We start from the raw sequence: 144,179 nt of genomic DNA, 5'->3' as shown, positions 1-144,179 counted from the left end.
GAATTATTATTAAAGGATAAGGCAGGTTGTTTTGCAGTGTGACAAGAAATGCAATCTAAAGACTCATTTTGAACTTGACCTAAAACACCCGTAGATATAAGAGGACGTAATTTGCCTAAGGAGCTATGGGCAAGACGGCGGTGCCACAAGTGAAGAGTAGATGGAGAGGAAGCAGCACAGAGATGGGTAGAGGGAACATGAAGGTTCTCGAGCTCAAATAAGCGTCCAACCTTACATCCAGTCCCGATGATCTTTCCCGTCCGACGATCCTGCACACGACATCCAGAATTTGAAAAAATGACATCAAAACCAAGTTCAACAAGCTGACCGACAGAGATAAGATTAAAAGTCAATTTTGGAATGAAATAAGCATCAGAAAGATGAATATTGGACTGTGAAATAACCCCGTGATGTGTTGCATGCAAGAGGGAACCATTAGCAGTGTTAACAGAAGGTGCATTTGTAGTGGGAGACAACGACGAAAAAAGATGACGCAAAGGAGACATATGATTGAAACAACCAGAATCAAAATACCATTTAGAATTACCTGGAGGGGTGGAAAGAGTAGCGGGGGTATTACCAGAAAAAGAGAGAAGTTGCCGAAGAAGGGTTTCAATATCTGATGGAGAGACAGAAGGTGTGTTGAGAGATGTGGAAGAGGTGGACTCATTAGCAGCAGCAGCAGAGGCAGGCACATGCGAAGAGTGGTTGGGACGAGGTTGATACTTGTTCTGATCTGAGCGTGGTGGTCGAGTAGGACAGGTAGCAATCAAGTGACCTGAGAGCTTACAATAATGGCAGAACAGTTTCGGGCAATTGGAGCCAATGTGGCCTTTTTGTTTGCACTTACGACATTCAATAGAAGGACAGTCGGAGAAGGAATGCCCAGGCCGGTTACAATTGCGACAGATTTTTCCCTTTCTGTCGGTGGCAGCAAAGACAGTTTCACTTTTAGAACGAAGCAATCCCAAGCGCGTTTCTTCAGACTTAAGACGAGGAAGAGCATCTTCAAGACTAGGCAAGGGATTCTGATGAAGAAGAGAAGCCCTGACCGGCTCATAGTCATCAGTAAGTGCCATCAGAAATTGGATGAGACGTGTCCGGTTCCGATAATCCTCATATGCCTTAGCATCAGTGGGATCTTTAAGAACAGGCTCACAGGAGGTTAACTGATCCCAAATAATCTCCATCTGAGCAAGAAAATCAAAAACTGCTTGGCCACGTTCTTGCTTAAGGCTATGAAGTTCCTTAAGCAGTTGGTACTGATGAGAGAGATCAGAGATAGTGTAACGTTTCGCCAAATGATCCCATACCTCTTTAGCAGTTTCAAAACGCCCAAATTGTAAGTGAATGCCAGGAGTAGAAGTGTTGCGGAACCAAGTGATAATCTGATGATTTTTACTATCCCAATCTTCCAATTTCTCTGCATAGTCCTTCTCCTTCTCAGCATCCTCCTTGGATTTGGAGGCACCATCTTTGGATAAAGTTGGCTTAACAGGACAAGCAATATCACCAGTCACATATCGCCATAATTTTCTCCCTTTAAGAAATCCTCGCATGGCTTCAACCCAATGTGCATAGTTGGAGCCATTAAGAATAACAGGAATAGGCTGAAAGACATCCGGTTTTTCCATAGTAATAGAAGAAATAGCAAAGGAAGAAGAAAACTGCAAATTCGGGGCAGAAAACGAGAAAATAGAGCGCAGAATCGGAAAGATCTCACCAAAAAACCTTAGGGAGGGTCCACTTGGCAGCCACGTCAGCACCACGTCAGCAAAGCGTCAGCGCCACGTCAGCGAGTGACGACACGTGGCAGCACCTGATTGGAGGGAGAGAGACACGTTGGCAGCGTGCTGGATGCGCGGGTCAGGCGCGAGTCGGGTCGGGTCGGGCGGGTCGGGCACGCGGGTCGACGGAGGAAGCTTCGTCGCGACACGTGGCAGCACCTGCGGCGTTGGATCGTGCGGAGATCAACGGCTCCTGAAACTTCTGGAAGACAAAACAGTGGTGGTGGCCAGCTCAATTCCGGCGGCGCGTGGCGGCGCGTCCGGTGGCTTCCGGTGGCACGGTTGGCGGCGTTGGAAAGCTAATGAAGAGGAGATCACAATGATGCCGGAGGTGACGAACCAAAGCGTCGGAAACACAGAGAAAAATGAGGGCAAAGAGGCACGGGTGGAATTTGGAGAGGAGAGCAACCTGGTCGTGGCAGCGTCTTTCGGCGGCGCGTGGAGGCGCGTCCGGAGGCGGATGGCGGCGATTCTGATTGCGTTGAAAGCACGGCGACAAGACAAACAAGATGGTTATGGTAGTGACGAACCAAAGCGTCAAAAAGGGAACGAAAAAGGAGGCCAAAGAACACTGCCGGAAGGGAAAAACAATGGGACTATAAACCAAAATTCATTGGAAAAAAAACCTAAGCTCTGATACCATGTTAGAAACAAGAGACTGAGAGAATAATCTGAAAAGTGTATTATTGAGTTGTATCTCAGGTACAATATACAAGGGGTATTTATAGGTGCTAAATAAATCAAAGTAATAAAGACATAGAATCCTACAATTAATGTACAGATATGCTATATAAATATAGACGATGCTAATTGATCTAAATTGATTCTAATGATTCTAATTGATTCTCTAACACCCATAAAATAGAATAGAATAGGAATGTGCTTAAAAACCAGTGTTATGATATTCAAACTGGTTCTCGGTTTGGTTAATTGAGAATACCTTCGATTTAAGATAAAGAGTAAATTATTATTTTTATTTATAAAAGTTTTAAACGTTGATAAATTTATTTTAAAAAAATTATAGCTGTATTTATGAAAGATTTTGTATAACAAAATTAATTAAACATTAAAAAATTATCTAAAAATTTTAAATTATCTTTTTTTATTATTACTAATTTTAACGTCTCTCTTTCAAATTTCAACTCTTCCTTTATTTTTTTTATGGATTTTACCATCTCTTTCACCAACATTACTATTATCGCTGTCATCAACTGTCAGCCTCACCTTTCTTCTTTTTCACTGTTACGACACCAGCAACAGTAATAATCGAGCATGACAACGACAAAGTTGCACCTATTTCACTTGAGTTTTTTCTTTTTTATCTTGTTTTACAATTATCTTCTTCTCCAAAACGTAGAGGGTTAGAGTTTTCCAAAACTAGTCACGTCAAAATTCAAATCTACCACCATCTGAAAAACCACAATTGCTGTTGCTCTATTGTCGATCTTGGAGGTAGCAGTGACGACTATGAATATAGATGTTGCAGCCACACCGAAAAGAGATTACAGAGTAGCAGTAATGACGAAGACAGAACGTAAACCAAAAGTTACAGAAAAAAAAAAGGGTAATAAAATCAAAGAAAAAAGTGGTCGCCGTTTGAGTATTTTAGAAAGAGAGAAAGGAACGGGGTGGTGGGAAGGAAGTTTGAGTGCGTCAGTAGCAAGAAAAACTTAAGATAAGGTGGGATGTCGAGTGAAGTTATGAAAAAATCCAAGTGCCATAAACTCAAGAATGCTCTCACTCACATAGAGCATAGCGCAGTTTGGTGGTGGTGGTGTTGTTGTTGTGACTGTGGAGAAAGAAGGTGAGACAGATAGTTGGTGGCAGCAATAGTAGTGGTGTTAGTAATAGAAATGATGAAATCTATGAAAAGAATAAAAAAGAGAAGGTTAAGATTTGAAAGAAGAGTGTTGAACTTGTTTATTAACTTGATCAATTTTTTATGGGTATAACTGTAATTTTTTTTTTATAAATAGATTTATTAGTGTTTAAAACTTTTGTGAATACAAATAGTAATTTACTCTAAAATAATAATTGATCAATAATAAATAAGTTAAAAAATAAAAAATAAAAAATAAAAAAAATAAATAAATAATTAATCAGTCGAATTGATATAATTTTTATAGTTGTTAATCTATTTAAAATAATAAAATATAAAAATTATTTTTTTTAAATATATTTTATACATAATATATTTTATTATATCTAATTCAACTTCAATTAAATTTTAATTGAATTTTATAATTTTTAAACCTCTAATTCGATTAGATCATTGATTTTGTTTTAGCTTTTCAGAACCTTATTAAAAACATACGAGATTATACGGTAATATAAAGTTCGAGTAAAATTTATCTCTAACTAATACTAATATATATTTTTGAATATAATTTAAGTAGTTTATCTGTTAATAAATAAAAGACAATAAAAAAAACTGTTTTTAAGTTTTTAAATAAGAGAAACTAAAAAAAAAGACGGTAAGAAACAGAACTAAACAAGATAATGGTTAGCCCTCGAATCAATGATGAAGGTGATTGTTCAAAGCACCAAGCGCAAAGAGAAGAAGATCAGAGATATTGAAGGGTCAGAATCACACTGCAAAAGACAAATACTGCCACCTATCCTTTTGGTTATCAAATAGAACCAAATTCGCCATTTAGAATACAAAATGTGCACTCTTCAGTTTAATATAATAATGATTATTATTTTGACCAGTTAGGTTTGATTTTGATGATGTAGGACCGTGGGTTTTTTCAACATCCTCAAATATCTTATTTAATTTTAGAATAATTATTCAAATAGTCTCAAACATTTTAAAAGTAGACATTTTAACAAAATTAATATATAAAAATATTTTTAAGATTTCATTTTAACAGATAAATTAGTTTTTAATTTATTTTACAGTAGAATAATTATTTAAATCAGTTCTAAAAAATTTTAAAAACAGATATTTTAGTCTTTAAAAAAAATTAATACACAAATCAATCTTTAAATATTTTTTTTATAAGATATAACAGTCTTCTGTCTAAAAAATTAGTAAAATAAAATAATAATAATAATTATTATTATTAATTATACAATAATATTGTACCATAATTTTTTGTATCTTTAGACAAAAATAATAATAAATATATATATATATATATATATATATATATATAGTCACTCAATAATAATAATAATAATAATAATAATAATAATAATAATAATAATAAAAAAGATTATTCTACAAAAAATTCAAAGTTAAAACCATTTGATATTTTTGTATTTAATATAATCAAAAGATGTCATATTTTAAAAAACATATTTATATTAAAAGAAAATGTTTTGATTTGGATTTCAAAACATCATTATTCACCTTATTTGTTTCTAACGAAAAGAGTGAATTAATATGCTAGTGTCATCGTCCACATGTACAAACTAAGTTAATAATAATAAAAGTTGATATATAGTAAAAGTAAAATAGACGGGGGACTATTATGTCTGATGATGCACGAAATTAAAACTCGCACAACTTCACCAACAAGTGCACCAGGTCGTCCAAGTAATACCTCAGGTGAGTGAGGATCGATTCCACGAAAATTGTTAGATTGAGCAAGCAATAGTTATCTTGTTGGACTTAGTCAGGCGAAAAGTAAAGAGAGTAGTTGTTGAAAGCGCATAAAACGAAATAATAAAAAAAAGCAATTAAAGGTTGGTGTAAAATAAATATAAAGAAAACAGTTAAGGTCTCAAAGATATTTATTTTTTCAGGTTAATACTTCTTACTGACTATTCTAACAATGAATAATTCATTCTATAGCAAACTGTAAGTGATTAAACTCTAATTCCTTAACAATTTAATCTCCTCTAATCTTACTAAAGTGCCATAGACAAGGTCAATTGTTCAGATCAGAGGGTGAAATTCAGGAAACTAGTTTAACGCTACAAAAACCTCAATTACCCAAAGCTAACCGGATTATATGTCACGTATCCTAATTAGCCCAGGTAATTCGCCGTTTAGGAGGAGTGTTTTCAAGCTGTAGTTCAGGCGACCTTGGTCAGAGTATCACAAGAACTCATGTAGAAAAATGGTCATACTTCCGTTCCACCCAATTTTATTAGATTAAGAATGAAAACACACCTTAGAATTGAATCAAACATATATTAAAATAGAGAAGTAATAATATTAAACCATAGAAATAAACAGAACTCTTAACTTTAACCAAGAGATTTAGTTGCTCATAACCTTACAAAGAAAATAGGTTTCTGAAAAGTATGGAAGAAGATCTCCTTCTCGGAAGTGTCTTATTCAGGAGGAAGGAAGTCTCATATTTATAGTAAAAACCTTTAAGACTAAACCTAGAATTTAAATTCAAAATAAATCAAAACATAATCAAATCTAGATCAAATCAAATCTTTTGATTTAAAACTAACATAAAATATTAAATTCTAAACCTAAAAGATATTGTTTGTAATTAAAAAATTACAAAAAAAATAAAATAAGTTAAGAAGTGCTAAATTCACTTGAGAGACCTAAAGAGAAGTGATTCGGACTGTTGGGGGAGTTTTACTTCACGGGTGCACGTTAAACGCCCCAAGGGGGTCAAAATTAGTGCATTTTGAGGTCCCTTGCTGGCGTTCAGCACCAAAATGGGCGTTCAGCGCCGGGAGGGGTGTTGGTTCTGTCCCTCTTGGGCGCTAAACGCCAGGCTCGACGTTTAGTGCCAGTTTTAGTAGTGATCCCGGAAGAAAAGTATAGACTATTATATATCATTGGAAAATTTTAGAAGTTGGCTTTTTAACGCTGTTGAGACTGCGTCAATTGGACCTATGTAGCTCAAGTTATGCTCGTTGAAATGCAAGGAGGTCAGGGTTGACAGCATCTACTATCCTTTCTTCGTTGTTGTACAAAATTCTACCAAATTCGCCCGAAATTCACCTGAAATCATAAAAACACTACAAAAACTTAAAGTAGCATCCAAAAAGAATTTTTGCACTAAAATATAATAAAACTTAATAAAATCTAACTAAAAATAACTAGAAAATAAAGGAAAAAAGGGTATAAGATGCTCACGCATCATCTGACAGAGAAAAATATTGGGGATTGATCTGTGTATTAATTCTTTTGAGACTAAAATGTCCATTTTTAAAATCTTTGGAGATTGATTTGAGTAATTACTCTGCTAGAAAATAAACCGGGGACTGATTTGTCTGCTGGAGTAAAACTTTTAGGATTGATCTATGTATTAATTTTTCTTAGGGACTAAAATGTCCACTTTTAAAATCGTTGGGAAGACGGGAACTGATTTTTAGTAATTACTCTTAATTTTATTGTCTCAAATAAACTACTATTTGTATCCATAAATTTTGTGAACGCTGACAAAAGTACCAATCAAATAAGAAAACTAACGTTATACCCATGAAAGATGGATTCCGTGCGACGATAATACCCAAACTCTGATTTTTTGTTGACTTTTTAATAAAATTCCTAAATTACCCCTTTAATCTTCTTTTTCAAATTTCAAACTTTCACAACCCTCACCCTTCGTCTTCCTCCGTCACCGCTAGCCACCATCCCCTTGAGACCCTAGCACTTGATGTCTTCTTCCAACCTTTATTCTCGACCTCCATCTCTCTAGAAGGTTGTGGTGGTGGTAACTTATTGTTGAAGGATCTTGTTCCAGTAGTTTGAGTACTGGAGAACAAGGAGGGATGATGGTGGTAGAGTACATTGATAAGGAGGAGCTTCTGAACATGCCGAGTGTGATCGAAGACATGGCCAAGGGAATGCAGGGTGAAGAAGTTCCCACACTCCCAAGCCCGCCTTCGACAACAACGTCATCTACAAGCGTTGCTCCTCCGACGAGTCCTCGGCGAAGTTTCTCTTCTGCAACAAATGCGTCCGAGGCTACCACATCTTCTATCTCCGACTTATCCTTCCTTCCGTTCCTAAAAGATTTTGGTTCTGCCCCTCTTGTTTCCATAGTGACACCAAGAAATCAAAATGTATGTTTTTTTCGTTGGTTAATTTCAAACTTATTTTTCTTTTTCTGCACCAGATCTATAAATCCATAATATATGAATAATAGTCTCAGATAATTATCCACAGTTTTTAATCTTTTTAATTGTTTGGTGGATGATGACAGCGGAAGAAAACAAAGAGTGAAAATGGTGAAAGTTTAGAATTTGGAGAAGAAGATAAAAAAAATTTGGAAATTTTAATAAAAAATCAACAAAAATCAAGGTTTAGGTACTATTGTCACATAAAACCCATCTTTCATAGGTACAACGTTAATTTTTTTATTTAATGAATATTTTTATCAGTATTCATAAAATTTATAGGTACAAATAATAATTTATTCTTATTATCTCCTAACCTGCTAGAACAAATAATGAGATAACTTCCATACGAATTTAGAGATTATCTCAATAAATAATATTCTTTTCTTTAATTAATAGATATGTATTGGAATTGTAGGTATGAAAAATTTAATATTAAAAGAGTCATACTTTTTATAAAGTTATAACTGAATCATACTAGATATATATTAAATTAGTTATTAATATTAGATATACATTAAAATTAATAATCAATATAGAATATATATTAAAATATAAAATATATATTAAAATTAAATTAAATTATATATATATTTATATATAATTAAATATATAATTATTAATTTTAATAGCTAATTTTAATGTGTAAATACTAAATAATATTTTTGTCTATCCAAATATATAATGATTAATTTTAATGACTGATTTTAATATAAAATAATATTTTTGAAATTATAAATATTCAAATCAAACTGTCTTTAACATAAAAAAATCAAGTTTTAACAAAAATACAAGACTGCGGATTAGAATAGAGACTAAACTTAGCTTGTTATTTAATTAAGCATCCAATGTTTGACAATTAACAGTATCTTGGAAGAGGCTTTCTTAATTTGATAATATCAAATTATTTATTGATGTATCTCATTAGGATTTCTAAGGACATGAAGAAGGTTAGTAACCCCAAAATAAATAAGTGGAAAGTTGGCAGCTACAAGTAATTCTAAAAAATAATAGTCACACTTTGAATATAGAGACTTGTGCTCAAGTATTTTTGGTAGGTTGCTTGTTATATATGCTTCTGAATAATTACGTGCACACATTACATATAACGACAAAGAAAGTGAGGGAAGCATTTTCATATAGTCAAGCACATGCATAGTGGATTTCCAAATGGTGGATGTTGATATGATTCTTGATGAGTGCCACCCAAAATTTTAGTCTAGCCACTTTGATTATATTTATAATGGCATGTTTGGTAGCATGATGAATTGAAAGCAGCAAAATCAAATCTTGAAACTTCTTCTCTGGTGCTCAATTGATATGGTGTGTGTTGTTTTTCGTTTGTAGTATATATTGATTCCAATTTATTGTTGATAACAATGATGAATTTTTTGTCACTCAATTATAGTAGTGAAGAGTTATGCTATCATCATATGATATTTTTCATCGTAAGAGCAATATAATCATATATTGGTTATTTATGGCTCAGTAAGAAGATGTTTAGTTGGGAGGATAGGGGTAATTGGCTTTGGCTTTGGCGTCAACATGTTCCGGAAAAGCACAAATTTTTGGCCTGGCTATGTCTTCGGGAGGCTCTTCCTACTGCTGCATTTCGTTTTAGAAGGGGCATTTCGCACACGGATAGCTGTCCACGATGTTTCTCAAGTCAGGAGTCGGTTTTACATTGTATTCGGGATTGTCCAAAAGCCCAACTTGTTTGGCAAGCTTTAGGGATCTCCGATCAACCAGTGGATTTGATGAGTTGGTTCTTACATAATAGCAAACAGCGCCCCTTTAGATTCTTTTCTGGTCTCTGGTGGATTTGGTGTTCGAGAAACAACGAGATCTTTCATCCTCACGAGCATTGGACCACAGACAAGGTGATTGGTATGGCTTTGTCCTTAGAAAAGGAGCTCCGAAATATTTTTGAGTTGCAACGACTATCTATCCCCTCAACCATTAGTGGCTCTTGGATTCCCCCCTCAGTGGGTACCTTTAAGATTAATTGTGATGCTAGCTATCCTGGCAGTGGTGCTCGAGTTGGTTTTGCTTGTGTTAGCAGAGATTGGAAGGGAAGGTGGCAACGAGGCTGTCTGGGAACAATTGAGAGTCGTAGCATTTTACAAGGAGAGTTGTTTGCTATTTGGAGAGGCTTTCTTTTAGCATGGGACTCAGGACAAAGAGACATTATATGTGAGACAGACTGTGTGGAGGCTTTTACTATTGTCAATAATTTACAAGATTGCTCTGGGTTTACTGATCCTTTGGTGTTAAAAATCCGAGATATCATGTCTTGGAAATGGCGTGCTGATCTTCGGTTGATCTTGAGAGATGCAAATACAGTAGCAGACATCATGGCAAAGACTGCAATGAGGACTATTTCTTCCTAAGTGGAGCTTCCATTGCCTTGGAAGGAGTTTGAGAGTAGTATTCAGCGGGACTGCATTTCTTAAGCAGTTTCTTGTTTTTTTTTCTTTCTTAGTTTTTGTTTATTTTCTTTTAAGTCACCAAAAAAAATATAAAATTCTCACGATTTTATTAAGCAGTCTAGTAAAATAATCATTAGACAACACCCACATGATGATTAACATATTAGGATTAAATAACTTTCAGAACAAAATCTGAAATTGGTTCTCAAATTAAAATTTTTTGAGTGACCACCTGAATTTCCGATTTTTGCTTATTAGACGTTTTTTTTTAACTTGTAAATAGTGAGATAAATCATTTCTTTTTAATAATATTTTGTAGTTTGAAGTAAAAGCTAAAATGTCATATTTTACAAAATTGTTAAGTTGATTTATCTTCCAATTTAAAATTTTAAGAATTAACAATTAATAAACAAAGGTAAAAGAATAACGTGACAAATTTATTCTATATTTTAAATAGATAAAAACAAAATAAAACTAAGAGAGTAAGAGACACAAAAATGCAGACAATATGTTAAGGTAGAGGCGTAGAGTAGAGCATTGATTCTGCATTTGTCACCCTGCAAAGCAGACACGTCTATATAATTCTCCACTTTCAAAAAGAGTGGTCCAACCGTTGAAGTTCAAACTTGATTTGTGTTGTTTGACTTGTTTCGAAAAAAACAAGAGGCAACTTCATTTATTGTGTTCTGTGTTGTAAGGGAAAAAAGAAATAAAATATGAAAAAGGATCGAAAGACACTATTATATCAACCAGGGTATTATAGAAAAAAAGAATAAATGACCATTTGTATCAATAAAAGATGAAAATATTGACATATATACCTACACTAGATCGAAACTAAACTTGTATCCATGCAAAATGCCTTCCGTGTGACAAAAGTACCTTACGTGGTACTCCAACCCTCCAATGACAGAGTACTTTTGTCACACGGAAGGCATCTTGCGTTGGTACAAGTTTAGTTTCAATTTAGTGTGGGTACATATGTCAGCGTTGTCATCTTTCATGGGTACAAATGGTCATTTATTTTAGAAAAAAAATATTGTAAGCGGTGTCGCTCGTACGGGCTGTGAGATGGATTAGAGATTCACCGGTCGAAATAGTAATGAGGTTGGATTTCTGGAGTGATGGAGTGGTATATGCAAAGACATTTCGACGCTCAAATTAAAATAGATTTATGAAGTATAGGGAGGGTTAGGAATGTGTGTTGTACTTAAGGGAGTCATTGGCACCTCTTATATAATTCAGGGTAATTATCTTATCTTATTGGTTAAGATAAGAGAAGTGTTTAAATTTTAATGATGGTTAAGAGTTTATAGTTAGCGGGCCAGTTTGGGCCACGGTGGTGGTCACGACTCGAGTAACCAGATTGTAATTGCTTTGATGGGGTCCGAGAACCGGGTCCAGAATAGTTGCCTCCGGAGCGAAAGAGCGAGTGGGCTCGGTCTCGCTGCTTGGCCGTGCGGCCGTGAGCCTGGTTGTCCATAAATTCGTCTTGGGCGAAGGAATTTCATTCAGGATCTAGGGTTAGAATTGGTAATTCGGACCGTGCATTTTGGGGGACCGCTTGTTAGGTCTGAGAGTTTTTCCGCATCATTGGGACTGGGGTGATGAGGTTTCCAAATCGGTTGCTTGTGCATGTTTAGGTCGCTGAACCGTTGTGCTCCTTCCAAATAAGTTTTGTCTGTTGCGTTTCTCAAGGCATCATAATGACGTTTAATGGGAGGAGAGAGGATTAGTTTGTTTTTCTTTTTTTTGTCCCCCACCCTTTTGTATTTCTTTTGAAAAACGTTGGGGGTTTTATTTATTTTCATAGTAACTGCTTATTTTCCTGCCACTTTCTTTTACTTAAAAACGTTCTCTACAAATTTTTTTTGGTAATGTGCTCCAGTTTTGAACGTTTGGTAGTGTTCAGGGGATAGTGCCTCTTTGCTCGTTACCGCTTCATTTCTCTCCTTTGCTTTTTGAGAAGCAACTTGGTGTATTTTGATAACTTTATTTTGCTTTTACATTGGTGTTTTGTTTACTATTTGTGTTTTTGCATGCTTTTGTGTTCATCAATAGAAAAATGTTTGATTTGGGATTTGGGGTATCACGTTTGGTGTAGTTTTAAGGTTTTTGGTAAGATGCTTCGATTGTGGCCTTAGTATGGTTTATGAATCCCTTGTATGTTTGTGTTTCTGGGCAGTGGGCTGACAATGGAAAATTCAGTGACGGAGGGGAGTTCAGGGGAACCCGGCTCCTATCTTCCCGGCGGGGGTGTGCCAAATCGTTATCATTGGGTAACGTCTGATGTTTCCGACACACCCTCTCGGTTGGACGAGCGGGACCCCTAGAGGCTCCGTGGTGAAGGGGCCGTGTTGGGTAGTGAGGCGGCGGGGTAGTGCAAATTGGCGCTTGCTGATGAGAATGAAAGGGTTTGCTATCTCAACTTGCATTCCCCTCAGGTCCCGAACTGGATTTGGGTGCATGAACTTTTGTTTACCAAGTTAGGGGTTCGACTACCCTTTTTTGAATTCCAGATGGCTCTCCTGATCTGAGTTTCGGCAGTGTCGTCTCAACTACATCCGAACAGCTGGGCGGCTATTCGGACCTTTGGGCTGGTTTTTGACTTTTTAGAGTTACCGGCTCGGGTCGAAGTCTTCTTGTTTTTCTTCCTGTTGACCATTCCACATAAGAAGGGAAAACATAGAAAATGATACATCTCTTTCCGAGGCCAGACGAACCGCCGACTCTTCGACTTGTTCGAAGATTCATTTCATGGTTTCAAGGCGGAGTATTTCAAGGTTCGTCCCATCGAAGGTTGTCATCCCTCTTGGCTTTCGCCTGAGGGGGAACGCCAGATATGCCCGTATTAAAATTTTGGGGGCGAGGCTTCTTATATGACGAGTGACCTATGAGAGCTGTCTTCTGAGAATAGAAAAATTGCCGACGTCTTGTTGCCACTTTTCAGGGACCGACCTTTGAATCCTCGCGATGTGATGGGGATCTCGAGGCGGGCAAGTCTTATGTTGGTAGGTCTTTTAGGAGGGGGGGGGGTTTATGTATCTGTTCTCCGATTTTATAACTTGTTATTTCTCTTGTCTTCTTGTTTTTGTAGCTGGCATGGTTGACGGATTCATGACTCTGCAATGTTTGAAAGCTACTTTTGTTGACACTCCGAAAGTCGGGGTTGAGGGGTCCTCTCAGTCAACTCCTTTGGTGACCTCTGTCCCTAGTTCGCAAACGGTCTCCCAAAAGATCGTCAATCGGGTGGTCGCTGGGGATGATGATTTCAGGGAGATCCTAATTCCTAAGGCTAATAGGAAGCACAAGCGGGTTGAAGGCGCTGGTCGGGAGGGGGTCAGTACAGGAGTGGTCACTCCCTGTGTGATGGACCGTTCCTTTGATGCTCCCAGCTTTATCGACCGTCACCTGTTGCTCGGGACTGATGAGTTTTTCAAGGACTGTGATATCTCTAGCCAAGCTAAGTCGGTGTACGGTGCCCTTCTTCGCTCTGTTGCCATCATCTGAAAGTGAAATGCTGCCCTGCTGGCTAATGTTCGGTCAGCCGTTGCAGCTACTGAGGAGGCTTTGAAGGCCCAAGTCTAGGTTTTGGCTCCGGGTGTGGACGTGTCCGTGATGGGAGCATTCTGGACCATGAAGGATGGGCAGATCGTGGATTTAGATTAGTTTGTTGCTATTTGTTATTTTATAAGTTTGTAAGCCGTCTATTCAACATTTTGTACTCCTTACTTTTGCTGAACAATTTATTTGCGAAGTTTGTAAGCTGCTTTCTCAGCTCGTTGAACTACTTTTGGCGACTCATTTTGATGTGCCATTTTGTATGAGTAGCGGGCCCTTTGGTGGGCCGTTTTAATTACTTTGTTTATTTATGGATATCCGTTTGTTGGCCTCGGGGGTGATTGGTCCCTGGGGTAGCCATCTAGTTTATTATGTTCGTACCGTTTGCTTGGTTAGAATGTGAGTGAAATATTTTTTAGTTCGTATCATTTTGTTTGGGTAGAAGTTGTTTAAAATAGAAAAAATAATGTTTATTAAATGGTGGACCTTGTTAAAACCTTCTGTTGTTATCTGGGTAGGAAAGACTACTCGGAGAAACGGTAACATAAAAATAGAAGAAAGTGAATATTAAAGAACTAAAAGAGACTTTGCAAAGCCACTAAACAAAAATTTGACAAAGTTACCAAATCAGTAAGGATTCCTTATGAGTAAAAATGCCATAGGTTTGCAGCATTCCATGGCCTCGGTATCTCATGCCCATTGAGTCATTCCAATTTGTAGGCTCCTTTCCTGATTACTGACTTGACTCGATAAGGCCCTTCCCAGTTGGGTGTGAGTTTACTCTCTCCTGGGGTTGGAGGTCAATGTCATTGCACCTTAGGACTAGGTCTCCTTTCTTGCAGTCTCGTTTCACTATGCCCGAATTGTACCTTTGGCTCACATTTTGTTTCAAGGCTAGTTCCCGTACGTAGGCCTTGCTTCTGAACTCGTCCGCGAGGTCCCGTTCTACATTTTTATCATGTCCCCAAGGTCCTTCGGAGGCTGGGTTCCCCGATTTCTATGGGAATAATGGCTTCCAATCTGTATGTTAGCCGAAGGGGGTTTCCCCAGTTGAAGTTTGGGGCGACGTTCAATACAACCAGAATACTGAGCCAAGTTCGTCGTCCCATAGGCTTTTGACTTCGTCTAGTTGTTTCTTGAGACATTTTGTGATTACTTTGTTGGTCGCTTCTACCTGACCATTGGTTTGTGGATGTTCCATCGAGATGAACCTCTAGGAGATGCCGCGTCCCTCTACGAACTTTCGGAAGCGTTTGTCCGCGAACTGGGTCTCGTTATCAAAGATTACAATCTCGGGTATCCCAAACCGGGTTATAACTTTCCTCCAAAAGAATTTTTGGCATTGGATGGCCATGATTGTGGCCAAAGCTTCGACTTCGATCTATTTGGTGTAGTAGTCAATGGCGACTATAAAAAATCAGAGTTGCCCGGGAGCCGTGGGTAACGGACCGACGAGGTTGATTCCCCACGTTCTAATGGGACGATTCACCGTTATTACGCTAAGATGATGGGGCTGCTTAGTGTAGGTCGGCATGGACTTGGCATTTCTTGCATCTTTTGACCAATTGTAGAGAGTCTCTGATGATGGTGGGACAGAAGTACCCTGCTTGGATGACTTTCTGAGCAAAGGTCTTGCCCCCGATGTGATGGCCGCAGCATTCTCGTGGATTTCACAAAAAATATAGTCCATGTCACTTAGCTCTACCATTTGAGGAGGGGATGGGACAACCCTCGTCTGTATCCCCATTACTGTGGTATACTTCGCGGTTTCCCGTTTTATACGCTTTGCCTCCTTTGGGCCTTCAGGTAGGTTCCTGTCGTTAAGGTACCGGATGATTGGGAAGGTCCAGGAGTGCTGATTTGTTATGTGTAGGTTCGCCGTGGTTGCGGTCACGACGGATGGTGTCCTGAAGACTTCCTGGATCAGTGATCGGTTTTCGGGGACCGACTTTGTACTTGCTAGTTTAGAGAGCAAATCGGCTCTTGCATTTCATTCTCGGAGAATGTGTCAAGCGGTTACTTCGTCGAATTTGATGGTTAGTTCTTTGACCTCGGATAAGTATTGTTGCAACAGGGGATCCTGTGTCTGGTAGTCCCTATTTATTTGGGAGCTAACTTCTTGGGAGTTGCTGCAGACTTCTAGTATTTTTGCGCCGACCTCTTTGGCCAACGTTAGTTCGGCTAAGAGGGCTTCATATTCCGCTTGGTTATTAGAGATCGAAAACCCGTATCGAATGGATTGTTCGATAGCGATCCCGTTCCCATTTTCCAGTATGATGCCCGCTCCCCGGTGTTGGTGTTTGGCGATCCATCAACGTGGAGTTTCCATAGCTCCTTGGGCTCATTTCCTGGGGCTATTTCAACAATGAAGTCTGCCATGGCTTAAGCCTTGATGGCATTCCTGGGTTCGAATCTGATCTCATATTGTGATAGCCCGACCGACCAGACGAGCATCAGTTCTGCCAGGTCTGGCTTCTGTAGTACTTGCTTGATAGCCAGGTCTGTTCGGACTGTAATAGGGTGGCTCTGGAAGTACTGTCGGAGACTTTGAGATGCCATGAGCAGTGTGTAAGCGAGCTTTTCGAGTCGGGAATAGCATGCCTCTGCGTTTTGGAGAACCTTACTTATGAAGTATACTGGACTTTGTGTCCTTTGCTTGTCTTCCCTAATTAGCGCTGCCGCTAGCGCTTCTTTTGTTACGGACAAGTAGAGGTATAACTTCTCTCACATTCTGGGTTTTGAGAGTATGGGTGGTCCTGCCAGCATTTTTTTGAAGTGTTAGAAGTTTTTTCACACTCGGGTTCCCATTTGAAGCTTATACCCTTTTTCATGAGTATGAAAAAGGGGATGACCTTCTGTGCCAAGGCTCCCAAAAAACGTGAGAGGGCGGCAAGTTGGCCGGTTAGCCTTTGGACATCTTTGAGGTTTGCAGGGCTACTTATCTCAAGGATGGCCTTGCACTTTTTCGGATTCACTTCTACTCTGTGTTGCGTAATCATAAAGCCCAATAACTTCCCTCCCTCCATTCCGAAGGTGCACTTCGTCGAGTTAAAACACATTCGGTGCTTCCTTAGAGTGTCTAATATGAGTTTGAGGTCGTTGATGAGTTCCTCGCCTGTTCGTGTCTTGGTTAGCATGTCGTTAATATAGACCTCTAGTTTGGTCCCAGAGAGGTCTTTAAAAATTTTGGTAACGAGCCTTTGGTATGTGGCCCCAGCATTCTTTAGCCCAAAGGGTATGACTGTATAGCAGTATGTGCCATCGGGTATTACGAATGCGGTTTTTTTCTCATCTGGTCGGTGCATGGGTATCTGGTTGTACCCAGAGTAGGCGTCTATGAAGCTGAGGTATTGGTATCCCGAGGCGGCATCTACCAATCCATCGATGTTTGGTAGGGGGAAGGCATTTTTTGGACAGGCTTTGTTCAAGTCCGGATAATTGACGCAGATCCGCCACTTACCATTTGCTTTTTTGACTAGTACGACGTTAGCCAACCAAGTTATGTAAGGGAGTTCCCGGATGAAGCCTGCTTCAAGTAGGCTTTTGACTTACTTTTTGTCTTCGACTGCTCGGTCGGCGGGCATTTTTCTTCTCCTTTGCGCTACCGACTTGGCTTTGGGATCCACGGCTAGACGGTGCAACATTAGATTAGGGTCTATGCCCGGCATGTCAGTCAGAGTGAATGCGAATGGGTCCCTATTTTTTTTAGGAGTTCCACGAGGTTGCTTTTTAGGTTGAATGGGAGATTCATGTTGATGAATGTGAATTCGTTTTTGGTTTGCCCTATCTGTAGCTTTTCCATGTCACCCTCTGGTTCTGGTCTAGGTTGATCATCTTAGCGTGCGTCCAAGTCGGCGAGAAAGATCCCTGCTACGGTTCGGGATCATTTTCATAGGGCTAGGCTGGTGTTGTTGCATTCCACTGCGATTTCTCGGTCGCCGTAAATCGTTCCGATGGTTCCGTTGTCGGCTTGAAACTTCATAATCAGAAACTTGGTGAATATGGCAGCAGAGAAGGTCGTTGATGGTTTTCCTCTCTAGGATAATTTTATATGCTGTGGAATCCTTTAAGATTACGAACTCGAAGAGTATGGTCTTCTTTGGGTTATCGGATCCAATGGTGATCGGTAGTACGACGGAACCGTCTGGTTTGGGAAAATTGCTCCGAGTCTGGTTTCTCGGTTTTTATGGCTTTGCAAGTTTTCGTTTCGAAATCATAGCTTGTCAAAACCTCCTCGAAAAAGGATGTTGGAGTCAGCACTGGTGTCCACGAGTATCCGCTTAACTAGATCGGTTCCAACCCTGGCTGATATGACGAAAGGGGCATCTTCCGCCGAGGTGCCATTTTGGCAGTCGTCGGGGGAGAATGTTATCGTCGTCGGGAGGGGAGGGGTTCTTTTTCATCTTTTACCGCTAGTACCCAGAAGTCCTTTTTAAGCGCTGACTTGGATTTTTCCAGTGCATCTTTCCCAGTGATGACATTGACTATGATCGTCGGGTCAGTTTTCGGGCTCTCTTGCTGGGCTTGTCTTGTCATTCTGGGATTACGTCCTTCCCGTTCCTGCAATCTCTCCCTTTCGGTTTTCCTGGATTCTCGAATGATTTTGGCAAACTCCGGGAGTTTGCCGTCTCGGATGACTTGCTCGAGGGCGTCTTTTAAGTCGAAACAGTCTTGAGTCTTGTGTCATTACCCTCTGTGATAGTCACAGTACAGGCTTTTGTTTCTGGCTGTTCGCTCTTTTAGTTGTCGGGCCTTCGAGAGGATGTCTCGTTCCGCTATCTGGTGGTAGATTTTTGTGATTGGGGCTGGTAGGGGGTGTAGTTCGTGAACTTCCCCACCCTGGGTGGTCGGTTAGCAGCGGAGGGTTTGTAGTGCTCCTTTGGGTTGTCTTTGGGCGATGGATTACTCCGAGGTGCCGTATTGTCGTGCTACCATTTATTGGATGCTATAGCTTGGCTTACCTCTTCGTCATTTATGTATTCCCTTGCAACATTCTGGATTTCATGCAAGGTCCAAACCGGTTTGGTAGTGAGGTGCTTTTGGAAGTCTTCATTCATTAGGCCATTGGTCAAGCAAAGGCTAGCCACGAAGTCTGTGAGCCCGTCGACCGTTAGGCATTCGTCATTGTACCTGTCGAGGTATTTCCTTGTGAATTCGTCCTACCGCTGCGTGACTCTGAGCAGGCTAATTGGGTGTTTTGCTTTTGCAATCCTAGTGGTGAACTGTGCCGTGAAATTTCTGGAGATATCCTCAAATCTAGCGATTGAATCGTTCGGGAGAGCGTTAAACCACTTGATCGCTACCGGACCGTATCGGCAGCTCCTTCCAAGTTCATCCTGGCCTCGAAGGCTGATAAACCTCTATTTCATGGTTTATCTTGTGCTCATTTGAGTGGTTTTTATCAACTCTTTACCTACTTATTCATACTATTCGCATGTTTTACATTTTCCTTCCTGATTATGTGCTATGATTGAAAACATGCTTCTTTGATCTTATATTTGCTTATTATTAATCCTCTCTTATTACCATTAGATGCCTTGATATGTGTGTTAAGTGATTTCAGAGATTACAGGCAGGAATGATTCAGAGGATGGAAAGGAAGCATGCAAAAGTGGAAGGAATACAAGAAGTTGGAGAAACTGCTAAGCTGTCCAACCTGACCTCTTTGCACTCAAACGGCTATAACTTTAGCTACAGAGATTCAAATGACGCGGTTCTAGTTGCGTTGGAAAGCTAACATCCGGAGCTTCGTTTTGATATATAATATGCCATAGTTTCCCTGACGCTAGGCAACGCAAACGCATGATTTACGCGGACGCGTCGCATCTGCGAACTTCAATCCGCGCAGCCGCGTGCACGACGCCTCCGCGTCACTTGTCCGCGACCTGAACGTACCAGAATACGCAGGGGGCGATTTCTGAGCTATTTTTGACCCAGTTTTCGGCCTGGAAAATACAGATTAGAGGTTATAAAGTGGGGGAATGCATCAATTCAAGAGGAGAGCTCGCATTTTTATTACTTTCCATGATTTAGATTTAGTTTTGAGAGGGAGATTCTCTCCTCTCTCTCTTAGGATTAGGATTTAGGACTTCTCTTAGTTTTTAAGAGTGACTCTCGATCCAGGTTTAATATTTACTTTAATTTATGTTTCTATGCTACTTTTACTTTAATGCTTTTATTCGTATCTACAGATGTTGCCCAATTGGCTTATGAATTATTCCATGTTACAGATTATTATTTGAATTAATGATTATTTGAGGTATTTCAGTTTATTATTGTTCTCTTTAATTTAAGTTATTATTGCTTCCCATCTAAGGACATTTTTATTCCAACAATTTTACTTTTTCCCTTTTTGGTCTTAGTTAAGAAATCAGTAACTCAACATTATTAAACTCAGCATAATTGATAATCGGTATCTTGCTAATTGAACTGAACTTCAATAATCCCAACTTTTTCTTAGGAAATAAATAGGATTCGAAGGTCAAACTAATTAGTCCCTTAACTTTCCTTTGCTTTAGTAAAGGTTAACTAAGTGGAATTAAGATTCAACTTTCACTATTGTTGAGAGGAATAACTAAGTTGGACTTCCAATTTCTCTTACCTTGCCAAAAGTTTGCTTTACAGTATTTATTTATTTTAATTGCCATTTAAATTATTTGTCATATCTACTCTTCACTCTCAACCCCGATTTTACAACCTCCATAACCAATAATAAGAACATACTTCCCTGCAGTTCCTTGAGAAGACGACCCGAGGTTTGAATACTCGGTTAACAATTTTTAAGGGGTTTGTTACTTGTGACAACGAAAACGTTTGCACGAAGGGATTTTTGTTGGTTTAGAGACTATATCTACAATGCGACTGTTTTTATGAACTTCTTTACTGGCAATAATCCTAACATCAAAATGGCGCCGTTGCCGGGGAACTGCTAACGTGTGCCTTATTATTGGTTATTGTAAATATTTTTCTTTTACTTGTTTATTTATTTCTGTTTTTCCTTTTTATTTTTCATTTGCTACCATGAATTCTCACCCCTCTCGCTTTGAGTTTGGTTCTAACTTTGTTGAAGGAAATAGAAGTTACAGCAGGAATATGCATCAAGGTCAGACCAATCAAGGATGGATGGAGCCAAGAGGATCTAATCAACCCTTTAGGCAGCAACACCTTCCGAGATATCCTGGACAAAGACCATTCTACCGTGCATACCCAGCTGAAAGATATGGTGGACAACCTTGTAACTACCAACAAGCCCCACCCCGTGCATATAAACCATCCTTTCAACATAACCTCGAACTACCACACTCACAAGCTTCTCTTCACCATTCGCCACCATATGATCCTTCCTTACCCCAGTACCAATCCAATCACTCCCAATCACCGCACTTTCCTATGTATCATGTCCAAATCCGGCAACCCGAGAATCAGAGGTTCACCTAAAGGAAACAGTAAATAAACTTCAAACAACCATTTGACAACTGGAGCAAGCAGTAATTCAATGGGTTTCTAGGCGCTCAAATACACAAGGATCAGCCACAGCCCCATGTGAACAGTCTAACGAAGAGCGTAGCATAAAGGAGATACCAGAAACTCCAGTGGACAAGACATAGCATGAATTTGTACTAGAACAAGTAGAAGAAGCTGTCATTGTTCAAGAAGAAGAGTTGGTTGAAGATCTAGGAGATGCTAAACCTCCATGGGAATCCAGAACTGAGGAGAACTCCGTCAAGGACGCTACAGTTGATGCTAAGGAGGATATTGTACAATCTCCAAGGCAAGTTGTTTATGAAGAATCAGACGGAATAACCCAGGACACAAATTCCCTTGATGATGATAGTCACAAGTCAAATTCTCTTAGTAATGAACTGGCATCCGCAAGTAAATTCTCTGAGGTCGAAGAATCTTTCCCAAGTGAATATGAGGACGATGCAGAGTAGATTTCTCTCAACCTCCAATCTATGACTTAAGTGATGAGGAAGACATAGAAGACTTTGACCAGGACACAGATACAATTGTAGAGCCTTGCAAGGAAGTGGAGGAATTCACAGAAGAGCACAAGGGAGTATAATTTACAGAACCACCGGAAACACCTACCCCAAGGCCATTACCACCTAATACAAGCTTCAAGTGGATACAATCTTTAACCTATAACTTTACTTATTCACTTGAATATGGTTTGCTTGAAACAGATGGCCAGCTTAGAGCTCTTTGCGGCTTTAAGAGTAAGAGGAAAATGGCTCGTACTCAGAGTTGGTGCACAAGGTTCAATAAGGTTCCACGCTTCACCTCGAAGTACACGGATTGGTATCATGCTCAACTGCATGGATCACAGAGAACGTTTGGTCACCATGGTGAGATTCTACTCTTTAAACCGCCCGGATGGAGACATGTAGATCAAGACGGAGGCGGATTTAAAAGCAAGGCTTGGGATCCTGAAGTTTATTCTGACATTTGTCACCTCGGGAACCTAACAATCTGTTTGAAGCTGTTCAGAAGCTTTACATGCCTAGTTTAGGATCCCGAAGGCCATTGGCATTCCAAACATTGGTGGAGATTTCTGGATGAATTTAAACACAAGCCACTATAACAGGAATCTCATCTAATGTCCAACTTAAGGACTTTAACTAAAAGTGCTAGGTGGGAGACAACCCACCATGGTATGGTCGCTTCTTTTTCAGTTTATTTCATGTTATTTGTTTTTATTTTTACTTCCTTTTTATTTTACTTTATTGAACCTGGAATCATGCATAACATTCACATTAAGCATTGCATTCTGCATACTGCATTCTGCATTCTCAAAAAAAAAAATCCACGCGACGCGACCGCACCAGCGACGCGTCCGCGTCGCAAGGAGAGGGGAGCAAATAAAAATGAACAGAGAGTCACGCTGGAGCGTGGCTGGAGGCGTGCCCGTGGCACAAATCGTCCCACGCGACCGCGTCGCTGATGCATCTGCGTCAAGTGGGAATACTGGCCTCCCACGCGACCGCGTGCCCTACGCGGCCGCGTGACCAGGATTTCGACGTAATAATGGTGCACAGCTGAAAGTTGTGCTTGAGTGGTGCTGGATTGGCGCTGGACGCGCAGTCCATCTCACGTGACCGCGTGCCCCACGCGGCCACGTCACATCCTACTAAGTGCCCACTCACGCGATCGCGTGCCCCACGCGATCGCGTCACCCAATATTTGGCAATTAATGATTTTTGAACAGAGAGTTGTACGAGAGCGAGGCTGTCCTCGCGCCAATAGCATAAAACGGGTCACGCGACTGCGTGACCGACGCAACCGCGTCAATCAATTTAAGCGCAAGCCGCGCGACCGCGTGCCCCACGCGACCGCGTCGCTTGCGCCGCACAGCTTATCCTAATTTGCCAAATATCTTATCTTTTCTCCCCCAATCCTAATTTTTCCTCCCTCCTTTCTTACTTACTTCTTCTCCCCTTCTTTCCCTTCTCATTCTTCTCATCTTTTATTTTATTTTACTTAATTTATTTGCATATTTCATTCATTGCATCTTCATTTTGTGCATATTTTTGTTTTCTTTTCTAAATTTATTATTTTCCATTGGTGTTAAAGTTCTTATTCAACGGTTATATCTTTTCTGGTATTATCTTGGTGCTTCATGACTTGTTTAATTCTGATTGAGAAATATTATTTAAATCAATGCCAATCTTTTATATCTGTATTACTTTTGCATTGACATGAATTTATATTATCTCTCCTTCCCCATTGTTGTATATTTTGTACCACTGGCATGCCATGGCTTCTATTATTTTCTCACTTGCATGTTGTAGCTACCATGTAATTGAGACCCTTATTATTTGGCATTAACCCACCCATACTGTATTTATTTTCCTATCTTTATTTCTGGGTTACTCTTCTTCCCTTTTTCTTTTAGGATGGCCACCCGGAAGAGAACCGGAAGACGTTTACATGGGGAGACAGGCAAGTCAATCTACACAATCTATAGAGAAAAGCATCAGTTGAAGCCACCCGTCTACTTGCACATCTTAGCATGCACCGAGGACGGTGCAATCTTTAAGTGTGGGGAGGTCGATACCGATCTCCATGGGTTAGTACCTTTCTGTTTCAACACCAATGTTTAAATTTTCTTTGTTAAATTAGTTATTGCATTTGCATATTTGTTTGATTTTATGCATTTAGTTACTACTTGGTTAAAGTAATAATATTCTTTTAAGACCCTATCTTTGAAAAATTTCACAAATTTAAATTGAAAAATTTTTTATGTTAAAACTTGTTTGAAGTTGTATGTGGAACATGGTTTTTGAGCCAAAGAACACACAACCTATGAGATTTTGAGCTTATTTATATGGTTACATTATTTAACCATAAATATTTTATTCTTGTGTGTTTACTTCACTATGATTTCAACCTTTGCTTTGTTCCATTCTATATGTCCAATATTTAGTGTATTTACATGCTTGCATATGATTGAGGCCATTGTTTGATTTTAGCTCACTTATCCCAAATAAGCCTACCCTTTAAATCACCCTTGTCAGCCACTTTGAGCCTTTTTATCCCCATTTGTTCTGTATTTTACCACATCACTAGCCTTAAGCAGAAAAACAATTGAATATCCCAATTGAATCTTTGGTTAGCTTAAGATAGAGATTGTGCATCAACTAAGTGTGGGGAAACTATGGGAACATGGGTTAATAAGGGAATGTATCATGTTTCTAATTTATTTGAATATTGGAAATTTGGGAACCTACTCATGAAAAACCAAAATAGAAAATCCATGTGCATTGATAAGTTATGTTTGCTTTTATGATTAAAAAAAAAACGAAAAAAAAAAGAAAAAGAAAAAAATATATATAATATAAGTAAATAAATAAGGGGACAAAATTACCCCAATATTAAGTTTAATAAAAGATCAATGCACATGTGATAAAAAAATTAAAGAAAATTTGGTACATGAGTATGGGAATTATACAAAAGTGGGAATTATGGGTAGCTAGGCATGAATTTAAAAGTATATAGAGTATATGTAGGTGAGAGCTTATGTTAATTGAAGATTCATATTATAGCTCACTTGGCCATACATATATCCTTACCTTTACCTCAGCCCCATTACAACCTTGAAAAGACCTCATGATGTTTGCATTGGTACATTAAATATATGTTGATTGGTTAAATGAAGAACAAGGTTTAGAAAGCATGACTAGAGAAGAGTAGAGTGAATAACCTGTTGGGAATAAGACACCATTCCCCCTTGAGAAAACACCTTTGACAGAGAAATAAAATAAACACAATCACAACACAAGAATTTAACATGGAAACTCTGATTACCGGAGAAAAAACCACGGTCGTTGTCCAATGACAACCAGAGAATATCACTATGTGAAAATTGTTACAACACATAGACTTCTTTCTCTCTAACACCGGCACCCCAGTACACCCACACTCTCTCAAAGCAAATATCTAACTACACCTCACAACACTCTCTAATCAAAGAGTACAGAGAAAAAGAAAAATCAGATACAAGCTTAAAGTGTTTCTGGCTGGTGCAAAAACAAATGGAGAACTTAGCCTCATATTTATAGCCTAGGCCACCCACTCCATTTGCTATCCTAAGCAATGTGGGACTAATTCAACCAAATCCTAACAATCTCCACCTTGATTGAAATAGTCACACATCTTCAGCTTCCATTGTCAACACCGACAATTCTTTGCTGCCATTGTCTATACCGACAATCATAGTTCAGAGAACTATCATACTCCACCATGAAAGTATACTCACTTGGAATTAGACCACTCCAAGCATTTCGCCTTGGTACAGATCGAAACCTTGCTGAAAATTTATGGTGCAACTTCCAAATTGGCTTTTCCTGGAAGTTCTTCAGCCATCGACCTAACTCCACCACACACCTTGCATCTCAACGCCAACCAATGCCCGTGTGCAATTGTGGACCCGATTGCCACAACTTATCCTTATCCATGGCAGTGCGGTAATACCATGAGGATACTTCTTGTCTTCCAGAGAACATCATCTTCTCTCAAAGAGAGAGCAACCAGAGATCTTCTCCTTCAACGCCTTGTGCAAACCTGATTGTATCAACACATCCTTGACTTGTATTTGCCACAAGCCAAAATTGATTCTTCCATCAAATTTCTCTATTTCAAGCTTCACAGCACTTGAATATCCTGACATTGTTGCAACCGTATACTGGAATAGTATAACTCAACCGTAGACCAGGAAGGGTCCCCAGGAAAGAGAGGTGGGTCACAATGGACACACTTAAATACCAGGTCTTTCCTTAGCCAGAACCTTTCCAAACTGCACTCTCACAGTGTCACACTGCCTTCCAGCAACAACAACAGTAACCAAAGATCAACCTCAAGCCACAGGACAAAATTCTTTTCTGATGTGGAAGGTCAGACTAGGCTGCAACCACAAAGCATACTAAGAATAAATCCCACCGAACCGAAGCTCTGATACCACTTGTTGGGAATAAGACACCATTCCCCCTTGAGAAAACACCTTTGACAGAGAAATAAAATAGACACAATCACAACACAAGAATTTAATGTGGAAACTCCGATTACCGGAGAAAAAACCACGGTCGTTGTCCAATGACAACCAGAGAATATCACTATGTGAAAATTGTTACAACACATAGACTTCTTTCTCTCTAACACGGCACCCCAGTACACCCACACTCTCTCAAAGCAAATATCTAACTACACCTCACAACACTCTCTAATCAAAGAGTACAGAGAAAAAGAAAAATCATATACAAGCTTAAAGTGTTTCTGACTGGTGCAAAAACAAATGGAGAACTTAGCCTCATATTTATAGCCTAGGCCACCCACTCCATTTGCTATCCTAAGCAATCATTTGCTATCCTAAGCAATGTGGGACTAATTCAACCAAATCCTAACATAACCCTATACACTTGAGAGATTAGAGTGATATACACTACCAGTGAGGGTTCAATGCTTGATTCTATGTTCCCTGCTTTCATGAGCTGTCTTCTTACAAGTTTACTTGCTTTTTATTGTATGATTTGAATTAGTAAAATCTGGTTTATGTTTGTCTTGAAGAGCTTATTTACTTCTAACCAAGTAGGTAGAAACATTTTGCATTCATATACATAGGTTGCACTTCATACATTTTACCATTCCTCTTCACTTTTATAGTTTCTCTTGAGCTTAGCATGAGGACATGCTATTGTTTAAGTGTGGGGAGGTTGATAAACCTCTATTTCATGGTTTATCTTGTGCTCATTTGAGTGATTTTTATCAACTCTTTACCCACTTATTCATACTATTCGCATGTTTTACATTTTCCTTCCTGATTATGTGCTATGATTGAAAACATGCTTCTTTGATCTTATATTTGCTTATTATTAATCCTCTCTTATTACCATTAGATGCCTTGAAATGTGTGTTAAGTGATTTCAGAGATTACAGGCAGGAATGATTTAGAGGATGGAAAGGAAGCATGCAAAAGTGGAAGGAATACAAGAAGTTGGAGAAACTGCTAAGCTGTCCAGCCTGACCTCTACGCACTCAAACGGCTATAACTTTAGCTACAGAGGTCCAAATGATGCGGTTCCAGTTGCGTTGGAAAGCTAACGTCCGGGGCTTCGATTTGATATATAATATGCCATAGTTGCCTTGAGGATAGGCGACGCGAATGCGTAATCCACGCAGACGCGTCGCATCTGCGAACTTCAATCCGCGCGGCCGCATGGACGACGCCTCCGCGTCACTTGTCCGTGACCTGAACGTACTAGAATACGCAGGGGACGATTTCTGGGCTATTTTTGACCCAGTTTTCGGCCCAGAAAACACAGATTAGAGGCTATAAAGTGGGGGAATGCATCCATTCAAGAGGAGAGCTCGCATTTTTATTACTTTCCAGGATTTAGATTTAGTTTTGAGAGGGAAATTCTCTCCTCTCTCTCTTAGGATTAGGATTTAGGACTTCTCTTAGTTTTTAAGAGTGACTCTTGATCCAGGTTTAATATTTACTTTAATTTATGTTTCTATGCTACTTTTACTTTAATGCTTTTATTCGTATCTACAGATGTTGCCCAATTGGCTTATGAATTATTCCATGTTACAGATTATTATTTGAATTAATGATTATTTGAGGTATTTCAGTTTATTATTGTTCTCTTTAATTTAAGTTATGGAAAAGTCTAGGGGGCCAGCAGTTTTGTTGAATTTTGGCCAGCATGTAGCCAGCAGAGAAATGTGAGTCATTGGATGAAATCTCACACTAATCTCACACCATTAGATCATCACTGATGGCTATTTGATGGCTACCAATCACAAAAATTGCTGGTCCCCTAGCATTGCTCTTAAGTTATTATTGCTTCCCATCTAAGGACATTTTTATTCCAACAATTTTACTTTTTCCCTTTTTGGTCTTGGTTAAGAAATCAGTAACTCAACATTATTAAACTTAGCATAATTGATAATCGTTATCTTGCTAATTGAACTGAACTTCAATAATCCCAATTTTTTCTTAGGAAATAAATAGGATTCGAAGGTCAAACTAATTAGTTCCTTGACTTTCCTTTGCTTTAGTAAAGGTTAACTAAGTGGAATTAAGATTCAACTTTCACTATTGTTGAGAGGAATAACTAAGTTGGACTTCCAATTTCTCTTACCTTGCCAAAAGTTTGCTTTACAGTATTTATTTATTTTAATTGCCATTTAAATTATTTGTCATATCTACTCTTCACTCTCAACCCCGATTTTACAACCTCCATAACCAATAATAAGAACATACTTCCCTATAGTTCCTTGAGAAGACGACCCGAGATTTGAATACTCGGTTAACAATTTTTAAGGGGTTTGTTACTTGTGACAACCAAAACGTTTGCACGAAGGGATTTTTGTTGGTTTAGAGACTATATCTACAACGCGACTGTTTTTATGAACTTCTTTACTGGCAATAATCCTAACGTCAAAGGCCGTTAGGTGTTCTTGGGAATCTTTTGTGTCATCGTATTTCATATCGGTTGATTTGTCAAAACCCTTAGGTAACTTAGCCTTTAGGATCCTCTCGACGAATGGGGTGGCGCTCTGGTTCCTAGAAAACACTGCAATTTCAGTGTTTTCCATGACGCTGGTCGGGCAATCTTTCGTTCTTGATTTCTCGCCGTGATCGGCTCCTGAAGGCACTGTTAGCAAAACCGGACCAGATTAGCCGGTTCAACTGGAAAACCGGTGAATCAGACCCTAAGTCGGTCCGATCCGATGATCTGATCGGATAAGGTAATGAACCGGTGCGAACCGGTCAAACCCGGAATGAACCGGTCAAACTCGGTAAGACTGGTTCGACCGAACCGCTTCAGTTTCAAGATTTTTCCAAAATGTTAAAGTTGGGGTTTGAACCCCATCCTCAAGGAAAAACATGATACTCACAACCACCAGGCTGTTGAGCTTGTTATCAATATATATGCAAATTAATATATATATATATATATAAATATCTTTCAGCAAATAATTTACTTCTATTTAATTTATTTTAATTTTAGTTATAAACTCATTTATTTTTTTATAATTATATAATATCTATTAATATTATTTTCAATAAATACTTGTAGTATATAATAGTATAATAGATATAAACTAATTAATAAATTATTAAAATTCAAAAATAATAGTTATTTTAATATAAAAAATAAAAATATTTATGATAGAGTAAAATTAACAAAATACTTATTGTTCCTGTTTCATATTGTTTTAGAATAGCTAGATATTTTTAAAATGTTAGTGAAAATATGTATTTTAAATTTTAATTTTAAATTTTTGACTATATTTTATTTTTTATTTACATAGGACCGGGTCAATCGGTTCAACCAGTGACCCACCAGTGGAACCAATGACCCAGTGACCCAATAACCTGACCAGTTTGATCACCGGTTCGGTTCTGACAACTATGCCTGGAGGTTGCTTGACTTGCGTGTTTCGGGTGATATGCTCTTTGGAGAGACCCGGCCTTTAAGAGTTTGTACTGTTTGATAGAGCTCTTGGATTATCTAGAATTGATGGTTTCAGTGGCTAAAAGAAGGGGGGATTGAATCTTAGCCCCCTTTTTTGCTTAGTAACACTTGCTGACCTTTGAGATAACCTCAGGAGACTTTTTGATTTTTGTCTCGTCCCTAGCCACGAGACTTTTATTTTTATCTCGTCACTTGGCACGAGACTTTTCTTTTTGTCTCGTCACTTGGCACGAGATATTTTTCAGTTTGACTTCCTGTGCAATAGAAACAGAATTGTGGTAGAGAAGAGAGAAAGTTACACCCAGATATATCCTGGTTTAGCTGCTAAGTGCAGTGCAGCCTACATCCAGTCTCCATCACAACCATGATGGAATTTCACTATAATCTTCTTGATTACAGACTGTAAAGTGCTAACCCAACTTACAAGGGGATTCTCACAGAATCATGAAACACAACACAGATGTACAAAGGAACTCTAAGGACATCTATGGCTTTTTCTTTTAATTTTGCACTCTCTGCCTTTTTCCGCTCTATGGTTTTTTCATACAAACCTCACTGTTTGCCTTTTTCCATGAGACTCAAGACATGACAAAATTAAACAGAAAAATACTAAACAGAATACATTGAAGGAGAAGAAAATCTGTAAGCTTAGGTAGCTCTGAGAATCCTGTGCCTTTCACTCTCACTGCTTACTTCTAACTCCTTGCTTCAAACCGTGACTGTTCACTCTTTTTATAGAAGAGAGAAGCCTTCACACTTGAAGCCAAACACCCAAGCCATTTTCTTTTTCCTTCAAGAAACAGATCCGGTTCGGCCACACATAAAGAGAAGAGATAATCATGCAATAACCAACATGCAATTACCTCTAGTCCTTCCTTGGTCATCACTCTTCATCAATCCGAGCTCTCCATCCTTGGATTGCTCTCCAAGATGGATTTCTAGCCCTTGATGCTTCATGATGATGATGACTTCATCTGCTTCAATCTTTGCCTCTTCCATCACTTCGCCACTCTAGCTACTTCCTGTGGTGGTTGAGCAGAATCAAAGACAAGCCATGCCTCCAAGAGTCTCCTCCTTGCTGGCCGAATCTTCTTCTTCCTTTTTGAGCATGAAGAGCTTGAGTCTACCTCACCAAATCTAACCATATTTGGTGAAAATCTCAGCCACAGCACACTTTTATTTTGTTATGTTTTCTTGCCATCATTGTGATGGTCTTGTAGAGTGTTCTTCCTTCACTTTGGTAGCTCCATTTTGCTTTCCTGGTTTCTTGGACAATAACCGAAGCAGAGAAAGAAATGAGAGAGAAGAAAGTATGAAGAAAATCAATCAAGTGCATCTGAGTAAATTAATTAAAGTGAATTACTTTTACTTCCCTTAGGTGGAGTAGCGTGTAGCAATGCTAATCCCCATCATGTCAACTTGTCAAATTCTCTCTCATAGTTCCCATGCAATAAATGGCAATTGAATGAATTTTGGAATCCATCACATGTTTGAATTCTTGGATCCGTTGAAAGCAATTTTGCTTTCTTTCTTCTTTGGTTTCGGATCATGCACGAGGAACTTTCATCAAATATAAAATTGGGCTTGGTTGCAACAACATTTAATCTGGCCCAATAATAACATTTGCTTTCCTGATAGATTTTAGATCAAGCATTGGATCTTAAGCATATAACACAATTGGGCTTGAAGCAACCAAAATCATTTTGGACCAAGAAAATTATTCAGCCACAAGAAACTAACTCATATTAATGCTGAATATTTTAATCATTGGGCTAGCAACATTTCTTTTTATTTCGGCCCAATTTAGAACCTGCAACAAAATTATTAATTAACATATGTTAAATGAGAATCAAATTAATAATTTTGTTAATCAAATATTTCAATAATGTTTGTTCGTCATCAAAATTAAATTTGAGTTTTCCAAACTCATCAATCTCCCCCTTGATGACAAACATTATTAAAATTGAAATGGAAAGAAATTTAAAGATTGAGTAAAGTATACTCCCTTTGAATTTGAATTTCTCCCCTTTTCAAATTGTCACATGGCTCCCCCTTAATATATGCCATTTTTTACTAAGGGAAGCACTAACCTGTAACAATTTTAATCAAGCTTCAAGTAACAATGTTATTCAACATATTAATTTTGAAAATGTTGAATGCTTGATTTATGAGCAGAATTGGATGATAATTAAAACTCATTTGTTATCAATAAATTGATTTTCTGCTCAAACCTTTACACACATCAAAAAATTGTTGCTCAAAAATTATTCAAATATTTTTCCCAGACAGGATATCAGAGCAAGATTATGGAAAAAATATTTTGAAGCACACATGATCAAAACATGGCAGTTGTTACATAGTTTAAGGAACTGCCAAAAGTATCAAGCATATTAACCATGATGAAACAGAGTAATATAATCATGCACATTCATCAAGGTTAATTAACAACCAGTCATCCATGTAATCAAAACAAATGCATTGCTAAATCATTATAAACTAAATGCCAAATGCATTTCCAGCAGCAGTAATCATAGTGAACCAAAAGCAATATCAACATGCAATATCAAATGTATCCTTTTAACAAGGATGATCATGAATTTTCAAACGTAAATTTCATCCCCTGTTCCATGTTCATCCCTATTTTTCATTTCAATTTTCAGCACTTTCTCCACCTTTTATCATTAAAGGGGCACCTGCAAGAAGGATTTAACATGGAAGCATAATATGCAAAATATAAAAAGTGTCTACAAAGTATCACAGAGTTAGTGTTCCAACAGAAACAAGCCAAAACAAAGTACTGAATTGAGCCTAAGTGCCAATATCAAACAGTAAACATAAGTTTAATCATCAGAAAGATTAAAGTCAGATCCCTCAGCCCCTGCTTCACTACCAGCTTCATCATCAAGGCTTTCAAGCATTAAACCGACCCTTTCTTGGCATTTCTTCCAGGCCGTCTCATTTTCATATGCAAGTTTGCGAGCAGATTTGTGAAATTGAACCATGAGCTCGGACATGTTTGAGAATTCTGTGAGAATGTCTCTTAGGGACTCGGTTGCTTTTGAGGATTCTGGCTGGCTCTCAAAGTCATCATCAGAGGCTATAGATTTCTTTCCCTTTTTAACAGCCCCGCCTCCTTTGATCATAGAGACCTTGTTCTCTACATCCTCATTTTTTAAATCTACCTTAAAGTACTCAAAGATGCACGTGAGAAACATTCCATAAGGTAAATTAGCCTTTTTTGTACTCTTTACAGACTCCCACATATGTCTAATCATTAGATAACTAAATGAAATGGAAGATGAAGTAACAAGAGCAAATATTATGAGACAGTCAGATACGGTTACCCTGTTATGAGAACCACTTTGAAGAGTGAGAATGTGAGTTATGATGCGGTGCAGCAGGGAGTTGGTTGGGCTCAAAGCCTTGTGAGTAGGAACGGTTCCATCCAGTCCAAAGAGATTTTCACAGATTTGATGAAGAACTTGTTTGTATGCAACCCCAACATGTGAATCCCATTTATCACTCATGTAAACCTTCGGCCCTTCATCAACGTAACCAAGGGCAGAAGCAATTGTCTCAGCATTCAGAGTGATATGCACCCGTTTCACATAGGAGTGAAGGCTGCCATCAATATATCTCAGATTTGCATAAAACTGTCTCACCAACCCTGGGTAAACCATTTTGTGAATAAGAAGCAATGGTGACTGATAAACCCATATTTCATGAGTTCTTTTGTGCTTAATTTGAGTGATTTATACAATCCTTCACCTACTTATTCACATTAATTGCATGGTTTTACTTTCCCTTCCTTATTATGTGATGTAAATGAAAAACATGTTTCCTAAGCTTTAAAATTAATTAATTTAATTACCTTTATTTCCATTCGATGCCATGATTAGTGTGTTGAGTAGTTTCAGATTTTCTAAGGCAGAATGACTTAAAGGATGGAAAAGGAAACATACTAAAATGAAAGGAGAAAGTAAAACGAAGCTTTAAGGAAACTGGTATCCACGCGATCGCATGGATGACGCGATCGCGTGCCAGAAGCGAAGATGCAGCGACGCGGCCGCATGACTGACGCGACCACGCGCCTTAAGCAGAACGTACATGATGCAGTCGCATGACTGACGTGACCGCGTGGCAAGGAAAAGCTCCGAATGACATGACCGCGTGATCCACGCGGACGCGTGACAGAGGCCATGTATCCGAATTTACAGAATACGCCCCCAGCGAATTCTGAAGCCCTTTTTGGCCCAGATCCAAGTATAGACAGCATAGACCAAGAGGTTATAAAGTGTGGGAATGCACCCATTCAAGGGGAGCTCGCATATTTTATTTTTTTCAATGATTTAGATTTAGTTGAGAGGGAGATCTTCCCCTCTCTCTCTTAGGATTTAGGATTTTTTCTTGCTTTAAGAGTGACTCTCGATCCAGGTTTTATATTTCTTTGTTTTAAACTTCCCTTTTACTTTATCTATTTATTTCAGTATCTGAGTTGGCTATTTACCTTTATAATTGGATTTATGAATTCTTCCATGTTACAGACTGTTATTTGAATTAATGATAATTGAGGTATTTTCAGGTTATAATTGTTCTCTTTAATTTAAGTTACCATTGCTTCCCATCTAAGGACATTTTTATTATTCCAGCAATTTTACTTTTTCCCCTTTTGGTCCTGGTTAAGAATTCAGTAACTCAACAGTTATTAAACTCAACATAATTGATAATCGTTATCTTGCTAATTGAGCTGAACTTAAGTAATCCCAACCTTTTCTTAGGAAATAAATAGGATTCAAAGGTCAATTTAATTAGTCCCTTGACTTTCCTTTGCCCTAGTAAAGGTTGACCAAGTGGAGTTTAGATTCAACTTTCATTATAGTTGAGAGAGATAACTACGTTGGACCTCCAACTTCTCTTACCTTGCCAAAAGTATGCTTTATAGTATTTATTTATTTTAATTGCCATTTACTTTACTTGTCATTTAAATTACTTGCTTCTCATCTTCTAAACCCCAATTACAACCTTTATAGCCAATAATAAGAACATACTTCCTCGCAGTTCCTTGAGAAGACGACCCGATGTTTGAATACTCGGTTAACAATTTCTAAAGGGGTTTGTTACTTGTGACACCCAAAACGTTTGTACGAAGGGATTTTTGTCGGTTTAGAGACTATATCTACAACGCAACTGTTTCTATGAATCTCTTTACTGGTAAAAATCCTTAACGTCAAAATGGCGCCGTTGCGGGGGAACTGCTAACGTGTGCCTTATTATTGGTTATTGTAAATATTTTTTCTTTTGCTTGTTTATTTATTTTTGTTTTTCCTTTTTATCTTTATTTGCTACTATGAACTTTCACCCCTCTCGCTTTGAGTTTGGTTCTAATATTGTTAAAGGAAATAGAAGTTACAGTAGGAATGTGCATCAAGGTCAGACCAATCAAGGATGGATGGAACCAAGAGGATCTAATCAACCCTTTTGGCAGCAACACCCTCCGAGATATCCTGGACAAAGACCATTCTACAGTGCATACCCAGCTGAAAGACATGGTGGACAACCTTGTAACTACCAACAAGCCCCACCCCGTGCACATAAACCATCCTTTCAACATAACCTCGAACCACCACACTCACAAGCTTCTCTTCACCATTCGCCACCATATGATCCTTCCTTACCCCAATACCAATCCAATCACTCCCAATCACCACCACTTTCCTTTGTATCATGTCCAAGTCCAGCAACCCAAGAAGCAGAGACTCGCCTAAAGGAAACAGTAATTAAATTTCAAACAACCATTCAACAACTGGAGCAAGCGATAATTCAATGGGCTTCTAGGCGCTCAAATACACAAGGATCAGCCACAGCTCCATGTGGGCAGCCCAATGAAGAGCGTAGCATGAAGGAGATACCAGAAACTCCAGTGGACAAGATAGAGAATGAATTTGTACTAGAACAATTAGAAGAAGCTGTCTTTGTTCAAGAAGAAGAGTTGGTTGAAGACCTAGGAGATGCTGAACTTCCATGGGAATCCAGAATTGAGAAAAACTCCGTCCAGGATGCTATAGTTGACGCTAAGGAGGATACTGTACAATCTCCAAGGCAAGTCGTTTATGAGGAATCAGATGGAATAATCCAAGAAGCAAATTCCCTTGATGATGATAGTCACAAGCCTAGCTCTTTTGGTGATGAACTTGCATCCGCAAGTGAATTCTCTGAGATCGAAGAATCTTCTCCAAGTGAATATGAAGATGATGCGGAGGTAGATTTCTCTCAACCTCCAATCTATGACTCAAGTGATGAGGAAGACATAGAAGACTTTGACCAGGACACAGATACAATTGAAGATCTTTGCAAAGAAGTGGAGGAATTCACAGAAGAGCACAAAGAAATGGAACTTGCAGAACCACCAAAAATACCTATCCCAAGGCCATTACTACCTAATATAAGCTTCAAGTGGGTACAATCCTTAACTTATAACTTTACTTATTCACTTGAATATGGTTTGCTAGAAACAGATGGCCAGCTTAGAGCTCTCTGCGGCTTTAAGAGTAAGAGGGAAATGGCTCGTACTCAGAGCTGGTGCACAAGGTTCAATAAGGTTTCACGCTTCACCTCGAAGTACACGGATTGGTATCATGCTCAATTGCAAGGATCACGGAGAACGTTAGTCACCACGGTGAGATTCTACTTTTTAAGCCGCCCGGATGGAGACATGTAGATCAAGACTGAGGCGGATTTAAAAGCAAGGCTTGGAATCCTGGGGTTTATTCTGACATTTGTCACCCCGGGAGCCTAACAATCTGTTTGAAGCTGCTCAGAAGCTTCACATGCCTAGTTTGGGACCCCAGAGGCTATTGGCATTCCAAGCACTGGTGGAGATTTTTAGATGAATTTAAACATAAACCACCATAACAGGATACTCCTCCAATGTCCAACTTAAGGACTTTAACTAAAAGTGCTAGGTGGGAGACAACCCACCATGGTATGGTCGCTTCTTTTTCAATTTATTTCTTGATTATTGCTTTCATTTTTCCTTTTTCATTTTAATTTATTAAACCTGGAATCATGCATAGTATTCATGTTAATCATTGCATTCTGCATTTTTCATGTGCATTAAAAAAAGGTGCACGACGCGACCGCATGCCCCATGCGATCGCGTCATACTACGAAAAACACCACCCGCGCGACCGTGTGACCCACGCGGCCGCGTGATATATATACCGGCGTAAAGATCCAACGAACAGAAAGTTAGGCTGGAATCGTGCGGCCCTTGTGCATTTTGCACAAATTGGCCCACGCGATCGCATGCCCCATGCGATCGCGTCACTTGCACAATATCAATCCCACGCGACCGCGTGAGCGACGCGATCGCGTCGCATGTATTGCACATCACTCCAAAAGGAGACAGAGAGTTGCGCTAAAACGGCGCTGGAGTCGTGCGTTTAGCACAAATTCCAGCGACGCGATCGCGCGACCCACGCGATCGCGTCACCTCTCTTTCCCCCCTCTCAAGCGATCACGCGCCCCACGCGATCGCGTCACTCCCATTTTCACCCCATCCACGCGACCGCGTGCCCCACGCGGCCGCGTGGATTCGAAAGTATAACCCCCCAGCCACGCGAACCCTATCAGTCGCACAGCCCTCCACCCCCAACCCTCTTCTCCCTCCCTGCTCTTCTGGCACCACCACCCAGCCGCCACCGCCCACCACCCAGACGCCGCCGCTGTACCACCCCTCCCCTTCTTTCTTCTTCTTTCTTCCTCTCTCCTCCCCTCTCCACCACTGCCCTCCGCGACCACCGCCTACCACCGCCGGCCATCCAGCCGCGCCCCCCTTCTCCGCCACCCACCCGCAGCCCCCCTCTATCACTATCCCTAAAACCCTACCCCCTTTTCCCCTCTTCCACCGCGCCGCCGTGCCCCGCCACCGCGCCGGACATCACCGCCGCCCCCACCCAGCCGTTTCTACCCCGTTCTGCTTCTTTCGCCTTCCAGGTTCCGCAACACGCACTCCCTTTTATCCGTTCGTCGTTTTTCTGTAATTTTTTCTGTTTCTGTTCATAATTAGGATAGATAGATATGCATGTTGTAGTGGAATTTTTAGGTTGTTAGGTAGCTTAGGCTGTGGTTAGTGGATCTAGGTCTGTTTACTTGCACTGTTCCTGTTTCTGTTTTATCATAACTGCAATTCTGCTGTTCCTGTGACCTCGTTCATATGCTGTGATTTCTTGCATTTGTTGCTTGTTACTCTGAATTTTCCTATTTCTATTAATTATAGGCAACTACAGCAAGTTTTTAATTCATATGAACTGCTATGATTGCTGTTTATTTTCCGGAAAAATCCAATTTTAGCCGGAATGCTACCCAAATTTTTTGTAAATTATTTTCATTCATGTTTTGGTTTGGCATTTCTGAACTCTGTTTTACTCTGCTTTACCCAAACCGTCTCATGAATGCTATGTCAGACTTTCTTATCCTCTTTGGTTTCCTGGTTCATAAACTGCATTTGTGATTCACTGATTCCAATTTGTGCTTTCTTTATTTCTATTCGAATCAGCATCACCCTGTTTTCCCTGTTCGATTATGAGTACTTCTATTCTTACCTGTGAATCCTTGTTATATGAATTTTTTCTCTATGCCACTTACTTTAACCCGCACTTTACTAACTCACTATTTTAATTTACTAATTTCTTTTTCAAATTCTAACCATACTAACCCTTTTGATCTCTTTTCTGATTATTTTCACTTTCCTCTAACTTTCTAACCATGGCATATTGATTATTTTTCCATTTCACATATTCAATCACATTTCATATACTCATTTTCCTTATTTTATTTCTCCTTTGCCGCTTTGAGTTTCCTTTGTTTAATTGCCTATTTGCTTTACTATTTTTATCATATCCTGGTTTTCTATTTTTCAGGATGTCTGCCTGACAAAGGAAAGGAAAAGGCAAGGCTACTGGCAAGCGCAAGCGAGGAGATTCCTCCCAGTCCATCATTGCTCTAATGCATGATTCTTCATGGCGGGAGAAGAACTTCACACAGCAGGAGAAAGCTGACCAGCTGCTTCCTGCAAATGATCCAATAAAATTTGCAAACCGGTACTGTGAACTGAAGTACCCAGCTTTTGCAAACTCCAGAAATCTATACCTGGAACGAACTCTGAAGATCCCAGAAGCACTCCAGCAGTACACCACTGAGCAAATCAAGCAAAGGGGCTGGTTCTTTCTAGAGAGAACACTGACAGAGGTCAACGCATCTTGGGTCTGGAAATTCTACTGCAACTACTACCTCACCACCCTAGATGCAGTGAACCTGAGAGAAAAACAAATTCTAGTCACTGAAGAGGCCTTAGAGGACATTCTCTGGTTCCCAGCCAAGTCCGATCAGCCTGATGGTTATTCAAAGGCTGAGGAGGACATGCGTCAGATGCAGTTTGATTGGGATGCCGTGAAGGCACGGATAGCTCTCGACTCGACAGTTCCTTGGGAGATGGGTCAGGACACTACCATGCCTAGAGGGATCAAGAGAGCGTACTTAAATGATGAGGCTCGGTTATGGCACCAGATTTTGAGTAATTATGTGATGCCGAGCACTCACGAGATGGAGATCCCGGCTGTTATGATCACCCTCCTTTGGTGTGTGATGGAGGGGAAGGACATTTATCTGCCACGTTTCATTCGGCACTATATGGCCAGGGTCCACGTCTGAGGCACCCTCCCTTTTCCGTATCTGGTTACACAGCTTGGCCGTCGAGCTGACGTGCCATGGGAGGATGCCGATGAGAGACCACCAGCGGCGGATTGCAGGAAGATCATTCCGCACAGCTGGAACTTCTTAGCCCTGGGCCACAGACCACCACCATTCATTGCTACTGATGAGACAGCCCCACCGTCTGCTAGACCCTCTTCCTCCACTGCTGCACCACCTACCCCTGCTACCACCACTGCACCTCCACCTGCCACAGAGCCCGTCTATCACCTGGTGCACCGCTTGTTTCGACGACTTGACCAGATGGAGCGTCGCAACAAGCGGCGCTATGAGCACCTAAAGCTGATGATACGATTCGGTGACATCCCCTCCGAGCCCAACACACCATCCGAGGCATTTGAGGAAGAGGCGGATGCACCCAAGGCAGAGACCCATCCCCAGGAGGCAGCACCAGCCGCACCACAGGCAGCGGTCCCACATCAGATTGAGGCTGCGGATCTTGAGATTCCGATCCAGTCAGCACCTCCTCCACAGCAGCCAGACCCTCAGCCCACCACCACCACTGAGACTCCAGCTACCATCCCTCCAAGTGATGACACTCCTTCACACCCGGCTTGATTGAGCATCGGGGACGATGCTTCCTTTTAAGTGTGGGGAGGTCGCCATCTCTGGCGTTTATTTTGGTGAACCACTACATACTTTTTCTTTTATTTTGGATATTTTTCTGTATTTTTCTTTTTACTGTTATTTTCTGAGTACTTATACATTGCTTTTATGTATTTTTACTCTATTTTCTGAATTTGCATCTTTAGTTCATATTTTAGCCATTTAGTTTATTTTAGTTATTTAGTTTAGTTTGCAATTCTGATTTATTAGTGGATTAATTAGTATAGTTTACCCTTTTTAGCATAAGATAGTATAGTTTAAATTGAAAAATATAAAAAGGAAGTAAGCTAGGAAATTGAACATATCAGATTTAAATCCATAAACCTTGTATATAGCATTACATGATGTAGTTAAGCTGACAACATTTCATCAAGGAGGAACATTAAAACTTTAAAAGCTACCCTAAATAATTTTTTTATGAGAATAATGAGAATTTTTAACTAAACCTGCATACAATATATGAATGATATATGATGCTTGAGTTAGAGAACACACAGCCTGTGAGTCTTGAGCTTAATTATATGGTTGCATTCAAACCATAATTTCATTTCTGTGTGTTTCAATTCTTTTTATTCTGATGTTCTTTACTTTGCTTTAATCTATATGTCCAATTATAGAATATAGAATGTAGATACATACCAAAAGAATGATTGAGGCCATCGTTTGATTTTAGCTCACTTACCCCAAAAATAGCCTACCTTTTACATCATCCTTGTTAGCCCCCTTGAGCCTTTTAAAACCCTTTATTCTATTTAGCCAAATTACTAGCCTTAAGCAGAAAAACAAAAGAAAATCCCAAGTGAATCCTTGGTTAGCTTAAGATAGAAAATTATAAATAGAGTAAAATGTGGGAAACCTTTTGGGAACATGGGTGATAGAAACAAAAGGGGTAGAGAAGTTAAAAGAGATAAAATAAATTTGGGAAGCATGCTCATGAGAAAATCAAAGTGATTTAATTGCCATGTGCCTTGAAAAAAAAATTTATTTTTCAGCATTTAATAAAAAGGGATACAAAAGAAATTCTCCAGTGCAAAAATAAAAACAATACACATGGGATAAAAATAAAAAGTGAAACATGAGCATGTAACAATAAGTGGGATAATATGGGAGAATAGGTAAAGAAGTTTTATCTTGCTAAATATGTATGTTAGGTGAGATCTTAGTCTAATTAAGGATTCACTTATTAGCTCACTTAACCCTATACATAAATCCTTACCTTTACCTTGGCCCCATTACAACCTTAATTAAAGACCTCATGACTTTTTTGTATGACTATATTCTATAATTGTTGATTGGTTAGATGAAGAACAAAGCTATAGAAAGTAAGAATAAAAAGAAAAATAGAGTGAATAAACCCAATAAACACTGAGTGACTAGAGAGTAAACACAAAATCCAGTGAGGGTTCTATAACTCATCAACATATATCTGTGCTTATATTTACTAATTATTTTGCAAGTTTGTACAATGTTTTCTTTCCCATCTCATTTGCTAAAATGCTTTATTATTTAAGGGTTGGCTATATATATATATACATGACTCCTTGAGAATGTGAATTAACTTGACTACATGTAAGCTTTATATATGAGTGAATAATTTAGAGTTGCATGATGCATCATTCATTTAGGTAGTTGCATTTAAATTAGGTTGCATTGCATGACATTCCATCACTTTGACCTTAATTATTTACCTTGGATTTAGCATGAGGACATGCTAGTGTTTAAGTGTGGGGAGGTTGATAAACCCATATTTCATGAGTTCTTTTGTGCTTAATTTGAGTGATTTATACAATCCTTCACCTACTTATTCACATTAATTGCATGGTTTTACTTTCCCTTCCTTATTATGTGATGTAAATGAAAAACATGTTTCCTAAGCTTTAAAATTAATTAACTTAATTACCTTTATTTCCATTCGATGCCATGATTAGTGTGTTGAGTAGTTTCAGATTTTCTAAGGTAGAATGACTTAAAGGATGGAAAAGGAAACATACTAAAATGAAAGGAGAAAGCAAAACGGAGCTTTAAGGAAACTGGTATCCACGCGATCGCATGGATGACGCGATCGCGTGCCAGAAGCGAAGATGCAGCGACGCGGCCGCATGACTGACGCGACCACGCGCCTTAAGCAGGACGTACATGACGCGGTCGCATGACTGACGCGACCGCGTGGCAAGGAAAAGCTCCGAATGACGCGACCGCGTGACCCACGCGGACGCGTGACAGAGGCCACGTATCAGAATTTACAGAATATGCCCCCAGCGAATTCTGAAGCCCTTTTTGGCCCAGATCCAAGTACAGACAGCATAGACCAAGAGGTTATAAAGTGTGGGAATGCACCCATTCAAGGGGAGCTCGCATATTTTATTTTTTTCAATGATTTAGATTTAGTTGAGAGGGAGATCTTCCCCTCTCTCTCTTAGGATTTAGGATTTCTTCTTGCTTTAAGAGTGACTCTCGATCCAGATTTTATATTTCTTTATTTTAAACTTCCCTTTTACTTTATCTATTTATTTCAGTATCTGAGTTGGCTATTTACCTTTATAATTGGATTTATGAATTCTTCCATGTTACAGACTATTATTTGAATTAATGATAATTGAGGTATTTTCAGTTTATGATTGTTCTCTTTGATTTAAGTTACCATTGCTTCCCATCTAAGGACATTTTTATTATTCCAGCAATTTTACTTTTTCCCCTTTTGGTCCTGGTTAAGAATTCAATAACTCAACAGTTATTAAACTCAACATAATTGATAATCGTTATCTTGCTAATTGAGCTGAACTTAAGTAATCCCAACCTTTTCTTAGGAAATAAATAGGATTCAAAGGTCAATTTAATTAGTCCCTTGACTTTCCTTTGCCCTAGTAAAGGTTGACCAAGTGGAGTTTAGATTCAACTTTCATTATAGTTGAGAGAGATAACTACATTGGACCTCCAACTTCTCTTACCTTGCCAAAAGTCTGCTTTACAGTATTTATTTATTTTAATTGCCATTTACTTTACTTGTCATTTAAATTACTTGCTTCTCATCTTTTAAACCCCGATTACAACCTTTATAGCCAATAATAAGAACATACTTCCTCGCAGTTCCTTGAGAAGACGACCCGAGGTTTGAATACTCGGTTAACAATTTCTAAAGGGGTTTGTTACTTGTGACACCCAAAACGTTTGTACGAAGGGATTTTTGTCGGTTTAGAGACTATATCTACAACGCAACTGTTTCTATGAATCTCTTTACTAGTAAAAATCCTTAACGTCAATGACCATTTGAGACTATCAAACAGGGGTTGTAGATTGATTCCTTTGGAGGACAGAGACTCGAGATTCACTAAGTAAGAGGGGCACAGATGCCGTTTTTCCAAGACTTCTTTATAGAATTCATAGAAGGCACAGGTAGAGAACCTTGAAGGATCAAAATGTGAGTGTGGTTTGTGAAACTTATTTTTGAAATCCATTGAACCAAGGTTCGTGGGTTCTCTGGTCTCATGAAGCACGAAACCCTTGGCCTTTTGAGAGCTCTTTCCGGATGCATGGGGAGTTGATCTCTTCGGTGGTGAAGGTAGTGGAGACGGAATGGGTGATGTGTGAGACTCTTCTTCTTCTTCCACGGGATGTTTTCCTTTCTTCTTTCTTGAAGAGATTTTCGTGGCAATGACCTTCCTTCTCATGGTGTCGGTTTGCTTTGAGGGAGGTGAGGGTGAAGATGATGATGTAGAGTGAATATGGATGTGAGTATGAGATTGTGGAGTGGACGGTTTTTGAGAGAATAGGATCCTTTCACTTTTCCTGGGGGCAGTTTTCTTTTTCATGGTTGGGAGAATGGAGCAGTTTGAATATGAAAGGGTAAGGAAGGCCGAAAGATGTGAGGGAGAAGGGAGGTTAGTGGTGCAATAAATGTGGAGTGGAGAGAGATAGTGGAGGGAGTTATTAACCATTAATGGCGTGGTTATTAACTAGAGAAGTTTTTCAAAAACTAAAAAAGGGAGTTTCCTTGAATCAAGGGATTAGTTGGAAGGAAAGATTTGATCTGACAACAAGCTTCTTCCAACAAGATTTGATAAGACAACTAAGGAATTTTGTGATTTTATTTTTTAAAAAAATGAGGAACTAACAAAACTGTCATGGTGGGGTCAAGGAATTTTGGTGGGGCTCACGAAACTTAAATTCTGTGCTGCCTCCCCCTTAATTATAGCTCTTCCATCATGCCCTCATTTTTATCTCGTCCAATCCTACGAGACAAAACTGAACAGAGTCAAAAATTCACAAGTTATCAATGGAACTTAAATCAAACATTCCCAAACTTTTTCTTAAGGTGCAGAATCTGTCTTCACAGAGGGGTTTTGTAAAAATATTAGCAATTTGGTCTTCAGATTTTACAAATTGAATATCAATAGTACCCTTTTGCACATGCTCTCTAATAAAATGATATTTTATCTCAATGTGTTTGGTTCTTGAGTGCAGAACATGATTTTTTGAAATATTTATAGCACTCATATTATCACAAAATAAGGGTATACTATTGATTTTTAATTTGTAATATTCTAATTGTGTTTTTAACCAAATTAATTGAGAACAACAAGCAGATGCAGAAATGTATTCTACTTCAGCCGTGGATAAAGCCACTGTGGCTTGCTTCTTGCTTGACCACATGTTGAGTGAGCTTCCAAGGAAGCAACACATGCCGGATGTGCTTCGTCTATCCACTCTATCTCCCGCATAATCTGCATCACAAAACCCTACTGCACAAAAGTCATCAGATTTAGGATTCCATAATCCAAAATTACAAATCCCCTTAATGTATCTAATGATGCGTTTAACAGCCGTAAGATGGGATTCTTTCGTGTGAGATTGAAACCTTGAGCATACACCCACACTTTGAACAATATCTGGTCTAGAGGAGGTAAGGTACATGAGTGAACCTATCATTCCTCTATACCTTGTTTCATCCACATCTTGGCCATCATCATCCTTTTCAAGTTTTGTATTAGGATGCATTGGTGTACCCATTAACTTGGAACTTTCTAGGCCAAACTTTTTGATAAGTTCTTTTGCATACTTTCCTTGATGAATAAAATTACCACTAGAAGTTTGTTTGATTTGGAGTCCAAGAAAGAAAGTTAGCTCTCCCATTAAACTCATTTCAAACTCACTAGTCATAAGTTTTCCAAACTCTTCACACAAGGATACATTGGCCGATCCAAATATAATGTCATCAACATAAACTTGAACAAGGAGTATATCATCATTAGATACTTTAATAAATAAAGTAGTGTCGGTGGTACCCCTTTGAAAATGATTTTCCAACAAGAAGGCACTAAGCCTTTCATACCAAGTTCTTGGAGCTTGTCTAAGACCATAAAGAGCCTTAGATAGTTTAAAAACATGATTTGGGAAATCTTTATGTTCAAAACCGGGGGGTTGAGCCACATACACTTCTCTATCAATAAAGCCATTAAGGAAAGCACATTTAACATCCATTTGAAATATTTTGAAACCTTTATGGGCAGCATAGGCAAGAAGCAACCTAATTGCTTCCATTCTAGCTACCAGAGCAAAAGACTCATCAAAATCTATACCCTCTTCTTGATTGTAACCTTGGGCCACTAATCTAGCCTTGTTACGAACAACTTGTCCATCCTCACCAAGTTTATTTTTAAACACCCACTTAGTACCCGTAACTTTCTTACCATCCGGATGAGGTACTAGTGTCCAAACCTCATTCTTGTCGAATTGAGCAAGCTCTTCTTGCATTGCATTAACCCAAGAAGGATCTTCAAGAGCTTGTTTGACATTGTTGGGCTCCATTTGAGACAAGAGTGCAAAATTGCTTGGTTCGGATTGCCTTTTGGTGGAGGATCTTGTTGTAACTCCTTGAGAGGGATCACCAATGATGAAGTCATGAGGATAACCCCTCATAGACTTCCACTCTCTGAGCTTTCTAAGTGGTGTTGAGCTTTGATGAGCTTCTGGTGGTCTCACTGTCTCAGTTTCTCGTGTCTGTTCAGGAGATAAAATGGAAATATCTCCTCCAATCTGATGAGACAAAACTGGACTGGCAGATTCTTCATTTTGAGCAGATTTGGGATTTTCTTCTCTTGTTCCAGCCTCTTCACCATCTAAATCATTATCTATCACAGCACTGGGAATTAAGTTAGAATCACAAAAAGTAATGTGTATGGATTCCTCTATGGTTCTATGTTCCTTGAGATAAACTCTATAGGCCTTGCTTGTGGTGGAATATCCAACAAACATTCCTTCATAGGATTTTGGATCAAACTTTCCAAGGTTTTCTTTATTGTTAAGTACAAAACATTTGCATCCAAAAATATGAAAGTACTTAAGATTTGGAGGGGTTCCTTTCCATAGCTCATAAGGGGTTTTCTTCAACCCTTTTCTAATGATTGTCCTATTCAAAATGTAACAAGCTGTATTTACAGCTTCAGCCCATAAAAATTTAGGAATCTCATTCTCACAAAGCATAGCCCTAGTAATCTCTTGAAGGCTTCTATTCCTTCTCTCAACCACCCCATTTTGTTGGGGGGTTCTAGGGCATGAAAAGTTATGAGAAATTTCTAAGTCATCACAGAATTTTTCAAAATCTTGATTTTCAAATTCTCTTCTGTGATCACTTCTCAAATGAGCAATTTTTAAATCTTTTTCATTTTGAATTTTCTTGCAAAGAGTTGAGAAAGCATGAAAGGCATCATTTTTATGAGCAAGGAAAAGTACCCAACCAAATCTAGAGTAATCATCTACCACCACAAGACCATAGTGTTTACCTCCTAAACTTTGAGTTCTTGTTGGTCCAAAAAGATCAATATGTAACATCTCTAATGGCATTTTGGTTGAGATTCCATCTTTAGGTTTAAAAGAGGATTTTACTTGTTTGCCCAATTGACAAGCATCACAAGTAAGATCCTTATCAAATTTGATTTTTGGAATTCCTCTAACCAGATTTTTCTTAACTAGCTTAGAAATTTGGTACATGCTTGCATGACCCAACTTTCTATGCCATAGCCATTTTTCAGAATCAAGAGATGTAAAGCATGTTATATTTTGTTCTTTTAGGTCCTCAAGAGTCAATCCATACACATTATTGCATCTTTTAGCTTCAAATAAAATATCCCCTGTTTTCTCACAAACAACTAAACAAATAAACTTCCTAAAAATAACCTCAAAGCCTAAATCACACAGTTGACTAACACTAAGTAAATTATGTTTCAAGCCATTCACAAAAAGAACATCATTTATACAGGAAGAAAAGTTTTTACTAACTTTCCTAACAGCCACTATTTTTCCTTTCGCATCATCACCAAAAGTGACAAGTCCTCCATCATATTCATCAAGCTTTATGAAGAAGGTTGTCTTTCCGGTCATATGTCTAGAGCATCCGCTGTCCATATAACACATATTTTCTTTCCGTTTGGATGCTAGGCACACCTACAAAACAAGCTTAAGTGACCTTAGGTATCCAAATTTTCTTGGATCCTTTCACGTTAAACCATCTCTTATGTCCTAAGCCATTGTAATCAAAAATAACTTTACAAACTTTATCACCAATCATTCTTTTACCAAAGAAACATTGAATAGGAAAGTGTCCATTTCGATTGCATAGCCTACAAAATCTTGGAGTTGCTGTTTTGTTAAAGTAGGTGGGGTCTTGATACCTTGTATCATTTGAAGATGAAGCAATGTTTTCAAAATGAGATTTTTCAGATTTATAAAACCCCAACCCAGCCTTATCATAAAGAGGTTTTTGACTAGCCAAGATTTGATTCAGATTTTCAGAACTTTGGGTGAACTTGGCTAAGTCTTCCTTAAGCCTTTTAACTTATTTAAGCAACTCTTCATTTTGCTTAAAACAATCTACATATGCAAGAACGGAATGATTACTTTCACAGCTCTTAATTTGGGCTCTTAACTGCTTATTTTCCTCAACAAGATCACAAGCAGTTTCGGCCTCTCTCACTTTCTCTTTAAGAAAACTATTTTCAGCTTTAAGAATGGTGATTTGTTGTTCAAGTTCTTGATTTTCCAGCAGAAAACATCTTATTTTTTCAGAAAGGTGGTCTATCATAAGATGAAGATCTTCAGTGTTAGGGTTATGAAAGACTACCTGATCTATGTGATCTGCCATGAGACAAGGTTGTGACTTGGTCTCGGATTCCTCATCATCATCATCCGAGTCATTTTTCAAATCTTCCCATGAAGCCATCAGTCCCTTCTTCTTTCCTCTTTTTGGCTTCTCTTCCTTCTTTAACTTGGGACAATCAGATTTGAAATGCCCCATTTCCTTGTAGTTGTAACAAGCTACTTTGCTAAGGTCTTTCTTCATTTTCCTTGAGCTGTTGCCTTTGCCTTTGAGCTTCATCATTTTCCTGAATTTTTTTGCAAACAACACAAATTCATTTTCAGATGAGTTATCACTGGATTCATCATCCAGAGGGTTAATGACAGAAGAAAAAGCTATTCCTTTCTTTTTTGAATCTTTTTTCAAGTAGGTGTTTTCAAAAGCAAGTAAATTTTCTCTCAAATCATCATAGGTCATAGAGTCAAGACCACTACTTTCAGAGATAATTAAAGCTTTTGTTTCCCACTCTTTTGTGAGACATCTCAACACTCTTCTCACTAGCACAGATTCAGGATACTTGATTCCCATAGCATCCAAGCCAACAATAATGGTGTTGAAGCGTTCAAACATCTCATCAATAGATTCTTCTTCCTTCATTGCAAACATTTCGTATTCTCTGTTTAACATATCAATCCTGGTCTTTTTCACAATGGTTGTTCCTTCATGAGTGACTAGGAGTTTATCCCAGATTTTCTTTGTTGTTGTGCAACGTGATACCCGTCGGTACTCCTCAAAGCTGATAGCACAGTTGAGCAGATTGATGGCCTTGGCGTTGAGCTCCACCTTTTTTCTATCTTCATCCGTCCAACTTGCTTCAGGTTTAAGAGAAACAACTCCTTCGGCGCTTGTAACAGTTGGATATTGAGGCCCTTCTAGGATGATCTTCCAAAGTCTGTAATCCACTACTTGTACAAATATCTTCATCCTCTCCTTCCAATAGGTATAATTTTTCCCATTGAACAGAGGAGGTCTGTTGCTTGATTGTCCTTCGGTCAGATTATAGGACACCACATTTGAGCCACTGTTTTCTGCCATGAAGATCTTTACTCCAAGCTGCAAAGCTTGATCTCTTTGAGACCAAGCTTTGATACCAATTGATGGTTTCAGTGGCTAAGAGAAGGGGGGTTGAATCTTAGTCCCCTTTTTTGCTTAGTAACACTTGCTGACCTTTGAGATAACCTCAGGAGACTTTTTGATTTTCGTCTCGTCCCTAACCACGAGACTTTTATTTTTATCTCGTCACTTGGCACGAGACTTTTCTTTTTATCTCGTCACTTGGCACGAGATATTTTTCAGTTTGACCTCCTGTGCAATAGAAATAGAATTGTGGTAGAGAAGAGAGAAAGTTACACCCAGATATATCCTAGTTCAGCTGCTAAGTGCAGTGCAGCCTACATCCAGTCTCCATCACAACCATGATGGAATTTCACTATAATCTTCTTGATTACAGACTGTAAAGTGCTAACCCAACTTACAAGGGGATTCCTACAGAATCATGAAACACAACACAGATGTACAAAAGAACTCTAAGGACATCTATGGATTTTTCTTTTAATTTTGCACTCTCTGCCTTTTTCCGCTCTATGGCTTTTTCATACAAATCTCACTATTTGCCTTTTTCCATGAGACTCAAGACATGATAAAATTAAACAGAAAAATACTAAACAGAATACATTGAAGGAGAAGAAAATCTGTAAGCTTAGGTAGCTCTGAGAATCCTGTGCCTTGCACTCTCACTACTTACTTCTAACTCCTTGCTTCAAACCGTGACTGTTCACTCTTTTATAGAAGAGAGAAGCCTTCACACTTGAAGCCAAACACCCAAGCCACTTTTTTCTTCCTTCAAGAAACAGATTCGGTTCGGCCACACAGAGAGAGAAGAGATAATCATGCAATAACCAACATGCAATTACCTCTAGTCCTTCCTTGGTCATCACTCTTCATCAATCCGAGCTCTCCATCCTTGGATTGCTCTCCAAGATGGATTTCTGGCCCTTGATGCTTCATGATGATGATGACTTCATCTGCTTCAATCTCTGCCTCTTCCATCACTTCGCCACTCTAGCTACTTCCTGTGATGGTTGAGCAGAATCAAAGACAAGCCATGCCTCCAAGAGTCTCCTCCTTGCTGGCCGAATCTTCTTCTTCCTTTTTGAGCATGAAGAGCTCGAGTCTGCCTCACCAAATCTAACCATATTTGGTGAAAATCTCAGCCACAGCACACTTTTATTTTGTTATGTTTTCTTACCATCATTGTGATGGTCTTATAGAGTGTTCTTCCTTCACTTTGGTAGCTCCATTTTGCTTTCATGGTTTCTTGGACAATAACTGAAGCAAAGAAAGAAATGAGAGAGAAGAAAGTATGAAGAAAATCAATCAAGTGCATCTGAGTAAATTAATTAAAGTGAATTGCTTTTACTTCCCTTAGGTGGAGTAGCGTGTAGCAATGCTAATCCCCATCATGTCAACTTGTCAAATTCTCTCTCATAGTTTCCATGCAATAAATGGCAATTGAATGAATTTTGGAATCCATCACATGTTTGAATTCTTGGATCCGTTGAAAGCAATTTTGCTTTCTTTCTTCTTTGGATTCGGATCATGCACAAGGAACTTTCATCAAATATAAAATTGGGCTTGGTTGCAACAACATTTAATCTGGCCCAATAATAACATTTGCTTTCCTGATAGATTTTAGATCAAGCATTGGATCTTAAGCATATAACACAATTGGGCTTGAAGCAACCAAAATCATTCTGGCCCAAGAAAATTATTCAGCCACAAGAAACTAACTCATATTAATGCTGAATATTTTAATCATTGGGCTAGCAACATTTCTTTTTCTTTCGGCCCAATTTAAAACCTGCAACAAAATTATTAATTAACATATGTTAAATGAGAATCAAATTAATAATTTTGTTAATCAAATATTTCAATAATATTTGTTCATCATCAAAATTAAATTTGAGTTTTTCAAACTCATCAAGATTGCTTTCTCTCCTAGCCCGTCAGGCGTTCGGGCCTTATTGAGGTGGTGGTCGTTTTCTTTTGGTGGTTGCCTATTGGGATGATTGACGGTACACAATACTGGTGATCATTGCTTTGATTAGGACCTAGGACCAGGTCTGAAACAAATATAATTTCACTCCCAATTTTAATAATGTTATTTTATACATGATTTTTTGAATTGTATATATACTTAAATACATAATTTTTTTAAAAAAGAATAATATTATGGAAAAAAATTATTATTATTAAAATAAGAGTAACAATATCTATTTCCTATGAATAGATACTAACATATTTTTAATTTATTTTTTATTTATTAAATATATATTAATAAAAATAAAATTAGTTAAAATGATAAATATTATTTAGTTTAAATAAAAGAAAATTTTCAAAATATATAAATAACAGAACATACTTTTTTACCAAAGGTCATGAGCTCAAATCATATAAATAACAAAGGCTAAATTACTAAAATGATATAAAAAAATCATATAGTTTGATAAAATAATCCGAAAAATATAAAAAATAAATTTTTTGAATAATTTAAAAACATAATAAAATAATAATCGGATAGATCAACTTTGAAACAACCCACCACCTGACTCCCTTACAATTTTTGCATGGGGTATGTGGTGGCAATTTTATTTATTTATTTTTAAATTCATAAAAGATCATAGCAGGGAGTGTGAAATGACATAGCACCCCGTTGTGAAATATAAATTGAAGAGTTAGCTCAAAGTGGATTTCTTGAATTGTGCACAAAGAATTTTCCATTAAAAATAGACGGTCAAATAAATAAATGAATAATTGTGCTCCTTGGCTAGCCGAAGCAATTTCAAGGGTGGTGAGTCACTGAGTATGAAGCTGCGTATTTTACATTTTACTTGTTATTCAGGCACTACATAGAGAGGTAGAAAGTATTATTACTTGAAAATTTAGACTTTTCCACTTTATGGTATCGTAGTGCATTTTCTAGGAGTGTCACATTGATGTTGACGTCTTTTTGTTTAGGTACATGTTAACCCTTAAAAGTGATTATTACGGTGTCTAAAAATATTTATTTAATTTATTAAAAAAATTAAAAATTAATATTTAATTTTAAAAATATAAAAATAATTATTCAAAATTTATTATAAAAAATAAATAAAATAAAAATTAAACATCAAATTATGAGTATCATAAAATTCACCAAACTTAAATGTGAAAAGCCATGAGACGTCCTTTTTAGATAAGCGTTGATAATTAGTAGTGCGCATTGGTTTCAGTTATGATATGAAAGGTCAAAAAGATTTGAGACGAATCACCATTTTCTTTTGACGTGTATAAACAATAAGGAAAACAAAAACTACCTAGTAGTAACATGATCTCTTTCCGAACATCACTGTCTGTCTTCCTTTTTTTTTTTTCCCGGTCAAGGAGAGAACATCACTAATTCTATTTATAATGAGTACAAGAATTGAAGACGCTGGGAAGAAAGTGAACTTTACCACTAATGATTTTACTTCTGTTAAGGTTGTGGGATGATGTTTGTTGTGTCAAAATTTGTCCAAAGGAGCTCAGCGCTTGCTTTGGTTGGTGTTAGTATTACCATTTCCCAACAGTACTTGATTGTCTATGGAAAGGCCAAAGATTTACGATTCGCTCAAGCATACTTTTCGAGAAATAGCCGGAGAATCCTGCTGGTGTTGCTGGTGGAGGAAAGTCTTCTTCAGGCATTGCAAACGGGCGAATCATCTTCTCCATTGTTTCTAATGTGAGATACGAACCTGTTCCCTGCAGCCTCTCCGGACCCATTATAGGCAGTGTGTGCTCCTGACGCAACGAAGTAGCCTCACAATCATTATTCTGCCAAGTATTTTAACACAACACATGTCAGTTACTGGATAAAATCAGTTCACATTGTAGTATTCAATGATCTTCCTCATGTATAACAAGTTATTGATCGGAGACTTGCTATCATATCAAGTACCAACAAATAGAAATAAGGAAATTGCAAGGAGCGGGATAAAATATTAAAGAAGCTTTTGGAATACTAGGATGTTAGTAGTTAAGGCCTTTTGAATAACACTACTCACTTCTTTTTGGTGACTAGACAAGAAAGAACCGAACCAAACAAGACTACTAATTTGATAGGAAGCTCTAGGAAAAAGATATCCATAAGGATCTTGAGCTTAATGGACATTGATTGAACCAGATTCCAGTACTACTTGTCCAAACATAGTAAAGAGTAATAGCAAGTGAGCAGCTCTAGTTTTCTTGTGCGAAATATACTTAATTTGATATGACTACCTCCAAGGGGGATAAATCAGCACCACGGCTGAAGGTCAGCTCTATGCGGTACCTTTTTGGATCTTCTAATGCCACCTGTGGTTTAAAAGTCAAGGTTCAGTAAATACATAGATAAATATGTAAATTATGCATGCATTAACTCCAGTGATCCAGTTGTAATTGTCAAATTATTATTACTGCTAATGCTGAAATTATTGTATCTTTTAATTGGATAACTAGTAAAGTCATGTTTGGCAATATATTTGTTGCCTTTAACATCTCATGTGCATTGGGCGATTTCATATAATTATTCTAGATAACTCATTTGCAGTCAGCTGGGTTCCAGAGTGAACCATCATGTACATAGTTTAGTGGAACACTTAATCTAATGCCCAGCAAGTAAAACAGAAACAGATTAGAAATGCTAAACACAAACGGCCAAGATGATCTACCTCTGTGTTTTCAAACATTCTCAGAACAATCTGACTCATATAATCAAGCTCCCTTGTTTCACTTAGCCGCACTAGAGCATTATGGCAGACAAGAGACTCTTCTCCTTGAAGAGATTCATCCAAATTACAAAACCGAAGTACATTCATAAGTGAATGGATATGTGATTCCTGTCAACAATAAAGGCACAAGAAAGAGTACGGAAATTATTTGGGAGCAATTTTTGTGCAAATGGGCACATCATTTCTTATTAGTCCGTTTGGATGCATATTAGTATTTTGTAGGTCTACTTCTGCTTGAAATTTCAATACAATATGACAATTAAAACCAATTTCTATATAGAAGCTGTGTTATATTTGTTCTGTAAAAGTAGTGAACAACATTCGGTACATCAATACATATATACAACATACTATGAACCAAATACCTTCATTACAATGGATGTATAAAACAAGGGCTTCATATGAAACAAGATTAAGAATAATGGAAACAACAAAATTTTATAACAGTAAACTATCTATGGTAAATTGATGTATATTGCGACCATATAATAAAGGAAGAAGAATTGCTAGATATACAAGTGAAAATATACAATTGCACAAGCCAAAGATGAATTCGCCAAAATCTTAAGCTTTAAGCCTTTGAGCTTAGAAGGTGACCCTAGTATTATTTTGTTATATATCAGGCATGCATCCTTGCACAGTCCTTTGAACTTTAAGCCTGTCCAATGCAAAAAGCCCATTTTATCTTGTACTTAAATTTTAATTTATTATGGGGATTTGGGCATTGAGGAACGATTATACATATACAGCAAGCTATTAGGTGGAAACCTAAAATTGATTGTAGATATACAACGAATGTGGTAAGGGCCAATTTTTTCTAGACAAAAGGTCACACTTATAAATCTTATTCGATATAATTGATCAGCGTATTCATCTCGATATATTTTTATAAGTAGAATTGAAGAAGTTCTAAATGCAATATAATTAAGCATATTGTTTACAAACATGATGAGATTTGGTATAAAATAATGACTGATTTTTGTTGATAACATGAAAAATGGCTTTACTTTTAACAAACTATCCTGGGCCAATATGATGAAAGTAATTTGGAATTTCAAAGGAGTTCTTGGTAAAATTTCAAAGAGTGGCTTTTGGGCTTTTGAATATATACATAATGAATTTAGATAACTAGTTAAGTTGTTATATTATTCCTGAACTGGAAACATATGTATCAAAGAATTTGATTATTGTGAGTGTGGTTGTTTTTGTTTTGCTCCACCCCCCCCCCCCCCGGGTTTCTACCCTTCTTGAAACCCCTCAAAGTAGAGAGGGAAGGGAGAAAATTTATCTTATGAGATTCCTGAACTGGAAACATATGTATCAAAGAATTTGATTATTGTGAGTGTGGTTGTTTTTGTTTTGCTCCTCCCCCCCCCCCCCCTCCCCCCGGTTTCTACCCTTCTTGAAACCCCTCAAAATAGAGAGGGAAGGGAGAAAATTTATCTTATGAGAGTTTTATGAGATGATAAACAACTCACTGATGTAAAGTATAGGCGTGTCCGCACGTGACGCTCAGGTGTCCTCACATTTGCATACCTGGCAGAAAATAAAACGATTAGAATACAGCATGAAAATGCACAAAATCATAGGAGGACCAGATATTAACTTTGGATCCAAACGATATTTGGTTTGTTCATCATCATCATCTTGATCTATGGGTGTTTCATTCATGGACAAAGTGTTGGAAGTGGTGGATCTTCGCGCTTCATCGTTCCTGTGATGAAGTTTTGACTTGGCCTCTGCATCTTCCTTTTCAGTTTTCATGCTTAATGTGTGATCATCTTGGTTTTTCTTTAGCTCAGCAACACTAATGGCTTCCTCTCGAGTGTTCCTCAGATCAATTAAAAGTTTTCCCAATAACCGACGAGCTATCTGGATGGAAACAGTAGGCATAAATATATCAACTACATCAAACCAAAGTAAAACTCATAAGAAGTCTTTAACAACTTCCAAAGTAAAATTCATAAGTCATTGGCTTTAGAAGCTGCCTATGAAGTTGTGATGTGAAGATCAGACAACGATTTATATTGCATCACATATTAATATCCTGTTCTTCACTAAAGAACAAAGCATATTAATGCTGATTTTTTTTCCTGTGCATCAGAAGATCCAAAGAAGGGCATCTGTTACTAGTCATGTATGGACTATAGTTGTAACAGAATGAGCAGGATTATCATTAAGAGGTTGATGTAAAAATTATCACTAATTGTAATAAAATAGAGTATACTTGTAAAAAAAAGGAGCAGAATTATCCTCTATAGTTCATTTTGAAGATAAATGTAGAGGACATAGATTGATATTTGTGGGTTGGACTTATACAACTCTTCTACTTGGCTTCTTCAAAAAATAAAAATAAAAAATAAAAATGCCTCTCGTACTTTGCTTTTATTTTCAGAATAAACAGAGAAACAAGATGAATAACATTAGACATTCCTTAAACCTAAATTTCCCTAGCAATGTAGCAAGAAAAATTAAAATAACCACTTAAAAATTTATGTGAAATATATAACCTGGGAGATTCCTTATACAAAAGTTTACCTTTGAACCAATTTTCAGCTTTTGCTCTGGATTAATTCCATATTCATTTGGAATTACACCATCAGCAAGTGCCTGCAAATAGATCAGTAGAGGAATTAGCAAAGCAAAGAGAGTTGAACTCATCAGCTGAAATTGATACACAAGCAATTCTCATAGCCTTTTCCTATTATATATGACCTGCTAGATAGATTACACCACCTTATTGCATCCTATTGTAAACCATGTTAATAAACAAGAAATTTGAATTTAAGGACAAAGGATGGATCATTACACATATATAGCATGTCAATCATGTGCTTACATCATATAAAATCCTACACTATTCTTTAAAATGCACCATACACTTTGGAGGAGCCAAATCTATCAATTTGCATAAAATACATCTATGTACCTGAGCAACTTTGAAAAGCTCATCCAGTCCTTCTAGATTAAGATGGGCATTGTGCAACAGATCATATCTGTAACACATAAGCCAACATTAACTTACTACCAGAGAAGTGTAATAATAACTACATACTTAAATGGAGCCTTCAATCTATTGTTGATGCTCATAATGCTGCATTCTGTCACTAGTCACTACTTATTTTTCCTGAGTTGGTTTACATTCTAACATCGGTTCAAGACAATACAAGAAATTCATTCAATTTTATTTGGATGTTGTCGGTGACTTTTGATAGAGCACAGAGGCATTGATTTACTAAGAATTGCTGTCATTAAACGTGAAAATCATATGCCTTGATTTGTGTTAGCTATTTTTACATCACTTTTGTCATATATACATATCCCAAATTAGTTCTCTAGTACAAATGATATCATCCAAGAACATGGAGGGTGAAAATGAAAGAAAAGATGGTTTGATACTATTATAGACATAAGGAACAGATTATACCCTAAGTTCCATTCATATGAAGAAATCTATAAACAAGCACCAAGGAAATGAAAGCCATGACAATAACCCTACTATTTATATTGATAAGAATTTTAGCAAACACTCATGATCTACGTCCACAATTGCAATGTTGCAAAATAATTGTAGAGTTGGACATGAGCCTATTTTTTGTCTGGATAAAAGGAAATACGGAGATAGATACTAAATTAGCATAAAAACATAAAATACGAGGGTACTCACTTGCATGAATCATAAACATCTGGAATCTGAGTAATATCAAAGCGCCTGTGCAAGTATAAACAATAATAAGTGGAGTTTATAACTAGCATACTCCTTCTTGCAAGAGGACATTTAAAAGTGTGGTTTATCCAATCCCACCTAACCATGTACTAACATGCAAGGTCAAATGCCATTGCTGTGAAGCATCTTACCCGGAAATTTAAACTATTAAATAAAGGCATCTAATAATTTATATCTACAGTATTAATGAAAGTAAACCAGAAATATTTCAGAGCATTTTAATTAATGAAGGGACAGTTACAAGTTCCACATAATATCTCTTTTTTTTCTTTCTTTTTTTCTCCCCTTTTTTTTTTTCAGTTGTACAACATTGCTACAAGAAATGAAAAAAGCATACTAGACTATTATAGATAAAAGGAGAAAAAAATTGATGAGATAATTTAATAGTGGATGCAATTAAGAGTATTTTCATCTATAGAAAACAGAAGATATATATAAAATCAAATGTGACATCTTTTGGTATGTATGTAAACAACATTTGAATGGCAATCCATGTTTAACAGTGAATTGCTAATATCAGAAATCAAAGACATATACATCTGAGAGACAAGAATAAATCGATAAGGAAAATGCTTACTCCTTGCGTTCATTATACAACTCCCTTTCAAGCTTGTTCCACCGAGCATACATCAGTAGAAACCCCTCACTTCCACAAGGTAATCCAGCAGCTATACGATCAACATCCATATTTGTCTTGCCAAGAGCCGTTGCTTGGTCATAAGGAGTGTTTACATCATATAATCTTCTTTCTGCAAGTTTCTTATCTTCATCTTTTGCAAGTAGTCTTACTTGTTCAGTAACTTTCCTAGTCAACTTCACCTGTTTGTTATATATGCAAGGGCAAAACATTAATAATCATTACCACTTAGCTATTTTTCTAGAGTAGTTTTTAATTGCATTTCCACAAGAATATTTTTACAAGGAAGAAATTCAAGCATTAACTTCTTCTGAGAACAAGATCCTTGATAAATAGATTATAAAAGTACCCAACTTATTTTTTCTCAATTAGAGGAAGGAACTGAATAAGTTTGAACAAAAATAAATAAATAAATAAATATTTCTCAAGAGGATAGTGGGTACTCTTGCTGCACGGACTGAACAATCATTTCTCTCAAGAGGAGACCATGTTGAAGGTCAGAGAAGGAGACAGACATAAGAATTCCATGGGTTTTGCTAAACAGCGGAGACCGGTTTATATACAATGAAAAGCAAATCTGTACATATTACATGATATGAACAATTAACTACTTTATCCTAATGGATCCTATGAGATTCAGAGATTGTAACTATTCCTACAATATCCTAACACATCCACAGATATTCTAACAATGTTAATTACCAAAAAACTACCAAACACTGTAACAGGATATATTGAGTAACTGAATTTCTGTTAGCTCTCATCCTACTTATAACAATTTTTCAGAGGAGGCTTGTGGGGAAAGTTGCATCAAGGGTAGAATAGTAGATTAGGTATTTGGCATATGAGTTAGTTATCCTAATCAAGCTGGCAGAGTTAGTTTCTCAAGTCATAACTCTCCTAATCTAGTTACAGAGTTTCCTAGCTCACTCTATTATCGCCCCTAAGGTCCTGCAAATCTCTCAAGTCATAACTTCGCTTTTGGAACTGCTTTGCTCAATAGGTCTGCAGGTTGCTGGTCAGTGGGAATGTGAGCACTAAAAGCTTCCCTTCCATTATCCTTTCTCTCACAAAGAATAGACTCAATTCCATGTGCTTGGTTCTATTGTGAAGGACTGGGTTGTCAGAGTAAACCACTACTCTAGATAAGCCTAAATAAGTTCAGCTGTAAGGTCTACCATGCTGCAATATTCTGCCTCAGTATTGGACCTTGCAACTGTGGTTTGCTTTCTATGAAGTATCTATATCCATCATCGAACAAGGGCTGGGACCCAAAGATCAGTGAAACAAGCTTTATAAGGGGTAAGCATAACAATGATGAAATGAAATAAAGAAAGCATGCTATAAGAATCAGATATCCTTAATTCAGAAGGTGCATTTCAGCCTCCCATCCAAATAACAAGAGAAAAGTTTATGCACCATGGCACTATTATATTTATAAAACCTTACCAACTTCGGAAGTAATTCTGATGCATTGGGTGGCAATCCAGCACCATCAACTGTCCAAGGAAATTCAGCTGATTCATCACTATCAGCTGTATTCGTACCCGAGGTAATAAGATCATACAACCGAGCCTACAAAAGTTTATTTAAGCCAATAAATAAAATAAAATGTCACCCTGTGAAACAAAACACTTTAGAAACCAAATATTAGTAGTTTAGAAATTTCTATTTGAAACCTGCAGAATGGTCCCTTGTTTATTAGTTACTTTACAAGTAAACTTACATGAGACAAAGATCCAATGTTGGTCAACAGTATAAATGAAAAATTCTGTGTTAGAAATTTTCTTAGTTGTGTGAGATTGGCAGCCACAAATGTCTAGATGTAGAAAGTGGAACATATAACTCAGCATAGAGATTACAAACCTTGGCTGCTTCCATTTCAATACTGGCATTTTCAAGCCCATCCAACATGGAGGAGTCCTTGCTAACAAGTGAAACCTGTAATAAAAATTACCATTTCAGGGAAACATAGCAACACAAAAACCACAGCACATTTTCTTCAAGGGGGAAAAACACAAACCAGGATTGGTGTTAGTTGCCCTTCTAGGTCAAGAAGACCTTTGGCAAATGCAGCGGCAGACATCTGTTTAAAGAAGCCATGTAAAAAATGACTCATGATGGCAAAGGACCCATCAGGAAAATTAGAAAGTAAGTCTAGACATCAAATACAAAGAAATAACTAAAAGATGCAAGATATGGTTGGGTGGCGTGGTGAGTGCAACATATGGCATACCTGGACACGACCCTCATCAGAGCTGTAAATCTTAAGATCATGACGGTATGTACTATGAAGGCGAAGCAATCCCGTACCTTCACCTGCAATTTGAAACCAAAAAATGATTTTCCTTCATTATACATAGTAGAAACCACTGTAAAGTCAACAATGAATGAGATAAAAATGCAAGACCATGTATGAAATTAATATTACATTGACTAAAATAAGATGAGCATAAATACCATAATTTTTCATTACAAACATATTATGTTGGTATTGGTCTTAAGCAAGTGTGCACATACCACACAACCTATTCCGAAATTTGGAAAACTGAATGATAAGGACCCTTTGCAGAATTCACATGTACCATACCATAATCAAGCAACTTTTGACTAGGTAGAATCAGCTATAAAGATCAAATAATGCTAATGGACTAAATATGATCATTTCCAAGACCATCAGCATACTCCTGACCATTTGGGATCGGATTTAATTATATAAATTCGTGAAGCTTTGTATTTTACTTATGGAAAAGTTATGGATATGTTTAAATGAGTATGTTCTCTCTTTCACCATCATTGCCATCATAGCCGCCATCAACATGGCAGCCGCCACCATCATCATATGTACACACATATGGAGGGATTGATTGATACTAGCATAAGATTGCAAATGTCAAGTCTTGCAAACTTGATGCTTTAAACATCTAGTATTGGGCATGAGGGAGATAATTTTAATTCCCACATTGCTTAACGGTAAAGCCAAGGTAGTATTTATAAACACCTGATCAATTCTATCCTGTTCAACTGACTTTCGAGGTTAGTTAGATCTATGATGCTATAAGGATGACACAATTTCATGGGCTTGATGTGTGGACAATACAATACTCTCTCTTGGATGATGGGAACAACTAGCGTTGAATATTACACCACTCAGTCATAAAGACTATGATACCATGACATGAACTGTCTTTTTTTATTTTTTTTTTAAGTGAGTAGAGGCCTAAAAATGGTTCCAAGTAACACTAACAAGTACAATCGGTTTGTCAGAATAGAAGTTCTAAAGTGCTCTAAAAAAAATTAGTGCTGTTAAAGGAATGTTTTAGTATTCTTCTAAAAAAAATTAGTGCTGTTAAAGGAATGTTTTAGTATTCTTTTTCTAATTTTTTAAACTGAGTTAGAGGCTTAAAAAATGTTTCTTAGTTCCCAAGTACAATTGGTTAGTCACAATAGAATTCTAAAATGCTCTAAGAAAAAGTCAGCGCTGTTAAAGGAATGTTTTATTATGCTTTTTTTCTAATATTTTCAACTGAGTTAGAGGCTTAAAAATGGTTCTAAGTTAACAAGTACAATCAGTTAGCCACAATAGAAGTTCTAAAGTGCTTTAAGAAAAAATCAGCGCTGTTAAAGGCATGTGTTTATTATACTTACATGTTTTCCGATGGAAAAAGAAATTTTATTACGCTTACATGTTAAATGTATGACAAACAGAATTATAAAGCAGGGGTTTTGAAAGATGCTTGTTTACAAAGCAAAAAATAATACTAACATGTAGAGAATAAAGACAAGTTGTCTTAGAAAAACCAATTCACAAAATTAGCAAAGCTAATCTGTGCAGTTGCTTCTGACCAAGAGTTCGCTATAACAGGAGAAAGACATTGCTGACTAGCAGAATATAAAGCTGGAGGACTGAATTGTTGTCACTAGTTATTTTCTATATGGACCATAGAAGGGGGGTTATATTCTCAAATGGGACGATGAAGTGATTTGCAAAAATATTGGGTGTACCTGCAAATCGTGATTCGTGATATTGTTTCCTGGAAAACCACTATTTGTGATATCTGATTTAGGAAAATCACTAATAACTGACATGCAAACATTGATGCACATATATTTCTTGACATGTTTCTGAGAAATTGCTATTATTGATTTCTTGCCTCCCAAAGTCGATTTTTCCCATCCTATATTTATCAAAAATCCAACATTTCATTTTACGGAAATATGCCAGGGCCCATATTCGAAATGTTGAGCTGAATTTTGTAATATTTAGTTAAGAAAAAGATATTTGAATTTTACCTGGATACATTTTGTTTCGGAAATATCTTCCAAGTTCTTCAGCCTGTAACAAAGTAATTAAATAAATTACAGAACTGGGAAACTAAGATTATAACTGAAAACTTATTGCTTATTAGTCAAAAAAAAAAAAAAAGCTGAAAACTTATTTTTCACAACAAAAGTAGTTATTCAAATTCTAAGACTAAGTAAAAGCATTTCTTTATTTTGTATGTCTATAAAGCAGAACCTGCTTTCTGCCAGCATGTGTAAGAACACCACCATATTTTAGAACCATAAGAGCTTCCGTGGGTCGTTCTTCAACTTCACCATTGCTGTTTGTCACTTTGACCCATTTTAGTGGCTTTAATTGAACCTTCCTATATATGCCAGAGAAATGTCCTCCCTGATAATGTTAAGAAAGGGAAAAGGAATAAAATTTTAAAAACCCAAAAGCGCGTGAAATGAAATAATATTTAATTGAGAAAAGCATTGCTGCCCTTTAACTTGGGGGTTTTATAGTTGTCTTTTTTTCTTTTTCCCTTTTTTCCTATATGCAAAATGCTTTGGCATGTCATAGCTAATTGACAATATCTTGTGTTATACACAACAGTTAACTTCATTAACTGTTGCATTAACTGTTGGAAGATGGATCTTTAGTCTGCCTTATTTTTGCCTAATCTTTAGCCCATTGGAGTTTCGGCTTCAGCCATTTTTTTTTTCCCTTTGGGTGTCTAGCAATGAAGTTTCATTCCATTCACATTAATCAATATTACAAAAAAGGTTCCTCCCTCTGAAGTTTGTGTATTCCACACCAAATGGGCCTGCAGACTGCAGTATCCAATAGAACATATGGGAATGAAATTTCATTTAGCATCTACGATTGAAGTAAAAGTGTGACACAGAAGTTAATGGAGAGAAGTTGGTAAACATAATTTATGTTTCACAGATTCAAATCTCACTTTTCAATAACTAGTTCATTCATAACACAAAGCATACTCATTAGTATAATAGGAGAAACGCTGTCAAGAAAATTAGTAACCTCCTCAAGGACTGCTTTAACTTGGCGAAGTTTTTCAGCATGCTCAACCTCTTCAGCATCACTGTCACTTTCTCGATCTGGTCTAAATATCATAAAACAACATTATACCTCCATTTGGTGACTAAAGCTCGTCGTCTAGATATATTTAAAGCATTTTACCCACAAACAACAGGGATCGGCTTCCTTCATGAGTTTTTTTTAACCGAAATTCATTTTATTTTTCCTCCTTTTCGATTGTTATGCCAACTCGAAAGATTTTGAATTAATTGATTTAGAGAAAATCATTTTCAACATTATTACATATGCTACACATTGTACAAAATGAATCACATAATTTTAGGTAACTATCTAAACTAATCTAATAAAGTCCAATAACAACAGATATCATAACATTATAGACAAAAAAAAAGAGGGTCCATATACTAACTACAAAAAAAAATAAAGGGTCCATATACTAACTGTCTTAGGAATTGTATGGTACGTGTCCTAGGACACTCGGGGACAGAGACACAAAGACAATACAGTTGTATCTCTGTATTGCATTTGGTTATAGTAGACAGAACCCAAACCACTCCTCCATTCCATTCCCACTACCTTCAAACCCTTCACTCTTAGATCCTACCTTTTTAATCTCATCACTTCCATCTCCAATGCTCCCTTCAAAAATGTAAAAGAGAAAAAGGGAGAGGCGGAGGAGAGAGAGAGAGTGAAAGAAGGAGAGGTGGAGGAAGAGGAGTAGGAGTAGGAGGAAGTCGAGAGGTGGAGGAAGGGTAAAGTGACAGAAGGTAGAGGAAAAGGTAAAGTGACAAAGTAGAGGCAAGGGAAGGATGTAGTGAAGAGAAAGTGACATAGAGAAAGGATAAATTTCAGAATTATGAAGAAAGAGTGAGGACATGTTGGTCCAACACATTTTATTTAGTGCCTTTTTCCCTGTCTCTCCTGCTCCTTCCCCACCCCGGGGACACAAAATTTGTGTTCCTTCTATCCTGGGACACAAATGTTTGTCCTTCTGTGTCTGTCCCAAAAGCAAACAAGTTTTGTCCCTCTGTGTCTCTGTCCCCAGTGTCCTAGGACACAAACCAAACACACCCTTACTTTTCCTTTTCTCTTCCCACCAGAGCTTACAAGTGTCTATATTAGCTTCATGTGAAAAGGGAAAAAGAGAAGTTGGAGACACAATTGTTATTGTTCAAAGCAAAGTAAGGATTGATAAACATAGAAAGAAGTTTTGAGAATATAGTAGATGGATCATGAGCATGAAACTGTAGAGAAGCCAATAAGATCAACATTGAAGTCTTTGTAGGTTAAATACCTAGTGCGAGGGACCAGCATTCGTGTGGCATCTAACAGCTCTTGCAGCTGAATAGCACTTTTAAGCTTTGCCTGTTAACATAAGATTATTTGATCATGTATGGCAGGTCATGAGTTCATGCGCTCAAATAAAACCAAAAGAATGTCACTAAAGTACTACAAAATAGCATTACCTCAGATCTAGGTCGGCCTCCATTGTATTTTATCATTATGTTCAACAGGCTTTCTTCAGTAACCTTTAACTTCACCTTCTGTTTAGGAGTTCTATCACCACTGCCAAAGGTTAAGAATATTTATATGTAGAAGATATCATGTTTAAGGAATCAAAGAAAAAGTAGAATAGAACATACTGGCGAATAACAGCAATTACGCAACGTAATTCTTCCGCGAGTCCAAAAGTGCCATTAATACCACTACCCTGACGAGTTAGTGACTCACAAGGAAGGAGTACTTCACTTACTTTCCATGGTAACGTTGGTGGAATGACAGAAGAAAGATGAGGTGCTTTTACATCTAATAACATCTTCCGCAGTACACAGGCAGCATCATCGTAATACCTTGAGAAGCATCAAGGAAAAATGAACAATTTTTACCAAGAAACAAACATAGAGAAACAATGTATCATAAAGAAAAGATAATATAGATTGTGAAACAATGAGAAAAGTTGTCATAATGCATGCAGTGCCTTTTTTTTTTAAGATTTTTCTCCCTTCTATTTTACAATATGACAACCTGTACAAGATTTTCAAATTTCTAATGCTTGTTACAGCACATATTGAAAATGGGATTCTTTAAGTAATTTTCATCACTATGTACTGACTACATACTGCCAATTGGAAGAACCACAGAATATACAGCTACAGAAGTTACTTGTGTGAGTTTTTAACAAAGCTCCAGCCATTCACATCGCAAACATAAGAACGTCCATTGCTTCTCAAAAGATCAAACCCACAAACCTGCACGCAAACGGGAATATTTATGGAAGGAACACAGAGGAAAAGAAACTTGCATGTTATCTTGCTACAGAAAGAAACACCCATTTCAACTCTCATTGTTGAATTTTTTTTTATCAATTCTACATTATAGAAACATACCGATTGTCTGAATGCAATGCAAACCTCTCGAGCCATTTCCTTCTCAGCAGGAGTCAGTAACACTGGATACCTAACCTGCCAAATAAGAAAAAAAAGATACGTCGCATTACAAAGTAGTATATTTTGTCTACAAACCTACCTAATATCTGTAATGAAGGCAACCATTGCATGTTCACATTATCAAAGAACAAACACTAGCATTTACATAATGGCAACCAGAAAAAGGCCAATACCAAATAGAGGGCTATTACAGATAAGAAATTCTCTAAACCAAGGTTTTATCATTGCTTGCTTTTTTGAGGAAGTTGAAGGTCTAAAATAAAAATTACATCCTCTTTCTTTGTAGTTTAAAATGGGGATATTCACTCTCGGAATGTGAGAAATGAAGGAAAATGAATGTGGATAAGAGGATTCAACAGAGGTTACTGCCTCTTCACTCTCATCCAACTTCTTTGGGTATTGATTTAAATTATTTTTCCTCAAAATCCAGTCCCTTGGCTCACACACACAACCTTGTCCTCAACTTTGAAACCCATGATGGTGTGGAGATGGCTCCCCTCAATATTCCTTTGAAATTATTCCACCTGTCACAGCAACTCATACGCCAAATTGTCCATTTTTATGATATTTGTGGCCCCACTAGTTCAAAAGCTTGTGACAAGATACCTCTTCCTCCTTATTTCTTGTTGCTCCTTGAATTCCATGCTTCTTATATGTATCCAGATCTTCTGGATTGAGAGCTTCAATACTAATTGAAAGAACTAGCTCAAAATATTTAAGAGATCCCTCCCTCTTCTAGTGTTTCATTTGGGAAACCACACTTGCACCACGTTTTGGTACACCTTAAGATATACACCTTCCATTTTTAGAAAATAGTGCACATTTATTATATTTGATTCTCCTCATCATATTCACTTTTATATATATAAATGAGAGGTATACATAAAAGGTGTATCGAAAAAGTGGTTCAAATAACACAATTTGTTTCATTTTATCTCAACTAATGCCTCTCTCTTCTCATAACACCCTCTTTTATACATTTTCTGGATATTAAGTAACTGTGATTCCTAATTTCTTAAGACCATTAATTATACACCTAATTCCTTTTATTGTAGAAAGGGTACATCTAATTCGATTACTGGCTACATGATTGGAGGCACCTGAATCAATTATCAAAGAATTTGGATTATAAATAGAATGAGATTCAAATTATAAGTTGTCCATGAGAGAAATCGAGGTGATATGGATCTGAGTTTTCTTGGCTGCTTCTTATTAAAGATACTCCTAAAACTAAACACATGATAAGACCATTGACAGACTTAGACAAAAGACTCTTGCAACAAAAAGCAATAAACTACAAAGGTAGGATTTGAATCACTGGCCACTTGAAAAAGAACCAGGCAGCAGCTAAAAGAGGTTTGGTAAGTGGCACATGAGCTAAACATGTTGACAAGATATTCTAGCAAAAAAGCATCAATGATGACAACTCAAACAATGGCACTTGAAACATTAGCGGATCTGGACAGTCTAAACAAGGTTCTAGCTCACTTGGACAAATGAGGGAGTTAGGACTAGGAACCTAACGTAACAGGAGCAGCTGCTTGTTGCGCTAGATGAATCTGAACCCTACCTCAAACATCAATTCAATGCAGAATAGAGTGTAAATTGTGGTGAATCAATTACGGAGAAAACTCCCAGGATTTGAAACTCATACATTGATTGTGTAATTACAACCTCCAACAGAAGAAGGAAGCAATACTATGATAAAATAAGAGAAGATTCCTAAATGATTTTTACATTTTTCTAATTGATATCATAAATTTAGAAAACAATTTGAAATTTCTTCAAATCTCAATCTCCAACATAATCTTAGATAAAATAAATCAAATGAACCATAATATAGTTCTGCTAAGAAAATGGCAAACGTCATAAACTACAAATTATTCATTCTGTTGGCAATCATGGGAGAGATATCAAGCACGGTTTTTATTCACTTCATGGTAAGCATATTTATAATACACACAAATAGAAGCTTTAAAGTTGCCAAATTTTAAACAAAAGGTTTTGACTTTAGAGTTTAGACTGTAAATGATATGATGACAAGCCAAGAAGACAAAAGTCTACCCTTAGATGGAAAAAGAAGAGAATGTACTATTTTGCACACTACTCACTTCCTTCCCGTCAGGATTTCTCATAACAACACCATCAACAACGGGGGACTTCCTTGCCTCAGCATGAGCATATTCAGGACCTACTGTATAAACCTACAATTATTTTGTTAAAATTCTCATATACCACTTTAATATGTTGGAAGATATGAAGAAAGTTGTAATTATCAGAAACAATCCAAATATATTTAAAGTTATGTATTTCTTGTTCTTTCCAAGGTAAAAAAAAAAAGCAGCACAATCTCAAAACTGCCAAACCTTAACATCTGTCCCTCCAGTTGGCATGAATTCCTCATAAATATATGAGCCTTCACGCCTCACTCTTCTCACCTCCGGATGGAACTCGCTGGACCTGTTGCCAACCTAAGATCATGTAATACCCAAAACAGAGACCAAGTTGTTCATTATATTTCAATCAAACAACTCAAAAAAGAAAGGGAAATCAGAAGCTGTGAAAAACTTGTTGAAGAATCAACTTACTCGAAGACCAAACAGTTATAATGCCAAAATGTGTTTTGGACTTTTTATAGCAAAGCACTACATGCTTTCTTAAGAATTAGTGCAATAAAATCAAGCAGGATACCACATGAAAATTCCAAGCAAGTTATCTTACCCTCCTTATAATAGACTAAGTTAATGCATATTACATTGATTGAACTAATTTTCTTTTGTTATCTATGTACATAACTAAACAAAAAAAGGCCAGTCACATAATTTCCAGAGAGACCGGCATAATGGAATTTCCTAGAGACTAAAGTTACTAAGTTACACCGTCACAAATTAGGGAGAATCAAGTGTCAGCCAAAAGCTTACCTTCCTAAATAATTCCTTCATACCTCCACCTGCTGAACTGGGATAGTATATCATTATATGGTGGTTATCAGCTTCACAAAGGCATAAAAAACAGCTATTACCACATTGAAGAAAATACATCAGCAAGTGCGTATAGGTAGAGAGAAAGAGTGTCTATACCATTGATAAGAATTATAAGATCAAGATTATAACATAATGTCATGTGACTATTTTAAGTAGTTATATGGGTTTCATATATTTTCTATATTGACTGTACATGTAAAAAGTAAAACGAATCATGTGAGAGGAGTATATTTTTGAGAAAAATGCGGAACATATCACAAGAGATGGATCATGTATATACCTAACAAGAACCAATAGTGGACTTCCTTTAAGGTAGAGGAGCTAACTCCCATTTACCCACTGCTCAAGAGCCAATATCTCATCAATCATGGATTATCTTAGTTTATATCACTATCTAGTATCAACTGACATTTTGAAAATACTATCCTAAACCAAGAACTACTATGAAGACCTAGCAAGAAAGGAATCCATCCACAAAACAACCAAGAAACCGCCAACATGCTAGAAGTTGGAGATACTTACATTCTCTGTTGGTGTGTCACATTCTCACACCACCCTTCGAAAGAGGGTTTTCACCAGGATCAGCCCCATTCAGGCCTTTACTGTTTTTAAAATTATCCGAATAACTGTCTAATTCATCATTGTTTTCAAGCCCCTGTTCTGCAATATTTTTGTTTTAGTTTCTTTCTATAAGTTTAGCAAGGCGTATGTGTGTGTGAAATGCTTTCCACAATAGTGGAGTATCTTATGTGAATCCCATGCATTGAACGTTACCCTATTTTTGTGGTTTTCCCACAACCACGTTATATATCTCCTGATTCATATGCATTCTCTGTAAACCCCCACAATAACTTTAAAAAATAAGTGGAAAGGACAACCTTGCCTCGTCAACTTCAAAAAATCTTCGGTTTAGTAGTCAAAGAATTTCAGATCATCTAAATAATTGTGGATAGAACTCCTAATGGGACTAAAGCCCTGTAGGAGAAACCATCAGTTGTGTTACTGTGACAATATGTTGAATCAACAACTTTGGTGAATCACAAAGCTTCTAAACCTGCCATTCTTTCTAGAAAAAAGTCAAGTCAGTTTGCACATTATAATCAATGGTTGAATGATTTAGTGTAAAAAAATACAGTCTGGTACAAAAGCATCCCGCGTTATCACAGGGTCCGGAGCAGGGCCGCACCCAAAGGGTGTAATGCAGGCAGTTTGACTTAATAATTGCATAAGTGGCTGATTTCTAGGCTTGAACCTGTGATCTTGAGGTCACACAAAGACAGCTTAACCACTGCTCCAAGGCTCCCCTTTGATCGTTTAATTAGAGTCGGCCCCCAAATTCGCCATGCTAGAACAATTTGATCATGATATGACTACCTCTTTTACTAAGGCCAACTCTATTGTTGAGGAGGGAAAAATTTTTCTGTAAGCTAGTACACTCAGGTATAGTTGCAAAATTGGTTGATACTATGTGCTACCAGTTCCTCATGCCATGTGTCCACATTAGCTCCTAAGAAATTCCTTGAATAGAGAATTTAGTTACTTGATTACTTTGAGCTCCTTCACTCCCAATAGACGACAATATAATTCAACCAGTCGAAACTTATATGGTGTACTTAGGAAATTGTAGCAAACTTTGAGATTGGGAAAAATATGGAGCTTGAGGCAGATGTCGAGGTTGTCTCTAGTGTACTTATTGCAAAAGAATATAGCATAGTTAAGAACCTGGCCATTCACTTAATGGGTTTCCTACAATGTCTGTTAATATTTCTCAGTCCAAAAAAAAACTAAAATCAAGATTTCAGTGGCAATTTATTTGAAGTATCTATAATTGAAGGCAAAACAAACTCCTAGCAGTACCATAGTCTTGGCAACTCAACAATTACATGTATCATTATAGTTTCTGGATTATTGATTATGGTGTCTCTAATTATGTTGCCAGTATCTTTTCATAGATCCCCTCATTCCATTACATTAACTAATAATTCTAAGATTGTTGAAAGCGACTGGCCTTGTATCTCAATCACGATCTATGACTCCAGAATCAGTTTTCATTTATTCCTCCTTTTGAATCCAATCTCATAGTCATATTAATCAAAATCCAATTATTAACATCCAATGCTAATTCTTTGGACATACAGGATCATGGTTGAAGCAGGAAATAAATTGCCTGGCCTTTATTTCCTTAGACATCTCCTTCTGTGGTTTGCACTATTTTTCAATCTCCTAGTCTTCTTCACTTACAGTTGGGACATCCAGGTTTGTCAGAACCTCAACACATAAGATTCTTAGTCTTGTTAAAATAAAGCAATTGAACTTTTAATCATGACAAAAGCATATGCCAGCATCTTTTGAAGTTAATAATAAAATGTCTCCTTTTTCTGTTGCTCATTGCTATATATGAGGACCGAGTTGTGGGTATACTTCATGATAAAGTGTTTTTTTCACCATAATATCTAAGCATTCACAGGTACTTCAAATGAACGGATGTTAACTATTTTGGTATCTGCCTCATTTTACTCTCAAATTCAAATCAATTCAGTCATAAGTGATAGTGTACACACACACACACACACACAGAAGGGGGGGGGGGGAAGAAAAAAAAAAAAAACCTTACCATCAATAGGCTTCTCCACAAATGGCTTCCAAAAACGCACACCATGAACCTCAACAAAATCTTCTTCCTCAACAAAGTAATCCAGCTGTTCGTGTGGACTTTCCCTAATTACAAGGGCATATCTTGGAACAGGGATTCCAAACATTTCCAGACGCTTGACACAAAATAGAATATTAAAAACTGTCTAATTAGCAAACAACATATAGCGGTTTGGCTGTAATATACACAGATAATACTTTCACTGTGTTTACATGAAGTGGGGAGGGGCAGTGTAGGCAGAATAACAAACAGACCAGTCCAAGACACAAACAACACATAGTTTTCAGATTAATGCGTACAGCCATACATGTCAGACCTTAACTTGAAATCCAAGCCAGATTTTTTAAGAAAAACAAGGTTTACTACGTTGGCTATTATAACATTTTCTTATTTGGATATGTAAATAATCAAACAACTAAAATATCTGTGCAGTTAACTAAGTTGGGTTGATCGAGCAGTTAGCTCATTCGTCCACTTAAGTAAGCGCGGGACTTTGAATCCTGCCTTGTGTATGTAGCAACCCGTTGGCTAGTGGCTAACCCTTAATGGAACTCCGATCCACGGATTAGTCCTTGGCCTGCCGAGTTGGGGGATACTATGGAAAACCAAATATATATATATATATATCTTTGTGTGTGTGTGTGTGTACACTGATGGTCCATTTTCCCTATATTTTTATGAGGACAAGACTTAGAGGTACACAGCACGTTACAGAGCACTACAAAAATCTTCATTTATATCATTTTTTGGAGATGTGCAATAATTAATATTTTTCTTTTCAAAGAAATTGATTAAACTTACTTCATATACTTTCCTTCGGTCATGAAGAAGGTGTTGGGGCTCCAGTTCGTTTACTAGAAAGGGTCTGGATCACGATGCAAGAGTAGGTTAAGATATATATATCACGATGCAAGAGTAGGTTAAGATTTAAAGTTGCATCCTTAGCCTAGAAAATCAAAATTGCTACCACATCAAATAACAAAAAACATCCTGAGAATATTCACACATGATAGGTCATTATATGTAATCAGCAAAAAGTAGCTTACTACTTCTATTTTACTACATGAAATTCTATAAGTCATCTTTGCACAATTTCAGCATTTACATTGATATTAGATATTCTATGAATTCACTGCTTATTTCTAATTTAAAATGCACGATTTTTCACCAATATTCAGTTTGACATCCCACAAAAAGTTGGAGAAATGCTTATTAGTGAAAAGATGGTATAATCTCCTCTTAGATGGTTTACTGGGAGAAGAAAGAGTATCCAGCCAGGAGAGTAGACCAGATGAGTGATAATCCAGTGGTTAGAAGCAAAAGAAGATCTAAAAAAACTATGAAGGTAGCTATAAGAAGAGATCTAAGCATAAATGAGTTTACTCCAAATAGAAGCTTTTGCACCCTATATAGCCAAACCCACCTAATGAGATAAGAATGTTGTTTGTTGTAGTTATTGTATTCAATTTCATATTCCATCTCCAAGTTAAAACATAACTCTCATTTGAGAACCAACCCATCATCCTTCATTGTATCTTCTCCTGATGTCCATAAATTTTTCTTTAATGGAAGAATAACACAATAATAGAAAAAATAAAGGAAAGTTCATGTGGGGAGACATCAATAAAATTGTCCTCAAACAAGAAAAATGAAAATGAACAAAATCAAAAGTAAAAAAAAAAAAAAATGCAGCAAAACAGTTCAAACTGTTAAAGATTCACATCAGTAATAAATTCATTCAAATACTCATGAATAGAGCACACAAGTAAATTAGATCTGAAAACAAAAAAGCACAAAAGTAAAGGTAAAGCTAAACTTATGTGGATGCCTTCGGCCTCAACCAACTACACCAGAATACAATTAAAAAAGTGATTGTCAAGAAGCTAGTGTACCAGTATGGTCATATTGCATACATCAGCAGCGTTTAATCCATAACATCTTTTAGTTGCGGAAACTAAAAGATGGATGGACTTACACTATATAGGAGGTGATGAATAAAAATTATATATGACACATCAAGTGAAGTTGATAGAGTGAAGTTGATAGATGAACAAACTTACTTCCTTAAAGCAGCATATGCTTCAGCCTTTTCGAGGGGATATCCAGAAGAATAGAATGCAATCAAACAATCACATATTGGCCAGCTGAAATATGAACATATTTAAACTTCAGTATTTTTAAGGCATGACCCTAAATTCTAAACACCCACAAGGTTGACAACAATAAAATAGTTCAGCTATAACTTGGATGTTTCCAAATTCCAAGTGTAAATACAATTCATGCTGTCGCAGCATAACCAGCTGAATCCTAAGCTTATGGTCGAAATGAGAGTTAAAATGTTTCAGTTGGCTCTCTAGAGCAACACTATTACATCATTCTCCACCCGTCTCAACTCTCGAGCACAAGAAATATCAGATACGTTGACAAACGATATGACAAACGTTTTCATATACGGCAGAAAAATAAATAAAAAATCTGTTGCTTGCCCCTCCCTTCCCCGGGGCCCAAAAGAAGGAAAAAAAAGGCCAAAAAAGAGAACATTTTCTCCATGTATAACTTTTCGTATGGATGGATGCAAGGCAACGGAACGTAACACAGTGGACAAAAAATTAAAAAGAAAAAATTCCTTTGATGCGTTGGAATAAAAGAAGGTACATGATTTGCATACGTGTAACTTACGGAAGTAAAGAAGAACAGCGAATACTATTTTAAATGTAAAAGTGCAAACAAATTTCCGTTCTAAGACACTCAGATTTACCATACCTCTCTATTGGTTCTTCAAGAATCACCTTGTCCCCGAAATGTATAACCTAAAATACAGAGAAAAAATCCAAAATAATGTAGAATAAAACTCCAAAAAAAGAGAATAGTGCTCAACTGATATTTTTAAATTTTCAGCCAATAAAATACGAACAAATATCGAAAACAATAACAAAAAGGTAACATAAGAAAAGGCGAAATTCAAAAGAAAACTAGAAAAGCATCACCTATTACACATTTTTTGTGCATTAAAAGAAATCAAACAATCCAAACTTTGCTGTTTCCAAATTGAATAACAAGCCAAAAATGAGAACTGGAAAACACGAACCTCGAATTCACCAAATGCGTGTAATCTATCAAAAATCTGCCCCATAGGTGCCGATAAAACCTGCAAATGCATGATCCGAAAATGAGAAATGGAAAACGGAGACACACCGCAGAAAATCTCGCACATTCTTCCGACGAGTCTCCGTTACAGAACATCGGGAAAAAAAATCCAAAACCAGAAGACGAAAATAGAAAAGTAACGGCGAAAAAGAGGGAACCTCGAAGCCACATTTCACCTTCTTTTCCATCACGCAGACGCCAACTGTGATCTTCTTCTCCGACTCCGCCATAGCTCACCGAAACAGAAATTCTTCTGCTCCTTCAACCTCACGCTCTTTGTGATTTCAGTATTTCACTCTTCTTCGCAATTTTTCTTTTCTCTTTTTTTTTTACTTATATTTTTTTTCAGTAGTTTACGGAGTCTGCTGCAAAGTTCAATGGCGCGAAGGAGAGCGTCGTAACTGAAAGCGCGCACGCATTTTGATGAGAGAGAAATGCACGCGCTCACGCGCTCGGGAGAGGGCGCGTGAGAGCGAAAAAGACGGAAACCGTTGAGCGCTGAAGTGCGACTCGGTTAAGTGGTGGAGAGGCAGCTCAATAACTGAGTTTTTTAAACCAAGGCTAAGCAATTTAGCTTATTCCTACTATTAGTTTATTAGTTTATTTAAATAAATTTAAATTTTATTTTAATATTAATTAATAATAATTTTTTAAAATAAAATTTTGATCTGTAATAAATTAACTTTTAACTTATCGAATAATAAAATATAAAAAAAGGGGGTAAAAGCATATTAAGAGAGAATGAGAACAACGCTTTGAAGTTTGAAGTGATTGAAATAGGAAGCTAGGATGCAGCTGATAGCTCTTATAAGAGCCACTAAATTAATATGATGATGTCATGTTGTAATGTTATGTATGTTAATTGTTGTTTAATTATTACAAATTTAAAATAAATCAAAAGAAAAGGAAAGTTTAATTTGTTGCACACTTGCATTGAAAGATATTCTGCCGCTTTCGTGTGTAATTTACCAGGTGCTTAGTCACAGCGAAAAAAGCTATAAAAATGCCTTTGGTCTTCATAGGATTAAGATAATTTTCTTAACTAAAACACCCAATTGATAATTATACATATTTTATATTTCATAAAAAGTTATTATATTGTTATAAATAGCTTGATTATTATACTATAATAGATTTAAGGTTTAATTATTCCGTAGGTCCTTATAATTTTATCAAATTTTTAAATAGGTTTTTATACTTTTTTTAATTAGATTTTTATATGTTAAATTTTTTTTTCAATTTAGTCCATGTTAGTCCCTATTAATGTTAAACGTCAAAAAATGTTAGTAAATTGTAAAATTACTTGTATACCCCTATCTTTCACCTTCGTTATCACCTTTCCGTTATTCACCATTCTCTCTGGATAGCCACTTTTTAAAATCTTATCTCTCACAACTATGGAGTAACAATAATAATAAAAATAAATAATAATGATAACATATTAATTAGTTCAATTTTCACTATTGCATGCAACTACCTCTTTTACTACCGCCACCATAACCTCGTCCCACTGTCTCTGTCGCCACAATTCCTCCTCGGGTCCCTTCTCTCCCTTGTCCTCCACGCCAACCTCCTCCTCTACTACTCCCATCCCCACCCACACCCACACCCACACCCACCATGAATCCTCCCCATTCTCCTTCCTCCCACCATCTTCCATTTTCGCAGACCCGCTACGACCAACGTCTCCATGATCTCGCCGGCGCCATAGCCGCTGCGAATCCTTACCAGGCCTATCCCTCCTTCCAATTATCCGTCCCATTTCCAACCACAATTGCCACGACTCTTGTCCCAATCCCTTCCCACTATCGCCTATTTTATGCGCCGAAATGCCGTCGTCTTTCACCACCAGCAACAACGCAACGACACCGACACCCTCTCAACAAAGCCAAAAACTCATTCGTTATGAATCAGGTCCCGTTCTCATGCCTCCCACGTCACCATTGGAATCACCACAATCATTATTCCCTTCAAGATACTTCTACGATAAACAAATAACTACGTCGCAAACGCCAAACAAGATCTCTACGATAAATAAAGTGATCTGGCATGGTCGTTTGGGGATCTTCAAGGAATCAACGACGATGACTTCAAGGAAACCGCATATGAGTTGTTCTTCACGGCGTGTAAGTCCTTGCCAGGCTTCGGTGGCCAGAGCATCCTCATGTTCTATTCGAAGCATGAGAATAATAATGATGCTACAGGTGCTGGTGGAGCGCCAGTGTCGCAATCGAGTAGGATGAAGCGTGTGCTAGGGTTGAAGATGATTAAGAGCACCTTGGATCAGAGAATTTTGGCGGCAGAGTCTCCAACAGTGTTGCCGTTGATGTCACCTTTGGTGTCACTGTTGGTATGGCCAATGGTGGGAGGTAGTAGCCCCAAGTCTCGGTTGGTGAAGCTGAGGAAGCAGATGAGTATGGCGGATGTGATGAGGGTGCAGATGCATACGATGCTGGTTCACTGCTTGCATATGCTTTTCATAGATTTTCTTTTTTTTTTTTCCGTTGATTTTGATCATATCTGTAAAGGGGGTGAGAGCGGAGATGAGAAAGCAGGAGGTGAGAGCGGAATCAGAAAGAGAGGGCATAGAATTTCTGAATCTAAAAAAAATGCTAAAGATATTTTTTGGAATTTAAAAAAATATTGAGGTGCTTTAGATTAAGTTTCCTATCTTTAATTTTAGAATATTGCTTTTTTAACATAATATCCTGTTATCTTTTTTTTTTTTTTTTCCGGTAGGAACTTAATTAAAAAAAAATAAATGGTTTAGGGACCCAATTGAAAGGAAAAAAGGTATAAAAACCTAATTAAAAAATCGGTAAAACTATAGGGACATGCAGAATAATTAAACCTATATTTAATTATTATAATATTAATTATTTAGTTAAAATTATATAAATTAATATTATAAAACATACATAAGTATATAATGACTAATTTAATGTTTTTTATCTTTTATTATTGTACTTAAGAAAAGGTTAAGGGTAAAGTATTAAATTAGTATTCTGTTTTGGTCCCTAAAGTTTAGAGTAAAGTATCGTTTTTGTCCCTAACGTTTGGGATAAGTCTCAAAGTTGTTCCTAACGTTTAAATCGTCCTATTTAAGTCCCTAACGTTTTAAAATTGACTCAATATTGTCCTGCTGTTAGGGATCTGTTAACAGAATTGACGGCGAGACAAAATTGAGACGATTTTAAAACGTTAGGGACTTAAATAGGACAAATACGTTGGAGACAAAAACGATACATAGAAATAAATTTTAATTTTATCCTTTAATAATATCAATTTTTAATGGTACATAGTTATTCAATTATTTTTTAATCACATCTAATTAAATTATATTTAATCACATTACTTTTTAGAAAATTTATTTTTTTATAATTTTACTCTTAAAGGTGTTTACTCATCATGAAATATTTGTAGAATGATTAGTACATAAACTTGCGAAAACAAATGATACATATACAATAAAGTAATGTAATTCTAGTAATTTTACAAATATTTCATGATGAGTAAAAATATTTAAGAGCAAAATTATAAAAAAATAAATTTATTTAGAATGAAAGTAATGTGATTAAGTGTTGTTCTTGCTGAGATTGGCCGGTGTATAACTCGTCCGCTGGTGAATACTTGTAAGCTCTCCGTCAAGATGAGGTATACGTCGGCAATGAGAGAACAAGGGGGTGGATACCTGCAAAAGACACTCCGAACACTCCGACGCTCAAGTCAGTAAGTGTTTAAGAGGTATAAGAATAATTCTATGAATATAAAATGTAAGACATGAAATAGAAGTTATCATGTGTTGCGTGTAATAATTCTATGAATATAGAATGTAAGACATGATATAGAACTTATAGAACTTACCATGTTGCCCCTTGAGATTAGATATAGAAGGTTTCTTTTATAGGCATAGAATTGATTAATGATATTCATGTTATGACCGTTTGGTCATTAAGATTGAAATGATGGTCATTAAGTCGGTAATGAAGGTGTCAGTTACAAGCAAAGAATAAATGATAATTAACGCCGAGTTATAACTCATAATGCACAATAAAGACCGAGTTATAAGGTGACGGATCACAGTCCCCAAGCTTTGTTTGCCGACCATATGATCTAGGCTAAGCTTAGAAAATAAAATGAGTTATAACTCTGTTAAAAGATAAGTGAATAATGATATGGTGAGCCCCCAAGCTTAGTCGGGTTATTATGTCGGCACTTATTCAAAAAATAATTGAGTGATAAGAGTCATTCAATCAAGATAGTTGAGTGGGGGATAATTTTCCGCTTAAGAACAATTTTAGCATTTGATTGTATGTGAACTGAAAAGTTCAGAGATAGTCAGATAGATATCCATTGACAGAATCGATTGTATGATCCGAAGATATAATGGTTAATTGTCTTGGGAATTTTTTCGGCTCACAACAACTTATTGATAAATTTCTCACTCAAAGCAATTAGTTATTGAATATTTACAATTTATAGTGAATGTCTGACATGAATAAGATAAATTGAAAAAATGAATAGGTATAAAATCGCAACATATATTGAATAATATATATTGTAAAAGTAAAATAGTTCAAAGTAAAAAAAAATATACCTTGAAAGTTGATAATTGTAGAGAAGAAGACGACATATATGAATGTCATACATGCCAAATGTGAATACCTAAACTTTGTTTTGTAGGACATGCTTTAATTTGATAATAAAGTAATAAGATAACAGTTATAAAATTATACATTTAGTATAATGTTTCTAGCAGTTACAGAATGACGAAGGATATTCCTCGTGCAATAATAGAAAATGTTGAATGTTTGCATGTGTTTTTGCTTAACTTTTTGTATTAAACAAATAGTAACATAAAAGTTAATAGCATAAAGTGAATAGTATAACAGTTATATACAATTAATATACACTTAATTTTTGATGGAATCCAATTTTAAGATTTGAACTCATCATTACCGTCATTTAATTGTATAAATGAAATCATTAAGCAATAAGAATATAATACATAATGAAATAAAAATGCAATTGACATGGTTGTTATATGTCATTATTGTATAGGACATATATTGAGGTTTGAATATAACTAATAAATCAATAAATATTAGTTACACAAAATATAAATGCAAAAGTATGTTGAATAAAATATATAATTTTACTTGTGTAAGTAGAGAACTTTGAAAAAGTTAGCAAAATTGATAAATGAGTTTGTACTTGGATTGATTGAAAATCGAGTTTTTTTTTTGGATTGGTTGAAAGCCAAGTTTGTTCTCGGATTGATTATGACATGTGAAATATTATGATACGTTAGATTAAAATTTGATAAAATGTATTAAATAAAATCTTGAATAAGATTGTTGAGATTGGTTCAAAAATTTAAATGTTATTCAAGTTTTATGAACCTGAGGGGAGTAGAAATTATTTTACTCGTCCCCACAGACGGCGCCAATTGTTGTTGTTGAGTTTGGCCGGTGTATAGCTCGTCCATCGATGAATGTTTTCAAGCTTCTCGTCGGGATGAGTTATATGTCGGCAAGGAAAGAATAAGGGGTGGGTATCTGCAAAAGACACTCCGAACACTCCGACGCTCAAGTCAGTAAGTATTTAAGAGGTATAAGAATAATTCTATGAATGTAAAATGTAAGACATGAAATAGAAGTTATCATGTGTTGCGTGTAATAATTCTATGAATATAGAATGTAAGACATGATATAGAACTTATAGAATTTATCATGTTGTCCCTTGAGATTAGATATAGAAGGTTTCTTTTATAGGCATAGAATTGATTAATGATATTCATGTTATGACCGTTTGGTCATTAAGATTGAAATGATGGTCATTAAGTCGGTAATGAAGGTGTCGGTTACAAGCAAAGAATAAATGATAATTAACGCCGAGTTATAACTCATAATGTATAATAAAGACCGAGTTATAAGGTGACGGATCAAGTGTAATCTACTTAGATGTGATTAAAAAATAATTGAATAACTATGTACCTTAAAAATGATATTATTGAAGGATAAAATTAAAATTTAATTCTATGTATCATTTTTGTCCCCAACGTTTTCGTCCTATTTAAGTCCTTAACATTTCAAAATCGTCTCAATTTTGTCCCGCCGTCAATTCTATTAACAGATCCCTAACGGCAAGACAACATTGAGTCAATTTTAAAATGTTAGGGATTTAAATAGGACGATTTAAACGTTAGGGACAACTTTAAAACTTACCCCAAACATTGAGGACAAAAACAATACTTTACTCCTAAAGTTTAAAATATCTTGTTTGAATCCAAAAAAATTTCATTTAACTTCAATGTAGTCCTGTCATGAAATCAAAATTAAATAATTAACGAAGTTTAATTTTTAAATCTAGAAAATTCATAACCAACCTCTTTAGTTGTCAAGGAGAGTTCCCGCTGTGGAGATGACGATGACCTTGTTGTCGTTGCTAGCAGTGAACTTTTTCGCAAAAAAGCGAATTATCGACGATGTTTTCCATATACTTGAACCAAGGCTAGTGACTTACGGAGATGCATTCGTTGCTAATTCTGTACCTTTTGAGTTTGTATATTTTCTCCAAATTATCAATCTTATTCATGTCCTGTTGCCACCTAAGACTTCCGTTAATTATTTAATTTTGAACTCACGGTAAGATTATATTAAAGCTAAATAAAACTTTTTTAGATTTAAATAGAACACTTTTAACTTTAGAAATTAAAATATAATTAGATTCAAATGTAGATGACTAATTTAATACTTTATCCAAAATTATAGATGCGAACATGACTTTGTCATCATATTTATTATGGAAAAAGAGGGGATAAGATCTTTATTCATATTGGTCAATTTTATTTTGTATGCCACTTAGAAGTTAAAATGAATTTGATGGGATGAATCCATTTTAAAAGTAATAATAACATTTTTATTTCAGTAACTAAGAGTTGATTTAATGTTTGCATTTTCGTATTCATAATGTTGAAAAAAAAAAAAAAACCTATGACTTGTATATAGGAGTTTTTAAAATTTGATTGTTTAATAGAGTAAACTTATAGGAGTTAGCCAGTTAGGTTTTCTTTTTCTCTTTATCCTCTAGGCTCTAGCAACTAAAATTAAGCTCAATTTAAAAAAAAAAAATTACTTATAGAAGAATCTCAACTTTAAATTTTGGTTCTCATAAAAAATTTGACTCTGTAAGAGATTCTTCTAAATTTACAAATATATTTTGGACTATTAGACATTATTTGTACTCATCACACAAATGAAGATATGACCCAAAAGCCAAAAGTTTAAAAAAACTCAAAAAGTTACCAAAACACTTACTTAGAAATTGTAGTCTAATTCTTTAGCCATAGTCCTATGTGAATGTATTTTGTATAATTAAGATAATAAAAAAGACCTTGAACGACGTGTATATTGCACATTAAATTATGAAAACAGAAATTATTCTAGAACACCTAACGTGATGTGTTATTTGGGGCTGCATGTGGTTTGGTTTATTATACGGAATGGACATTTTTGGATTCTGGAATATGCAATGGAAAGGAGGGTGGTAACTGGTAAACATTTATGGGGAAAAGAAAGAATGAGTAGAGAGTGGAAAATAAGAAAATAAATAAGGTTCACAAGTTGAACTGGATCCTGGGACTTTCTTTTTCAATATATTTGGGAAGCATCAAAGTGAGCCCAAATCTTTTAGGTTATTGTTAATTTTGGTGCTTAGTACTTTTTGAGTCACGATCCAATGGAGGACAAAGTATTTCATGGTGCTTTGATGAACAACTCCTCATTAGAATGGTTATCAAAATAATTATGAAATCACTTTTTATTTTCAAATCTTGCATATTTGAACATACTCCAACAAATATTTTTATTGTATGTTTTTTTCCCAATTTATTAAACATGAAAATAAGCAGTGTGGTAATGTGGTTAATAAATCGAAAAAATAAAATTAAAATATTTTTATAGATGTTTTACATTTATTTATACAAAATTTAGAAATAAGGATAATCTTGTAATTACTTTGACAACTCAATTTAATGAAATTGTGCGAAAATTCCTTGCCAAGTTTGTTCCATGGATACCGTGATATTATTATTTATAGCATGTATATTTACTTATTTAGGAAAGGGATTGTCTTTTGGGTAGCCTAAGAGCCAGAAAATTGTTATTGTAGGTCCAAACGTGCTTCCGAAGACTTTCCATAATTCTATTACAGGTAAAATATTTTTTATTTTAATTTTGTTTTTAAACATTTTTATTTGTATTAAATATACTATTAAAAATTAAATTTTTTAAAATTTAAGATCAATCTAGTAATAAACTAATAATACATGACAACTATGTCTGATTTGTTAAATGTTATTCTTGTGAAATTGTTGCTGAATTGATACTAAATTTTTTAAAAAATCAGTTGTTATTGGTATATTTAAGGCCGAAAACTTCTGGCATAAAATTAAAATAAAATAAAATTTAGAGATATTTAAAAAATTTATAACTAATTTCAAAAACAAAAAATATACTTTATCCTTCTATTATATCATGGGTGTTCTCAATCGGATCGAATCGGATATGGCTAAAACTTTATTCGATCCACATGAAACTCATTGGATCAGATCAAATCTAATATCCGCACTTTCTATACTCAATCCAATTCGCATATTTGTGGGTTGAATATCAAATATATCCGCAAAATAAAAAATACATTAAAAAGACTTATTTTTATTGAAAAATAATAAAATTTTCTTTTTTCACTCTAATAAAATTCTTTTTTCACTCCTTAAACATATTTATTCCTAAATATTATTAAATCAATTTTTCTTAAATAAAAAAATAAAATAATACAATATATATGAATAATAATTATTAATTTAAATAAATTATTATTTGATGCAAATTTGCTGATATGTGAATTCGATGGATTATTTTAGAGATTAGATTATATCCATAAATTACGAATCAAATATGAATAAATACCATAAATTTATGAATATGATCCAATTCATGAATATCTCTTATTGTTTCTTTGCCATTTAGAAAACCATAGATATTGTGAAGTGTTCAATGTTTATCAAATCTTCAATGGAACTTTTTATGAATAATATGCAAAACCTGACCCAATTTTGGCGGAATTAATCGGATCAAATCTTATATTTATTTAATATCTGTTTATAAAATTAGTCATGTACAAAATAATATATATTTATATACAAATATATAATAATTAAGGTAGAAAAAATTGAAATTTAACGTAAAATCGAAAAAGTAAATTAAGTACGTAAAATATAAAATCTTAACAAGATTTAAATGTAAAATTGTCAAATTTAGTATAATTTTGTAAAATCGATTGACTCATTTAAAATTATTATATTAAAAGATTTTAAGAATTAAATCGAAATTTTAACTATCATGATTAAAAAAATTGATTGATTATTAAAAAAAAATTGTAACAAATAAGTTTAACACAATAAAGTGGAGCAAATTATAACACGAATTAACATTAACCAAAATAAACAAAAAGTGATATATATATATATATATATATAGTTATCTATCATCTTTTGTAGTGCCATCAACAACAAAAAGAATTCACACTGCTCCACGCGTTGTGACTAGCAACCAATTTGTGAAAAACTTCTTCTAAACCTGATTCTTTGTTATGAAAGATTCACTCGTTCCTTTCTAGCCAGTCTAAATAATTGAAAAGAAGCATATGAGCTACTTCTTACATTCCTCCTTCCTACAAAATGCACATGTCCATCTCTCAAAACGTTTCTTCAATGAACCCGGAACTGCCCACAACCTCCTAAAATCAGATAGCCATGCACACTACACCTGTCAAATAAAATCACAACAAAAAAATAAGTGATGAATAAATTCGACATCTTTTTTACACAAAATACATATGTTGTATGCTTGATGGAGAATTTCCAGTCTACACATTCTTTCTTTAGTATTCATTCTACCTATCAAAACAAACCAAATGAACAACTCTACTCTTGGTGAAACCAAGCCTTTCCATATAGTTCTAGTGAAACTATAACTTGTAACATCTTCCGAAAGCATTTCTAGCTGCAACACTTACACAAAAGAGTTAGTAGTAAAAACTCCTTCCCTATTAAACTTCCACACAACTCTATCCTCTCTATTATTTGCGAGCTTTATAATTCTTAAAGTATCATGCAACTGATCCACTAATTCCAACTCCCACTGGTATAATTCTTGCCTCCACTGAAAATTCCAAATCCACTCTAACCCATCCCAAAATCCACAATCCCCTATTTCAGATCCTCTTTGATTTGAAATAGAGAAGAGCCTTGGAAAACTATATTTTAATGAACCACTTTGCAGCCAAACATCTTCTCAAAATCGAATCCTTCGACCATTTCCTACCTCCATAGACAACCCAAAAATCATCCTCTGTCTCACATTTTGATCCTTGAACTGTAATTGACAAAGATCCTTCCATGGACCCCCTCTAGCCGGCAATGTATGATTTGGCAACATCAAATTGGGATCCTATAACAAGAGCAAACGACCTTCTTCCATAATGAACACTCCTCTTTTGAAAAACGCCACCACTACTTGAAAAGAAGCGTTGTGTTTTTAATTACGGTGTCACCCACCCCCAACCCTCCCAACTTTTTTGGAGCCTAAACCACATCCCACTTTATCAATGCCATACCATTCTTTTCTTCCTCTTTACTCCACAGGAATCTTCTCTGCAATGAAATCAACTTTTCTGCTATAGCCTTCGACATCTTATACAGACTCAAATAGTATACAGACAAGCTATTTAACACTAATTTAATGAGGACCAACTTACCAGCTTTATTGAGCACCTTTTCTTTCCACAACTGAGCTTCTCCTCCACTTTATCAATTATCGACTTCCAAGTCTTGACCAAACTAGGGTTTGCTCCTAATGATATGCCCAAATATCTTACTAGAAGATTAGCCTCCTTGCATCCCAATAAGCTACACATGTTATCAATCCATTGCTACTCACAATTGATTGGAATCAGGCTAGATTTATCGAAGTTGATACTTAACCTCGACATCACCTTAAAGCACCTCAGTAGCCTTGCGTAATTCCTGTAGTTTCCTCCTTCGGTGGGCAGAACAATATAATATCATGTACAAACTCGAGATGTGACAACTCTATATTATCCCTATCAACCAACAAAGGCATAATACGTCTGTTCCCAACTACCTCATCCACCATCCTATGCAATATATCAACCACAAGAACAAACAAAAATGGAGACAATGGATCACCTTGTCTCAAGCCCCTCTCCATCTTAAAAGGTTTCGATAGCGATCCATTAATCAAGATTGACATAGAAGCTAGACCAACACACTCCTTTACCCATGCCCTCCACCGTCGACCAAAACCCATCTTCTACAACACAATGTCCAAAAAGCTCTACTTAACTCTATCATATGCCTTTTGAAAATCTAATTAAATAATCGTCACTTTTTTCTTCCTCAGCTTAAGCCATTGCATTGTTTCACACAAAATAAGTGCACCATCATGTATTTTCTGCCTTTTAACAAAAGCACTTTGTGTCTCACCTACTAGTCCTGGTATCACCGATCTCATTCTCCTTACCAAAACTTTAGAGATTACCTTGTTTATGCAGCCCACCATGCTAATCCACCGAAGATCCTTGATCTCCTTGGCTCCAATAAATTTCAGTACTAGAGTCACCCATGTAATATTTGAATATGAAGGTAGCCTGGATGTCTGAAAGAAATCCAACACAGCTGTCGTGAACTCTGAACCAATCTCATCCCAGCACTTCTTAATAAAATTCATGTTATACCCATCACTCTTTGGAGCTTTAGAGATTCACAGTCTAACACCGCCTCCCTAACCTCCTCTACCATCGGCGTTCTCTCCAATGTTATAGAATCTTCTTCAACTATACGATTCACCAACCCATCTCTAAATCCCAAAATTGGAGATCTCTCCTGATGATATAAGTCTTTATAAAACTCCTTAATAGCAATCTTAATTCTAGCTTGATTTCTTACAACCGTCCATTAAGAACCAAAGCATCAGTTCTATTGTTCCTCCTTCTTGCTGATACCAAATTATGGAAGTACCTAGTATTTTTGCCCATATCCTTTTCCTATCTAAATCGCGACATCTGTTTCCAGTGCACATCTTTTCTCACATACCATTTCTCATAACAGCTGACTAACGCCTTTCTTCTTGATTCCATGGTACCATCATAAACCCCATGATTGACCATATCGTCTGTCTTCTTTATCTCATCCTCAAAATGCTAAATCATGTTATTCATGTCACCGAATTTGCCCTTATGCTATCTTCTAAGTGGAACACTCAGAGCCTTCAGTTTGTCTGTGAACTGCACATCACCAATACCCCTGACCATGCTAAGGAAGGCCTCATATGTAAACCAAGAATCTAAACTCTGGAACGGACGTGGTCCACCTCTGAATTTGGTATCCTCCACTATTATTGGGCAATGATCTAACAAACCTTTAGGTCCACCTTTTAGTCTAATCTCCGGAAACTCTTCAACCCATTCCACACTCAATAGTACTCTATCAATACGACTACAAGATCGGTCTCTAAACCATGTGAATTTTGATCGTTAAACGGCAAGTCTACTAACTGCATATCTTGAATCCAAGTCTTAAAATCTTCTGCTGATGCTGATAACTTGTCCTGACCTTTTCTCTCTTTCATCGGCAATATCTCATTAAAGTCTCCCATATAGCATACCGAAACTTGACATAAACCAGTGATATAACTCAGTTCCTCCCATATAGCAAGTTTCTCAACTCTAGTATGAGCACCATATACCAAACAAAAAGCACAACGAAACTCGTTTTTTAGTAAAACACCTTCAACACATAACCATTTCTCGCCTTTATAACAATTATTATTTTAAACAGCATATCATCCCACATTAATAACAAACTCCTAGATGCACCTTCTGACCCTACAAACTCCCATCCAACGGCATCACTCCCCGTAATATGAACTACATCAAACTTCGTCATAACTTGCATCTTAGTTCAATAATTCCTAACATATTCAATTTCTACTTCTTTTTTAGGTCCTTTACCATATTTAGTTTCCCATCACCTCGTAAAACCCTAACGTTTCAAGAGCTAAAAATTATTTTAAAACTTTATTACACACCTTTTTATGGTTTTTGGTCCTGCATCTTCTTGCTTTCTCCTTCTGCTTTGCCATCCTCATTTTTTGAGCAATTTTTCATTTTGTGCTTGAAGAATAGCCATGATATCATTCTCTTCATTGTATTGTACCGCTTTGGACTCAACTGCCAATTCCCATATTCTCCTATTTTCAAGCATCTGCTCTTCTCGTTCCAATTCTGTCTTAACTCTGCTTCTCTATTTTACATTCTCAATTTTCAAGCCAACCCTTGGATTAATCTCAGCATTACCAACATCAATTCCATCATCAACCATTTTTTTTATTAATCTCAACATTACTAGCATCAATTCCACCATCAGCCATAACCATACGTTCTCCCTGTACCTAGCTATGTTTTTCAAGCTCTACACTACTATCCTCCCCATCGCCATCGGAGCTGTTGTTCCCAGACGACCGCACACCCTCCATCTCTGATGAAACTGAAGCCATGGAGCTCCCGTTGCTCACAGGATCATGTACCATCATCCGTGGTTAGGGTTCAGCGTCCACGGACGAGAGCACTACACTATGGTCACCACTAAGCAACCGTCGTCCATCATCGGTGAGTTGGGCTCCACCACCGCAGGCACCTTGCATGTCAGGACCGGCTTCAGTTGCGGATTTGTGCACCATCAGCCGTGGTTCGTATTCTGCATCCATAGCCAAGGCCACCATACCGCGATCACCACCAAGCACCCTACGTCCATCTTTAGCTTGCCGATCACCGTCACCGCAGCACCTTTGTGCTCAATCGCCACCTCTGTTCTTTTCTTGTCCCTTCTCATGGTAAGTAACGCCAGACCTGACCTAGGAATGGGTGCTAAATGACCTAGCTTCATTAAACCCAGCCCACAGCATAGACCTTCTGCAACATGTGATGGGCCACTAGTTAGTGGGATTAGGCTCAAGTGAATTTCCTTAGTAGCAATAACATCTCCTTTGCTTTTGGGCCTAACACTAACATTGTTTGGGGTTTTGCTTTTGAACCCCCTAAACCCTTTGTTAAGCAGCCCATGATTGCATCCCTTATAATCCCAGCTAACAGTTCTTTCTGATTCTATATCATTAGCCAAATTAGTAAATCCTATAAAATTTGCACTTCCTTCTAATCTAGATTGATATGTTACCCTTTGCTCATGATTCTGTTTTAATTTGCAATTAATCCATTCATTCAAAATAGAATAAAAAATTACCAATCTACCCTTTTCCTCTTCCTCCTCCCTTGGGAGCGACATCACCAGCTTTAACGCCCTGGTCTCGGCCCTCCCCTAGTGCAATGCATTTTGTGCCACTAACAACCAAGCTCCCACAAGCTCTAGCATTAGAACTCCCACCTTCCTCTTTCAATGTGCAATCCAAACCATAGCGTTCATGGCCAACCTCTTTAACTAGAACATCGAATCCACTAGTACCTATTGCGATATGGATCCACTCATTGATAATGTCCATGACATAAGTATCAATTTGTACACATCCCACACTGAACGATATGCACGACTCCGTGGCTTGATCACACCCGACTACCTCTCCCCGCCAGCTTCCTATCATCTTGAACATCTCTGCTGACGTATGCAACGGAACATCGAAACACTCTAACCATACCCTTCGAGTTTTACTTCTCTCCTTCACTTCCCACCTCCATACACTATGAAAAAATTGCAAAAGACTATTCAGTTTGAACGTGTAGGCTTCTTCTGCATTCGACACAATATCAAAAGTCAAAAGTGCTTTGTACGCTCCTAGTTCTCTTACTTGCACCACTTGTGGGAAATTCTTTCAAAGCATTGTCATCAGAGCGTGATAATCAACGGCTTTCGTCGTACTTCCTACTAAACTCCTCTATAATCATTCTAAGTTCTCTTTAGCCACAGGTATTTTCACTTTCTTTATCCACCTGTTGCCATTCGAATCTTCTACTTTTTTTCCTTTCTCAGAGCTTCCGCATACATCCGTGTATATATGATCTATATTAAAAAAATGTTAATTCCCAATCTTTTCTCTATAACTTAATCTTGAATAGATATATTTTTTTTAGAAAATAGAACTATATGATCTTCTTATCCTTCGATTGACTCAACCCAACTAACATAGTTTGTAGGCTGAGTCAAGGTAGAAGGGAACAAATGAAAATCCAAACCTGACCTATCTCGCACCTTGTTTGGCTGGTTCGAGCCAATCCAATTGTCACTACAAGAAAACTGGCAGATAGTAGCGGATATTTAGCGGTATTTTTTTCAACTGCTGCTAAATAGAATCTGCCAGTGGTTTTATGGTGGATTTAGAGGGGGCTACCAAATAATCTCATTTTGCAGTAATTTTTCTATAACCGCCGCAAAATGTACCCGTTTTGCCGTGTGTGAAGTTGAACGTCAAGGCAATGTCAATAGCAAAAAAAAGGACACCGATTTTTGGGTTGTTGATGTCATATGTATTCTTTTGTTGCTTGTTTCTTAGAAAGTGTAATTACTCTTCTCCGTGCATTCAAATTCTCTTAGTAAAATAACGTTTAAAGGTTGTTCCCTCTGTTAGGAAATGGTGTGACTTCTTATATGGAGCTGACTGTTAAGGAGGCATTAGCACTTCCTCTTGGAAAGAAGATCGTAATCCCACATAACAGAGAGTTGCAACTAGTTGGTCAGGCAGCGGGCCTATTGAGCGGGTTCTTGGGGACATTGGGAGCTGATTTTCAACAGTTACCAATTTGTGAAAAAAATTGGAAGATAATGAATAAGGCTTTCAAGGAGCATGCATTTGACCAGGTTAAGGTAATGTTTAAGTTTGTTGATAAAGTAAGGCGTTACTAATGCTTGGTGTAAAAAGCTTTTTTTTTATCTATTAAATGAACAATACAAGAAAAAGATTAAGACGCACACACATCATATCGACCATACAAATTTTTATAGAATATCGATAAATATCTAAAGACTTTTTTGTTTAGTGTAAATTGCACTGCGTTATTATATAGCTTAGTCCCCAATTAATCCGGTCCTTCGTGTATAACCATGTAACTAATAATTATTAATAATAACAATAATAATGATAAAACTTATAAACCTCATGAGAATGTTAAAGCTGCTCCTATTGTAAACAATTAGAGAGTGACTACCTATTATTTATGAATTTCGGTTAAATAAAAATGTCAGAATAAAATAAATATGGAACACATTTGTACAAGTTTAATCTGTTACCCTCATAACTCTGAAAATTTGAATATTTTGTGGTTTTAATTTTTATTGAGAGATTATTTAATTATTTCCTAGCTCTGGTTATGCTATTTTTCTGTGCTGTTATTCTCTGTTAGTAGGTGGATTTCTTTGGTTTTCTATTTTTTTTGTTTTAGTCTGGTAAATTAGAGAAGGATAGTGCATGTTGGGTTTCTTTTTGTTCACTGCTTTGAATTTTTATCCCGAGAATTGTTCATGTCTAAAGATGTGTCTTTTGATAATATGTAAGTCTGTTTCAGGTGGTTAATTATTATATGTTTTCTTTATGTTACTATATTGGTCTACTCCTCCTCCACCCTCCCGACCAAAAACCTCTTCACCTTTCAACTTTGTTATTGTTGTCCCTGTAGAAAGCTATTGTAGAAGAGATTCAGTCTGATTCTTTTAATAGAATTTGATAGGTTCCTTTGCCAAAAAGTTTTAACAAATTGTATTAGTAACTAAAATCATTATTAAATGAAGTGATATATACTTGATCACTACTAAGCTGGTTCAACAAGGGGGATTCTGTTCATATCTTGAAGGTGATTAGGCATGCTTATATTGGATGTGATTCTTGCTCTTTATATGGTTATATTGGTTGTGAAACTTGCATTTTGAACTTAGCCTTTAGGATAAAGTTTTCATAGTGGAAAGTTCTCAATCATATTTGTTTGTGTGTTGATTTGATGACTCGTGTATAAAGTTCTGTGATGTAGAATGGATTTGGAGTTAAAGTTAATGGTTACAATGACGGCGTGAAAGCACTGATGTCAAGATCTTTATCATCTTTATTGTGTTATCTTATGATCTGAACTACTTGTAGCAAGTCTTTCACTATAAGGACGATGGAAGAGGGAGAATAAAGCGGAGAATTGTACAAAGAATAGGAAGATCCTGGAGGAACGTAAGAAATCATTTGTTTCATAAGGTTTATGACAAAGAACTGACTTTTGAGGAAAACCTCAAGCGTAAGCCAGCAGGAATAGAGGCAAATCATTGGAAAAAGTTTTTCAATATCGGTTGAACGAGGACACACAGGTAACAAATATTTAGTTGATATTTCATTGTATTCGATTTTAAATCATCATGAATTACGACTAAATATACTGAATTTATTGTGATAGTGGAAAAACTACTAAATATACCAAAAGTTCTTCACCTTATCCTTTTTTGTGTTTCCTGAAGTTGTACATGGCTGACTTATAAAACCATTAACATTGTAGTAATTTATCACGATAACATTTATGTTTGTCATTTTGTTTGTAGGAGAAGTGTAGAAAAAATGCCATTAATCGTTCAAAGCAACTGTACACACATACCGGAGGTTCTAAAACAATGACAAGAAAGAAACATGAAGAAGTAATTAATTTAAATTCAGTTCCTGAATGTTGACGTGTTTTTGGTAATATAGAATTGTCTGTTATATGATTGTGTCTTGATGATTGTTATAGGAGCAATGACAGGGAAGGCCTATTGGTAGAGGAGAGGTATGGACCATGAGTCATAAAAAAAAGAATGGTTCATATATGAATGAAGATGCGCGTGTTGTTGGGGTAAATCATGTTCTTTACTTTTTCAAATTTCTTTTTGCAATTAATACCATTGAATTTAAATTAGTGTAAATCTGGATCTCACATGTTTGCAGGAAGCAATTGAACATATTGAGAGCCAAGACCCCTCCAGCAAAGAATCTTCACAGAATGATTCCCTTGCACAAGTGCTTGGAAAGGAGCACCCAGGAAGAGTTCGTGGACTCGGTTTTGGTCCATGTCCCAGTCAATATTTTCGTAACATTCTACAGCAGTCTGACTACGATGTACAGATTGAGGAGTATCGGATGGATATTGTAAAACTTAAGGCGGAGGCAGTAAAACTCAAGGCAATAGCAGTAGAGGAAAAGGCAAAGAGACAGAGAATGGAGGCAGAGGCAGCAGAGGAGAAGGCAAAAATACAGACAATGAAAAATTTGTTAAGATACATAATCCAGCAACAAGGAGGTAATTTGCCACCTGAAATAGTTACAGATTTGGATTCTTTGAGAAGTACACCAACCTCATCCCATGCAAGATGATGTGCGGGCGCTAATGATCTGAATTATCAATGTTGTAATATGAATACTGTTTAATTGTTCACTGTCCTAATGACTCTTGAGATATTTATTTGTAGTTTTTTATTTGGTGACTTTATTTGTAGTTTACTGTGATGAATTCAAATTACTATTATAATGATTCACTTTAGCATATATATTATTATTCTGTTTCGTGTGTTTTAGTTTGATTGGCTATTGGTTATTTTAATAAATTAAAGCAACTGAGTGGAAGAATGTATAAAGAATAAAAGAATTGACATATTTTTATTATAAATTCGGGTTTTTTTTTAAATGTAACTATACATTTAGCAGCGGTTTTAAATCCGCCGCTATATCTTAACAGAATTTGTCAACGGATGACATTTTGCAGCGGTTAAAAACCGCTGCCATCTCCAAGCAGTCCTATTCTTCGTAGCGGATAGAACCGCTGCAAAATTATACCGCTGAAAAATACTATTTAACAGCGGTTATACCAGCGGTTACTATTAACCGCCGCTAACGGTTTAGCCACACGCTATCTTTTCGCAAACATATCAACTGCTGCTATCCATTTAGCAGCGATTAAAAACCGCTGCTAATCCTATACATAACTGCTGCTAAGTGTCAGATGTGGTGTAGTATGTGAACACTTTGAACAATTAAAGATAACTAAATATTATTTTCATTTAGAAGTCACCGAGACATACTCTTGGTTGTAATCATTCGTTCATCTTCTATTTTATTCACTTGATTGATAATTAGTTAATTAGCAGATATTAACAAAAATTAGCATTTCTAGAACTTTTTAATTTCAAAAGAAAAAAAGTAGATATTTTAATAATAATATCTTTACCTAAAAATCACGTCGTGAATTATTAGATAATTTATCAATTAAATATATCTATTAAAAAACATCATTTAAATATCCACCATTATTTATTTCCTCATGTAGTCTATACATGACTACAAAAATTATTGGCGAATAACCATATAACATGATTCTTTTTCTTTTTATCCTTGTCCTTTGTTACTTTGAACCTCTGACATTCGAATTCTATATTGTTAACTGACTTAATGGATCGCAATCAAATTGAGGTTCAATTTATTATATAATAGTAGTTCCAATTTTATGGTGCGGACTTAATAGATACGTGAACAGTGTACTACTATTATTTATGCTCCATAAGTCAACGTTGAAACTCGAAAGATTTAAATTCCATACTTATGACTTTTCAAGAAGGGAATTATTAGCCAAACCCGTTGACGATTATTTGGCAACTGATTCTTAAAAGTTACGACAGAAGTTTCAAAGCAATTAATTGGTTGGTTGAAACCTATTGAAGAATTAACGACAAGCAATGAGAATCCATGGTATTGTCGCCTTCTTCTATCGAATTATTCTGCTTGACAATTTCATTGGTGATTGCATATCTAAAATTATAGCATGAGCTACAAAGATTTTTCATGCTTTTTCTTTTTCTAACAACTGTGCATGTTTGAATGATAAATTTCTTGCTAGGAAAGTTGTTTTCATCAAAACAAAGAAACAACTAACGTTCGTCCAAATTCGTGAAACCAATATCATAATGAAAAAACGACTTTCCTTTAACATCTCTGTAACAAAAATGTCATTTGTATATTAAAATCAGTTATTAATATTATATTTGTGTTTAAATATATGTTAGTTTAATTTATGAGAAAGTCTAGGAGTTAGTAAATTTTGTAATTTTTAGCCATCAATTAGTCATCAATGATATTTTTAATAGTGTGAGATTGCATCTAATGGTGTAGAATCATTCAATTTCCTTTTGATGGTTAAGTGTTGGCCAGAATTTAATAAAAGTGCTGCCCCTAGCACTCCTCTTAATTTATTTTCAATATGTATTTATATTCTAACATGTATTTTATATTGGTGACTGATTTTAGTGGCTAATTATGATGTACATGTAGTATAGTCGGCTGTATAAAGTGTATAAACAGACAGATTAACTTTTTCATGACTTTATTATGTGTTTATAATTTCAATGATGTAATATAAAAATTTTATTTATTATAATGGTCTTAATTTAGAAAGCAGGTTGTATACAATTTCTTTTCTAAAATATTTATATATTAAATAGCAAATTATTTTGAACGAAAAAGGTTTGAAATATTATATTAAATTTGTAGAAATTTGTGCGAAAATAATTTTTTATTTTGTATGAGATTTGTTTCAAATACGTAAATTATATTAAATTAAATTTGTCTGAAATTTAATCACAAAGAAATATTTTATTTGTATAAAATGTGTTCGAAAAAAATCTGTTACATTTGACTAAATTCGTTAGAAATTTGTCCGAAATGAAGTATATTTTTTGTTTGAAATTTATCTGAAATATATTGTCTTTATGTTGGCTAATCTGTCCAAAATTCGTCTAAAATACATCATAATAGTTAGAAATCTATCAGATAAATAATACCTGTTCGAAATCTGTCTTAAAATCGTCTGAAAAAATTTTGGACGAAATTTTAGACAATATAAATTAGCAACAAGGGTTTTTGCGACAAAAAAATTCGTCGCAATTTTGTTTAAAACAAAAATTGTCTGAAAAATACTAATTTCTAGTAGTAGATTTGTCGATCCAAATTGATTAATTATGGATATTTATTATCTTTAATTATTTGCTACATTTATCTATACAAATTTACTAAATAATGTAACGAGTATAATTGGATTTAGTAGATGAATAGTAACCGAAAGAAAGGAAAATAGAACAAAAACGAAAAATTTTGAAATAAGATTCAAATAGAAAAGTAATAAAAAATAGAAAGTACTAAATAAGCCAGTTTCCTAGACATAAAAATTAGAAGAATTTTGAAAACATTATTTTTATTTATCTTGAAAAGTAACACTACAAGAAAAAGCGCTGAGAACTGTCGGATTTATCGTCGAATTCAGCGTCTGACATTAGCGGCAAATTTTCTGTCGAATTTATTGTCAGAATTGACAATAAATTATTGGTCCTAAAATATTACCGTCGGAGTTGATATTTCGACGGTAACGTCGACGATAAAATTTGGAGGGAAAAAATTTTGGCGTGCTAGCTACCGTCAGATTTACCGGCGAGTAAATCCGACGCTGAATCTTGTTTAGTGAAATACTGCATTTTGATTACATGTACAATATTACCGTCGGATTAATCCTCCAATAAATTCGACAGTAATCGTGCCTTAAATTCGAACCGTGAACCATCTTCTCCTTCATTTCGAAATTAGTTTCTCTCTCTTATCTCTCTCTCTCTAACCTTTCAGTCTCTCTCTAGCCCCTTGCCACCGCTGCTGTCCTGCCCTACCGCCGCTAGAAAGACCACTGCTGCTGCTCAAAATGCCTCCTTCTCCATTCTCTGTTCCCGCTGCTACTGCCCTGCTACTGCTGGAAAGGCCTCCCGAACCGCCCATTTCTGTTCCAGGTTTTCTCTCTTCTCTCTTCTAATTAGTTGATGCATGTGCATCATTAGTACTTTTTCTTTGTTATTTCATATAAAAAGTTAATGAATCTTGCTTGATAATGAGGTATTTTAATACTTAATTTTAAATATTACTTTGAGTGCCTTGGTTTCATGATTGTTGGAAGAAAGTGTTAGAAAAAGAGAAGCAACAGCACAAACAAAAGAAACCATTCAATTGCACTCCCAAGAAGCAAGGAGAGAGGCATTTTACATGCCTAGAGTGGACGTTCTGAATACCAAAACAACACACTCCAGGGACTCCAATTTTGTTTCTCATGAGGTGTTCCACACGCCAGGATGCAGCGTCTCGAATGCTAGGGTGATAAACTTTCCAGGGACTCCAATTTTGACTCATCAAGTGGTGTTCCACATGCTTGAAGTGGCGCTTAAAACACCAAGGTCCTAGCTCCTCAAAGCATGAAGAAAAAGTTTCCATTTCGCACGCTTATACTGGCGTTCGAAATACTTGAATTGGACAACGACCAGAGGCCTCAAAGCACAAGGCAAAGTTGGCATTTTACATGCCACTATTGGCGTTCCACATGCCAAGTTGCAAGCACCTCCCAGGAGCCTTAGGAGTTGGCGTATGTAAACCCCGAATAATTAGTAAATAATTAGTGAATAAATTAATTATTAATAAAAAATTAGAAAATAGAATTTTATAGTTTAATGAGATAGAGCTAATTAAAATAAGAATTTTGACACTAATTTTAAAAAATTTGACCCAAGATTGGGCCAAACTTGGCGAACCGAGACTGTATTGGGCCCAAGGCCCAACCCACTCAGCCTAACACACTTAAAGAAGAATCCTTCTTCCTCCTCCATTCAGCAAAAATGCTGAAACAACTCAAGGAAAGGGGAGCAAGAACAAAACCCTTGCCCTCACATCAAATTGCCATAACTTCCAACTCCGAGTTGCGATTGTCACACTGTTTGCGGCCACGCGACCAGCGCGTCGAGCTCTACAAAGCCCAGTCCTTGATTAGGTATGAAATCTACTTTTCAGTTCCAGTTCTATCCTCCCCCAAATTTTGAAATTCAATGTGTAATTATGTTGAATTTTGCTTGATTTTAGTGTTTAGGTTCGAATTAACTTGCGGATATTATCGGGTTTAGCTCACTTGAGCTGTGGGCAAGGTAAGCACCCTCAACCTTTTTGTGTAATGTTGAATTAAGGAATTTTATATTGATTATAGTGGTAATTATGATGTTATATTGAAAATTGGTTGTGGATTGGAGTCAATTTGAGGAATTGGAAGCTTGCGATCAAGTTTTGGAAGCTAGGTTCGTTAGGGAGAGGCTGAGGTTGAGAAGCTTGTGGTGCACTATACAGTGAGGTATTCCGAGTTTATCGGGGAATCGGCCAAGGTATGGTTTCGGTTTCTCGTAACTAAAATATAATGTGTCATGAAAACTTAGGTTAGTTGACCATAGGATAGGAATTGAATTGTTGATGTTGTTGTTGGTTGAGATTGAGTATTATGTATGTCGTTAGTGATTTAGAGGTTGTGATTGAGGCTCTTATGAATGATGTGTGTAACTTTGTATATGATATTGGTTGATATGCTTAATAATTAGTGAATTCGAAGTTGTTGTTAGTACTATATTGATGGTGAAGTTGATATTGTATTTGATGAAGATAATTGATGATGTATATTGAATATTGTTTGAACTTGAATTATTGAATTGAAATTCATGAAAGTGGAGAATTGATAGGATGTGGGATGAATAAAGAGGTTTGAAATATGATTTGGGAGGGTTTGATGCTGTTATGGTAAGGTTTGGTTTGGTTTTGAAAGGTTTGAAATTGGTATGTTTTTGAAAGTGGAGGTTTGTAAATTTAATGAAATCTTTGATTTTTTACCAACTTTGATGGAGCATAACTTGGCCTCCGGACCTTTGAATTTTATCAAACTTATCTTGAAAGAAAATTTGGTCCGAGAAGTTTACACCGTTCAAAGAACGAATAAAAATGTTTTAAAACGAAAAAGTTATGCGCATCGGAAGTTCGGTGTGAAAAACTAAAATTCTGCAACATTTAAACATTTTGGCCACCCTGCATAACTCGCGGACGCGAGCCTTGCATGCAACGCGGCCATTCTCTTCAGGTTCGGTACTCGCGTATGCAAGCAGGTGTACGCGTACGTGAGAGGGCGAATTTTGCAGGGGCGCGTACGCGAAGGATGACACGCGACGCGAGCATTCGTTACGGGTTGCACTCCTCACGTACGCGAGCAGGGGGTCGCGTACGCAAACCCCTATTTTTTCAAAACATTGATTTTTGCTTCTAAATACATTCCTCCAACTTTCAAAACCCTTTTAACTCTTGTTTAAAGCCTGGTAGGTGAAATTTAGGTAGTGGAGTATAATCAGGGCTGTGAGGAAGGTAATTTGTTGGTGAAGAAAGAGGTAAAGTTAATGATGGAATATGGCTGTTAATAATGAAATGAATTTACTGATGATAATGGCAGAAGTGCTGCTTATGTATTGAGCTGGATGGCTATATTGATAAATGAATTATGGATGATAATGATTATATGATTATTGACTGATTATGTAGTTTGTTGCACTTCCAAATATCTGAGATATGAGTTTTCCTGGGTGAAAGCAGTAGCTTGCCAGGTTGAGACTCGATACTCTGCTGACCATATGTCGTAAGTGTGGCCAAACACTTATACCTTTCCAAATGAGCTCGCCCCCGTGGATATACCCGGTGTGTGTTATATGATTATGAATGATTATGATTTGAGGTTTGGGGATGCTTGACAGAAGTTCAGTCTAATGGTTAGCTACCAGGACTTGTCGAGTTGGCTATATAACCGACAAATGAGACTCATCAGCCATAGGACATGCATGCATCATGCATCTATGTGTTTGTTTGGTGTGCTTTATTTGGAATGCCTAACTGATCGCATAAACCAATTGCGACCTGTTTATCTGCTATATCTGAATTCTAATTGTGATTTCCTTGCATGTAATATCTATGTTTGAAACAAATGGTTCCAGTGGTGGTTGGGAGGTTCGGAGGAGTTAGAAAGGGGAGTGTTAGACTAGAAGGAAGATCCTTAGTTAGTTACCTAATCCATTTTTGGTTTAGTTATGTTTTATAAGATTGATTCAATTGTCAGAAGTTCTAGGATTGTCTCTGACTTTTCTGGAACCTTATATGTTAGTTATGCATGCACTGTTACTATGCTAAGAACCTCTAGTTCATACATATTCTGTGGTTTTTGCAGGACGTAAGGCACCTCGCTGAGGCATTCTGGAAGTTTCTGAAGCGAAGAACTCTTGCCTTTTGGGATTACATTTTGGTTTTTGATATATATATATATATATATATATATATATATATATATATATATATATATATATATATATATATATATATATATATATATATATATATATAAATACTTTATATCCCCAATGTATATATTATGCTATGTCCCTCTTAGAGGTTGATTTGGAGAAACAGGTTCTGTAAACTGTATTTTTAGGCTCTTTGGGATTTCTCATGTATATATGTATATATTTTTATGTGCTCTGGCCGGTTATGACTTCATGAGCCGAGTCAGAAGCTTGGTTATCTGTATCTTGAAACTCTCCTCTTATATTAGATATACTTATGCGTTGCTTTATTCTTATCCTGCTTCGTTTACGTTATCGCCTACGTGAGTGTTGTGCTTTTCTGTTTAACACTTTTGTTTTAACCTTCCTTCAAAGCTCTTGGATAAAACCTTTTCCATCTATATTATATATATAATTTTATTTTTAGAGGTCGTAATACCTCGCCACCTTAGTTTTATGACTTAAGCATAAGACTGTGTGTGGTAGGGTGTTACAGCGTACGCTAGGACAAGCTCAAGACAAGGAAGCGTAGGATTTTGAAATGCCTTCGAAAAGGCATTGAAAAGCATTCCACACGTCTCAAATGGAATTCCAAACGCCGAAGCTTAACATGGTTCAGAGGCCTCAAGTATGAAGCCAAAGTGGGCATTTTGCACGCCTTCACCAGCGTTCCAAACGCTGAGGCACGAACACCTTCCAGGGGCCTTGTGAGCCAGAGTTTCGCACGTATCTAGAAATCAGTATTAAGGGGCAAGTATCAATTTAATGCTATTAACTGTGATGAAAAGTTACAAATTCATGAGGTAAACCCCATAAGAATAGCTCTACAAATGGCGAACAGATCAATAAAGTATGCAATGGAATAGTTGAGAATGTCTTGCTCAAAGTGAAAAAGTTTTTTCTCCCAGTAGATTTTGTGATTCTTGATATGGAGGAGGATAAGAATACCTCGATTATTTTAGGGAGACCATTCTTAGCCATTGGGAGAGCTCTCATTGGTATTGAAAATGGTGAATTAATGTTGAGGGTACATGATAGGCACTTGATTTTTCATGTTTTTAAAACCATGCATCCTTCAAGTAAGAAGGAGAATTGCATGAAGGTTGAATCAATTGATCCAAGCCTCCAAGAACCTTCTGATGAAGCTAACAAGAATTTGTAACCCAAGCCTCCTTTTGTGGAACTCAACAAAACCCCCCTAACATCAAACCTAAGTTTGGTGTTGAGTGTACATCATCAAATAAGAACGAAGTTTCCAAGAAAAAGGTGTCCAGAGGGTGGAAAAACAATATCTCTATTAAAGATTTCTCACCAGGAGAGAAAGTAATGTTAGTTAACCATTCCTTGAAACCATATACAGTGAACAAGATTTTCTCTCTTGAACATGTTGAACTCATAGATGAGGACAATGGGAGAAGTTTCACATTGAGAGAGGAGGAGTTAAAGCACCATGATCATTCTCCACCTGAGCAAGACCAACTGTTAAGTTAGTGACGTTAAAGAAGTGCTTATTAGGAGGCAACCTAACATTTGGTAACTAATTTTCTTGTTCTGTTTGTTTAACTTTTGGTTAATTTGGTATGTGTTACATGGAACAAGTTTGGTGTTGTCATACAACAACATAAATTTTTATCCTCATTGGGTACTTAGCATAATTTCAAGTTGAAAGTGTCACACTAAATTGGTGTTCTTACTACTTAGCAATGTATTCCATGCATACACTACTTTTCCATGTAATCACATTGGCTACATACTTTGTTTTTTCCTTCATGTGTATTTTGTCTCATTTGCACATGTAACACCACTTTTATTTTCATTTCCTACATGCAACAATAGTCTTTAGTGTTACTTTGTTTTGCTTGTTTAAGGTGCTAAAATGTTCTTATATCACATGCATGCAAGGCTTGCATGCCTCTTTGCTCACTTCATACGTGCATGCTTGCTTCACTTAAGTGCCACAAATTTTCAACATACTTGCATGCACCTCATTTTTTGTCCTTGAGCAATGTTCACATGTGAGTTACATAGTCATATTTTCCATCAAGCCATGCGTGTATATATGTCCATATTTTAAGCACCTAGATTTTAAGTACCCTTTCACTTTTGTAGCATGCATGATTCACTTTTGTCACACGCACATATCACTTTCACATGCATTAATCAATCATGTAGCATACACTCTTCAATGCACCTCCATTTCTAACCATTGAGAATTCATGCAATTGTTTTTTATGCTTGCTTTTGTCATTTTCATCTTCACAAGCTTGTCTTCATGCACGACACACCTAGTGGCCGAACCCTCACCTCACCATGCATCTAATCATCTCTTTTTCACTTTCTTACTTTGTCTTTAAGCTTCACTAGATGCACACTCTTAAAATACTTTTACCCAATCTCCACCACACATTCTACTATCCTTCCTTCCCTATAAATACCACCCTCTCCATGTCACTTTTCATACCAAGCCTTTATCTCTCTTTATTCCTCTTGAAGAGTAACATTTTTTCTTTCTTTTCCCTTCTCCTCTTGTTTTCTGTGACCCTCTCTTCTCCTTGGTCCCTTCTCTTTTGCTTGGAGACAAGTAAACTTACGAAGTTTGGTATGGTAGCCATTTCATTCATTAATCATTCAATGGCCCAAAATATCATGCATCCGCATCCAACAAGAAAAGAAAGGGGAAGCAACATAAAGAGGAGTGTGGTGCAAATTTATAAAACCACAAACTAACTGACAAATGCATCGAGTCGTACCAAGTAATACCTCAGGTGAGTGAGGGTCAATTCCATAAGAATTAATGGGCCAAGCAACAATAATTAAATTATTTACTTAGTTAGACAAGCACAAAAGAGTATTTTAGGTTCAAATGCATTAAACAGTACTCAAATAAATTAAGAAAGCAAACAATAAATGGGTTGTGAAGATTATATGGGAAAACAATTAAGGTTTCAGAGATATTTATTTTTTTGGATTAACAATTCTTACCAACTACTTTAATCATGCAAGATTCAATTCATGACAAACTTTAATTGATTAAACCCTAATTCCTTAGTGATTTAATCTCCTCTAACCTAATCAACCGCCAATTCCTTGGTCACTCAATTTAGATTAAAGGTTTAGGTTCAATTCTAATTTATTAGCCACATAAACCCTAATTAACTAAATATAAGGTGATTATATGTCACGTATCACGTTGAGTCTAGGAAATTAGAGAATTATGAGGATTTACTTTCAAACTGTTATTCAAGTGAGTTAACTTTTTCAATGTTCAACAAGAATTCAAGTAGAAAAAGAGTTATCTTCCAATATACCCTAATTCCTAGGATGAAGAACGAAAGTAATCCTTGAATTTAAATCAATACATTAGTCAAAAGTAGAATGACAATAGTGTTAATCCATCAAAATAAACAAAGCTCCTAACCTTAACAGAGGAGGTTTAGTTTCTCATAACTCAGAGAAAAAATAGGGTTCCAAAAGTATGTAGAGTGCGGAATGAGGAAGAGAGTAGAGAAGAGAGCCCGAAGGATTAAATCTTTTCTCTTTTTATATCTAACCTAATTGATTTGAAAATAAAATAAAATAATAGAATCTAAACCCTAAAAGATAATTTTTTTAATAATAATGAAAATAAAATAAAATAAAAATAATTATTAATTAAAACTAAACTAATGAAGCCCTTCCATGCAATCCAAATACGCGCTACTGGCGCTAAACGCCAAGCTCGATGTTTAGCGCCGCTAGGGTTAAGGAGAATTGTGGCATTGCTATCTTCCTGGCGCTAAATGCTAGGCTCGACGTTTAGCGCCACTAGCGTGTGACTCTGGCACATTTTACGAAGCTCTTGGCGTTAAACACTGGGTCGTGGCATTTAGCGCTAACTCAACAGAAGGCTTGCACGCAGCACGAGGTGGCTGGCGCTAAATGCCAAGTAGCGGCATTTAGCGCCAACTCAACAGAGTCAATTTTTTTCCTTTTTCTTCTGCACGAACTCTGTCAAACTCGTCTGAATTTTTCCTGAAATCAATAGACCACAATGCGCATCAAAGTAGCATCCAAACATGCTTCAAACACTAAAATATAAAAAAAAATCAATAAATTCATATCTGAAATACTAAAAAATATATAGAAAAGATTCCCACGCATCAGAGTGCCTTTAGTTGATAATTATGATTCATTCATTTCACCTTAAATTTGAAATTTCTTGCACCCAATATCTTTAAGCATGCAACAAAGAATTTTTTTAATGGAAAAAAGTTGAAGAAAAATTTTAAATTTTGGGGCAAGTAAGATTTAGAAAATTGGAGGTTTGATAGTGTGATTATGTAATGAGGTTTTATGTTTGTGAAAATTTGCATGGGACCTCTAAGACATGGAATAAAGTTTAGAGAAGTATTATGGAGATTCTCAAAAATCTATAAAACCAAGAAGCAGCAAGAAAAGAAAAGAGAAAGAAAACTAAAAACCAAGGCCCAAGGCTCTGAGCACCAATGACTAGGAAGGTTAAAAATAAACAAAACTCAAAAAGTTGATTTCCTAGTTAAGTGCTTCTGGTGTTTGTAACACCCTAATTAGCCTAAGCGTTACCTCGCGTCGCAAAGCAAAGGTTAATAAGAGATTACGACAGTTCTAAGCTCATACATAAAAATATTTATAGAAAGAATAGTATAATCTAGAAGCCCGATGAAAGCTATAGCTCAAAGTTTGGATTTGAAAAGCGCAAAACGTACTAACGGAGCTACTAGCTTAAGGCACAAGAAACATATAAGACATAACAAAAGATAAATATATAATATCATAGGAATCTATCCACGACTCGCGGAGTTTAAGCCGGCTAGCCATATACAAGTATACAGAACCATACAGTGAAAACATCTTATACAAGTTTTGTTCTCTTAAATGTAAGCCTCTAGGCAAAACAAAATACAAAATGAGAGACATATAAACAAAATAAACTAAAAAGACTCCAAAAGAATCTAAGATCCTCTGCTTCTGTCACCATCCAAAGCAACTCACCGTGGTGGGTTGCGACCTGCATCTGAAAAATACAACAGAAATATGGTATGAGAACCGGAGGTTCTCAGTATGGTAACAGTGCCCAGTGATGTAGGATATAAGACCCCGGGACGCCAAAGAAATCCTAAGCTCCATATCCATCACAAGATTCAAACTTAAAGCATTTTAAAACAAATAATCATAATCATATCAACCTTAACTTAAAAAAACCAGGCAATCTATCTTAGGAGATTTTTACTCTAACTAAGCACCGATGTCCCACAGCCTTCACCAACCAATCCTCCATGCGATCCCATTGCCACCGCCTTTTGAACCTCCTCAATCCCAGTAGAAAACACAGGTAATATACAATGCAAGTAAAACACAAAGCATATAAGGCAATAATTCAAATAGAAAATAGGCATGTTATACAAATAGGCAAACCATTTCAAATAGTCAAAGCATGCAAATAGATAGGAAATGCATATGATGAATGCCTGCCCTACTGGCTGTGATATCACATTGTCGGTTCAACTGCCAACCCGACACATCTCCATGGAGACGTCGCCCTTCGGAATTCTCATATGGGAACCCCTGAGATATAGTGCTCGGATCACTGTCCAGGTACCGGCGCCTGCACGCTCTATAGATCCGAAGGGATGTGAGCGGGACACTCTTGCCACAAACCTCACATCTCAACGCAAGCGAGACGAACCACCGCCCTTACGCCGCTGCCACTACCTCGACAGGCGGGATCCAACCACCGTCCCTGCCAGGCGCATAACGTCTCATAATCTCAATATAAAACAATGGTACGGTGGTTTTCAAAAAATATTTTTAGTATAAAGTGGATCCATCAATCTCACTCAGAGTCCTCGACTCATCTCAACCACCGTCAATCCGCAATTCAGTTTCCGAACATCAACAATTCATAATTCCTCATCTCATATATCAATCATCCTTCACCTAACGTCAAACCATTCTCAGCATGCCAGAAACCTAGGCCTTCGTTTTCTAATTTTTCCCAATAATCTCACGTAGATCTATTCAATTCTTTCCCATGTTTTAACTATCCAAAACTAGGCCCAAGAGTCTAAGATTAGTCTTAAAGAAGCTTACAACCTTGTTGGAAAGGTAGAACGGTTGAAAACAAAGAAAATTTTGAGAAACAGGGCGTGTGCGGCCACACAGAGGTGTGCGCGCACGCTCCGAAGAGTTTTAAAAATGTGTGTGTGAGCACAGGGGTGTGCGTACGCATAGGTGGCAAAACTTACAAAATTTGTTCACTCGGACAACCTGTGCCAGCGCCCCCAACCGACTGGCCTTCCCAATGTGTGCGTGCGCACAGGTGCGTGTGCAAATGCACAGGTTGCAATTCATCCTTAGATATGTGCACGCACAAGCTGTGCTAGCACTGCAAACAGAACGCATTTTCCTGCCTGTGCGTCCACACAGGTCAAAATTTTCGCAGGGTGTGCGCTCGCACATATCAGAAATCATGAAATTCTGCAACTTAGCAGAATTTCATTTTTTTAACACAAACTTTGAATGATCATAAATTCCTCTAAAAAAATCCAAAATTTTCAAAGTTTATATCAATTTAAAGCGTTTTCAAAGATCTTTAATTCTAGATAAGTTTCGTAAAATTTTGAAAACTGAGGCAAAAGATATGATCAAACAAATTTCACCAAAAACCCAATTTTACCAAACTTCACAATTACCACTATTTCTTACCATACACATTCCAACCTATACCAAACCATTCAAAAAATCCATTTCTCATCAAAATCCATACTCTAAGACATATTGTGCCATTTTTACTACTCTTTCCTTTACATTTCAACATTTTCAACCTTGAACATCAATATCCAACACATCAAGCAATTTCCCACCAACACATTCACGATTTCTCATTTCATCAATATCAATCTTTCTCATCAACTTATTCATACTCCATATTAATGACTAACATACATATTCATACAAGTTCATCATACATCACATACCAACCCCATTATCTCAATCAACATTTACAACATCAACAACCCAAACAATCATCAACAACATATAAATTCCAAACCTATCATATGGGTAACTAGCCTAAGTGTCCATGAATATTATATACTACATAGAGAAAACCGAAACCATACCTTGGCCGATTTTCTATATGCACCAAGACTCCAATTTAGCACAACAAGCTCCCAACCACAATCCAAGCTTTCAATTTCACTCCAATAAGCACAAATAAGTTCCAATAGCTCCCAAAGCAACAATAATCAAACTATATGCATACAAATCACCTCAAATCAACCTAGGGTTCCAATTAAACATAAATTCACAAGGGTTTAATGGCTCTTACCTTTTCCAATAGATTTAATAGCAAAAATTCATGGCTAAGCAAGGATTAGAGCAAACCTAAACATCCAAAATCACAAAAACTCACTTAATCACAAACCCAAAGAACCGAATTTTTGAAGAGAATAATAGAAAAGATTTCGTGGTTACCTCTCCAGTTTCTTGTATGAGTTTTGTAGAACTCTTCACGAGGAACGCGTAGCCGCAAACAGTGCGGCGATCGGAGCTCTCTAGCTCAAGATATGAGCTTTGGAAGATTGAAATGAATAGTGTCAAGGGTTTCTCTTCTTCCTCTCTTCCCAGCTGTGTGAGTGTGTTTATGTGAGTGTTATGGTGGGTTGGGTTCATTAAATGAACCTTTTATATGTTGGGCTTGGGCCCAACTTGGGCCCGGTCTAACCCGTTAGCGTTTTTAGTCCGTTTGGCCTAACTTCGGACCAAACCTTTAAAATTAATGCCCGATTTTCTATTTCTAATATTTTTCTAAGGTTTTTGACGGTTTTTACTTTTTCTCGTGCGGTACTGGGCAGACTTGAACTGGTTTAACCGGTTCAATTATCGATTCGCAATTTTTATGGTTTTTTGCAGAAAGCACATTTTCTGACTCAGAAAAACCCACTGAGTCCAAAAATTACCTTTAAATCCTCAAATTGTCTCTCTAACTTTTTGGAATCTAATTTGGGAAATATTAATTAGTTAATTAATCGGTTTATTAATTACGGTTCTTACATTCTCCCCACCAAATAAGAAATTTTACTCTCAAAATTTGAATTACCTGAGAAAAGCTTGGGATAATCCTTTCGCATTTCAGATTCCAATTCCCAAGTGTGCTCTTCAACTCCTGCTCGCTTCCAAGCAACTTTAACCAATGAAACGTCCTTTCTTCGCAGCTTCTTCACACTAATGTCGTCGATCCTCACTGGCGTCACTTGGAAGGTTAAGTTTTCCCTCAACTCAACCGACTCAGGCTCCAACACATGAGCTGCATCCAACGTGTACTTGCGGAGTTATGACACGTGGAATACGTCATGCAAGTTAGACAGATGAGGTGGCAAGGCAACTTGATACGCCACCGGCCTGAATCTCTTCAGAATTTCAAACGGTCCTATATATCTTGGGTTCAACTTCTTGGTCTTAATTTCTCTTCCAATCCCAGTTGTCGGTGTCACCCGAAGAAATACATGTTCTCCCACTTCAAACTCCAACGGTTTCCTTCTCTGGTCCGCGTAGCTCTTCTGTCAACTCTGAGAAGTTAGAATACTTGCACGAATCTTCTTAATGTTCTCAATAGTCTCTGCTATCACCTCAGGACCCAAAACACTTGCTTCACCAGATTCATACCAACAAGTGAAGATTGGCACTTCTGTCTATACAAAGCCTCATACGGAGCCATCCCTATGCTCGCATGAAAGTTGTTGTTATACGCAAACTCCACCAATGGCATATAACGATCCCAGCTCCCGGGTTGATCCAACACACATGCTCTGAGCATATCTTCCAACGTCTGAATAGTCCTTTCCGACTGTCCATCGGTTTACAAATGATATGCGGTACTGAGACATAGCTTCACACCAAAAGCTCTTTGGACCCCGAAACCTTGAAGTGAATCGGGGATCACGGTCCGACACTATGCTTGATGGCACACCATGCAACCTTACTATCTCCTTTATATACAATCTTAATAACTCCTCCATAGAACAGTTTACTCGGATAGGTAGAAAATGAGTGGATTTGGTTAAGCGATCCACGATCACCCAAATCGCATCAAATCCCGACCTAGTCCTCGGTAAACTGGTCACAAAATCCATCGTGATTCCTTCCCACTTCCACTGAGGAATCTCAAGTGGTTGTAGCATTCTTGACGGTTTCTGATGCTCTATCTTCACCTTCTGGTAAGTTAGACACTTGAATACCACTGTTGCTACATCACCCTTCATCCCAGGCCACCAGAACATCTTCTTTAAGTCATAATACATCTTCATGCTTCTGGGATGAATAGAAAACCCACTGCTGTGAGCTTCCGACAACAAATCTTGTCTCAAACTTCCTACATCCGGTATGCAAATCCTTCCCTTGTATCTTCATAACCCTTCATCATCCTTAGTGAATTCTTTGCGCCTCTTATCACCAACTGGTTGAAATAATTGCTGAAGCTTCTGCTCATCTTGCTGAGCCCTTTGTATTTCTGATTTAAACGTGCTTGAGATTTGCAACTGATTTAAACAAGCCCTTCTGACAACTCCACCAATGTCCAGCTTAAGGTCTACAAGTTTATCCACTAACTCCTCCTCCTTGATTCTCATCCAAGCAATTGTTAAAGATTTCCGACTCAATGCGTTCACTACCACATTCGCCTTTCCAAGATGATAACTCAGTTCAAAATCATAATCCTTTAGCAACTCCATCCATCTCCTCTGACGCATATTAAGCTCTTTCTGATCAAAGATGTACTTGAGACTCTTATGATCAGAAAAGATGCTAAACCTTACTCTGTACAAGTGGTGTCTCCAAATCTTCAATGCAAACACAATCGCCGCTAATTCCAAGTCATGAGTTGGGTAATTCACCTCTTGCGGTCTCAGCTGACGCGATGCGTAAGCCACCACATTCCGATGTTGCATCAACATGCAACCCAAATCTTTCAATGACGCATCACAATATACTTCAATCGGTTCATGCGGTTCCGGTAAAATTAAAACTGGCGCTGAAGTTAACTTCTGCTTCGAAGTCTGAAAACTCTCTTCACACTCCAACGTCCACACAAAAGGCGCTTCTTTCCTTGTCAATTTAGTCATTGGATAGTGCAATTTGGGAAAATCCTTCAATAAATCTTCGGTAATATCCAGCTAAATCCAAGAAGCTTCTCACTTCCGTCACGGTCGTCGGTCTTTCCCATTCCATCACTGCTTCTACCTTCGAAGGGTCTACGGCTATTCCTCCTTTGCTCACCACGTGGCCTAAGAACTTTACTTCCTCCTTCCAGAACTCGCACTTTGACAACTTAGCATACAACTTCCGCTCCTTTAAGATTTGCAACACAATCCTCAAGTGCTCCTCATGCTCTTTTACCGTCTTAGAATAAACTAAGATATCATCTATGAAAACCACCACGAATTTGTCCAAAAAAGGGACGAAATACTCTGTTCATGTAATCCATGAAAACAGCAGGTGCATTTGTTAACCCAAAGGACATTACTGCAAACTTGTAGTGTCCATAGCGTGTCCTAAATGCAATCTTAGGGATATCGTCCTCCTTCACCCTTATCTGATGGTAACCGGATCTCAAATCAATCTTGGAAAATACTCCAGCTCCTTACAATTGATCCATCAAATCATCTATCCTTGGCAGCGGGTACTTGTTCTTCACAGTCACTTTGTTCAACTGTTTGTAATCCACACACAATCGCATTCCTCCATCTTTCTTCTTCACCAATAAAACTGGTGCTCCCCACGGTGATACACTCGGTCGAATGAACCTCTTGTTCAGAAGCTCTTCTAACTGAGTCTTTAATTCTGTCAGCTCTATTGGAGCCATTCTATACGGCGCAATAGACACTGGTCCGGCTCCCGGCACCAATTCAATCGCAAATTCAATTTCCCTTTGAGGTGGGAACTCAGGGATATCTTCCGGTAATACCTCAGGAAAATCTCTAACCACCGGTATCTGATCTAAGTTTTGGGCATCTCCCAACGCATTAGTAGCCAACAGAATATAGCCCTGACACTCCTCCCTACTACAATTCACCATTACAGAGTTTAGGTAATACCCCGTAGCTACCACGGCTCCATTTTCTCCTTCCGGCATAGACCGAATTATCCATTCAAAGCAATCCAACAAAACCCTTGAGCTTGAAACCTACTTGTCTACAACCTGACCTAGTTATAACTGTCTGATGCGGAGTATGTACATGCAGATCAAATGGTAACTCTGACACTTTCAAGCCTAATTCCTCAATTTAGCAAATGAAATAAATGAATGCGAAGCTCCAATATCATATAATGCAACTGAGGACTTATCACCAATTAGACATATACCTCTCATCAACGGATCTGTCTTGGAAGCATCCTTGGCATTCATTGCAAAGACTCACCCCTGGTGCTGACCTTGACCCGCACTTGGGTTCTTCCCATGTGTGCAATCCCTCGCAAAATGACCAGGCAAGCCACAGTTGAAGCACCCACCTATACCAATCTTGCAAGAGTCATATGGATGAAAACGTCCACAACGATCACAAGCTAAATCCGAAGAACTCTTACTCTGATTTCCTCTCCCTTTTCCACGCTAAATCTGATCATGGGTGTTCTTTCTAAAGCCTCATTGCCGTGAGGTGCATATCCTCCTCTTTTGAAGCTTTGCCCTCTAGGATGAAAATACTTTCCACGCCCCCGACTAGAGCTCCCTCCATGAGTTTCCTTGGACGAAGCTACCGTCTTGGCATACTCTTCCACCACTCTCGCCTTATTCACCAAGTCGGAGAAGACACAGATCTCCATAGGCGCCACAGCAGTCATAATGCTATCCTTTAAACCCCTCTGGTACTTAATGCACTTCCAGCTCTCGTAAGTCTCCGGGGCACCTTGACATATCCTAGAAAACCTATAGAGTTCCTCAAACTTGTTGGTGTGATCTGCCACAGATAGGAAACCTTGCTTCAGCTGCATTAGTTCTATCTTCTTTGTTTCCCTTGCAGACTCAGGGAATATTTCTTATAAAAGGCCATTTGGAACACCTCCCACGGAATGTCGGCGTTCTGAAGCTGTAGCAAGCGACACTCTGCTTGCCACCAGGGCTAGGCCTCTCCCGCTAGCTGATAAGCGGCAAACTCGACATATTGATTGAGGGGAACATGCTGTGCCTATAAAGCACGCTCCATAGCCTGAAACCAGTGATCCGCATCAGTAGGATTAGTGGATCCTCGGAAAGTTGGCGGATGAACCTTGAGGAACGTTGCCAAGGTCATCGGAACTCCTCCCGTGTTATCGCCATTTCTCTCAGTATTATCATTGGCATTTCCTTCTCCGTTCCCATTGCCATTCCCCGCCGATTGGCCTAACCTCTGCACAGCTTGCAGAGTCGCAACAGCATTAGCTTCCATGGTATTAGCGAGATTCGTCATTGCCGCCATGAATTAGGCATGATTGTCAGCTGGTTGCTCATTCCTACTTTCTCGGGTACTTGTTCGACCTCGCCAGTAAGTGGCCATGTAGGGTTCCTGTCTAAAACAAACAATCGATATCAAGGTGATCAGTCTCAATATCAAAAGCCTAGCGCTTCAATTTTCCCAAACAGGCACTCACAAACAAGCATGCTATGCATATATCAAGTAGATAACCTAATAACATCAAAGAAAAGACATACAGAGTATGCAATGAAGCACAATCAGTCCATCCCTCAGACTCACAAGGACGAACCGCTTTGATACCACTAAATGTAACACCCTAATTAGCCTAAGCTTTACCTCGCGTCGTAAAGCAAAGGTTAATAAGAGATTACGACAGTTCTAAGCTCATACATAAAAATATTTATAGAAAGAATAGTATAATCTAGAAGCACGATGAAAGCTATAGATCAAAATTTGGATTTGAAAAGCGCAAAACGTACTAACGGAGCTACTAGCTTAAGGCACAAGAAACATATAAGACATAACAAAAGATAAATATATAATATCATAGGAATCTATCCACGACTCGCGGAGTTTAAGCCGGCTAGCCATATACAAATATACAGAACCATACAGTGAAAACAGCTTATACAAGTTTTGTTCTCTTAAATGTAAGCCTCTAGGAAAAACAAAATACAAAAGGAGAGACGTATAAACAAAATAAACCAAAAATACTCCAAAAGAATCCAAGATCATCCGCTTCTGTCACCATCCAAAGCAACTCACCGAGGTGGGTTGCGACCTGCATCTGAAAAATACAACAGAATGGTATGAGAACCGGAGGTTCTCAGTATGGTAACAGTGCCCAGTGATGTAGGATATAAGACCCCGGGACGCCAAAAGCAATCCTAAGCTCCATATCCATCACAAGATTCAAACTTAAAGCATTATAAAACAAATAAGCATAATCATATCAACCTTAAATTAAATAAACCAGGCAATCCATCTTAGGGTATTTCTACTCTAACTAAGCACCGCTGTCCCACAGCCTTCACCAACCGATCCTCCATGCGATCCCATCGCCACCGCCTTCCGAACCTCCTCAATCCCAGTAGAAAACACATGTAATATACAATGCAAGTAAAACACAAGTAGAAGCATATAAGGCAATAATTCAAATAGCAAATAGGCATGTTATACAAATAGGCAAACCATTTTAAATAGTCAAAGCATGCAAATAGATAGGAAATGCATATGATGAATGCCTGTCCTACTGGCTGTGATATCACATTGTCGGTTCAACTGCCAACCCGACACATCTCCATGGAGACGTCGCCCTTCGGAATTCTCATATGGGAACCCCCGAGATATAGTGCTCCGATCACTGTCCAGGTACCGGCTCCTGCACGCTCTATAGATCCGAAGGGATGCGAGCAGGATACTCTTGCCACAAACCTCACATCTCAACGCAAGCGGGACGAACCACCACTCTTACGCCGCCGTTGCTAGCTCGACAGGAGGGATCCAACCACCGTCCCTGCCGGGCACATAGCGACTCATAATCTCAATATAAAACAATGGTATAGTGGTTTTCAGAAAACATTTTCAGTATAAAGTGGATCCATCAATCTCACTCAGAGTCCTCGACTCATCTCAACCACCGTCAATCCACAATTCAGTTTCCAAACATCAACAATTCATAATTCCTCATCTCATATATCAATCATCCTTCACCTAACGTCAAACCATTCTCAACACGCCAGAAACCTAGGCCTCCGTTTTCTAATTTTTCCCAATAATATCACCTAGATCCATTCAATTCTTTCCCATGTTTTAACTATCCAAAACTAGACCCAAGAGTCTAAGATTAGTGTTAAAGATGCTTACAACCTTGTTAGGAAGGTAGAACAGTTGAAAACAAAGAAAATTTTAAGAAACAGGGCGTGTGCGGCCGCACAGGGGTGTGCGCGCGCACGCTCTGAAGAGTTTTAAAAATGTGTGTGTACGCACAGGGGTGTGCGTATGCACAGGTGGAAAAACTTACAAAATCTTTTCACTCGCACAACCTATGCCAGCGCCCCCAACCGACTGGCCTTCCCAATGTATGCGTGCGCACAGGTGCGTGTGCGGACGCACAGGTTGCAATTCATCCTTAGATATGTACGCGCACAAGCTGTGCTAGCGCTGCAAACATAACGCATTTCCCTGCCTGTGCATGCACACAGGTGTGTGCATCCGCACAGGTCAAAATTTTTGCAGGGTGTGCGCTTACACATATCAGAAATCATGAAATTCTGCAACTTAGCAGAATTTCAGATTTTTAACACAAACTTTGAATGATCATAACTTCCTCTACAAAATTCCAAAATTTTCAAAGTTTATATCAATTTAAAGGGTTTTCAAAGATCTTTAATTCTAAATAAGTTTCATAAAATTTTGAAAACCGAGACAAAAGATATGATCAAACAAAGTTCACCAAAAATCTAATTTTACCAAACTTCACAATTATCACCATTTCTTACCATACACATTCCAACCTATACCAAACCATTCAAAAACTCCATTTCTCATCAAAATCTATACTCTAAGACATATTGTGCCATTTTTACTACTCTTTCCTTTACATTTTAACATTCTCAACCTTGAACATCAATATCCAACACATCAAGCAATTTCCCACCAACACATTCACGATTTCTCATTTCATCAATATCAATCTTTCTTATCAACTCATTCATACTCCATATTAATGACTAACATACATATTCATACAAGTTCATCATACATCACATACCAACCCCATTATCTCAATCAACATTTACAACATCAACAACCTAGACAATCATCAACAACATATAAATTCCAAACCTATCCTATGGGTTACTTGCCTAAGTGTCCATGAATATTATATACTATATAGAGAAAATCAAAACCATACCTTGGCCGATTTCTTATATGCACAAAAACTCCAATTTAGCACAACAAGCTCCCAACCACAATCCAAGCTTTCAATTCCACTCCAATAAGCACAAATAAGTTCCAATAGCTCCCAAAGCCACAATAATCAAACTATATGTATACAAATCACCTCAAATCAACCTAGGGTTCCAATCAAACATAAATTTACAAGAGTTTAATGGCTCTTACCATTTCCAACATATTTAATAGCAAAAATCCAAGGCTAAGCAAGGATTAGAGCAAACCTAAACATCCAAAATCACAAAAACTCACTTAATCACAAACCCAAAGAACCGAAATTTTTCAGAGAAGAATAGAAAAGATTTCGTGGTTACCTCTCCAGTTTCTTATATGGGTTTTGTAGAGCTCTTCACGAGAAACGCGTAGCCGCAAACGGTGCGGCGATCGGAGCTCTCTAGCTCAAGATATGAGCTTCGGAAAATTGAAATGAATAGTGCCAAGGGTTTCTCTTCTTCCTCTCTTCCCAGCTGTGTGAGTGTGTTTATGTGAGTGTTATGGTGGGTTGGGTTCATTAAATGAACCTTTTTATATGTTGAACTTGGGTCCAACTTGGGCCCGGTCCAACCCGTTAGCGTTTTTAGCCTGTTTGGCCCAACTTCGAGCCAAACCTTTAAAATTAACGCCCGGTTTTTCATTTCTAATGTTTTTCTATGGTTTTTGACAGTTTTCACTTTTTCTCGTGCAGTACCAGACAGACTTGAACCGGTTTAACCGATTCAACTGCCGGTTCGTATTTTTTACGGATTTTCACAGAAAGCATATTTTCTGACTCAGAAAAACCCACTGAGTCCAAAAATCACCTTTAAATCCTCAAATTCTCTCTCTAACTTTTCGGAATCTAATTTGGGCAATATTAATTACTTAATTAACCGGTTGATTAATTGTGGTTCTTACAGTATTGCTGTGTCAAGGAGAGAAACTTGAGTAAGTAAATCCGAGGGATGCTTCAACACATGATACCTTGAACCAACTGGTTTGCGAGTGTCGATTGAAAACTCACCTTAAAAATTCACATTGAGATAGAACATTTAGAGTCAAAACCAAGTGCAATTACTCCTAAAAAGAACTAAGAAAAGAAAATAATGATCACAACAAGAGAAAGAAAGGGGAATCTTGTCTTCAAGGTGAAAACTTATAAAGATCCCTTTATAATATCATCCAAATGAAATTTCTAAGTTCTAAGACTTCCAAATGTAAGGACTAATAAGCATTGGAATTCTTATGTGAGCATACAATTCGGAGTTCATCCCAATATAACTTGACCACTTCACTTACTGAGATATCACAAGCAATTCTTCAACATATTTCAATTAAGGAAACCATTTGTGCATAGTTCCTTTCTTGCATGGGGATAAGCAAGATCTTAAGTTTGGTGTTGTGATGCATGGGTATCTTTAGTTGTTTTAGTTATTATTTCTTTGAATAAAGTTAGTGATCTCCTTGTTTTATAAGATTCTCATGCTTTTAATCAAGTTTCTTGAAGTGGTTTTCTTTGAACGTTAGTGATTTTCTTGTTATAATTGAGATTTTTCGTGCTTTAATCAATATTTTTTGGAGTTGCTTTAAGCTTTGGTATGTGTAGAAAATTGAGAAAGATTTTAGGCAAGAATAAATGAGGTAAAGGACAATCAAAGAAGCCTTTGGGAGAATCAAGGAAGGTGACATGCAATAGGAAGCAACCTCTCAGAGAACCAAGAATTGGAAACAAGCCCAGGAAATGTCAGAGAATTTGCAACCTGACCTCTTCATACTCCAACAAAGATAATTTGAGCTACAGAGGTCTAAATGAAGTGGTTTTAATGGTATTAGAAAGCTAACTTTCATAAATTTTGAACGATATATAATAGTTTATAGTGGACATTCAGTCTAAGGGTGCAAAACACCATTCTTTGTTGCGGAAAAAAAAGTTGAGCATAGAACCGGTGTTTCGCACGCCAGAGTAGGCACCCCAAACGCAAGCTCCACTCCTAGGAGCAAAAAGTGGCATTCCTAATGCCAAATGGGCACCCCAAATTCCAGCTCCATTCCTAGACACAAAAAGTGGTGTTTGGTGGGCTCCCCAAACGCCAGCTCCCCTCCCAAGGAACCAAGAATCAAAATCATGCTAACATCTTCATACTCCAACGAGCATAACGTGAGCTATAGTGGTCCAAATGAAGCACTTCTAGCAGTGTTATAAAGATAACATCTAGAGCTTTCCAACGATATATAATAGTCTATAGTGAATGTTCAGTTTGAGCGATGAACAACGAGCATCTTTGAGCTCAAAAAAAACACTGCGAGAAGCCCGAGCATTTCACATGCCCAGGATAACGTTCAAAACACCATAACACACCCAGGATGGCATTCCAAATGCCAGCAACCTTCTAGGGACCATTTAAGTGGAATTCCAAATGCACATACTTGGCGTGCAAAATGCCGAAACAAAAGCACACTTCCAGGACTTTCCAAGTGGGGTTCCAAATGCCAAGACTAGGAAGCATGTGATTTTGGCACGCCTTCAACACTCCTCCAAGCTAGCATTCCACATGCCTAAGTTGGCATTCCAAATGCTAAGAGGGAGAAGGAACCAAGACACTCCCAGGGACCAACACAGGTGGGTGTTCCAAACATCCAAAGTTGGCATTTTAAATGCCAAGCCCAAGCCCAAGTGCCACACGCCAAGTTTTACACCAAGTCCAAGACCAATTGAAGGCCTATTATTAATGAAGATTCGAAAACACCAAGCTTGAGTTAAAAGGAAGATTATTAGTTAGGAAAGTTTTATTAGAAAAGGTCTGATAAGATTGGATTCTAATTTGTATTTGAATTTTAGGTGAGAGAATAAAAGCCCTGGGAAGACCTTGTGGGAGGGGTATTTTTTGGATTTTTTCACTCTCTTTCTCTCTGTACATTTTTACACCTAGATTCACTTTCTTTGTATTATGGTTTTGCTCTCAATTATGAGGTATCAATTCTCCACCATTAAGGTGAGGAGTTTTGTTAATTCTAATGGATTGATGTTATTGCTTCTCTACCTTTGATTCATACATTGTTGTTTCTTAAAAGAAAAGTTTTCGTTCTTCATCATAAGGATTCAAATCTATTGGGAAATAGTTTGAATCTGATTTGAATTCTATGATTAACTTGGAAGAGTGATCATAGTAATTAAGCTTGAAAACTCTTTCTCACAATTCTTATGATTTTAGATCTGGATATGATAAGTGATATTGAATCATCCATATTTAGATCTTAAGAATTGTGTGGTTTTGAATCAGAGCAGAGGTATCAAGAGATTCTTGCACGCGTCGCCGCCAGCTCAGACCTGACGAAGAAACTGGAGCATCTCGATCAGTTTCAATAGCAGATGGAGGAGTATAGCCAGCAGATGCGCGCTGGAGGCAACGACGCTGCTAGTTCCAGTGGCGACGCTGCTGGTGGGGCATCGACGGCAGCTCCTACTCCGCTGTCTCAACAGGGGATTGCGACGCCGCCGCCGCCGCCGCCGACGACGACGATTATCAAGATCTGTAGGGGTTAGGGTTTTATGCATTTTTGTTTGTTTAAGGTACATTACTCTACTTCTATGACACTTTATTGTATTCAACCATTTATTTTTAATAAAATAATTTGTTGATTTCTGCTAATTTTAGATTTTTTATAACAATTTTGTTAACAAGAATTTTAATTTGATTTGACTGTTAGTTGTGGCTAAACTATACCAAAATAACAAATAAAAAGACTACCGTCGGATGAATCTGATGGTAATCATCAACTCAAACTCGACAGTCCATTGAAAATATCGACGGAAAATCCACCGGTAATTAGCGTCGGACGAAAAAAATCCGCCGATAAGGGGTTTCTGACGCCGTTTATATCGTCAACGACAAAATGACTATAAATCCAACGATAAATCGAACGGAAACCAGTGTTTTTTTTTTAATGAGAAATAGATAGCAGAGTTAAACTATGGATACTAGAAAGAATAGTATAAATAGAAATAAGTTGATGCAGTGAGTATAATTGAACTAGACCCAATTGTTTCTATATCATTATTATCATGAAACCACTCATTTCAAAAGTTTAATCTGATGGGAGAAGGCAACATTAATTGTTATATCTCTAACACTTCTCCTGAAGCAAGAGCCTCTTTTGAATTTACTTGATTTTTTGCATAGGCCTTCTTTTCTTCTTTATTCGCCTTATGTTATTCTTTTATTTGGGGGTTCACCAAGAATTGAATTTTTGACATAGAACTCTGATACCGTATCATGAAACCACTCATCCTAAAAGCTTAAGTTAATGAAAGAAGACAACATTAATGGTTATATCTCTAACAATTATAATAGCGTTTTTATTAACTACTCTATTTAATTTTGGAGTGGTTTGACAAGCTCAAATATCACCATACTAGCATTATTCCTGAGTGTTATAATAGAGAGGTTTTTATTTTGGTTTTTAAAAGTCTAAAATCTCTTTTTGTTCTTTGTATTTGGCAAAAAAAATTATAAGAAGAAAAATTTGCAAATCAAGATTCAAATTTAACCGTCACAAATCAGTAATTAAAATTCACAAGATCTTATCACAAATCAATAAAAAAAATATAGAATCTGGAATAGATGAAGTAAATGTAAAAACTACTCAAAATTTAAGAAAAATTGTAGATATTGCTAATAAAATCAGTAACAACACTGAAAATGAAGATGCATAATAATTTCAAAGTAACCAAGAGAGTAAGTTATCCGGAAGAAGCTTATCATTCTTTAAACAAGAGAATACTATAGTATTCTTAGAAACGGGTTCAGGAAAGACTCTAATTCTAATAGCAATCATGTTCATTGCACTATAGCGACTTGAGTTTTTCGGAGACTCAGTTTTGGACTATCTTATCACGGAGCATTGGTATAAGGAGTATTCTCCGCACTCATTATCCACGACTATCTTAATTTTGTCCTATACCTAAATCTGTGGATATATACCTGTCCCACCTCATCCCGTCCAGTCTCGGAGCCTAATGAATTTATAGTTTTCCTCTTTAGAAAAACCTATATAAAAAACTGAAGTAAACTAACCAATAAAGTTTTAAATATGATTAATTACCTCAGAAACATAATTAAGTACAAAGATAATTCTAGTTATTCACAACAAATCATAACATATAAACATAGAAAAGTTCTATGGTATGGATAGGAATGAACATCCAGAAGTCTAGATCTGATGTGGATGAGTTGTTGTTGAGATGCGTGTGAGAGAATAGGTTTTGCTAAACGGTGGAACCCATGTCAAAAGGCTATTAGAATAAGGTGGGTTCAGACCGTATGTCTCTTGTGTCAGATGATTGAAGATCTAATGAAGGATGGTTAATGTTTAATGGCACGTGCTTTTGTTTTCGGCCAATAGACTTGGGAGAATGTTATTTTTTTTTATTTTATATAGGCTGGATTTTTTTTTGTTTGGCCAAAATATGAAGTTATCCCAGCATTTTATCATTTTTATACTCATATATTGTTGCTTCGAGTTACAAAAAAAAAAAGATTGATTTAGTCAAATATCTATTGTGCCTTTTATTTTTGATCCATACACTTGTTCACTAATTATATTTTATCATTTTTATTTTTTTTTAAATTAAGTTTGTTTTCATAAGATATTTAAAATTTTGAAATTATAAATCATAATATCATTATCATGGTTATTTTCAAAATTGATGAAAAATATTATCATCATTATTATTAATATTGTGATATTGTCAAGATGAAGGAGAGGAGAAGTTGTTATTATTATTATTATTATTATTATTATTATTATTATTATTATTATTATTATTATTATTATTATTAAAAGGTTCTGTTCCTATCAATAATTATTTAAAGTTTTTTATGATTGTTATGATTAGTGTGAAATATGCTAAATGTAATTATTAAGTTTATTAGAATAAATTTAATCTTAAAGATTTAATCTTATTAATGTTTGCATGTTTTGGATATTATTATTACTAATTTTTATACAGTATGATATATTTTATTGTAGTTATTTTTTATTAAAGGAAACAATAATTTATTTAATTAGTCACTGTTAGTATTTTTTGGGTAATTTACGTTAATAGATTATTTAGACACACTCCTAAAGTTTCAAACTTTTAATGGCCTTTTTTTTTTTTACGAAACTTTTAATCTTTTTTTGTAGCAACTTGTTTTCTTGGGTATACCACTTTGAACACTCATGAGTCATATAACTATTAGGGACAGGGACAACTTCATATTTTGGCCAGCCCAAAAAATTTAGTCTATATATAAAATAAAAAAACAGCATCCTCCAAGTTCATTGGTCAAAAATGAAAACTCGTGCAATTAACCATTAACTATTTTTCATTAGAATTTTAATCATCTGACATAAGAGATATACTACCTGAATCCACCTGACTCTAACAGCCTTTTGACATAGGTCCCATTATTGGCTGAACCTGTTCTCTCACACGCGTTCCAGTGGCAGCTCGTCCACATCAGATCCAAACCTCTGGATGTCCCTCGCTATCCATACCATAGAACTTCCTATAAACCCATATAAGCAGGTTTTTGTACATAAATAACACAAATATATATATAGATTGGGGAAGGGCGGGATGGGGCGACCATTATCCATACCCACCCCATACCTAAATAAAAATAAGCTAGTCTTACTCAAACCCGTCACATACTAAGTCAACCATTGAAAACAGTCGCTCCCATGGTTATCAAATTCGAACTAGATCGACCGGTTCAACTGAAAATCTAATAAAATAGATCTTTAATCGATCCGGACTAACATTCAAACCATATAAACAAACGAATTGGTCAAATCTAGAAAATTAAGTTAAAACCAACTTGAACCGCAGACTAAACCAGTTCGATCAGCCCACATGCCATCATTGTTGGAATTCGAACATGGGACTACTAAAACATAAAAGACCTTGCAACCACCAAACTAAGATGCTCTTTAATATTTTAGATGCCTTTATAAGATAAATAAAAAAAAGGGAGTGCTTTAAAGAGTGGTCTTTATGCCGCAACGCAGATAACTAGGAAAAATATAAGGCGGCTAAGAAAGAGACAAAAGTGGCTGTAAGTGAAGCAAGAACAAGAGCATATGAGGGTCTCTACCAGTCTTTGGGCACAAAAAAAAGGAGAAAAAGGTATATATAGAATCGCAAAGAGCCGTGAAAGAAGAACGAGAGATTTGGATCAGGTTAAGTGCATAAAGGACAAGGATGGAGAGGTGTTGACTCAAGAGGAGAAGATTAAGGAAAGGTGGAAGAGCTACTTCTACGAGTTATTTAATGAGGGACAGAAGACTCTGCCGAGCCTTGGTCGATTATGCACAAGGGAAGAAGATCAAAACTTTGACTACTATCGAAGAATTCGAGACTTCGAAGTAAAAAAGGCTCTAAAGCAGATGAAAAATGGCAGGACAGTAGGACCTGATAATATCCCGATTGAGGTTTGGAAGGATCTTGGAGAAAAAGACATCAACTGGTTAACCAAGCTTTTTAATGAGATTTTAAGGTCAAAGAAGATGCCTGATGAGTGGAGAAAGAGCACATTGATACCTATCTACAAGAATAAAGGGGATATACAAAGTTGCGGAAACTATAGAGGGATCAAGCTTATGAGTCATACCATGAAGTTATGGGAAAGGGTGATAGAACGAAGGTTGAGAAAAGAGACACAAGTAACAGAGAACCAATTTGGATTCATGCCAGGCAAATCTACCACTGAAGCGGTATACCTTTTAAGAAGGATGATGGAGAGGTATCGTAGTAATAAAAATGATCTACATATGGTGTTTATTGATTTGGAAAAAGCGTATGATAGGGTACCAAGGGAGGTCTTATGGAAGGTTTTAGAAAAGAGGAGGGTAAGGATCGCATATATTCGTGCAATTAAAGACATGTATGATGGGGCCATAACTAGTGTGAAGACTCAAGGTGGTGTGACAGAGGAATTTCCTATTGGTATAGGATTACACCAGGGATCATCCTTAAGTCCATACCTTTTCACATTAGTCTTGGAAGTACTCACAGAGCACATCCAAGAGCCTGTGCCATGGTGCATGCTTTTTGCCGATGATATCGTCCTTATGGAAGAGTCAAGGGAAGACCTAAATAAGAAGTTGGAGTTATGGAGAGAAGCTTTAGAAGTGTATGGTCTGCGCATAAGCCATAGCAAGACGGAATATATGGAATGTAAGTTCAGTCCGAGAAGGGAAAACCCTAATATAGAGGTGAAGATTGGAGAAAACATCCTACGAAAAGTTAAAAGTTTTAGGTATCTTGGGTACATCATACAGGATAATGGAGAGACTGAACAGGATGTAAATCATAGGATCCAAGCAAGGTGGTCAAAATGGCGGAGTGCATCTGATTTTATATGCGACAAAAAAGTGCCTTTAAAACTTAAAGGTAAATTCTATCGCACCGCTATAAGACCGGCTATGCTTTATGGTACGGAGTGTTGGGCGGCTAAAGGGGAACACGAACATAAGCTGAGTGTGGCAGAGATGAAGATGTTGAGATGGATGAGTGGTCATACGCGATTGGATAAAATAAGGAATGAAGATATAAGGGAAAGAGTTGGAGTAGCACCCATTGTGAAAAAGATGGTTGAATCGCGTCTTAGGTGGTTTGGACATGTGAGAAGAAGACCGATAGAATATCCAGTCAGGAGGGTGGATGAGATGGAAGATGGACAAGGGGCGAAAGGCAGAGGAAGACCTAAGAAGACCATCCATGAGGTGGTCAAACGAGATCTACATGTAAATGGTCTCTCTGTAGACATGACACATGACAGAGCACAATGGCGTCGTTTGATTCATGTAGCCGACCCCATTTAGTGGGACAAGGCTTTGTTGTTGTTGTTATATATATATATATATATATATATAACTTATTAGACATATCTTAATTAATAACTTCATCTTATCTTGAGTTAAGCCCCACTTTGGTCCCTGAGATTGGCGAGTTGTACTGATTTAGTCCTCGAGATCCCAATTGCACTAAATTAGTCCCCCAGATTCGAAAAAGTGCACCACGTTAGTCCTTCTCCCAATTTCCGTCACCGAAGCACTAACGCCGTCAGTGACGTGGCCATTTCTTGCCACGCTGGACCCAGTGAAACGACGTTGTTTCTAATTTGGTGCTAAACATCCCTTTGAACGACGTTGTTTGTATGTAATGGGAAATAAAACGTTAGGCACCCCTTTTTGTTTCCACTCTTCGTCTTCTGCTTCTCCATGAGTGACGCAGAGAAAAAAAAAGCTTCTCTTCCATGAGTGACCCAAAATAGCAATTGGTGGCTGCAAAAGGATTTGTCGAGACCATTGGAACATAGTGTTCGCTGTGCAACTATCGGAAGAGTTCGTTTGCCACTACAGAGATCTTCTGTGTCGTCACTGAGGTTAGTGAGGATAAGAATTTTTTTTTTCAAATTTAATGAAATGCTGTAATGGTTGTTGATCATGATTAAGTGTTTTGTATATTGTCGGTTCACAAGTTTTAAATTTGATTTTGTGTTAGGGTTTTGTTTTGATGTTTTATGGAACTGTGTTTGGGGGTTTCTTTTTATGCTCTGTTCCAATGGTAAAAATATCAGCACCTTCGCATGAGTGATCATGTTTTTTTTATGATATTTTCTATGATTTTTATGACCGTTATTGATGAAAACTCTCTTAAAGTTATCATTTTGTCTTTTTTTTTATTCTAATGAGCAGTTTTTATATTTAATTTAATTGAATTTTTTATTTTACATTTACTCACCTAAATTAATTATTTTTTAATTTTACATAATTATTAAAAATATTAAATATTGTTAAATATTTCTAAATTAAAAAGATAAACAAAAATATTTTTGTTAATCATACTATATTTTTGTTATCGATAATTATATAATATTTATTAATATTAACTCTTTTATAATTAATTAATAAATTATTAAAATAAGTTAATTTAGTATAAAAAATTATTATAAAAAAATTAAATTTTATATAATTATTTAATTATAACCGAATCAATCGATTCAATTTATGACTCACTAGTTAAACCAGTAATCCAGTAGTCCGAATTGATTAACAGTTAGTTCGATTATGATAACTAAGCTCGCCCCGATCGAAGCAGAACAGGGCAGGTCGGCTCGAATTGGCATCCCTAATTATAGCTACTGCTAAATCTTACATGACAACTTGTTTAAAATATAGTGTCTTAGTGACAACAATATTCGAGTTTGAAATGTCAAAGAAGTAAAATAAAAAAGTCCATAAACTACCCGTTAAAAGCACTTAAGGTCAAGACAAAACAATTTTTCATAAATTAATTATTATTAGAAAGTATCCGATTCAGTAAACTAATTATTATTAAAATAAAAAGAAAAGCACATAAGAAATTAAAACAAAGAGATAGATAAACTTGTACACTTCCACTTCCTGAGAAAAGAAAAAAACAACTTGGCCCCAAAATGGAAAGAAATTACCACCGCCAAAAAGCATACAAATGGTATTCACTTTGAATATTGATAAGATTCAAGCTAATGCACCAATCGTAGTTCCAGCAATAAATCCACCTGACCATGCATTCTGCATTGAAAAATATAAGAAAGAAAAGAAAAAGGAATAAGCATGAAGCTTTTGTTTAAATCATATGCATAAAATACTAATCTACTTAAATTACACAGACAACAATTATTTATGGCGTCTAATCAAATTGATTCTTTTGGGTGATGATACAAAAAAGTAAATTTACCACGTTGAGCACGAAAAACTCTCAACCATTTATGATTTCTCTCATCCAACAAGGTGCTTACAAGTAAGCAAAAGATTAGTTACCGTGCAAGACAATAGATATCCAAATGGTGGACCAAAGTTACCAATATAGAAATATATGATTTATGTGTAAATTATTTTTGTACTAACAACACATAGAAACCAAATATTTAATCTAATTTTAAAAATTATATCATTTAATAAATATATACTTATCAACATTGTATATATCGATTTGCCTCTTATATTTTTTTCCCTATAAAATGAGGCCATAAGTTGTCATCTGATTGCTAACAAAGCAACCATGCATTGACCAATTAGGTAGAACACTTCACATGTCCCATATACCTGAGATTATAATTATCAACACAATCAAAGACTTAAAATAATAATGGGAGGAGTACCCCGAAAAAAAAACAAGGAGAATGAATGAAGCAACTTTCCCAATCAACCAAAAGTACCACGATGGTTGAAGAGCTTTCTCTTTTTTTAAAAAAAATATTATAGAGTATATGCTTGGAATAATCTAAGAAGAAGAATCATAGAGCTTGTGCTGTGTTACATAAACACGTCAAATGTAGGGCAACACGAAAGCACAAGTAAAATATATTCAAAAACGGATTGAAGCTTAAGTGAACCTTCATACAAGAATATACCACAAATTACAGAAATGTTCTCTGAGGCAAGAAAATCAAAACTAGAGATGGGTTATTTGTACTTATTTAATCTCATACACGGAGTCAACATATACCACTCTACTATTGGATAGGCTCCAAGTAAATGGAGAAATGTATATCAACTAGGTGCACGAATTAAAATAAGTACAGAACATTTCGTTGACAGCGATTTTGGAAGTTAGGATAATATTTTAGTCAAATGTATTTACCTGGAAATTGAAACCACCAGTTACACCATCAACATTCAGTATCTGCAAAGCATATACATTTAGATTACCAATAGTTATTCTCCACAAGTTCAAATTGTTTTTAAATTTACATAAATAAATAAAAGAGCTACCTCTCCGGCAAAGAAAAGACGTGGGCAAATCTTGCTTTCCATTGTGTTAAGTGAAATCTTTCAAAACACAAAAGTTAAAGGATCATTATATTTCTAACCAATGAAAGGGTAGTAGTGAAGAGGATAAAGAGTGAGAGAAGAAGAGAACCTCCGATAAGGGAACACCACCAGCCGTAACAAATTCATCTTTGAATTGACCCTTCATTAGAGGGGGAAAAAACCATGTTATATAAAGGAAACATGATATTATTAACAGTAAATTTAATAGACAGTGATCAGGGAATCTTACCTTGCCATTAACTTCATATATGCATTCCTTTAACAGAGAACTAATGGACATTAATGAAACATTTGAAATAGAAGCCCACAATATATCCCCACTTATGCCCTGCATATGAATAACTGTTATAAATTTTGTGAAGAATTTTCCATTTCTTAAGCTTGAAAAATTAAAACTAACAAGTGAGGACTTGAGGATAACAGTAAAACCTGCCGTTGGAGCACATAGCTCCAAAATCTTTTTGTTATGCCAAACTCAGGAGGACATGAATTGAGCAACTTTTGCTTCTGCAAAGGCACAAGCAAAAAAAATTTTATTGAATCACTCCATGTTTTTATGCTTCTCAATGCATGAAGTTGAATAAAAAAATCTAGCAAGAGAAATGGATTGAAAAAATATTACCCAACCTAGCAAGAGAAATAATATAAATAACCTTCAGCATCCAACTAAATACCATAACATGCATGTAGCTTTGTAGAATGTAGAAGTAAGGACTAGATCCACTATTTACCGCAAATTTATGCTTGTGATTAGAAAGAATGGACTTCAAACTTCCAACATGCACATCAGGGACAAAATCCACAATAAGTCTCCCTGGAATCAAATGATACCAATATCTCTGTAAATGGATAAATGGAAATGTATTTTATTCCTAAACACTTTAGAATTGACTACAACTCATGGGAAATGAATAGATTCAGAAAAATTACGTATTATGCGATCGTGAGATATTACACAATATGATTTGTAAATGAATTGTATTTGTAAATTATTATCATTCCAAGCTCTCAGTTCCATAGAATAATTCACTTCAATTCTATCATATTCTAAGGATTCCAACTTCAGTAAATGGCACAACTTTCCTTCACCTTTGTAACCCTCACTGAAAAGGTATCGAGCACCCCAAGCAGATAATCGGAGAATAACTGGCCCACTGAGTCCCCAATGTGTAACTAACATTGGGCCAACCTAAAATGTTTCAAAATATTATACATATCTGTTCTTAACTATATGATCAGTGATAATGATAAAATTAAAGCATACCTGTGTAAGCTGTGGTATATTCCTTTGGACACACTCCAATTTTAACCTCACTTTAACTTTAGGGAATGTAACCTGACAATGAACTAAGAAAATAAATAAAAGAGAAGAGAAATGTTCAGAAAAGAAGCAAAGTTATTGAGAAACACTTCTATAGTCACTGGTATAGACAATGAGTTTGGATCCTCAATGATGACCAAGGACGAAAAGAATCACTAGTCTAATGTAAGAGTACCGTAATGACTCATCTTCGTTATTAAACCAGTTTATTAAAATTGAATACACGCAGTGCGAAAATTAGGGCAAAATCCTGAGTAGGGATAGCATTAAACGAGGACTGTGTAATAGGAGATACAGAAGGAACAAGTCTCCTCTTGCCTCTTGTTTTGCCATCCACTTTTCATTAAAAAGGAGCTATCAGAGAAAAATCATTCATAATTCGGTAGACACAGCTTTGTTCACTAGACATCCTGATCGTAATCTAACCACAAGTACAATATTCAACAAATATTATAGATCATATCAAATTTTTGTGTCACAATTTGTAAACTTGGCTACCTCTCATTATCATGTGGTGTGAGTAGTTTTGTGAAGTCATAGAAAAGGGGAAAATAGCTCAGAAGTGATGCAACGAAAAAATGGCAAGCATGCTTCAAATGAAAGTTGCTTTGACCAATAAAAAGCTTGAAAGTTTCTTTAGAATCAGAATGCTTCATATATTAGTACTTTACCCCAGACAACTCCTTCAAACGTAAATCTTCTATTTTAAATGTAAATAAGCTTGGCACTGGATCTACAATTGAATGACCAAGTTGAGATGCAAGAGTATAACCCTGTGACAGACAGAACTTGATTAAGAAAAGCTGATCTTGTTGATGAGTCTTAAAAAAATTATAAAAAAGGTTATCCGCCCCAACCTGTTGACTACTACCAGTAGCAATCAATAGGTAATCAGCTTTAACATGTTCTGCATGATCAGCTGGTTGCTGCTGAATCTCAAGAAGGAATTTGCCACTGTTTGTAACAGATGCTGTTTTTACAATTTTTCTTGTCTGCAGATAAACTGATTGAGAATACACAGTTCAGCATTAACAAATTGAACAGATCTAATTTAATTCAAATTCATATAAGTATTGATACAACAGACGTGATCAAGGAATATGCAATTTAAAATTGATGAATTGAACGAATCCCGTGATATATATGTGTATATACAAATATAGATGCAAACTTAATATGTAGCTGACAGACCATAAACTTAACAGTTAATGTCAATTTTACAATAATGCTACGGCTTTGAGAAAACTGAACCTTTGGCTAATATATATCTTATAGAACCAAAAAAACTAGAAACAGAAAAAGCCTCCAGTTCATTAAACATAAAAAACCTGATTCACCAGCTACAAAATTGTTTTACCTAGTGACCAGGATTTAACTTCAGATAAATTATATTTACGCTGTAACAGTGAGGACAGAATTTATTACCACATAAAAAGCAAGTTACAGAATGCTCAATTTCAGCACTTAGCATACAAATGAGGTTTCACTAACCAGAATCTGCATGATGCAAAAAACCAATAGGATTCCTTTCTATGTCAACATACCTCCCCTTTGTTTCACTTCAGACATAAGACAATCAACTATTGAAGAAGAGCTATTGCTGACCGGAAACACCCTACCATCGTCCTCAGTCTACAAGCATTAGTCAGAAATCAGAGACAACCATTTGAATCAGAAACAAGCAGCAAGCAGGGTTTTCAAAGCACAACCTTCAGTTCCACCCCATGAGAGGTAAACCAAGCCATGGTATCCACTGGGCTATGCAAATTAAAGAAAGATCCTCTCAGTTCCTTGTGACCCCTCGGATAGTTTTCTGCCAAAATCTACAAACTAATCATCATCCGAAACATCAAATTACCCTAATAAAGCAACTCAATGCAAGTAGGGGACAATAAAAACAAATATCCTAGACTTAATTTCACAAATAAAGTGGAGTCAAGTTGAATTTCACTATACCTTTTCCTAAGGTGAGTGTTATTTGCCCTAAAATCTACACCGATGAAAGTGACAGCACTGAACATTATTACCCCTCAAAGGAGTTAGATAACACATAACATAACTAAATCACCTCCTGTTAATTAATTTTATTACAAAAAAAAAAAAAAAAAAGAGAAAGAGCGGAAAATAGAAACACAATGCTAATTGCTAGAACGGAATGTTAGTATGTTACCATATTGTCAGCACAATGGCCATTTGTGACATTGCATCTGCCTCCTCCAGAAATTTTAACCTACCAACAACAACAAAGAAGAAGAATGAGAAAAAAGAAGGAAAAAAATGGAGAATTGAGTAGGTTAATAGGATAATCGAAAAGAGAGAGAGAGACCTTGGAGAGAGGGTATCCCTTATCAAAAATGAGAACAGTGAGGTGCGGTGCGAGAGTCTTGGCATGAATGGCTGCATAGACACCAGCAGCTCCGGCGCCAACAACCACCAGCACCTCATGCTTAGAAGAAATAACGGTGTTGCTGGTTTTCCTTTGAGAAGCTGAGAAGAAGCAGTTAGCGGTTACGAAGCTATGCGGCTGACACAATAACAACGCTGCAGCTGCACCTGCCATCGCTTCTTTTTCGTAGGGATATTGGATTTTAAATTGTAATTGATATTGATATTCTATTATTATTATTATTATTATTATTATTATTATTATTAGGAATGGTAGACAAGCAAGTTGTTTTTTTAAGTCCAACAAAATCAAATTTAGCTAAGCATTTCTTGCCTATTTTGTTTTTGTTCTCGTATTTTCTTTTTCTTTTTCCTCTTCTATTTTCGTTATCATCATTGTCCTTATTATTACCATCTTTTCCTCTTTTTATTTTTTCTTCTCCTTCTATTTTTTTCCGTTTCTTTTTACTTGTTTAAAAAAAATTAAGTAATACTTTTAAAAAATTTAAAAATAATTTTATATTTAAATATCTCATATATTTTTTCATCTAATAATTATATTTAAATATAATAATATAAAAATAATTTTTATTTATTATTATATTAAAATATTTTTAAATTAAAAAATCTTTTAAAAATATATAAATTATAATTTTTAAAACTTTTTTTTTAATATTTTATTTTTAGAAGTAAAATTTTGTTAAACATAGTAAAAAATAAAAAATATTTTTTTAATTTAATGATACATAACCAATTTTTTTGTTTAATTTTTTTTTTCTTTTTCCTCCTCTTTTATTATTACAATTATTATTATCTTCTTTTTCTTACTTCAATATCACATAATTAATTTAACAAATAACAATCATTTTTAGTTAATAACACAAAAATTTGTTAAAAATAACACAAAAAATTTTAATAAATGACAAAAAAATCTTAAAAAATCACAAATCTAAAATTTTAATTCACTCAACTAACCAAATACATTTAAATATATTTTGAAATTAAAAAATAAATTAATTTATTATAAATGATATAAAAATAGCTACAACTCTTATATAAGAGTTTAATACAATTTAATTAATTTAACGATAAGAAAAATACATGATTTAATTAAAAATGACACATAATTTTTTTGTAAATGACACGAGAAGTTTTTAAAAGACTACAAGTTAAAAATTTTTTGATAACTTATAATTAGTTGACAAAAATACTTAAATATAGGTGTTTGGCTTGTTAATTATTAGATTAAAGTTAAAACAGAATTTCAGTTTCATATTAAACTCCCAAATTGAAGGAACACTCAATTTGGGTCTTTTCATAGTCACAGTTAACGAAAAAAAATACGTTTTTGGACATCTAAATATTTATTCAAAAGACAAAACGTTCTCTTACAATTTTAAATTACATAATTGATCTTCAGCCATTTAATTTTCTAATCAAATTAGTCCTGCTAACATGGTAGATATAGAATTTACGTAAAATTGGTTCGATCAAAATTGTAGTATTAATGATGTTAAATATGACAAGATAAATGGTCCAGTAGAATTAATAGAAGTCGAACTTTTGATGATGAAGACGAGATAGTTGAAAGTTAAAGAGAATTAGAGAGTGAAAGGTGCTTTAGAAAAGAGAGCATGAATCAGAAATCTAAAAAAATTATATTGAAAATGTGAATTAAGTTTAAATTCAATAATAACCTAACATATTTTATATAAGAGAAATTAAATCACAAGACCTACGCAAGACTCTAACAAACTCTCTGAAATTAATCACTAACTAATTATAGCTGGATCAATAAACTTATACATGCATAAGACTTTAACAAACTAAACCAGAAATACTCTAACAAATTTACACGTTGATCAAGTTATTGCTTCATCTTGATACGTAGTTCTTTCAATTAGTTCAGTATCACACTTGTCCTCATTACGCCCCTCAAATTTAGGAGAATTTTAGAAATTACCTTGAGTTTGGACTTAAATTTTTCAAAGGGATTAGCTGTTAACGACTTAGTAAATATGTCAGCCACTTGATCAACAGCACTTATATAAACCACCTTTAGTTGATTTTAGTTAACTCTATTTCTAACAAAGTGTAAATCGATCTCAAAATGCTTGGTGCGACTGTGTAATATTGGGTTTGCTGCAAGAAGAACAGCGTTGATATTGTCACAGTAGAGAACTGAAATGTCTGATGATGATATGTGAAGTTCCTTGAGAAAGTTTTGAATCCAAATTAACTTAGTATCCGCAGCAGCTAGCCCCCTATACTCAACTTCAGTACTGGACCGGCTGACCGAAGCCTGTTTCTTACTCGACCAAGCTATCAAATTGGAACCCATGTAAACACAATAACCACAAGTTGATCGTCTATCATCAAGATCGGATGCCCAATCAGAATTTGAAAAGGCAAACAAGCGAAAATCAGTGCTAGAATGAAAAATTAACTCTTGATGAATTGACTGCTACAGAATATCTTCAAAGAATCCGCAAGATAGTTGATGCACTCGCTGGTATCGGACATCTTCTTTCATTAGATGAGCATATCGCTGCTATTACTGATGGCATCAATGAAGAATATGCCATGTATATATTATCAATCATGACAAGATCTGGTGTCTGGCACATGAGGATATGTATGAAAGGTTTAGAAAATCTCAACTTGGCCTTCTTGTGCGTGCAAGCTAATTTTACATATCCTACTCAAATTGGAAGAGAAAATTTTCATGAAACTTCACAGCCAAGAAGAGGTCGCGGATCAAGATTCTTCAGAGGTAGACAAAATTTAAATCAAGACTCGTGCCCTCAATGCCAAGTTTGTAGCAAACATGGTCACATTGCTCTTTCATGTTTTCACATATTTGATCAAGCATTTCAAGCCAATTTAGTCCCTTTGCCACCTCTCAATCTTCATCATCAACCCTGCCACCATCTTCTACCTTCCATAATCCTCGAGCTTACCTTGTCTCTCTAGCATCTCTCTCAGATTCTGCTTGGTTCTCTGACACTGGTGCAAGTCATCATGTAACAGCCGATTCATCAAATTTATTGACAATCTTGAAATATAAAAGTCTTGATCAAATCTTCTTGAGTAATGGTTCAGGTACCAAGATTTCTAATGTTGATTCATCTTTTCTTATTTTTTGAGATAATCATGATACATTTATTTTAAATAACCTATTGCATGCTCCTGATATAGCCCAAAATCTTGTTAGTATCCAAAAATTTGCAGCTGATAATGATATTTATTTTAAGTTTCATGTTAATGTGTGCTATGTGAAATCTCAGGGAACTCACAAAATTCTGCTCAAGGGAGCTCCTAGGCATGGCGTTTATGAATTTGAAAATGTAGTTGTTACAAAAAATAATCAATCAGCTCCTATTTCAGCTTCTAATTTTTCTAAAGCTTTTGTTGCTAAATGTAATGAGTATTCCTTATGGCATAAAAGGCTTGGACATTCAGTCCCAAAAACTGTAATATCTGTGATAAAACACTGTAATCTGTTTCCACCTACTTTGAATTCAATAAAGACACCACTTTGTGATTCTTGTTATATGGCTAAGATGCATTTACTTTCTTTTTAATTAGATTCATATAATTATACTACTCCGTTAGAGATGGTTTACTCCGTTAATTTTGCCTTTTCAATTAGATTTTCTAATTCTCTTTATGATATTGTAGCATGAATCAGAAACGTAGAAGAATTGTATTGAAAATATGAATTAAGTTTAAGTTTAATAATAACTTGATATGCCTTATATAAGAGAGATTAAACCACAATACCCACGCAAGACTCTAATAATAAACTTTCCAAAACTAATCACTAACTAATTACAGTCGGACGTCGATCAACAAATTTATACATGCACAAAACTCTAACAAACTAAATCTGAGACACTCTAACAAACTTATACGTTGATCAATTTATTGTTTCATCTTGACACGTAGTTCTTTCAATTAGTTCAGTATCACATTTGTCCTCATTAAAAATAATAGTGATAGTTGGTATAGAACTTTGTAAATAAAATATCGTACATATTATAAACAAAACCATCACAAATTAATTTTTAATATTTGATAAACTTTTTAATGAAATGTTCGTATTGTCCTCTCAAAATTATAACGAAGAATTATATTGTCCCTTTTTTTTTTGTTAAGATAAAAAAGAAATTGGGTGTTAACTCTTCAATAAGATTATTATTATTTATGGAATCGTAAATTTACTTCTCTATTCTTAATAAACTAGATATTTTCTTAACGCTTATAAATTGTAACAATAATTAGTTACAATAGTGACAAAGAATTCCTAGCTAGTTTATTAAGTATTACATTTAAAAAAAATAAAATCAATTTAATTGTATTATTACACCCGAAATTGTTGAGTCCTTCAGCAACATTGAAGTTTTGGTATGCTTCTGTGTAGTTTGAACCCATGCTTGATAATTGTTGCCTTTGACTTGTAGTTTTGATTCAACAAATATGCACAGAAACAAAACCTTGGAACATCCAACTGCAAACACACCTCTAATCTCTTATGTCCTTATTCAGCTGATGTGTGATTTTAGTAATGAAGATAAATTACTGTTAGTACTAAATCAAAATTTGTGGTGAATGTATAAATATTACGAAATTCGGTAAGAAAAAGTATACGGAATCAACTTTTATTTAATTAGTCAATATTAGTTAACTTTATTTTATATTTAGGGTTAATAATTATGATTTAGAGTCTAAAATTTAAGATAAATAAAATTATTTTTAAAAGTTGGCTGATGTTAATTAAAAAAAAAAAGTTGATTTCAGTAACGATGCTAGTAAGAACAAGTCTAATGACATACGCAGAAGTAAGAAAATAATTTGAAAATTAGAATTATGGAGCATCAGCATTTAGGAGACAAAAATATTGTTATTAGCAGAAGGTCAAATTCTTAATGTTTTGACTTTTTCTATTTTATTTGTATGCATAGAATGAAAAATGTAAGTTTACAAACACTAACAGACCATTAACTATATACACTAATGTACAAAGGAAAAAAGGAATCTTCAATAGTAATAACTAATAACCAATTCATCGAGACTTAAATTGTCATTATGTCAATAGAAAAAGGGAATTATTTATTTATTTATTAATTATTAGAGAAAAATAGCCTAATTACCTTGGAATGTGGAAGGAACCACCACAACATGCATGGCATTTTTGATGGGAGGTAGATGCAAACGAAGGGGATAGAGTTTAGAATTCAATGGATTACGACAACACACAAGAATATCATCAAGCCCTGTTTGCTGCTTCATATGCTCCTTCAATTCCTCCACACTTTTTCCATAGAAGATGAAAGATTCCTCTTTACTTCCCTCCCTCACTTCACCCTTTTCATTGCCAATACCATAATATATAGTCCTTCCCTCTTTCGGAGATAGAACACTATCATAATTATTATTAAGCTACATATACAAAACAAGCTAGTTAATATAAGTTCATGTGTTTGTTATTCATGCACATAGAAAATAAAAGGCATTTTTTGAAATTTTGTTTGATAAAGTATACTTTTTGTTTTTAATATTTGTAATTTTTTTTAAAAAATAACTCTAATATTTAATTTCATTCAATTTTATTTCTAACGTTTTTTATTTGTTCAATTTTAATATTTTAGATGAATTTAACGTTCAGGAGGCAATTTTGACATAAATAAAAAATATTAAGAATAAAATTGAATGGAATTAAACATTAGAGATTTTTTGAAAAAAATCACAAATATTAAAAAAATATATACTTTATCCCTTTTTTTTTTCCAAAACTTGACTATCCTATTGTAAATGTTATATACTTTTTAAGGTATATTTATATAGCATTGATTGTGGCAAGCAATATCAACTAAATGTTGTGAATAGATATATAATTATTCATTTAGTTTTTTCTATTAATTTAAATTTTTAAGACAAATAATTTTATGTTGATAAAAAACCTGCATTTTTAAATAAGATTTTGGATGTTCAATAGAAAAAATAGGTTGGAATTAGCTAGTAAAATGCAACTCGTCATATATTATTATGAAGCTTAATCTAAAGAAAAAATTAAAAAAGAAAGAAAAAGCATACACAAAATGTACTTATCTATATTAAAGGATGAAAAATCTTTATGTTCAATACTATATGTTGTAATTATTATTCAAATACTTTTATGGCACACAGTTTTCCAATTCCCTCTATGCAATGATTGATGATTAATTTTAATATTAATAACGAAACAACAAGAAACTAAATTATGGTGATGCATACTTTCTTGTTCTATTGCAAAGGTTATTATTAATTAATCTTAATTCAAGGGACAAACCTCTACTTTTGGAGACCAAATCTCAATTTTGCTATTATGGTCACTCCCTGGAGAAGTAGTGGCGGAACTAATCTCCGTTGGCGTTAGGTTTGGAGAATAATTTGGAGTAGTCATAGGGGAAAGTCTACTAGGTTTAAATCTAGGGTTTTCATGGCCTTGCATTTGAAGCTCAACTATCTCCACATCCCATAGAACCCAATTCGCGGTTGCGGTTCTATGTGGAACATCATGAGTAATGGTGTTTCTCCACGGCGGCAACCCTCCGTTGCCCCGTAGAAACCGGCCGTAACGCGTCCGGAGCCTTACCTGAACCCCCTCTCTAATGGGTTCCCACTCTATAGAGGAATCCAACCTGTTTGGTAATGTTTGAAACACTTTCTTGGCAGTGCTCTTCAAAAGGAATGGCACGTTTGATGCTGTCAAGTATTTCCCATAACAACTCTTCAACCTAGAGGCATAAAATTTGCAATAATCTTTAGAGAAATAATCATATCTTATTCATTATAGAAGTTATATCAATAATAGGTTTATGTAGTGTTTCAAATTGTAGTATACAATTAGGTTGATGTGAAGTTAATATTTGATGATAACTTTTAGTCAAACATATCAAAATTTTTAACTTTCTATGAACATAATTACAGGTGAATTTTTTACCAAGTTTCAATAACAACATAAGGATAAAACTCAAATTAAAGAGAGAGAAAATACGAATTTTCATTATATTTATCGGCGAATATAACGTATCGTTTTACCTTATTTTATTACAATTCAATAGTATTAGGAAAGTTGCAATAATTCCCACCATTGCAACTACCATAACAACAATTTAAAACCTGAGGTTTATATTTATTATAAATTGTTCATAAACATTTTCCAAATGAATAATCTAAAACACACACCTTATGGCGTCACCAGTTTCGGCAATCTCCACGGTCCATAAAGCATTCTTGTAGGTGCCATTGCGATCTTGGTAAACAGTTTCTTCATCATCATCTGCTAACATAAATTTGTCATGGTAGCTCTTTAGCCGAATAACATTGGCCTTTTTAAAGAACTCCATGCTTTCGTTATCTTGGATCAATTGGAATAATGATGATGATCACCAAAAATTGATGTCTCTCTATATATAATGCTGCAAAGAATTAGATGTAATAGAAGGGGGAAGAAAATGAGAGAACAAAATAGAACAAAGAAAAAAAGTGTTTGTATTTATGACATGTTAGCTAACTTCCAATCAGAACATATATTAATAAAAATAATAATAATATAATTATGAATGGACTATTCTAAAATGGATCAAAAAGTTTGTTACAAGAAGAATGTCACCTGTAGCATAGCTAGAATTTGTTGTTTGTTATGTCATAGAAAATAGATAATCAAAATCATGTGGAATTGGACAAACGGTTTCAGTTATGGGTTTTGTGGTTGTTAAATATAGGTCTTCTTTTTGGCAAAGGGTTAACCCTTTTCTGCATATTAAGGGCTATGCTATTATTGAAAAGTGGTTGTATACTTTTAGGTTCTGATGACTTATTCATCCTTAACTTATAATATTATAGATAAAAGAAACTCAAAATTTAATATATTCAATTTAGAATTTTTTTGGATCATTAAAATGGGTTAAATAAGTCCGTTTATCTGACTTAAATAAATGAATTTATGTTTTTAAAATCAGACTCGTAAAAATAAGACGCTAAACGAGTTCAATATAACTATATGACTAACTCGCAAATAAATCGAGTTGAATGGGCTAGTACGTATGCAGATTAAACGAGTAGCTCATTTGATTTTTTAAAAAATAAAATTTTTGAGTTTTAAAAAATAATTCAGTCCAATCTAGGTCATTCTTTTAAAAGACAAATCCTAGTTGTTTAAGATATTTTGAACCTAAAAGGCTAAAAGTTGTTATTTTTTATCCTAATACATTTTTTTCCAAAATTATTTTTGTTATCCAAGAGTGAATTTTTAAAAACTTAAAAAGAAAATATACGGGTTAACTCGTATAATTTACAGTCACCAAAAAAAAAAAAAAAAAAACTCGTATAATTTACCGGACTAGCTTTAAATGGACCAGCTAAAAATAGACTCAAAACTACTTGATATATGATACTATGAGTCCATTTAACCTCTATGGGGTTAGGAGGAGAGTCGGATTTTTGGGTTGGCAACTTGACATGTTTTGCAGCCTTTCTTATTTCATAATTATTTTATAAAAATAGTGAAGTAACTAAGTTTTAAATATATTTTTTTAAAAATTATCTAAATGCATAAATCTAATTGGATAATCCCCTAACATCAAAATTAAAATCAAAGTCTAACTAAGCAGGTCAAATTCAACAAAAACCACTTTCATTATACCAATGTGTACACACGCGCGTTTCATTAACGCTTCTTCGTCTTTGTCTTTGCGTTCTTTTTTCTTCGTGTTCTTCCTTCTTCTTCTTCGCTTTCTTCCTTCTTCGTCTTCGCATTTCTTTTTTTTACTTTGCGTTCCTTCTTCTTATTCGCATATTTTCTCTCAATCGTCATTCTTTTATTGTTGCTGTTGTTGCTGCGTTTTTTCATTTCCTCCTTTTAATTGAGGTTCATTTGGATTCAAAAATGAATTTAATGTGTTTTTGTTGATGATTGAGTCTTTTTGACTGCTTGTTCAAAACTGAACTAATTTCAGTTCATTTGTAAATTAATTGAGGTTCACTTGATGTTGCTAATAAGTATTGACCAAATTTTTTATTTCTTAAGTAATTTCGGTTTATTTCTTAGTTTAATTGAGGTTCATTTGGATCCAGAAATAAATTGTATGTGTTTTGTTGATTATTGAGTCTTTTTGACTGCTTGTTCAAAACTGAACTAATTTCGGTTCATTTGTGTGTTAATTGAGATTCAGTTAATGCTACTGTTAAGTTTTGACCAAGTTTTTTATTCCTTAAGTAATTTCGATTCATTTATTAGTTTATTTGAGGTTCATTTGGATCCAAAAATGAATTCGATGTGTTTTTATTGATGATTGAGACTTTTTGACTGCTTGTTCAAAACTGAACTAATTGAATGGAATATAGTGGAATCTAATGCCATGGAATGAAGTGATAATGAATAATTTTATTCTTCTTTGCTAAAAAATTTGGTCAATACTTATCAACAGCAACAAGCGAACCTCAATTAGCACACAAATGAACCAAAATTAGTTCAGATTTGAACAAATAGTAAAAAAGACTCAATCATTAATAAAAATACATCGAATTTATTTCTGAATCTAAATGAACCTCAATTAAACTAAGAAATGAACTGAAATTACTTAAAAAATACAAAATTTGATCAATACTTACCAGTAGATTCAAGTGAACCTCAATTAACATACAAATGAACCAAAATAAACTAAGAAATGAATCGAAATTATTTAATGATGGCATAAGAGAAAATCAAAACCAATAAAGATGTTAACAAAATATTGGTGTTATTGGTGATGACAATAACGAAAGAGGAAGATAACGACGAAGAAATGTTGATGTTATTGGTGATGACGATAATGAAAAAGAAGAAGACGCAACATTGGGGAGGAGGAGGAGGAGGGAGGAAGAAGAACATGTGTATGCGAATTTAGGAGGAAAAGAAAAAGAAGAAGAAATGTTGATGTTATTGATGATGACGATAATGAAAAAAAAAAAGAAGAAGACGCAATATTAGGGAGGAGGAGGAGGAGGAGGAGGAGGATTTAGGGGGAGAGAGGAAGAAGAACATGTGTGTGCGAATTTGGAAGAAGGAGAAGGAGAAGGAGTCGCGTAATTTGAAGAATTGTTATAACAATTTAGTTAGACTTGATTAAGTATTTTACTCAGATGTAGAACTTTATTGTTTATAAAAATAGTGAAGTAACTAAGTTTCAAATATATATATATATATATATATATATATATATATATATATATATATATATATATATTTTAAATTATCAAAATGCATAAATCTAATTGGATAATCTGATAACATCAAAATTAAAATAAGAGAATGTAGTTGAAATGCATTTAAATTTAAATTTAAATTTAAATTTAATTTTTATACACTAAAAAACTTTACACATAAATCTCACATCTTTATATTATTAAAATTAATTAATTTTCAAACTCATTATTTAAAAACTTAGAGTCAATATTTAAATTTATTTTTAAAAAATAGCCTCACCTTTAAATTCTCAAAAGATTTTGTTAATCATATTAGTGTCTAAAAAATAAAATTATAAGCTAAATTAGTCCTTCCTAAAATTACATTATCAAGTGTCACCCAAGCCAAGATAGTGTTGTGTATGTGCCATATTAAGGTGGTGATGTCTTGAAAAAATATATAAAATAATTAAATTGTTATATTAAAATTTTGTTAACTAATTACTTTATAAAAATATAAATTATTTAAAATATTATATATAATACATAAAAATATTGACTTTTTTATTTTTTTAATTTAAAAAAAATATTTTGAATAAAAAAATACGCATATCTTTAATGAAAAAAAATAAAAAAAATAGTTTAGAAATCGCGTTTAATTTTAGGGATATTTATGGATCGAATTTGATCTCCACATTAATAAGATAGATCAGATTGTGAATTTTAAGTAGATATTCCTATATCTATAGATCCAACAAAATAAATAAACAAATAAATAAATATTTTTTGTATTTTATTTCAACTAATAATCATCATATATGTTGTATTATTTTATTTTTAATATTTAAAAAAATATATTTAATAATATTTTAAGAGTAAACATGTTTAAAAAAGTGAAAAAAATTATTAATATTTTTTAATAAAAATAAATTTTTTAAAATATTTTATATATGTTTTGTGGATATATCTAATATCCTATCCACAAATATTTAAATTGGATCAGATCTAAGTTTAAAAATCGCAGATATTAAATTCGATTCGATAATTTTAGTGTAAATTGCATCGAAATTTTAGCTATATCCAATACAATTCAATCTACATTTACCTCTTTTTAATTTATTGTAAAATTGTACATTATGATTTATTTATTTATTATTTTTAATATGCTTTTTTTACAAAAGATAGATATGCGTACTCCTTGTTTATTCGTTTTTGTTACGCAAGTATTGATGAACAATTTAGTATTACACATTCTCCATTACAAATACAAACACAAGCATTAGCAGATTATCTAGTTCTCTCTTTTATATATACTTCTCTCACAATATTATTTATTTTACTTTTTTATATTGTTTTTCTAACTTTATAATTATTTTGATGAAAAAATGCTTATGCACCTCCGACCCCTTTTTTTTTTTTTAAATTTACTAATGAAATTGTGCTTAATGAATTATTGATAATAATTTTAACATTTTAGGGACACGAGATCAGAAATGGTTCTAGGTGTAAGGGTATGGCCAGGCGTTTCACTACAATTTAATTTTTTTTTAAGTAATACATGACAATAATATTTATTTGTTTTCATTAAATTATTGATTTTGACTTCACAATAATATTTTATTTAACTTTTGAAATTTGATATTCAATTTGAAAATTTCATATTAGAAATGTTATAATAATCAATTCTCAAATTTAAATGAGATTAGTATTTTTTCTTAAAAATTGACTTAAAAATATTATTTATCTATTGATGTTTCTTTTTTTTAAGTTAGTTTTAGTTTTTTCTGTGACAACTGCATTAATTGAAAGAAATTTCTAAACTATGAATATCATCAAAACTTAATTATATGGGATGTGAATTTTTAAATGATTATTTAGTGATATATGTAAAAAAAAATATTTCAATTGTATTGTTAAAAAAATATTATTCAATCTTTCTAAAATATGAAACATAAAAAAATAGAATTTTAAATTATATATTATTATTTAATTTGATAATTAGACATTTTAAAAATTAATCATATTTTATAATAATAATAATAGTTATGCTATATGCACATAAAAAATAACTATTTGTAAGAATATATATTCACATATAAAATATATATTAAAAATAAATTAAATAATACATGTATTTATACATAAATACATAATAAATAATTTAATAATTAATTTTTTATGTATATATAATATTTTTTATAAAAAATATTATTATATTATATATACTCTATCTTTATTATCAAAATTTTTTGGATTTGTTACTGCATGAGATCATAAAATTTTAAACTTGAAAATGTTATTTGACAAATTTGTGAATAGAGCAAAAAATTATGTTATGCATGCATTTTATTAAGATGTATTTTTTTCTAAAATAATTTACTGAAATATGATATTTTGTTATATGATTCATTAATTTTGTGTATCTGAAGTATAAATAAATTTGGATGTAAATTAAATTTTAGAAGTAGAATATAAATATTTTTTATTATCAGCTATTCTTATATATTTTTTATTTACTTTTGATTATTGAGTTTCTACAAATTAAATGATTTTTTTTGTTTTTACACACTGAATTTTGAATATGTTTATCTCTTATTTTAAGGAGTAAATATCCAAAGAATACAAAGTAAAAAGCTAAAAAATACATATATTAAGTTATTAACCTATCAACTATATTAGTCATT

At 35.8% G+C, this 144,179-nt stretch overlaps 6 protein-coding genes across 18 annotated transcripts; 2 read left to right on the top strand and 4 right to left on the bottom strand.

Annotated features, from left to right (window-relative positions):
* Positions 1–52,599: 52,599 nt before the first annotated feature.
* LOC107621444 (inositol hexakisphosphate and diphosphoinositol-pentakisphosphate kinase VIP2-like) lies at positions 52,600–75,586 on the bottom strand. 11 transcript variants are annotated; one of them, XM_088484026.1, is made up of 30 exons: positions 75,173–75,586; positions 74,956–75,015; positions 74,631–74,677; positions 73,928–74,011; positions 72,669–72,732; positions 71,829–71,982; positions 69,152–69,222; positions 68,597–68,701; positions 68,342–68,434; positions 66,171–66,245; positions 65,947–66,032; positions 65,427–65,633; positions 65,250–65,349; positions 65,078–65,148; positions 63,766–63,847; positions 62,974–63,129; positions 62,748–62,790; positions 60,691–60,773; positions 60,478–60,540; positions 60,321–60,395; positions 59,904–60,029; positions 58,395–58,636; positions 57,758–57,802; positions 57,020–57,086; positions 56,629–56,700; positions 55,697–55,962; positions 55,569–55,626; positions 54,031–54,198; positions 53,600–53,674; positions 52,600–53,155 (listed from the first exon to the last, which is right to left on the bottom strand). In XM_088484026.1, the coding sequence occupies exons 1-30, from the start codon at positions 75,242–75,244 to the stop codon at positions 52,895–52,897; spliced, it is 3,171 nt and encodes a 1,056-aa protein (XP_088340152.1). In that variant the 5' UTR covers positions 75,245–75,586; the 3' UTR covers positions 52,600–52,894. The 11 variants fall into 11 exon arrangements, with proteins under 11 accessions (XP_088340152.1, XP_088340155.1, XP_088340171.1 ...); XM_088484029.1 differs by having other exon boundaries at positions 75,191–75,579; XM_088484045.1 differs by lacking the exon at positions 71,829–71,982 and having other exon boundaries at positions 75,173–75,579.
* A 15,167-nt stretch (positions 75,587–90,753) lies between these two features.
* LOC148581892 (uncharacterized) lies at positions 90,754–92,870 on the top strand. Its single transcript, XM_088494358.1, has 4 exons — positions 90,754–90,969; positions 92,234–92,398; positions 92,677–92,769; positions 92,862–92,870. The coding sequence occupies exons 1-4, from the start codon at positions 90,754–90,756 to the stop codon at positions 92,868–92,870; spliced, it is 483 nt and encodes a 160-aa protein (XP_088350484.1).
* A 36-nt stretch (positions 92,871–92,906) lies between these two features.
* Positions 92,907–93,481, top strand: LOC148581891 (uncharacterized). The gene is made up of 2 exons (XM_088495328.1): positions 92,907–92,963; positions 93,056–93,481. The coding sequence occupies exons 1-2, from the start codon at positions 92,907–92,909 to the stop codon at positions 93,479–93,481; spliced, it is 483 nt and encodes a 160-aa protein (XP_088351454.1).
* A 7,438-nt stretch (positions 93,482–100,919) lies between these two features.
* Positions 100,920–109,640, bottom strand: LOC148581890 (uncharacterized). Its single transcript, XM_088494353.1, has 4 exons — positions 109,458–109,640; positions 109,000–109,180; positions 108,434–108,640; positions 100,920–101,044 (listed from the first exon to the last, which is right to left on the bottom strand). The coding sequence occupies exons 1-4, from the start codon at positions 109,638–109,640 to the stop codon at positions 100,920–100,922; spliced, it is 696 nt and encodes a 231-aa protein (XP_088350479.1).
* Positions 109,641–126,029: 16,389 nt separating this feature from the next.
* Positions 126,030–131,511, bottom strand: LOC107623628 (FAD/NAD(P)-binding oxidoreductase family protein). Of its 2 annotated transcripts, XM_021113404.2 has the most exons (16): positions 131,228–131,496; positions 131,072–131,131; positions 130,858–130,891; positions 130,611–130,714; positions 130,446–130,533; positions 129,759–129,904; positions 129,573–129,674; positions 128,845–128,916; positions 128,670–128,769; positions 128,312–128,394; positions 128,010–128,087; positions 127,810–127,908; positions 127,669–127,719; positions 127,521–127,577; positions 127,390–127,431; positions 126,030–126,317 (listed from the first exon to the last, which is right to left on the bottom strand). In XM_021113404.2, the coding sequence occupies exons 1-16, from the start codon at positions 131,459–131,461 to the stop codon at positions 126,264–126,266; spliced, it is 1,404 nt and encodes a 467-aa protein (XP_020969063.1). In that variant the 5' UTR covers positions 131,462–131,496; the 3' UTR covers positions 126,030–126,263. The 2 variants fall into 2 exon arrangements, with proteins under 2 accessions (XP_020969063.1, XP_016181452.1); XM_016325966.3 differs by lacking the exon at positions 130,858–130,891 and having other exon boundaries at positions 130,611–130,724; positions 131,228–131,511.
* A 4,121-nt stretch (positions 131,512–135,632) lies between these two features.
* Positions 135,633–138,817, bottom strand: LOC107621445 (uncharacterized). Of its 2 annotated transcripts, none has more exons than XM_021114285.2 (4): positions 138,517–138,817; positions 137,618–138,065; positions 136,440–136,728; positions 135,633–135,796 (listed from the first exon to the last, which is right to left on the bottom strand). In XM_021114285.2, the coding sequence occupies exons 1-4, from the start codon at positions 138,675–138,677 to the stop codon at positions 135,633–135,635; spliced, it is 1,062 nt and encodes a 353-aa protein (XP_020969944.1). In that variant the 5' UTR covers positions 138,678–138,817. The 2 variants fall into 2 exon arrangements, with proteins under 2 accessions (XP_020969944.1, XP_020969945.1); XM_021114286.2 differs by having other exon boundaries at positions 135,665–135,834.
* Positions 138,818–144,179: the final 5,362 nt, after the last annotated feature.

This window comes from Arachis ipaensis, chromosome B10 (genome assembly GCF_059453495.1).
Source record: "Arachis ipaensis isolate K30076 ecotype BB chromosome B10, ASM5945349v1, whole genome shotgun sequence".
In the NCBI taxonomy this organism is placed as follows: Eukaryota; Viridiplantae; Streptophyta; class Magnoliopsida; order Fabales; family Fabaceae; genus Arachis; species Arachis ipaensis.
This window is presented reverse-complemented; position numbering and strand designations above follow the sequence as displayed.

Coding starts and splice junctions, on each gene's coding strand:
- LOC107621444 (XM_088484026.1), bottom strand. CDS start 75,244: ATGGCGGAGTCGGAGAAGAAGATCACAGTTGGCGTCTGCGTGATGGAA. Junction 57,803..58,394: donor TTGTATAATGAACGCAAGGA/GTAAGCATTTTC, acceptor ATACTTGCACAG/GCGCTTTGATATTACTCAGA. Junction 53,675..54,030: donor GAATGTTTGAAAACACAGAG/GTAGATCATCTT, acceptor TTTAAACCACAG/GTGGCATTAGAAGATCCAAA.
- LOC148581892 (XM_088494358.1), top strand. CDS start 90,754: ATGGAGCTGACTGTTAAGGAGGCATTAGCACTTCCTCTTGGAAAGAAG. Junction 90,970..92,233: donor ATGCATTTGACCAGGTTAAG/GTAATGTTTAAG, acceptor AACTACTTGTAG/CAAGTCTTTCACTATAAGGA. Junction 92,399..92,676: donor GTAAGCCAGCAGGAATAGAG/GCAAATCATTGG, acceptor TTTTGTTTGTAG/GAGAAGTGTAGAAAAAATGC.
- LOC148581891 (XM_088495328.1), top strand. CDS start 92,907: ATGAGTCATAAAAAAAAGAATGGTTCATATATGAATGAAGATGCGCGT. Junction 92,964..93,055: donor AAGATGCGCGTGTTGTTGGG/GTAAATCATGTT, acceptor ACATGTTTGCAG/GAAGCAATTGAACATATTGA.
- LOC148581890 (XM_088494353.1), bottom strand. CDS start 109,640: ATGAAGATGTATTATGACTTAAAGAAGATGTTCTGGTGGCCTGGGATG. Junction 109,181..109,457: donor AAGGAATCACGATGGATTTT/GTGACCAGTTTA, acceptor ACCGATGGACAG/TCGGAAAGGACTATTCAGAC. Junction 101,045..108,433: donor TTATCCCAAGCTTTTCTCAG/GTAATTCAAATT, acceptor ACTGATTTCTAG/ATACGTGCGAAACTCTGGCT.
- LOC107623628 (XM_021113404.2), bottom strand. CDS start 131,461: ATGGCAGGTGCAGCTGCAGCGTTGTTATTGTGTCAGCCGCATAGCTTC. Junction 128,917..129,572: donor GTTTGAAGGAGTTGTCTGGG/GTAAAGTACTAA, acceptor GTTCATTGTCAG/GTTACATTCCCTAAAGTTAA. Junction 127,432..127,520: donor GTCTTTTCTTTGCCGGAGAG/GTAGCTCTTTTA, acceptor TATGCTTTGCAG/ATACTGAATGTTGATGGTGT.
- LOC107621445 (XM_021114285.2), bottom strand. CDS start 138,677: ATGGAGTTCTTTAAAAAGGCCAATGTTATTCGGCTAAAGAGCTACCAT. Junction 138,066..138,516: donor GAAACTGGTGACGCCATAAG/GTGTGTGTTTTA, acceptor TTATGCCTCTAG/GTTGAAGAGTTGTTATGGGA. Junction 136,729..137,617: donor TTTGGTCTCCAAAAGTAGAG/GTTTGTCCCTTG, acceptor TTGTATATGTAG/CTTAATAATAATTATGATAG.